General features: G+C 40.7%; 1 protein-coding gene across 1 annotated transcript; it reads left to right on the top strand.

The window, feature by feature from the left end:
• The first annotated feature begins 25255 nt into the window (after positions 1-25255).
• On the top strand, positions 25256-102061 carry LOC124545320 (rhomboid-related protein 2-like). Its single transcript, XM_047124221.1, has 8 exons — positions 25256-25383; positions 25860-25934; positions 26024-26212; positions 41440-41619; positions 46523-46659; positions 87011-87224; positions 87349-87462; positions 100701-102061. The coding sequence occupies exons 2-8, from the start codon at positions 25869-25871 to the stop codon at positions 100899-100901; spliced, it is 1101 nt and encodes a 366-aa protein (XP_046980177.1). The 5' UTR covers positions 25256-25383; positions 25860-25868; the 3' UTR covers positions 100902-102061.
• Positions 102062-144179: the final 42118 nt, after the last annotated feature.

The following is a 144179-nucleotide window of genomic DNA, read 5'->3' as shown; positions in this document are numbered from 1 at the left end:
AATTGGGGAAACATGCTGTCACATCACTGGCGGTGTTGAAATTACTGTAAAATTGCTAAAATTGTTCACGCTATCAACAGTGATGCTTATTATTACAGTACATCGGCGGTGTCTTTTCCATCCCATCTGGCGCGTTGTTGATTACCACATAATGATTGACTGACAGCGCTTGTTTGAGTTGGGGAATGAGTTTTGTGGATGGGTGAGACCTTTTGGGGTTGGTAGCACCGAAACAGTGATCGCGTACATGAGTGCAATACGAGGAATCAGTGGAAAGGGAACGCAAAGCCATCATCTATTCCGCCACTGTGGCAGATTAGTTTAAATGTAGAGGTCGTCAATCACTTTCGGACATCAATTTGGAAACTCTCCACAACGCAGCCAAACTCTTCTAGTTTCCTTACGTTGTAACCATCTTTTATTTAAAATCATCCACCGTGTGTCACGTGTTATCATAGCTGCAAGTAACAAAATGATTTACAAGATGCAATGTCTAGTTTTCTGCAAGAGGCCGTGGGTCAGAGCGTCTTAATGTCAGTTTAGGACCTTACACAGACCTCGAAGTCGTGGCAGAAAAAGAAAATGTATGGCAGTATACAAAGCGCGTTAGTAAACAATGTTTCAAACAACGACACAGGGTCACAGGGAGCATCTCTTGCGACTTACAGTATAGTCTGTAGTATACGGTTATCATCCTACAGTATGGGTGATGAAGCCTTAAACTGATCTGTGCAGTTGATCAATACCAGTATATTTAATAGGATCGTCACAGATGCTCGATGCCTGCACACATGCGGTACTTGGTTTCGATACATCGGAGGAGAGAGATGCGTTAAAAACTTATCTTGTTCTCTATCGGATGAAATTAGTTGAGCTTTGATAGTTCATAATTTTTCTCTGGCTGATGGAATAGAATAACGAAGACAGGATGTTGGTGTGATAGATGTGAATGGACCCTGAGGGACACGGATCTGCAGTACCTGTTTGTAGTTTGGAGAAGCACCACAATGCAGTAGCAAAATCCACTTCCTTCCCCAAGCTCCCATACTGTCTTTCATATTACCTCGTGTTGCAGGAACAGGCTTCGTTTCCGCTGAATGATCCAAACACAATTCTGTCACAGTAACTCAGCGTTGCCTGTTTCTACACGGATTGCCGAAGGTGGTAGATGTAGCTTTCTCCGACTTCTACTCATTTCCGACTTACCTTAGAACAATCACATGCACAAAGCTGTAGGGGCGGTATTGCAGAGTCTGAAGGGTAATTGCAAGATACATAGGGGCTACCTAAAACCACGTTGGAATTTTACTGTAGCAGATGGTTTCGACAAAGGTGGCTCGTTTTCGAGATATATGAGTGCCAGAAATATGATATGGCATCGAGACAGAATGTGTTACTATTACTGGAGAAATATCTAGTGGCAGTGGCGTGTGGGGGTTGCCTATATCTGTTTCATACCATGCTCCGTAGCCGAATCACTTTCAAAATTCAGCGATTTTATTACTAGTTTGCATCGTGTAACTGCACTGCTGGTGTGACAATATACACTCCAGCGATCACCGTCTCGGTATTTGTCCAGATAGAAAAACCACATCATTCGTAGCTATACCATACTTGGATTTATAAAGCCGGTATAGCTTTTAACATGGAAACTTGTGTGCATCTGTAGAATCAAGACCGCTTGTAACAGTAACATACAGTAGTTGTTGGAATCAGGTTTTTTAACATCTGGCGGTTTGTAAGATGATCACCGTCTCGGTATTTGTTTGGAAAACCCACGTGATTCGTAGGTAACGCCATACATAGATTTATAAAGCAAGTATAGCCTTTAACATGGATACTTGTGTGCACCTGTAGAACCAAGACCGCTTGTGACAGTAACATACAGTAGTTGTTGCGATAGGGTTTTTTAACATATGAGACGACGCCGGCCGCGGTGGTCTAGCGGCTCTAGGCGCTCAGTCCGGAGCCGCGCGACTGCTACGGTCGCAGGTTCGAATCCTGCCTCGGACATGGATGTGTGTGATGTGCCTAAGTTAGTTAGGTTTAAGTAGTTCTAAGTTCTAGGGGACTGATGACCATAGATGTTAAGTCCCATAGTGCTCAGAGCCATAACATATGAGACGATTACGATTCCCTTTCTAAGACACAGTGGTATCACTCAAAAGGAAAACTTATGAGACATGTCCACCCACCGCTGATTTTCTCTCAGTATTATTCTGTATCGTAGGTAATCAGTTATTGACGAAGTATTATACTTAATGGTAGGGGTGTGTGATAGGTTCGCATTGAGCATCAGGCTCATAAAGTATGTGTTTGTGTTCCGACATATGCAAAGGAAATGACTATGTCCATTCATAAGGAAGGTATGGAATTGACATCTAATACTGTGATAGCAAGGGGAAGAGTATGTATGTCATAAGAATGGTACTGATATTCCTATTTCCAGAGCCATAGCCATCAACAGGATGTATTTCCGATACTTTGCTCATTGTCGAATGTCATTCAACTGAGACCGCAATTGTAACATTTAGTTGTAAGTATAGGGATAAAATATATATATGACCGATTTCTTAGGATGATTGATTCTACCTGTGCATGCTCAGCCTGCAGCGTGGGTGACTTGTGGGGGGGGGGGGGGGGAGGGGGGGGTGGTGATTCACGTTTCCCTTTAATGGTAGGAGCTGTCAGAATGGAGAGGCCTGTTGGAGTGTAGGAATGTAGATGAGTTAACGTGTTGTCCTCTAGACTACCTAATAGCGAACTAATACTTAATATGTATTGCATAGCTTTCATGATCACGTGGAAATTTGAGATTGAATATGGAGGTGCATTTGCGCTGGGCTGTTATTCCCTCCCATGTAAATTGTTCGGTTGACTGCTTCTGCACATTTCGTACCTTTATTTAGTTGAGGGATGATCGATTGTGGTGTGTGCATCTAGCATGTGGAAGACATGTTTACCAGATCTCTAGACATGAGCAACACTTTAATTGACCTTGTAAATTATAGGGATGATTTGGAATATGCTACATCACCAGCATCAGTATTCACGAGTGGAAATATCAGTTTTGTCCATTTTTCTCGAGTTTCTACGTAAATGTCTTCACAGACGTGACAAGTTTCTAGTTAGTCAGTGGTTTACAGCATGCCCCCACCTAGCTAAAGTTTCGGGTTTCGCAGAGAAATAATTTCCAGTCTATATCTTTGGAATTATGTTGCGTGAGCGATTGGAAGGATACTGCTGTGTGCTTGATATGGAGAAGTACCGTGAAAATCGTATAATATTATGGCAATCCATGTGAAAATACATGTGTTCTTATAATCCCCGAGTCTGGAGATGGGTGTAGAAAAGGGACCAAGTTAGCAGGTCCTGACCAGAAACAGTAACGTGTTTGTGCCAAGGGGAAACGAGACAGAATTTGTAGAACAGTTCTGAGAGTGACTTCGGTCCACTGAGATCACTCTGGTCACCCGTTGGGATCGATGTTTACAGCATGCCCCCACCTAGCTAAAGTGCAGACCTCATATGGAAATATCCAGTGCTGCGAGGAGTATATATGGTGCTATCTGTCTTCACAATATATGTATGAATGATGTAAAAGGGATGATTTTGTATGGCGCAGGATAGGAAATGTATGTTTACTACATCGATATGGTACTTGGTGATATATTGCTGGGTTGGAGATCTGTTTCGTGCTCTAATATTCAAGTTCCTGTCCTCAGTGGGGGAGCAATGTAATTGAGTAAGAGCCCTTCCGTATTTTACGATATGTAGGGCACGTTGCAAGGTTTAATTGTCGATGCAGTATGGTGATCTGTACAAAATACAATCATAATGCTCTATTCATTCACAAGACATCCATTGTGCCAGGATGTAGGAGCGTTTACAAACTGATTCGAACAAAGATGGAGACAAGATATGTATGGAAAGTTCTGAGAAAGCAAGTGTTCAGAGACAAATTGAATCAGACCATCCATCTCTGGCAGGGATGCCATCACTCATCTGCCACTGTGGCATTAGGACATCTCCTGGTCTGTAGTTAGAGGATACCAAAAATTCTGGCCATTTTTTTTTCTTCTGTAAGACAGTGCTTGGAATTCTGTTTGCGTAATTGTTCTGATTTCCCCTGTCTATGCTTAGAGAGTGCTCTCTTTCCAAACAACTAGAATGATTTTATGATTAACGGTGCTTTCGCAAGCGTGGACGTGCTTTTAGCTGTGAGAACGTTTGCGTATGTTGAAAGCGGGAAGGGTAATACGTGATGGACGGGCTGCCACGTTATTGTGCGCTATTTTCGTAAACAGGTTCTGTTAGGGCAAGAATTTCCGTGCATACAAGCCGAGACATCACGAAAACTCCTACAAAAGCACACGTTAAGTATTTCTGGGACACTTTGCAATTTGGAAGAGTTTGCTATAGATACTGAGATTCGTTCCACAACCACAGCTGTCAAGAGGAGACGTTACCTGTACATCGATCGGTGTCAGACTGTAGCAACAATCGTAATATTTGATTTTAGTTACACTGGTAAATATGTTCCTGGCTCTCAGTATTCTTGTGAGTCTTGTGTGTATTTGATGATCCGTAGACAACTTTTGTGGTGTTTAACTGTCAGTGCAATTTAGCGATTTGTGCAAAATAATTTTACCGCTGAAAGTCTCGTCTGCAGAAAGCAATGGCGAAAGGCTCACTAGGAACAATGCACCCAGTGCTATTGTGGGAAGCATTGGAACATCTCTCTCGGTGCTGGACCATACCACAGCTATGCATCATCGCATATGGGACCACCGTGAGCACGCTGTGGAGTTCCATGACATCAGTATAACACTAGAAGAATTCTAACTGCATACACGAAGATAGACCCAACTTTCACTTGCAGCGCTGGCTTGACTCTGGTGGTGGCTGCGGTGGGGGCAGCGTCAGCGTCGGGTGTCGAGTGATGGGATGTGTTTTTATTATCAATCTTTTGTTTAAACTATGTTCCATCGAGTTCATCAACCAATAGCATGCTGCAAATTAAGAAAAACTACTCCATAAATGTGAAGAATACCGATTAATTAATTTGCATAACTTGTTTGTATCAATGTTGTGTTAACAGCACTGTAGTTAATGACAGGGAGTGTGTGAGTCAGTGACATGGAGCAGAACAGTAGGTTATGTGCAGAACACTACATTAGTTTGCATAATTTTTATGTAAAATGCAGTAAAATAGTTTAAGGGGGAAGGTGACATAGGAGAATACGCCAGAAATGGCGTTGAAAAGTACACCAGAAAATTGTGAGAGGACATAACTGATTAATTAATTTGGTATCAAAGGCGGTACAATGGTTTAAGGAAATGGGGGTGACATGTAAAACCAGTTATTGGAACAATAGGTTAAGTGCCGACAAAGGCCGAAACATTAGGTTAAGACACCCAAGGTACAGCGCCAAACATCAGGTTATGCAGCATGTTTGCCCCATGTACCTGCTTCTTGCAAGACCTACATGTTGCCAAACCAGCAGAGAATGATGAGCAGGAAAAATCCAACCCCCCAAAAACTGAATTTTTTATAAATAAACTACACTCCTGGAAATTGAAATAAGAACACCGTGAATTCATTGTCCCAGGAAGGGGAAACTTTATTGACACATTCCTGGGGTCAGATACATCACATGATCACACTGACAGAACCACAGGCACATAGACACAGGCAACAGAGCATGCACAATGTCGGCACTAGTACAGTGTATATCCACCTTTCGCAGCAATGCAGGCTGCTATTGTCCCATGGAGACGATCGTAGAGATGCTGGATGTAGTCCTGTGGAACGGCTTGCCATGCCATTTCCACCTGGCGCCTCAGTTGGACCAGCGTTCGTGCTGGACGTGCAGACCGCGTGAGACGACGCTTCATCCAGTCCCAAACATGCTCAATGGGGGACAGATCCGGAGATCTTGCTGGCCAGGGTAGTTGACTTACACCTTCTAGAGCACGTTGAGTGGCACGGGATACATGCGGACGTGCATTGTCCTGTTGGAACAGCAAGTTCCCTTGCCGGTCTAGGAATGGTAGAACGATGGGTTCGATGACGGTTTGGATGTACCGTGCACTATTCAGTGTCCCCTCGACGATCACCAGTGGTGTACGGCCAGTGTAGGAGATCGCTCCCCACACCATGATGCCGGGTGTTGGCCCTGTGTGCCTCGGTCGTATGCAGTCCTGATTGTGGCGCTCACCTGCACGGCGCCAAACACGCATACGACCATCATTGGCACCAAGGCAGAAGCGACTCTCATCGCTGAAGACGACACGTCTCCATTCGTCCCTCCATTCACGCCTGTCGCGACACCACTGGAGGCGGGCTGCACGATGTTGGGGCGTGAGCGGAAGACGGCCTAACGGTGTGCGGGACCGTAGCCCAGCTTCATGGAGACGGTTGCGAATGGTCCTCGCCGATACCCCAGGAGCAACAGTGTCCCTAATTTGCTGGGAAGTGGCGGTGCGGTCCCCTACGGCACTGCGTAGGATTCTACGGTCTTGGCGTGCATCCGTGCGTCGCTGCGGCCCGGTCCCAGGTCGACGGGCACGTGCACCTTCCGCCGACCACTGGCGACAACATCGATGTACTGTGGAGACCTCACGCCCCACGTGTTGAGCAATTCGGCGGTACGTCCACCCGGCCTCCCGCATGCCCACTATACGCCCTCGCTCAAAGTCCGTCAACTGCACATACGGTTCACGTCCACGCTGTCGCGGCATGCTACCAGTGTTAAAGACTGCGATGGAGCTCCGTATGCCACGGCAAACTGGCTGACACTGACGGCGGCGGTGCACAAATGCTGCGCAGCTAGCGCCATTCGACGGCCAACACCGCGGTTCCTGGTGTGTCCGCTGTGCCGTGCGTGTGATCATTGCTTGTACAGCCCTCTCGCAGTGTCCGGAGCAAGTATGGTGGGTCTGACACACCGGTGTCAATGTGTTCTTTTTTCCATTTCCAGGAGTGTATATACCCTTGAATTTCCTGTTATGAGATCCTTCCTCTCTACCAATTTCCATATATTCCATACAATGCCTTGAATCTCCAAAATTGTTTAAATAAACAATATTCCACACGATGTCTAAATTGTTTAAACAATATTCTGTACACTACAATCGAATACCCTCCAAATGATCGATCAACAGAGTCTTTTTCCCGCCAGTTCCTAGGGAGAGGTGGTGGTCGGATGACTTAGGTTAGTGGAGTTGCCCTTTTTTTCCCGCCATTTTTTTAGGTCAGTAGAGGTTGCATTGTCCTGATGGAATTTGAACTTCCCACTAGGGGGGTGTGGCTCTTTCTCACCAGAGAGGTTAATTAATTGATCAGTTAAATTAAGTAGTCAATGTGACCTATCCTCCCGCCATTTTCTTAATTTAGTAGAGGTTGCATTGTCCTGATGGAATTTGGACTTCCTGCCAGTGGGTGTGGCAAGAGGGTTGTGGCACTTTCCTACCAGAGAGGTTAATTAATTGATCAATTTAATGAATTAGTCAATGTGACCTATCTTCTCACCATTTTCTTAGGTTAGTAGAGGTTGCATTCTCCTGATGGAATTTGAACACCACACCAGGGGGGGGTGGGAGGGGGGGCGTGGCACTTTCCCATGAGAGAGGTTAATTAATTGATCAATTTAATTAAGTAGTGAATCAAATTGATAATAGTGATAGGGGGGCCTATTCCAGTAACTCAGTACTGAAAGTGTACCTGTAGCAGCCATGGGGGAGGGGGTTGGGGAAGGGGGAGGAGATAGGGGGAACAGTAGGTTAAGTGCCTGTCAATAAAAAGGAAATGTGGGTGACATGGAAAAGCACTTAACAGAACAATAGGTTAAGTACCTGTGAAACAAAGGGGAACAATAGGTTTGCCCCTGAGTGCATAACTGCCCATGATGCAGGCAACCCGCACTAACAAAATGGACTTGTATGTAGGTAGCTCCTCTACTAACGATTTCCAGGATGGATGATACGTGATGGATGGGGCGCCACATTAGTACCATCAGGAGGAATGCATTCAGCGCTATTCTGGGGTATTTTTGTAAACAGGTTCTGTTAGGACAAGAATTTCCATGCTGACAAGCTGAGAAATCACGAAAGCTCCTACAAAAGCGACCATTAATTATTTCTGCAACACTTTACAATTTCGGAGAGGTCAATCTGGCTCTTATTTACATGTATGTCAGTATAACATTGAGAATCTTATAATGCACCTGTGATGGTGAGTCACTACATGAACAATTTGGGGACCTGTGACGTCAGTATAACATCGACAACCTTTTAGCTGCGTCTGTGAGGGTGAGTCGTTCAGCAATTAGGTCTTTGCTGGACTGCAGGTAGAAAGGCATCGCGCCAGCAACAGTTCAAAATGGCTCTGAGCACCATGGGACTGCCAGCAACAGTAAACACTTGCATGTCCAGCGCGTAACTTGGTTCTTATTTACAAAGATATGTGACATCAGTATAACACTCGAAGAACTCTAACTGTATACTAAAAAGTAGACACGACTTTCACCTGCTGGTTGTAGGTGACAGCAGCCTGAGAGCAATGGCTTGAAACCCTGTGTTCATCTGTCTGGCGGTGGCTCTTGGTGGTGTCAGCATGTACGCGCATTGGAGCCTGTGATACGTTGCGGTTTACGAAAGTTCGAAAACGTTTTCTATGTGCAATGTGCGTTTGTGCTCTACATTGTTTTTGGATGTTTAAGCACTGTGGGCGTGTTGGTAGAATGTTATATATGCGTTATTTTGACAATTTCACGTGTAGTGGACGTGTCTGTTGCATTATTTTGTGAACAGATCCATAGGCTGTGCTATACATTATTTGGACAGTTTAGAATTAATGAGCATGTCTGCAGAGCGTTTTATATTCATTATTTTGACAATTTATGAGTTGTTTTCGTCTCTGCAGATCAATGTTCTACATTATTTCGGTAACTTATGACTAGTTTTCAGGTCTCTATGCTGTGTATTGTGACCCCAAGCATGTCAGAGCAAGTATTTTATATCAGTGTAATAAATATACTATGTGAAATCCATTCCTAAACAAATTGTTCCAAAATAAATTAAGTACACTCCTCCCAGAACAGACTGAGTCCTTTTCCCACCATTTTCCCCACAGACCCCCAGCTTGGATTCCATCACAGAAGGGATGACAGCATACTCTGGTGGCGTTACTGTGCACTAGGTCCGTTGGACTCCAGACCTCAAGGTGAACACACTGGATGGAGCTTCTGTGTTAAATTCTTTAAATAAACACTGCCTGCAAAATAAGGGCTTACATCCATCCTATCCAGCAGCTTTTCCTGCCAATTCCTAGGAAGAGGTGGTGGTTGGATGATTTAGGCTAGTGGAGATAGCCCAAGTGATCTATTGTTCCCGACATTTTCTCAGATTAGTGGAGGTAGTCCAACTGACCTTTTCCCGAAAAAAATTGAACTTCCTGCCATTTTCTGGGGGAGTGGTGGGGGGGACGGGATTAGGTTAGATGAGGTAGCCCAATTGACCTATCATTCCGCCAAAATTTGAAATTCCCGCCATGACGTCATTGCGATGTTGCCATGTCTATCGCCGCCTTCTTGAATACATTTGGCATCAATAGTGTGGGGCCACAATGCCCTTGTCCCCCTACTCGTGGCAGCTATGTGAAGCAAACACATTATTGCTAGGTGAACAATGTTTTCAGCAGAAGCCTGTTTGATAGTAGTCGTCTTTATTTACTTGGACAAAGCAGCTATGTAGAAAGGATGCTGTTCCAGTCATCGGTCTGGAGAGGCTTCCTGTTGTAGGCAGTAGATAGGAACACAAGGTGTATGAGAACACAAGTATCTCCTTTGGTTAAATTTCAAGCGGCCTCTCTTTCTTGCTTATTTTGTTGATAAGTTTTTGCACACCCTGTGTGACTCTTTTTGATGGGGGCCTGTCTCGCCACCCCATCCACATAACTCTGCGTACCTTATAGATGCGATTTTATCCCAAATAGGATGGGAACTTTACTGACTAGTTGTTTTTTATTATTTTCGTACTGACCAACTAGTTTCACGTAACAACCTCGATTCCTCTTTTTTCCTTGTTCTTTTCTATTTTTTCAATATTTCTTCATCTTCTCCTCATGTTGTCTTTTCCTTTCTTCTGCCCATGTTGTTCCCGATTTCTTATTTCTTCTGCAATGAAAGCCCTCTAAATTTAATATTTTATTTTTCTATATACATCTACATACATACTCCACAAGCCAGCTCAGTGTGCTTGGCAGAGGGTACGCTCTACCACTACTATACTTCGTTCATCATAAGAATAAATCTGATGTAAACAAACACAAGCGCGATAACTGGTCAGAGGCCATACCACACGTGCACATGCGTTGTTATGCTCTTGGAAGTAGGTCCTACTTGTGCACTAGATATCTTATTGCTAAATTACGTTAAATGAAACTTATTATATTCTAACGTATTGACAGGCATCAACTTTTTCTAATCACGCTTTAGCTGTGTAATTTTTACTTCAAAACTCTTGTACAGTCACTGTTGTGCCCTGATTGTTGCACTGTTAATACGCACTATGAAAATGGCTGAGGTTGATTCCTACTCTGTAGTGAAACAGGAGTGTGGAACACGGTTAAAAAGTGCTCAGAAATAGGTTGTTCTTAAGTGGTTTTTCATAAATTTACAGAAAAAAATAGGTTTTGAACTTTTCCCAGTGACTGTATTTGATACAGTTGAGAAGCAAATGAGTACTGTTTATATAGCGGAGTCAGTAGCGTAGTAGACTGCTGGTCATTGATCGTTGGTTCGTCTCGCCTTGCTCGTATATTTTTTTTCGTTCAATCTGAAATATCGACAACCCGCAGCTGTAAAACTCATTATTATGTTTTATGAGTAATGATCATCTTCTTGTGTCTATATACTGCATGCGAAATTCCTGTTTTCATTTTAGATAGAAATTCTTGATTATTGATATTTTATGAAAGATTGTTAATAAACGTTACTCAAATTTAGAAAACATTACAATTTAATTTTTAGGAAAAAATGAAAAACCAAATACTCTTCTTTTGGCCTCCAAGAACACGCTGCACTAGCACCCTATATTCGGTCTTCTTTACAAATGAACCACACTTTCCTAAAATTCTTCCAGTAAACCGAAGTCGATCATTCACCTTTGCTACTGCAATCCTCACATGCTCGCTCCATTTCATATCGCTTCGCAATGTTTCACCCAGATATTTAAACGTGACTATGTCCAGCAGGACACTACTCATGCTGTATCCGAACATTACGGGTTTGTTTTTGCTACTCATCCTCATTAACTAACATGTTTCTACATTCTAAGCCAGTTGACATTCGTCACACAAAGTAATCACTGATCGTCGACACTTTCCTATACAAATAGCGTTCAAAAAGCTTTGTACAGTCGTCTCTATTTTTTTTATTTTTCGCAGGAACAGAATGAAATTTTTTGTGAACTTACTTGGAACATTTAGCTATACATTGAGGCTACTCAATGTAGCCTCCATCAGCTGTGACGCATCTGGCCCAACGTTCTTTCCATTATGTAAATGCACTTTGGTGAAATTCTGGGGATTGACTTTTACACCATCGCTTGACATAGGAAATAAGGTCTTTCTCACTATCAAATGTTTTACCGCTCAGGTGGACCTTCAGACGACCAAAGAGGTAAAAATCAGACGAAGCCAAGTCTGGATTGTAGGGAGGATGAGGAACAACTTTCGAACCCATTTTCCTGATTTTCTCCCGCGTCATATTGACTGTATGGGGTTTGACATTGTCATGGCGTAGTCTGATGAGCTGACTGCTTCACGGTCCATTATGGCTCGCCCGTAAATAAAAGAAAATACTTTTATATATCAATTTATAGGTAAATGTTCCAAGTGTGGTCTGTGGGTCTTGATGGCACGTCGTAGATTGTCCAATGACAAACAGTAACGGTCCCAGTTAATTGTGGAGCCAGGTTCCAAAAAGTCAATGAAAATGACACCACACTGATCCCAGAAGAAGGAGGCCATCACCTTTCGGCCTGCTGTTCGTGAAAGTATTGGTTTCTACTTCCGAGAGGAACCCGGATGACACCACTCCATGGATTGGGTTTTGCTCTCAAGTTCGGACGAAAACAACCATGTTACATCCTGGGTAATGACGCCGTTAAAACACTGTTTCCACTCTTCAGTAAAGGTCTTCATTAGACCCTCGCACACATTTTTCCTCGTCGTTTTCATTTCTCTTATCAGTAATCTAGACACCCAAAGTGCACAGATTTTTCTGTACCCTAATGGCTGTACCAGTGATACCACACTACCCAATGACAAACGAGTCATTTCAGCAAGCTGCCATGTCGTCACACATCTGTCATTTTGGATGATTTTATCAATGATCTCCTTATTCACATTACTCACTGTCGTCGATGGTCCATCGCATCGTAGATTGTCCAGTAGAGAGAAATCACCTTCTTTAAACCTCTGCAACCACCGCTGGATACTGCTGCGATCCACTGTGTACTCCCCATAAACAGGAAGCAACTTCCTGTGAATCGATGTGGCAGAGTCATCGCCAGTCTTGAAGAGGCGCTCTATCACCGACCGCTGTCGCAAACTGACATCTACTTCACGCTTCATTATGGCTCACCCGTAAATAAAAGAAAATACTTTTATATATCAATTTATAGGTAAATGTTCCAAATGTGTTCGCAAAAAATTTCATTCTCCTCCTGCAAAAAATAAAAAAATTATAGACGACTATGCAAAACTTTTTGAACGCCCTTTGTACATCACAGCATCATTAGCGAATAACCGCAGATTGCTGCCCACCCTGTCCCCCAGATCATTTATGTCTATAGAAATTTGCGATGTTCCGATACTTGCATGGGGCACCCCTGATGTTCAGTGGCGTAGCGTGAGGGGAGACTTTGAGACTTAGTCTCCCCCGTATTCGTGCTTAAATAAGATAACAAAAATATAAACAACTTTTTACTAAGAACTCTAAATGTGCGAAGGCATCAGTTTTGTAGCCCGCGCCGTACCCTGAGTATTCGTGTATTTGCCTGCTTGAGACTCGACTGCTCTCAGTCTCTGTCTCCCTTCCCTTACCTGGCTGCGTTAGTGGCCTTCTCGGCTCCCCTCCACATCCCCTCTTCCACGAAGGCCGGAGCGCTGCAGTCTCTGCCCGCTGCCGCTTCTATGCTGGCTTTAAACAAGGAAGTGAGCAGTCGCGCGGTTTGTGTTCATTGTCATTTTTGTATGATTTTAGTGCATATTTTCGTTGTGTCGCCAACATGAGTGAGCCAGCAACTGAACACCTTACAGAATTTTTATTAAAAACGCCTTTTTCTACATTAACGTACGAAAAAAGTGCGAATTGGAGGACAAACGACCTACTCCTATACTCAGTGTAGTTTTAAGTGAAGCCAAACAAAAACGCACATTTGAGACTGCCTGGAGCGAGAAGTATACTTGGCTGACTGCGAATGCAGTTAATAATAGATTATATTGTTATATATGCCTTTGGTTTAGTGGTGAAAATGAATGGTGCAATGAGGGCATTTGTACAATAAAGAGCTTTGACAGGAAAGCACAAAAGCATCAGATATCAAAACGTCACCTTCAGAACAAAGATTCATTTCAGTTATTGGGCAACGGTGGAACTGAGCACGCCCTTTCTGAAGAAGCTCGTCTGACAGCAATAAAATACAACGAACAAGTTGCATCCAAAAGGAGAGTATTGTCTCGTTTTATTCAGGCAATTGTATTTATTTGTAAACAAGAACGGCCATCGAGAAGACGAATCCTGCAGCAACAAAGGTAACTATCTGGAATTGTTGGATTTACTAGCTCAAGGAGAGCAGTTAATTCGAGACCATCTGTCATCATCTTCAACCATTAAAGGAACTTCTCCAGATATACAGAATGATGTAACAGAAATGATAACTCTGGCAGTTAATGAGAAAATAAAATCTGAAATTCAGAACTGCAATTTCATTTCGATTCAGGCTGATGAAACATTAGACGTGTCATGCAAGAGTGAAATGACTATAATATTCAGGTACTGTATTACAGACAAAATTAAGGAAAGATTCGTTGGATTTTACGATGTTTCTGGAGATAAAACTGCTGAAGGTTTGTCAAACATTATTCATGCAGTATTGAAAGAATGGAATGTGGAAAGAAAAGTAGTTAGTCAAACATATGGTGGCGCTTCAGTAATGTCGGGCAGAGAAAGAGGACTACAACAATTGGGAAATAGTTCTGTCCCTATGCGCTGTTTATTTATTGTTACGCACACCAACTGAATTTGGTACTGTTACATGCCTCCAAAATCATACGACGAGCACGCATGTTTGTAAGTGATCTTACTGTATTTCATTCGTTTTTCAGCAAGTCATCAAAACGAACTGTGTTGTTAATTGAGAAAGGATTTAAACTGCCACATGGAAGCAACACTCGCTGGAACTTTCGTTCCAGAGCAGTTTCAACAATACCCAGTCTTTTCTCAGTGCTTTTAATTATATAATTCGACTTTCAGTGGGACCAGAATCTTAGCGCTGTACTGTGGAAATGAAAAGACAAATGGATGATCCTACGTTTGTCTACTTGCTTTGCTTCTACCGAGGGTGCTTTGTTTATGTTGATCATCTCTTTAATGTTCTTCAGTCAAAATCTGTCAGTATAGCTGCTTGCCACGACGAAATAACAACTGTTTTGAGAAACTTACGACAATTAAGAACGGAAACATTCGTCGATGAATGCATTAAATACAGCTTGTGTTTGAATGGCAACTTATCGTTCTGTGACAGTCAGAAGACATCTCTCAGGGCACTAAATTACGAGATACTGGATTTGCAAATTGTTCGGATGGAAAGAAAATTTCAAGACTTTCCCCAAATTCAGTTTGTTGAACTTTTGAACAAAAAGTGTTTCCCGAACTATCAAAAAGAATACCCAAAGTTGAAACTGCTTCAGTTATTAGAACAGTACCCTTTTTCAAACAAGAACACTTGAAAATGAACTGTGTAACATATACGCTGATGACAAAAAACACTTATCTCCAAGAATCTCTTAAAGTACATTGTCAACAATGATTCAGACTCTGTTTACGAAGAAACAACGAAGTTCCTGCGTTTGGTTTTGACCCTGCCCGCAACTACAGCAGGCAGTGAGCAAAGCATGAGTACTCTTAAACAAGTGAAGAATTGAAACTTCCTGGCAGATTAAAACTGTGTGCCCGACCGAGACTCGAACTCGGGACCTTTGCCTTTCGCGGGCAAGTGCTCTACCAACTGAGCTACCGAAGCACGACTCACGCCCGGTACTCACAGCTTTACTTCTGCCAGTACCTCGTCTCCTACCTTCCAAACTTTACAGAAGCTCTCCTGCGAACCTTGCAGAACTAGCACTCCTGAAAGAAAGGATATTGCGGAGACATGGCTTAGCCACAGCCTGGGGGATGTTTCCAGAATGAGATTTTCACTCTGCAGCGGAGTGTGCGCTGATATGAAACTTCCTGGCAGATTAAAACTGTGTGCCCGACCGAGACTCGAACTCGGGACCTTTGCCTTTCGCGGGCAAGTGCTCTCCAACTGAGCTACCGAAGCACGTTCGCAGGAGAGCTTCTGTAAAGTTTGGAAGGTAGGAGACGAGGTACTGGCAGAAGTAAAGCTGTGAGTACCGGCCGTGAGTCGTGCTTCGGTAGCTCAGTTGATAGAGCACTTGCCCGCGAAAGGCAAAGGTCCCGAGTTCGAGTCTCGGTCGGGCACACAGTTTTAATCTGCCAGGAAGTTTCATATCAGCGCACACTCCGCTGCAGAGTGAAAATCTCATTCTGGAAGTGAAGAATTATTTAAGGAATTCAATGTCCAACACCCGGCTGTCGTGTTTGAGCTCGTTAGCAATAGAAAAGACATTACTTGGAGAGATATCCAGTGATCAGATCTTTGTAGATCGAGTTCGTGCTTCGGTGGGCGAGCTGTGCGGACGGGCCTTGTTTACGTGCTCGCTGCGGCCGGCCGCGCGCTGACAAGTAAGTGGGCGCTCTTGTGGCTTACACGCCAATTGTATATTTGAAAATGAATCGAACATGAATATGACGCAACCGCTTCGCAAAGATACTTTGAAGTTCACGTTCGATGAACGCTTTGCACGACCTAAAGCATTCGAAGTAGAACAGTTCTTGCGCGATGTAGTAAAGCTCAGTTCCACTGATATAATTGGGATCCACTTATCGATTGTGAGTAGCACAGTTTATGTAAAGATGGTGAATGCTAAATGCTGTGATAGGATTATTGAAGGATGTGGAGGATCTTTTAAATTTAATCACTGTGATGGAAACGTCGGTGATGTCAAAGTAGATCATGCAGGTTTCGGGATAAGAACAGTCCGTATTTTTGAACTTCCCTTTGAAATAACTACGGAACAAATTAATTGCGTCCTCAAAGCATATGGGTAGGTCATTAGTAATGTTGCGGAAAAGTGGACCACCTTTCAAACGTTTCCAGTTTTAAATGGTGTCAGGCAAATAAAAATAGATCTTCAGCAGCATATTCCCTCGTATGTTTACGTATGCGGTTATAGAGCTATTGTGATGTATGATGGACAGCCGCGTACTTGCTCCGGCTGTGGACAGACTGGACACGTACGTTCAGAATGTATACAGAGGAGAGTGACGCAGGTGCCGGCGGGGGAAGTAGTCCCTCCCATGACAATGACGACCTTACCAGTGACATATGCTACGGCCACCCGTGGCCACTCTGCTACGACACCGAGTTTCGCTTTGGAGAGCAGTGGCGACAGAAAAGACGACGACCAAAACTTGTCAGTGACCACTAGCTCTACTGAAGTAACGACTGTCGTTCCGTCGCCTGAAGCGGCGCCCATTACAGAAGCAGGATGTCTTTCCAAAAATGACGGAACTACTGAGCAAGATGTACAGAGAGACGAGAACGAGGATGCTGCACAAGATCCCAGCACGGCTTCCGAGACTGAAGAGCGACAGAAATCCGGATCTCTTCCCAAAAAGCATAAAAAACGGAGGATAGCTCCACCTGACGCTCCTCAAAAGGTACAATCAGTGCGTGAAAAGGCACAACAAATTGGTCGCAAAATCAGTGGTATGACATCCGTCAATTTTGACGTAGACCCACAGACCCCGCATACAGCGGGAAAAGACGAGTTTCGAAAAGTGAAAACGCAGACGCAACACGATGGTGAAACGAAACGGTCCACAAGTAAAGAAACAAAGAACAGAACTCCATCTCAACGTGGGCCAGAGATAGAGTTGTCTCAACGCAGTGATACGAAAAATTGGGCAGATGACATTGAAGAATTTCCCGCAGATGAGGAAATGAAAGAAGTGTCACACCTACCAGGAGGAAAGATTCCAGTGCAGAAAGACAAACAAATGAGGGACGAGACATCGTCTCGGCCATAACATGGAAAACCTTAGGCTTTGTCGACAGTGGGTCATAACGACTTGTATACTTACTTAATTAATCATGAATTCGTTACAAGCTTATAGAATCGGGACTTTGCATCTAAACAAGATCCGTAGCGAATTAAACCTTAAGAACTTGCAAGACATGCTCTACGCCGCTGATATTGATGTTATTATGTTACAAGAAGTAACAGATATTAGACTGGATGCCATCACAGGTTACAATGCAGTCGTAAATCCAGGGAGCGACAGTGAACTCGGAACTGCGATACTCGCCAAAGAAGGAATTATCATCAAAGATGTGGAGAAACTGGTAAACGCCAGAGGTCTAGCTGTCACCATTCACAATACGCGTTTTATAAACATTTATGCACCATCTGGCACCGGGAACAGGAGGCGAAGAGCTGAATTTTATAAAGATGATATAGTTCCCCTTTTCGGTGGCCGCTACGAGCATATCATTTTTGGAGGTGATTATAATTGTGTGCTGTCTCCAAAAGACCAGACGCCGCATTTTAATAACTGTGCAGAACTCGGAGCCGTAATTACAGAACTCCGCTTAATTGACACCTGGGAGCTCAAGAACGGTGCATTGCCGGGTTTCACTCATATTACGAATCATTCCGCTAGTCGCATCGACAGGATCTATGTAACAGTCGACCTGGAAACACACGTTCTCCAGCCAGAGTTATGGCCCACTATCTTTTCGGATCACGCTGCATACATATGTACCATGAACTTAAAACGGCAAGAAACGTACAGGGGACGAGGCTTGTGGAAGTTGAACGTGGAACATCTAAAAGACCCTGAATACCATGAAATATTCAATAACGTATGGAACGCGTGCGAGAACAAATTCGCTTCATATACCTCGGCACTGGCATGGTGGATGAAATGTGTGAAACCCGCGATAAGAAAATCGCTGATGAATTACTCCCGCGAGAAAAGTGTTTGGCAAAAACGGACGATAGAATATTACTTCCAAGTCCTTCGTGACCTATATCAATCTGATGAGTCCGTAATCGCCAACTACGTGGAAATAAAACGGATTCAGGCTAAACTTCTCGGACTGAAGCGGAAACAGCTGGAAGGTCATCAAGTAAGAACAGGACTTCACGATGCTGTAAAAGGAGAGCAAACATCTATATATCATGTGATTAATGAGAGGAAAGGGCAACGCAGGAAAATAATAACCGAACTAAGATCTTCTGACGGTAGGTTACTGACGCAGCAAAGTGACATCAAGAACGAAATTCACAAGTACTTCGCAGAGTTATTAGGCAAAACGACAATGGATATCCCGGTGGACAATGACATCATGACGGGATTCACACGCGGGCTCGACCCAGTAGAAGCAAACAACTTGTTAACTGAAATCACAGAAGAAGAAGTCGCAGACGCTATAACACGAAGCCCGAAAAATAAGTCTCCTGGGCCTGACGGAATCCCGGCCGAGTTCTATCAAATGTTCAGAAGACAGTTGATTCCCAAATTAGCGTGTATCTGTAACGAATTAATGATTCCCGCCAATGGCATCCCACGCGACTTCCTAGAAGGAACCATTGTTCTAATCCCGAAACATCCTGCAGGAAAATCTGTAACAAATTTTAGGCCTATCACTCTCCTAAATTCGGACTATAAAATATTTGCCCGCATCATAAACGAAAGATTAAAATCAGTATTGAACACAGTCACTGGATCATATCAATCGAGCGTAGGAAAAGACAGATCAATTTACCAAACACTGTGCGACTACAGAGATATTATTTCCATTGCCGCAGCCTGTAAAATAAAATGCGCCATCGTATCATTGGACTTTGAGAAAGCATTCGATAGAGTCGATCATGTTTATCTTTTTCACACCATGCGTGCCATGAACTTCCCGCAAGGTTTTATCAACATTATTACAAATCTTCTGCAGAAGTCAACATCGATAGTTATGGTAAACGGTCAGTCCAGTAAGCCCATTGTAATGAAAAGTTCGGTGCGACAAGGGTGCCCGATGTCTATGTCACTCTTTGCAATAGCAATCGAGCCATTGCTTTTTCGCCTCAGCCACAACCTACAAGGATTCACTACACGCGGCCGTAGGATTGTCTGCAGAGCATATGCCGATGACGTTGCATTTATTGTCAAAGACAACGACGAGATAGAGAAAGCACTCGACATAATAAACAAATATGAACAAGTATCTGGTGCGAAAATGAATAGGAATAAGTCTGGCATAATGAATATTGGAAGCGGATTAGGAGTTCCCATTCATGGGCCAATAAAGGAAATTGTCACCATGACATGTCTTGGAGTGGAATACACAAGAAATATTCGGCAGACCATCGCAGTTAATTACAGAAGAATCCTCAACGCCATCCGTGCCTGTATACGTCAGCACAATCTCCGTACTCTTGATGAGATACAAAGAGTGGCTCTCGTCAACATCTATTTGTCCTCTAAATTAAATTACGTGGCTCAAGCCCTGCCAATGCCGAGGGAAGTGGCGAACAGGATTTTGGCTGCTTTTGGCCATTTCGTCAGCCGCGGCCACATCTTCAAAGTCAAGTACCAGACATTGACTCTACCGACTGGGAATGGTGGATTGAATCTCACAGACGTGTACAATAAAGCACAAGCATTGTACGTCTGTAAAACATATAAACTGTGGAAGCGGTCAGTCGACAGTGTCACCGCATTCTTGTTAAATGAAATGGCGCCGGTCAGCCAGGACGCCCCAATAGACGTTCACCACATCCCAAATGAACTTTACCACCTAGAACATTTCTTCGTAGAGTATAGCTACAGTGGACTGGGAACACCCGAGAAAGATGTCATCAAAGTCAAGAAAATATACCAAAACTTAATGAACTTTCAGACCAAGAACATCATAGAACAAAAATACGTCGGTCACTCTTGGCATGATATCTGGAGGAACATACATCACCCATATTTACCAACAAAAGTGCGGTCATTGTGGTACTACTTTGTGAATAGGAAATTTCCAACAAACTCCAGACTACATTCCATTCACCTGGCTGATTCCCCTTTGTGTACCATTTGCAACCTGATTGATACGGATGAACATCAATTTGTCTGTGGAAATGCGAATAATATATGGTTGTCAATCAGAAAAAAATTAGCAACTATGCAGAGAAAACCGCCGTATTTGATAACGCCAGCGTGTCTTTTATACCCAGAAGAGGAGTTATACCCCACCTGGAAGAAAAATGCCGTCAACTGGTTGAAGGGACACGCAGTATTTTACCTGCTGTCCAGTAAAGAAAGGAGCGAAGAAGATTTTTGGACGTACATTTCCGACCAGCATCACAAGCTACTACGCATGAATAATTATTATGATACATACGCCAACTTCCTGAGAAGAACAGTCATGTGAACTCCATTTTCGATGATGCGATTCAGAACATGAAGAAACGAGAGACAATTTGATCTTTGAAAAACAAATACGATCAAGTGACGAACATCACTATCTGGTTTAGACTTGGATTTTTTTTTTTTTCTAAAATGCCAAGGAACCTTTGTTTTATTACTTTTAAATGCCAGTTGAAAAATATGTACTACTGTAGAATGTTATGACTAAAAAACGCCCGGGTTCTCGGGTTCGATTCCCGGCGGGGAGTACCTTGGTTTATTTTATTTTTTTTAACTTATTTGTTTTAATGTTTAAATATGAGGGAATTTGGGCAATATAGAGCTTCAGTGATTATTCTAAATACATTGCATGATTTAATTTTTTTTTTAAGTTATTGGTTATAACGTTTAAGGAAAAGGAAATTTTGTTTAATTTAGAATCTCAGTAACTACCTTTAAATATTTTGAATAATCTTAAGTTTTTTAAAAGGTTATTGCTTCTGATGTTTTAGAAAAGAAAAGGAAGTTAACATTCTAAAAATTTGCATGTTAGTACAGTTTGAAGCATTATGTGTTTTAATGTTCAAGAAAAGGAAATTACAAGTTTTCTGTATACCTGTATATCCCTGTGTAAACTAAGAAAACCAATAAATGTTCTGTTACTGTGAAAAAAAAAAAAAAAAAAAAAAAATGGATAAGGCATCGGTCTCCTAAACCGGGGATTGTGGGTTCGAGTCCCACCAGAGGTACAAGTTTTACTCACTGGGGCAAAATCACTAAAAAAAAAAAAAAGTTATAGACATATTCGTGGAAAGAAAAGACAGGCGCATTGCACTTGTGTACAAGAAAATATAAGTACTTCTTCTCTTGCTGTTGGAGGCCTACAAATTTGCCATCGTTTCTTGAACAAGTTAATTATTATTATTATTATTATTATTATTATTATTGGCGGTGGTAGGGGTAATGGTGGTGCTAGTAGTCGCAGTAGTAGTTGTTGTTGTTTTATTTGATGCATTTTGATTCATTTGTTTAAATTATTGTTTATTGTACTATTTTGTCTCCCTGTAATAACTGTAGACTCTCCCCAAACTTTACAACCACGCTACGTCGTCACTGCTGATGTTACCCCTACCTCCGACTGACACTCGATTTCGAGGACCACGTGCTGGATTCTATTACTTAAGAAGTCTTCGAGCCAGTCACATATCTGGGAGCCTATTCCGTATGTTCGTACCTTCGTTAAGAGTCTGCAGTGGGGTACCGTGTCGAATGATTTTCGGAAATCTAGAAATATGGAATCTGTCTGTTGCCCTTCATCCATAGTGCTCAGTATATCATATGAGAAAGGAGCAAGATGGGTTTCGCACGAACGATACGTTCTAAAACCGTGCTGATTCATTGACATGACCTTTCCGGTCTCTAGGAAGTTTATTCGAAGAACAGTGGTCTGTAATTTTGCGGGTCCGTTCTTATACCCTTCTTATACACTGGTGCCACCTGCGCTTTTTTTCAATCGCTTGACACTTTGCACAGGTGGAGAGATTCGCGATAAATGCAGACTAAGTAAGGGGCTAATGAACTTGGCAAAAAAACGAATTGGAAATTGGAATTCCATCCGGACCTGGCGACTTACTTATTTTCAACTCTTTCAGTTGTTTCTCTACGCCAGGGATGCTTATTACTATGTCATCCATACGGAAATCTGTGCGATGGTCAAATGACGGTACGGTAGTACGATTCCCCTGCGTGAACGATGTTTTCAACGTGGAATTTAAACCTTCGGTCTTCCTTTTGCTATCTGCTACTGCCGAACCAGACTGATCAACGAGTGACTGGATGGAAATCTTAGACCCAGATTTTTTTCGGGTTCTCCGACAGGTCTTTAGCCATGGTATGACAATGGTAGCTGTTGTATGCTCCGCGCATAGAAAAAAGAATCTTCTTAAAAGATTTCTGTCTGGTATTTCCGCTTCTTCGATATTGTCTCTTTCTACCTCTTTCCTTATTTCTGTAATCCGCTGCTACTGTCGATTTCTTCTTCCAGAAACAAGGAATATTTTTTTCATGAGCCTGCTCTCATTCATTCAGTAGAGGTGTCCAAAAAAGATTGGTCTGCTTTTAACCATTACTTTTGAATTTTCTCTGTATTTTTGTAGTCCTCCCCGTTACTTCTCATTTTCCAGTCATCTGTAGTTTGTATTGCTTCCGTTATTTTTCTCTCAGTGTTTCAAGAACCTCTCTTCTGACTACCTTATAGTTCATTTTTAGGCATTCACATCCATATAAACATTCTGATCGTACCACTGTGGTATAGTGTTTTAGTTTTTTTCTTGATATGCATTTCTTGTTGCAAATATTTTTTGTCAAACCATACGCTCTCTCCATTTTGATTACTCTTTCATCTACTGCAAATTTTTCTAGTCCATTATGTTGTAGGGTTTCTCCAAGATATTTGAATTTATTTAGTAGCTCTGTTTCACCTATTTCTATTTCTATGGGTATTGGTGCACTTTTTTATGTTTGTCATGAATTTATTTTCGGTTGAAATTTTGAGAACAGTTCTATTTGCTATTTCTTTCAGAAGATTTGTTTAAATAACTGCATAATATTTTCTTAAAGTCTTGCAAAATTGCCTGCAAAAGGCAGTCCGTTTATCTTAATTCCATTTGTTTTCGTTTCTACAATTATTCGTTCAATTTTGTGGTTCTTTAGCTTCAAATTCCAGATCCTTACAACTTTTTCTAGAACGCAGTTAAACAGTAAAGGCGATAAACCGTCTCCTTGTCTAACTGACCCGGGTTCCCGGGTTCGATTCCCGGCGGGGTCAGGGATTTTCTCTGCCTCGTGATGACTGGGTGTTGTGTGATGCCCTTAGGTTAGTTAGGTTTAAGTAGTTCTAAGTTCTAGGGGACTGATGACCATAGGTGTTAAGTCCCATAGTGCTCAGAGCCATTTGAACCATTTTGTCTAACCGATAAACCATCCCCTTGCCGAGTACCAGTTTTTATTTCAAATAGCTGAGATACTTCTCCCACAAACTTAACTTCAGACGTCGTGTTTGTAAAAGTTTCTCGAATTAGGTTTGTTTATTTTGCTTTAACAACAAATTCTCTAATGTTTTATCTATTGTTTCTCTGACTACCGAATTGCTTATTTGAAGTCGATAAATGATACTGTTATAGGTTTGCTAGTTAACATTCTGCGGCGAATCATTGATTTTAAGTTGAAAATCTGTTCTGTGCAGGATCTTCCCTGATATTCTCCCAATTGTTTGTCTACAGTTTCTACAATTCTGTCCAGGAAAACTTTTGATAATATTTTTAATGCCACTGGGAGAAGTGACAGTCCTCGGAAACTGTTGACTTTTGACGTAACGGGTGGATTAATGCTAGTTTCCACCCTTCTGGAAACTTTTCAGTTTTCAAGATGCAGCTTATATTTTTAAAAAAACTGTACCAATGGGATAATATTACAAACTGCAGTCGTTGGCGGTACTCATTCGCAAATATCTCGCAAACGGTTCGTTTGCAGATTCATGTTTTTATGGAACACTTTCGCTTGTGTTATCACGTAATTTCTCTTGTGTCCTTTTATCGTTACCCGCTGTGATACACTTGTAGCTGATATAACGAAAAGCATATGATTTAGATGTAACGACAACTATTTTGTAGGAGATCGTTGATACGCCGCACGGTGACGATGATACCTCTATCTACCAGCTGGAGTGTGATGTTTCCAGGCTAGACAGCGAACACGAAGTAGCTAGGTTTGTGGAACAGAATCAAAAGTAAGGAAAGTGAGATACAGAGATGGGAATTTGTAATGTTTAATTCCAAAGATTGAGGTAGAGAGGAGGATTTGTTACACCAAGCGCAATCAGGTAAGGGTGTCTAGACGGAAGAAGGTGAAATGAGCGTAGTTCCGTATGTTTCCCAGACGTTACAAACCGTATTTAAATCATTAAAAAAATTAGCGATTGATGTCAGAACAAAGATTACACATTTAACAGGTCCAAAAGTGTTGGATATTTGTGTTAGATGAACGACTTTCTGGCAGACCAAGAAAATTTCTATGGTTTAGAACACGATACGCGCGCTTCGTTCAGAGGCAGTGTACTTTTGTAATAAATTAACTGCGACAGCGCTGCCTGTGAGCGCGCGACAAGTTGCTTTATTCATTTGTCAACGGCGTGGAAAGTTTGAATGGTCAGACGAAAGTGACTCACCCCGGCGTACCGATATACGCTTCACAAATCTGATAACACTTACTTCTGGGGTAAAAATATGGTTATCTGACAGGTCTGAAACGTTACTAAGACTGCCACTGTTCGTCGCAAAGGTGAGGCATGTTCTTCGTAGAAATCCTAAACGTACAGATAAGATAAGTTAGTGTGTGAAGATACACAGGCGCAGCTAAGTTACTAAAGACTCCCATCGTGCGAGTACGTTTTAGTGTTAGCGTGAGTAACGTCTTTCCCACGTGTTCTAGGAGCTTTATTGAAACAAAGTGATCTGTTCAACAGTGCTTACCAGTTTTACTGATTTGCATTGTAAGAGACTTCTTACACTGGTTTTAAGTAAGTTAATACATCGTGAACGGAATTTAACTTTGTCAGCTTAAAGTTATGTTATTCGTTTCTCGCCCCACTGCCAGAGGAGGAATGTGTAACAAAACGGCAATATCGTCCAGTCTGCTCGATAATTTACCGTAGAGTAAACACAAATTACGCCAAAAGTCCCTTCTGTGGTGCTATTAAATCTCTTTACTTTAGACTGGCTGAAACGTTAGAATAGAATTTAAATGAATGTAAGACTGTTGTCTATCTTTCTATTTCTTAGATTGAAGGTTGGCGAACAGATGCCAGTGTATGTATAATTTAGCTCATTTCACACCCCTTAAGGATCTCCTTCATTATAGGTTTCATGGGGTGTGGTATGTATGAACGAATAAAAGAATGAATGTACGAATCTCACTATCCCATAAATCAAAGTAGGATAATATAAAATATACAGCTCGACCTTCTGGGTCAAACAGAATCGTTTTATTTTTCAGGAAACGAATATGTCGGCTGGTGAAGGCATTGAACTGAGCCAGCATCCAGAGGAGACCGAAGTTCCACTTCATCCAGTAATACTTTTTCTATATCTGTTGCTCTACTTTCACCTTACCATTGTACAATTACATAGACATTTTTATGCAAATCATTTCACTTACAGCACTGGCGGAGAATCTTCAACAAGTATGACTTGAATAATGATGGGCGAATATCGCTCGTAGAGCTGAAGAATATCATCAGAAGTGCATCATATGAAAGAGATATTCCTGATGTTGCTGTTAGAGAAATTCTGAGAAAAGCCGATCAGGACCAGAATGGCTACTTGGAGTGGGATGAGTTTGTGCGATTGGTATGTTTTATACTGATTAGTTTATCTAACGTGTTTAAATAACAATTCACTGCAGCCTAATCTAGAGCACTCTGCTTAAAAAACAGTCATTTGACTAACTAAATACATACTGAACAAATGTACAAGTCAAAAACATATTTATCTGTTTTAAAAGAAACACAATACATGCTTTATAGCAGAAAAACCTTAAGGTAAATACACTGAACACTAGGGGCAAAGCAAGTGCATTATTAAAATTATGCACCTTAGAGGAATAAAAACTTTGACACTAAGAAAAGCTGTGACTAACCACTAATACAGAGTAGAATGTGATACGTGTAGACTCTCCCCCTCCTCTCCCTCTAACCCTAACACACTCCCCCCATCTGCTCTCTTGAAATCTTGATTTTGGTGACAGACTAATCTGTACCATAACAGGTCTATGTTATGCAGGTACTTGCCAATTTGGTTGGGAACTGACAAAGCCAAAATTGTGAACAGATTGAGCTGCTAGTGAAGCACAACATCTACATTCTTTTCACAGTTCATACACTTTTTGATGTAAAAACTGAAACTATAAAGTAAATTCAGAACAATTGTGTTACACAATTTATATAGACCTCCTGTATTATTTTGGTGCAGCCTATATTATGTATAAATATCATACATAAAGGATGAAAAAATGCAACATGAGGGGGAGGCACTTTGTAACTCTCATCCTACTATGTACAGGTGGTGTTGTGTTGTGCAGTATTCTACGTCTACATGTATATTGTGCAAACCATTGTGAGGTTCATGGCAGTGTGTACATCCCATTGTACCAGTTGTTAGGGTTTCTTTTCGTTCCATTCACATATGGAGTGCAGGAAGAATGATTGTTTGAATGCCTCTGTGTGTGCAGTTATTATTGTAGTGTTATCCCCATAATCCCTATGTGAGTATTGTATAGGGGGTAATAGTAAATTACTAGACTTGTCATTTAAACCTGGTTCTTGAAACTTTGTTAGTAAACTTTCTTGGGATAGTTTACATCTGTCTTTAAGCATCTTTCAGTTCAGTTCCTTCATTACCTCTGGGCCACTCTCACACAAATCAAACAAACCCATGACCATTCCTGCTGCCCTATACATTCAATATTCCTTTTAGTCCTATTTGGTATGGTTCTCACACACTTGAGCAATATTCTACAACAAGTTGCACGAGTGATTTGTAAGCAGTCTTCTTTGTACATAGATTGCACTTCCCCAGTATTCTACCAATAAACTGAAGTCTACCACCTGCTTTACTCATGACTGAGCCTCTGTGATCATTTCATTTCATATCCCTACAAAGTGTTACATCCAGTTATTTATACATGTTCTCCTATTCCAAACAATGACTTACTGATATTATAATCATAGGATATTAGGTTTTTTTGATTTTGTGAAGTGCGTAATTTTACATTTCTGAACATTTAAAACAAGTTGCCAAGCTTTGCACCACTTTGAAATCTTATCAAGGCCTGACTAAATAATCACGCAGCTTCTTTCAGACAACACTTTATTGTAGATAACTGGATCATCTGCAAAAAGTCTGATATTACCATTAATATTGTCCACAAAGTCATTAATATACAACATGAACAGCAAGGGTTCCAACACACTTCCCTCGGGCATATCCGAAGTTACCTCTACATCTGACAATGACTCTCCATCCAAGATAACATGCTGTGTCCTTCCCGCCAACAAGTCCTCAAACCAGTCATAAATTTCACTTGAAAACCCATGTGAATGTACTTTCAACAATAAGCGTAGATGTGGTACTGACTCAAGAAACACTGCATCTACCTGACTGCCTTGATCCAAAGCTTTCACTATGCCATGTGGGAAAAGTAAGAATTGGGTTTCACATGATCGATGTGTTCAGAATCCACGCTGGTTGGCACTGAGGACATCATTCTGTTCAAGACACCTCACAGATCAATGTCAAAGATATTTGTAGTTTTGTGGATCACTTCTACTACTCTTCTTGTAGACAGGTGTGACTTGTGCTTTTTTCCAAGATTATAGTTTATAAATTATAGATAAAGGAGGGGCTAACTCAGCCACAAATTCAGTATATAATCTGATAGGCATTTCATTGAGCCCTGGATTTTTGTTCAGTTTTAATGATTTCAGCTGTTTCTCAACAACACTAATACTAATACTTATTTCATTCATCTTTTCAGTGGTATGAAGATTAAGTTGCGGCAATTCTCAAGGGTTTTCCTTTATAAAGGAACATTTGAAAGTGGAGTTGAGCATTTCAGCTTTTGCTTTGTTACCCTCAATTTCTGTTCCTGTCTTACTCATGAGCGACTGGTCACTAACTTTGGTGCTACTAACACACTTTATGCGTGACCAAAATTTCTTTGGGTTCTGTGAAATGTCATTTGACAGTATTCTGCTGTGGTAGCCTACCCACCAGGGTAGCCGAGAGCGCTAACACGCTGTTTCCTGGACTTGGGTAGGCACGCCAGCCCTGGATCATATCCGCTTGGCAGATTACCGACGAGGGCCGGTGTGCCGGCCAGCCTGGATGTGGTTTTTAGGCAGTTTTCCACATCCCACTAGGTGAATACCGGGCTGGTCCCCACGTCCCGCTTCTGTTACATGACTTGCAGACATTTGAAACACATTCACACTCTTTCATGATTTACACTAAATGGAGACAGCTGGGGTACACTAATTCCATCCTGGAGAGTATGGGGTGGTGCTAGGAAGGGCATCTGGCTACTCCTTAAAATTAACGATGCCAGGTCCATACTTAGCCCTGCCGACCCTATGAATGATGTGGGGCTAAGGCAGTAACAAAAGAAGAAGAATTCTGCTATGGTAGTCACTGAAGGCTTCATGCATTGCTCTATTGACAGCCAGACACATTTCATTCAGTATCTCTCTATTTATATCCGTTTGCTTTGTTTTACACCTATTAGCAGTAATCTCTGTTTCTTTAGAAGTTTCCTTACATGCTCCCATTATGACTGTTCTACTAGGTACATATTTATACAGTGTATAGTCAACTATTCTTTTAAACTTGAGTCATTGTTCTTCTACATGCTCATGCACTGTGCTGAAAGTTTCAAGTTTCTCATTAAGATATCACATAACTGATTTTCTATCTGTTTTATTGACCATATATATCTGCTTGTTTTAGTTGTTCTTTGTACTTTGGTAATCATTGTTGCCACAACTATGTCATGGTCACTGATACCAATTTCGACGTTGACAGCTTCAAAGAGGTCAGCCTATTTGTTACCGTTAGATCCAATGTATTTCCATCATGTGTGGGGTCTGTAACTATCTGTTGTAGGTAGTTTTCAGAGACTATATTTAGTAATTTTTCACAGGATGTCTTATCATGGCCAGCACTAACAGAATTGTAATTAAAGTCTTCACTCATGGTTACAGTATGATTGTGGAACTTATATACAAGTGAACTGAGGTTTTTCAAAAGTTTTCAGTTACATCAAGAGATGAGTCTGGAGGGTGATAGAAGGATCCAGGTATCATTTTATACTCACTCCTGATACTGAGTCTTGCCCACACAGTCTCACATGCAGCTTCAATTTCTATCTCAGAAAATTTGAGTTTCTTGTCTACTGCAACAAATACACCACCTCCATTTCCCATTTGTTTATTCTTTCGATATACACTCAGATTTTCCCCCAAAATCTCACTGCTGTCAATTTCAGGTTTTAACCAGCTTTCTGTACCTAGTTTATGTGAGTTTCACTGTTTTTCATGAGCACTTCAAACTATGGCACTTTTTTTGCTAATGCTGCAGCAGTTTACCATTATGATTTTAACACTCTCACATGTGGGAGGTATTTCTTTGAATCTTACACTGATACTTCTGGGTTTCCTATAGCTATAATTATCTGGATTGGATAGAGAGTTGCCTAATCCAAAAACCCCTTGTGTGCACACCATACAGAGTCAGCTACCTGAGTAGCAGCCTCTGATGTGTAGTGCATGCCTGACCTGTTTAGTGTACATCTTATTTTTATGTCAGAACATGCATAACATGTTCACATTTAATTGATCAGTACTAGTTACTTAATCCCAAGTGCATAGTTGTCTAATGAACACAGAAAGTTTGTAAAATTGTCTCTTTCCATGTCATGTGGTCTGTTTACATTATGGATCTGTGGAACAAGAAATAAATAAATCTGTCAGTAAGAAAGAGGCTATAGAGTAGGAGACGATCAAGGGTTACACAATAAGTAAAAAGGCATATTAATAGGGAAAAGAGCTGTTACAAACCTCATATGTGATTTTCCAGGGATTTCTGGTATCACATTCTGTCTGTACCTGCCTCTGTAGTTGTTGTTGTTACAGTGCACTTCTGCAATTCGAATCTTGGTGATGGAAAATTTTTTCTGTTAGTATTTGGCTGGCAAGGGGAGGGGAGGTGCTTGTGCAAAGTTCCTGATTATCAGTCTTTGTGCCAGTGTCCTGGATTAAATCAGATACCATCATTGCCTGATGTCTTGTTGTTTTTGAGGTTTTTAATTGCTTCTGCTACTTCTGCCCTGGTGGGTGCATTGTCTAGATTATCCTGACTTTTCTCCCTGGAGCATTAGTGTGTCCACTTTATTGTTGGTGCTTCTGCATTCAGCAAATCCCTAAAATTCCTAGCCATTTCCTTACACAACTTTTTCTTGCCAATTTTTATTGTGCCATCTTGTTCTGTTATGAAGGGTTCTTTTGCCTCAAAGCTTTTAATTCTGCTCTTCATTTCTCTGAAAAAGACTCGCGATTTATGTTTATTTTATTAACTTTAATAACCTCATAAATGTTTCCCTCCCAGTTTTCACATCTCAGCTGATATCCTGTCTTCACCTGTTGCTCTGTTATTGTTTTTCAGCTGCCCAACATGTTCAATTTGATGCAGCGACTGTGGTTCTGAAGGTGGTTTATCCTTTTGAGATTTTCTGAAAATTAGTTGTCATGTTGGTTACTCATGGTTTAAAAGATTCTTGAAGTACTTTGCTAGTGACTGGCAGTTGTCTTCATCCTTGGTAATCAGTTAGCCTGTAGAATCTTTGAAGACAAGGCTCACCTGTGTGTACCCAATTATTTCTTCTTTGGAAACTTTGTAGAATTCCCTAACTTTGTTCTGTCTGAAGTTTATATCTGTTTCCTATTTTTATGTCTGTCGTATGATCTCAGTCAATGTGTTCCAGCCTCTCTCCTTTTTGCAGGAGTCCCATTTTTTCCAAGCACTTAGTCTGCACACTATCACTTCTTCCCATGTCTTGTTCCACTTTCAATATTTCCTTTTTCTTGATGTTTGTTCTAACGCTTTGAGATATCTTAGTCAGATTAATTTTCACCAAACAACCTCTTATGAAATAAGGAAAATTATGAAATCTTTGAAAAATAAATGTTCTGGTGGAGTGGATGACATCTCTAACAAGAGACTGAAACAACGTGGAGCAGTTACAGCTGACGTTCTGAGTCACATATGTAATGTGTCACTAATTCAAGGTATTTTCACAGACAGGTTAAAATATGCGATTGTTAAGCCACTCTACAAAAAAGGGGACACCACAGGTGTCACTAATTACTGGCCAGTATCCTTGCTTACAGCATTTTCAAAAATCGTTGAGAAAGTAATGTACTCGAGAGTGGTTAACCATCTCAGCATAATGAGATACTTAACAAGTTACAATTCGGATTTCAAAAATACAGTTCTGCTAAGACAGCAATATACAATTTCACTGCTCACATAATAGAGTCTTTAAATAATAAAATGTCACAAATAGGATTTTTTTGCGACATATCCAAAGCATGACATTATGTTACAGAAATTACAATTCTGCAGTATAAATGGAATAGCACATGAGTGGTTTAAGTTAAATCTACAGAACAGGAAGCAAAAAGTTTCTTTATATGGTTTAAGTGATTTAAAGAAGTTTACCACTTCATCTAACTGATGTGAAATCACATTAGATATTCCACAGAGTCAGATCATGGGTCCCCTTCTGTTCTTGATATGTGTGAATGACCTCCCTTCTTATCTGGAACAAGAAGCTAAACTGACACTTTTTGCTGATGATACAAGCATTATTATTAAACCAGTAAAAGAAACTCCAATAGAAAATGATACAAATAATGTCTTTGGAAAAGTTATTAATTGATTTTCTGCAAATAGGCTTGCTCTGAACTTTGAAAAAAAAACACAGTACATCCAATTTTCTGCTGGAAGAAGTACAGTTCCTTCAATAAATATAACACATCAACAGAAGTTAGTAGCCAGAGTAGAACATACTAAGTTTTTGGGTGTACATATAAATGAGAATCTTAATTGGAAAATTCTTATTTTACATCTCCTACAGTGACCAGGTTCAGCAACTTTTGCAATCAGAATAATTGCCAATTTTGAGGATATAGAAATTAGCAAGCTAACATACTTCTCATACTTTCACTTTCTGATGTCATACAGAATAATATTTTGGGGTAACTCGACACTAAGGCAAAAAGTATTCACTGCTCAAAAGAAAGTGATTAGAATAATGTGTGGGGCTCATGGTCACACATATTGTAAGCCTCTGTCTAAAAGGTTGGAAATTCTTACAACAGCCTCACAGTACATTTACTCAGTAATGAACTTTGTTTTTAACAACATGGACCAGTTTAAAAACACCAGTGATATTCATGATTATAGTACCAGAAGAAAGACTTACACTATCCTCTACTTAACCTATCCTTGGTGCAGAAAAGGGTAAAATATGCTGCTCTAAAACGTTTTGATAAATTACCAGATGAAATAAAATGTCTGACAGACTGCCGTAATAGTTTCAAAAATAAACTGAAATCGTATCTCCTTGACAACTCCTTCTATATTGCAGATGAATTCTTCAATAGGAATAAATAAATCTATAGGTCTAATATATGCATTTTGTGCCATTTAAGGAACTGGGGCAGGTAATAAAAATTTTAAGCTTAAAAAAAAAGAAAAAAAAAAAACTTGATTCGTATGTGCATTTCTTATGCACTTGACACGTTCCACATCATAATGGTTGCCATGAGATTGATCAACGGAACACATTACTAATTAACTAACTTTTACCACTTCTGTACTTGCTCCTTTGATCTCATCCCAGTTTCCCCATCTTCTCTGTGTGAAGCTTTTTAAATAATTTGTTCCTGTTTTCAGGCAAATTTTGTGTCAATTGTATGGACATTTTTATTTTGGGGTTTGGACTTTTAGGTTGAAATTTGGCTCTGGCATCTGTTAACCTTTGGTCCAAGTCTATGTCTGGTCCTCTTTTGACTAAATATTCATGATTTATCTACGCTTTTGTTTGGGTGTTGCCACAAGATCCAACTGAAGCCTACCTGAATGTTTATTAGGAGAAGACCAGGTCTTCTTTCTCCTTGTTATTTTTTTGAAAAAGGTTGAAATTATTTTTAAGTCAAATTGTCTGCAGAAGTTGATGACCCTTCCTCCTCTTTTATTTGTGCATTTGTGGGCAGCAAAACTTCCTGCTGTTTCCTTGTATTTCTCTTATCTGCCGACCTGTGCTTTGAAGACTCCCACTTGTAATTTTATGTGGTTCTTTGGTATTTTTGATGTCTCATTAAATGTGCCCAAAATTGATTGAATTTTTTGAGTTTTTTTCTGTTATCATTGTTGGTAGGTGCAGTGCACTTTTATGATGGTACAGCCATTGTTTGCTGATCTAAAAGGGAGAAGTGATATTCATTGAGATGGAGATGTAAAATATGTCATTAATGTTGAATGTGTGTTTGACCATGAAAGTTGTTCCAAGTATATTTATTCTTTATGGCTGATTTCCATTTACAAGTTCTGTAGCTATCTGACACGAATATATTCTCATCTCCATTCTGGTTTCGTGAAGCGCTAGTATTAGTATGTTGTATCTGTTTAACATGTCTGTCAGTTGTTTAAGTTTCCTAATCTTTAGTAAGGTGTTGATGTTCATATGCCTATCAGATGTTTTTTTCTTGGGCCTTATGTGAGAAATTGTAGGAATCTCAGATTCTTCTTACCTCCTAGAGTCTTTTCCGTTCATTGTTTATCTTCATGTCTTACTTGAAAGTAGATTAAAAGGGATCTCAGTTGCTTCTTGGGATGTTACATCTGTGATTTCATTGCCAGATGGGTTTTAACTGGCAGCCCTTTATGGGAACAGACACTTTTTGTAGCCACTCTCTTTGGTAACATATACTACTGACTTCTGCAGCCACCATACTGATCATATAGCCAGTTGTTGCAGGTCAGACACAATGTGGATATTTGGGTTGCTTGGCAGGTTGCTTCTTCTACTAGATCTGCCATACTGAGGTGCAGCCTCTCCATCTTTACGATGAGGAGAAATTGACTCATCCCCTTCCTTTGCCATTGACATTGATATCTTCATCTGCCACAGAAGCTTTTGATCTTCTTCACTTCCTCTCCCATGTTGCTGACTAATTAACGTCCTGTCACCCATTACCAAGCAACAGGTTATTAGGAATAGACTGTCCCACATCTGACATCTGGATCGTTGAGTACTGAGCCGCCTACCACATCGAGGCTTAGTTCACGTAGGGCGGAGGAGGGGGGGGGGGAGGGGGGGGGGGGGGATGCAGAAATAGCTTGCAAAACATAATTTTTATGGTGAAATTGTGTATTTCATTCTGCTTTAGGCATTGTTCACTTGCACACATCATATGTGAACATATTTCAGTCATCATTATTTTACATCCATTGCACATATTAATTCCTTTTCCCTGAATTGCTATTTGAAGCCGACCGCGGTGGCCACGCGGTTCTAGGCGCTGCAGTCCGGAACCGCGGGACCGCTACAGTCGCAGGTTCGAATCCTGCCTCGGGCATGGATGTGTGTGATGTCCTTAGGTTAGTTAGGTTTAAGTAGTTCTAAGTTCTAGGGGACTGATGACCTCAGATGTTAAGTCCCATAGTGCTCAGAGCCATTTGAACCATTTTTTTGCTATTTGAAAATTGTTTGTGTAAATATGTGCATGTTTTCTGCTCTGAAGGCAGCTTTTGCCAAAGCTCAAATGTGTTAATGTGTCAGTGTGACATTATTTATATTTATATAGATGTACAACAGATAAATAAAATTAATAAAAATAAATCTAAAATAAAATAAAAAGCTTTCTAGAGAATGAAGCAAGTAAATGTGAAATAATATATATATATATATATATATATATATATATATATATATATATATATATATATAAAAGAGGGAAACATTCCACGTGGGAAAAATATATCTAAAAGAAAGATGATGAAACTTACCAAACAAAAGCGCTGGCAGGTCGATAGACACACAAACAAACACAAACATACACACAAAATTCTAGCTTTCGCAACCAATGGTTGCCTCGTCAGGAAAGAGGGAAGGAGAAGGAAAGACAAAAGGATATGGGTTTTAAGGGAGAGGGTAAGGAGTCATTCCAATCCCGGGAGCGGAAAGACTTACCTTAGGGGGGAAAAAGGACAGGTATACACTCGCACACACACACATATCCATCCACACATACACAGACACAAGGTGTATGTGTGGATGGATATGTGTGTGTGTGCGAGTGTATACCTGTCCTTTTTCCCCCCTAAGGTAAGTCTTTCCGCTCCCGGGATTGGAATGACTCCTTACCCTCTCCCTTAAAACCCATATCCTTTTGTCTTTCCTTCTCCTTCCCTCTTTCCTGACGAGGCAACCATTGGTTGCGAAAGCTAGAATTTTGTGTGTATGTTTGTGTTTGTTTGTGTGTCTATCGACCTGCCAGCGCTTTTGTTTGGTAAGTTTCCTCTATATATATATATATATATATATATATATATATATATATATATATATATATATATATATAAATATAAAAAAATCAAAGATGAGGTGACTTACCGAACGAAAGCGCTGGCAGGTCGATAGACACACAAACATACACACAAAATTCAAGCTTTCGCAACAAACTGTTGCCTCATCAGGAAAGAGGGAAGGAGAGGGGAAGACGAAAGGAAGTGGGTTTTAAGGGAGAGGGTAAGGAGTCATTCCAATCCCGGGAGTGGAAAGACTTACCTTAGGGGGAAAAAAGGACAGGTAGACACTCGCACACACGCACATATCCATCCACACATACAGACACAAGCAGACATATTTAAAGACAAAGAGTTTGGGCAGAGATGTCAGTCGAGGGAGAAGTGTAGAGGCAAAGAAGTTGTTGAAAGACAGGTGAGGTATGAGTGGCGGAAACTTGAAATTAGCGGAGATTGAGGCCTGGCGGATGACGAGAAGAGAGGATATACTGAAGGGCAAGTTCCCATCTCCGGAGTTCGGATAGGTTGGTGTTGGTGGGAAGTATCCAGATAACCCGGACGGTGTAACACTGTGCCAAGATGTGCTGGCTGTGCACCAAGGCATGTTTAGCCACAGGGTGATCCTCATTACCAACAAACACTGTCTGCCTGTGTCCATTCATGCGAATGGACAGTTTGTTGCTGGTCATTCCCACATAGAATGCATCACAGTGTAGGCAGGTCAGTTGGTAAATCACGTGGGTGCTTTCACACGTGGCTCTGCCTTTGATCGTGTACACCTTCCGGGTTACAGGACTGGAGTAGGTGGTGGTGGGAGGGTGCATGGGACAGGTTTTGCATCGGGGGCGGTTACAAGGATAGGAGCCAGAGGGTAGGGAAGGTGGTTTGGGGATTTCATAGGGATGAACTAACAGGTTACGAAGGTTAGGTGGACGGCGGAAAGACACTCTTGGCGGAGTGGGGAGGATTTCATGAAGGATGGATCTCATTTCAGGGCAGGATTTGAGGAAGTCGTATCCCTGCTGGAGAGCCACATTCAGAGTCTGGTCCAGTCCCGGAAAGTATCCTGTCACAAGTGGGGCACTTTTGTGTTTTTTCTGTGGGGGATTCTGGGTTTGAGGGGACGAGGAAGTGGCTCTGGTTATTTGCTTCTGTACCAGGTCGGGAGGGTAGTTGCGGGATGCGAAAGCTGTTTTCAGGTTGTTGGTGTACTGATTCAGGGATTCCAGACTGGAGCAGATTCGTTTGCCACGAAGACCTAGGCTGTAGGGAAGGGACCGTTTGATGTGGAATGGGTGGCAGCTGTCATAATGGAGGTACTGTTGCTTGTTGGTGGGTTTAATGTGGACGGACGTGTGAAGTTGGCCATTGGACAGGTGGAGGTCAACGTCAAGGAAAGTGGCATGGGATTTGGAAGAGGACCAGGTGAATCTGATGGAACCAAAGGAGTTGAGGTTGGAGAGGAAATTCTGGAGTTCTTCTTCACTGTGAGTCCAGATCATAAAGATGTCATCAATAAATCTGTACCAAACTTTGGGTTGGCAGACTTGGGTAACCAAGAAGGCTTCCTCTAAGCGACCCATGAATAGGTTGGCATACGAGGGGGCCATCCTGGTACCCATGGCTGTTCCCTTTAATTGTTGATATGTCTGGCCTTCAAAAGTGAAGAAGTTGTGGGTCAGGATGAAGCTGGCTAAGGTAATGAGGAAAGAGGTTTTAGGTAGGGTGGTAGGTGATCGGCGTGAAAGGAAATGCTCCATCGCAGCGAGGCCCTGGACGTGCGGAATATTTGTGTATAAGGACGTGGCATCAATGGTTACAAGGATGGTTTCCGGGGGTAACAGATTGGGTAAGGATTCCAGGCGTTCAAGAAAGTGGTTGGTGTCCTTGATGAAGGATGGGAGACTGCATGTAATGGGTTGAAGGTGTTGATCTACGTAGGCAGAGATACGTTCTGTGGGGGCTTGGTAACCAGCTACAATGGGGCGGCCGGGATGATTGGGTTTGTGGATTTTAGGAAGAAGGTAGAAGGTAGGGGTGCGGGGTGTCGGTGGGGTCAGGAGGTTGATGGAGTCAGGTGAAAGGTTTTGCAGGGGGCCTAAGGTTCTGAGGATTCCTTGAAGCTCCGCCTGGACATCGGGAATGGGGTTACCTTGGCAAACTTTGTATGTGGTGTTGTCTGAAAGCTGACGCAGTCCCTCAGCCATATACTCCCGACGATCAAGTACCACGGTTGTGGAACCCTTGTCCGCCGGAAGAATGACGATGGATCGGTCAGCCTTCAGATCACGGATAGCCTGGGCTTCAGCAGTGGTGATGTTGGGTGTAGGATTAAGGTTTTTTAAGAAGGATTGAGATGCAAGGCTGGAAGTCAGAAATTCCTGGAAGGTTTGGAGAGGGTGATTTTGAGGAAGAGGAGGTGGGTCCCGCTGTGACGGAGGACGGAACTGTTCCAGGCAGGGTTCAATTTGGATGGTGTCTTGAGAAGTCGGATCATTAGGAGTAGGATTAGGATCATTTTTCTTCGTGGCAAAGTGATACTTCCAGCAGAGAGTACGGGTGTAGGACAGTAAATCTTTGACGAGGGCTGTTTGGTTGAATCTGGGAGTGGGGCTGAAGGTGAGGCCTTTGGATAGGACAGAGGTTTCAGATTGGGAGAGAGGTTTGGAGGAAAGGTTAACTACAGAATTAGGGTGTTGTGTTTCCAGATTGTGTTGATCGGAACTTTGAGGTTTTGGAGGGAGTGGAGCTGGAAGTGGGAGATTGAGTAGATGGGAGAGACTGGGTTTGTGTGCAATGAGAGGAGGTGGAGGTTTGCTGGAAAGGTTGTGAAGGGTGAGTGAGTTGCCTTTCCGGAGGTGGGAAACCAGGAGATTGGATAGTTTTTTGAGGTGGAGGGTGGCATGCTGTTCTAATTTACGGTTGGCCTGTAGGAGGATGCTCTGAACAGCCGGTGTGGATGTGGGAGAGGAAAGATTAAGGACTTTTATTAAGGATAGGAGTTGACGGGTGTGTTCATTGGCTGAGTTGATGTGTAGGTGGAGGATTAGGTGGGTGAGGGCAATGGATTGTTCAGTTTGGAACTGGTATAGGGACTGATGGAAGGAAGGGTTGCAGCCAGAGATGGGAACTTTAAGTGTGAGGCCTTTGGGGGTGATGCCAAATGTCAGACAAGCCTGAGAAAATAGAATATGAGAGCGTAATCTGGCTAGGGCGAAGGCATGTTTGCGGAGGGAATGTAAATAAAACTTAATGGGGTTGTTGTGGGGGTGTTGTGAGGGTGACATGGTATTAGAAGGTGGAAAGTGTAACATGAGGTGAAATGAAAATGAAAATAAAAATATATGGGGAGAGATAAAGGTGAACCGGAAAGTAACTGGAGATCTGGAATGAAAAAAGGCGAAAAGGTGTTGGTTACAGCTGGGCTATGTTGGACTTGGGTTGGTAGACAACGATGTGCATAAAGGTTAGGTGGTTGTGTTGCCGCCAAAGCACGTTAAAGGACGGAGAAATTCGGGAAAATTTCGAAAAAACTGCGTGTAGTATATTAAAAGGAGTGGTATTGTGGTGGCAGATTACGAAAATGAGGCTAACAATTGTCTGACGAAGAAATAATGACGTTAAAACCTGTGGGAAGCGGCTAAAAATTTTAAGTGATGTGGGAAAAATGGAAATGGAAATAAAGCGAAAGTTATTAGAACTGACCAAAATGGTTGTTTAAAAGGTGAAAGGAGCTGTTTGTGAACTAGAAACGGTGGATATTATAGCGGCGGTAGTGCTGAAAGCGGCAAAAAAAAAAAAAAAATTTTTGGTTATGGTTTGGAAGTGGGTTACGTATTATTGAGTATATATATAGGCGGGATAAAATAGTATAGCAGATTACGGTGAAAAGGAGAAGGTGAATACAAAGTGAAACTACTGGTAAAAACAGAAAGAGGAAAATAAGACGACAGAAAAGATTTCGAAATGCAACAGTGACAATAACAAACGTAATTGTTGGATTCAAATTAATGATATCAATATAATAGAAGGAAACATTCCACGTGGGAAAAATTATATATAAAATCAAAGATGAGGTGACTTACCGAACGAAAGCGCTGGCAGGTCGATAGACACACAAACAAACACAAACATACACACAAAATTCAAGCTTTCGCAACAAACTGTTGCCTCATCAGGAAAGAGGGAAGGAGAGGGGAAGACGAAAGGAAGTGGGTTTTAAGGGAGAGGGTAAGGAGTCATTCCAATCCCGGGAGCGGAAAGACTTACCTTAGGGGGAAAAAAGGACAGGTAGACACTCGCACACACGCACATATCCATCCACACATACAGACACAAGCAGACATATTTAAAGACAAAGAGTTTGGGCAGAGATGTCAGTCGAGGGAGAAGTGTAGAGGCAAAGAAGTTGTTGAAAGACAGGTGAGGTATGAGTGGCGGAAACTTGAAATTAGCGGAGATTGAGGCCTGGCGGATGACGAGAAGAGAGGATATACTAAAGGGCAAGTTCCCATCTCCGGAGTTCGGATAGGTTGGTGTTGGTGGGAAGTATCCAGATAACCCGGACGGTGTAACACTGTGCCAAGATGTGCTGGCTGTGCACCAAGGCATGTTTAGCCACAGGGTGATCCTCATTACCAACAAACACTGTCTGCCTGTGTCCATTCATGCGAATGGACAGTTTGTTGCTGGTCATTCCCACATAGAATGCATCACAGTGTAGGCAGGTCAGTTGGTAAATCACGTGGGTGCTTTCACACGTGGCTCTGCCTTTGATCGTGTACACCTTCCGGGTTACAGGACTGGAGTAGGTGGTGGTGGGAGGGTGCATGGGACAATATATATATATATATATATATGCAGACTGAAGTGATGGATGAAAATTTGTACCAAAACCAGGATTTGAACCTGGGCCTCCTGCTCACTACACCACCATGGCGCAATTGCTCTGCAAAACTACACGGACTACCCTAGTGAACATCCCTCCTCAATCCAAACACCCATACACACCTCAGCTCACTTGGTATTCCCCCTAAACTTGAACAACATTGCAGAGGCTCTCCAAGTGTACTGGAATAGCACCTCAGCATCAAATGAAACTGGGCTGCTATTCCAATATAAAATATCTGCCTGATAAGCAGGAGACCTGAATTCGATTCTCTGCATTGGTACAAATTTTCATTCATCACTTCAGACCACATAAATACATCATAGATGTTTGAGAACAAAAAGGCCTCTGAAACCGTATAGTTTCATTTGATTAAATGAGAAATAGTTACAGGACAAAGACATTTCATCTGTAAATATTGCCATGACTCATCCTGTGTGGTTAAGTTTTACCTTTGTCTGGTATTTACTGAATGCAAGACATATTACAAAGTTGCTTATCTATTATTATGGTTTTTCTTACTTTTTCTTATACCTTGGTACAGGTGCACATGAAAGAATACAGAAGCTTGTTTGCAGCTGTACTTGGCAAATATATCCGTGCAACTGTAGTTCCACGCCACAGATTATATGAAGTTGATGTAGTAGATGGTACTGGGGAATATGAGGAGCAGTACAGTTGTTGGCCACCAGCTGTTGCCATGATTTTTATCAGTATTGTAGAGGTATGTGAATTTATTATGAATGTATTTGTAGTAAAACTGCTTCTGTCATATTAACAATAACTTCAGCCGACTGCACTAAAATGAAAGAAGAATTTTAATAAAAGACTGTTTAAAAGTAAACTAGATGTCACTGCATAGCTTTTACTATCTTGATGATAGTGAGCAGAAGGGTAGGAGAAGTGAGCTGACTGCATGCATTGTATCTTACAATAATTCACAACTGATTAATCAGAGTAAACAGATTACAGAAAATAACTAAAACATTTATGCCAGCCAGCCCTTATTTCTGATAACTAGAAATTAAACTTTTAAACAAACAAAAAAATGTAAATCTAATTAATTATGTTTAAGAAGGAAAGTTGCTAATCACCATATAGCAGAGACGCTGAGTCGTACTAGGCACAACAAAAAGATTCACACAATTATAGCTTTCGGCCATTAAGGCCTTTGTCAGCAATAGAAACACATACACATAAGCATACACACACTCGTGCAAACGCAACTTGCAAGTTGCAAAATTGTTTACGTTGTGTACATAAAGACAGTTATTTTTTACATGCATACAAAGTACACTGTGCCCGCTCATATTATGACACAGCATGCATGCTTGAGGGGTACCAATAAGATCTAGGAGTAATAACTGGGAAATGATTGTATGTGGGGATTTCAATATAGATTTTGTTTCAGATTTATTTATTTATTTATTTTTTATTTTTTTTTAATTGAAGGAAACTGCAGTTCCCAATGTCTAGCTTTGTTTTGACTTCCAGAGTAACATTCCAAGCAAGAATTCTGATTAAATAGATGTGAGCTTCATAATAAATGGTTTATCTGACCAAAATGGTCAAATGCCAGCAATAAAGTATCCCCATCAATCTGGCTTAACTAAAATAGGAGTTTAGAAAAAAATTCACAGAAATACTGACTCAGTTGCACTATTCAAGGAGAAATTACAGGATGAAAAATGGGATGAGTTTACCAGGAACACACAGGGAATGAAGAATTTAATTACTTTCCTAAAATATTCTTACAACACTATGAGTCCAGTTTTTCTTTACATCAGAACAGGGAAAATGAAAATGGGAAAGCCAAGAAGAATGGTTGCTACCTCTAGGTTGCAGACTGGGCTGTTTGCAGTGAAACAGTTGTAAGCCTCTTCCATTATTCTCCTCATTGCTTTTCAGCCTTGTAATATTATAGCTTTTCACTGGCGAACATCATGACTTTTTAAGAGTCTTCCAGGTCTTTGGTAAATCATTTCCATATGGTAACAACAGAAATGTCCCAGGTACCAAACCTTGTGAATCACACATTTAATGTACATTCACTTGCATAGAACTGTTTCCTATAGCTTTTGATGATATATTTTAGTGAACATTCCAGAGCTGTGGAATATTTACAATATAATAGGTAATCTAACAATTTTGCAATAATTAGCAATCTGAATTAATAAAACAGTTACTATTGCCAAAAGTGAGTCACATGACTTCCTAAAAATGAAAATAAAACAGTAAAACTACTTGAACTGTTCAAATATCAAAAACTTTCTTGAGAAGAACATACAAATTATCTGTGCAGCAGAATATATTGTGTACTTTTTTATTATATAAATGAAGGAACAGTGTGAGCAAACAGTTATTGTCCTGCTCATATTTTACTTTCTTCCATTCTCATTTGCATTATGGCATATTGCTCTGTGGCAATTCCTCAGGATCTAAATGTATTTTCAGATGGCAGAAGAAGGCAGGCAGATGTTTAGTTGGATTATCACCCAGAGAGTCCTGCAAAAACCCACTTCGAATTTCTCAGCATAATGACTGCATGGCAGAGAAAATTTTTCAATAAGCTACCATACTGAGCTCTTACAGTAACAAGAAATAAATATAAGAGCATATTACAAACACAGCTAAAATGCAGTGAATTCTACTCAATCGAAGAATTCCTAGAAAGTAATAATCATAAGATATGTTTTTCCTAAGTGATAAAATTGTTTACTTCTTAAATAAGCTAGTTATTTTATGTGTTATTTTTTTATATGTAAATGATTATTGTATGAAACTTGACAACAATGTAAACTTTTATTAAGCCAATCGCATGAAAAATACTGAAAGGCAAATATTCTGTTCTAGTCGAATTACATTTTGTCAATCCTAATTTCTTTTTATTGTTGCAAGAATAAGGTTCAGTCAGTGCTTTCACAAGTAGTTGTGGCTAGTGATTATGGCCATTGTGGTTTCTTGATGGTGGAATTGGTTGCTGTCTGCAAACTACTGGAAGCTCCTTTGTCCACTTTCAATCACCGTCATATTGTTGTTGCAGATTTTTCTGATGATGAAGTGCCAGGGTGGTCTTCAGTTTATGCAAATGACAGCCCTCCAAAGGCATTCTAAAATAGCTTAAGCGTCTGGTTTATGTCTTCCTCTCAACTAGAAGCCTGAGGATCATGATCTGTTCTGGGTGAGATGCTGCAAATTGTGATTACTGCTTCTGTAGTGAAGGAAGGGCTAGCTGTCTGCACTAGCTCAGTTAGCTGTCTGAAGGCAGGTGCCATTTATGCTGACACAATGCACGATTTGTGGCTAGTTGCATTAAGTGCATTCAATGGCTGCCAGCAGAGTCTACTCCCCATCTCAGATGAGACCTACAGCAAACATACTAAGTGTACACAGGTTTTCTTTTTTGATTTGCCAGTGATTTTCCTGATGGGCTCACATTACTTGCCTGGTGTTGGACTCCTGGTGATCAACATACTCACCCTCTGTGCATGTTCAGACTTCGCAATATCATCTACAGGGCCAACAGTCGAGATATCCCACCCTGGCTCTGATCTATCAGTAGTGGCAGTAATCCATTGTCTGTTGCTAAGGCATAAAGAGTCAGCTGTGTGACTGACATCCACATTCACTTTGTACTCAGTATTTGTGAATTCACCTCATCTGCCATTTACATTCACACTTGGGAGTTGATGAACTGGCCATGTTATATATATGAGAAGCATCGTCCTAGTTTCGAGAGGACACCAGAGATTTTTCTTCTTAAGTACCCCAACAACACTGCAGGCCTCGGAAGCAGCCTGAATCATATCAACAGTGGTCAGCACAGCTCCTAGCTGCTTCCAGGTAGTGGTCAATTTCCATTGTACCTGCTGAGCTGGGATCTCCTTTTGTCTTCTCATTTCTACTACCAACAACATTACATTTCAGAAATTCCTGATAGCAAAGTGACAAAGTGGCATTTATTGCAAAGGCTTGAAACAGTCTAACTGGCACTTGAAAGATGAAGAAAGAATATGAAAAAGAACTTCAGGGAATTTATTAAATGGAATAAAACAGAATGAGTGAAGCTAATTATCAAAATTTTTAACCAACACAAAGTCATAAACCTGTGTAGTAGGTCAAATTTTGTTTCTGGAAGTAACAGACACTGAATATCAATTACTTTCACAACAAAATGGAAAAGGAATAACTCAGTGCCAGAACTTTGACTCTTTCACTCACCTTAGAATGACTATTGTTGAGGCAGTAATCCACAACAGCACATTTTTCAGGCTGTAAAAGCAACATGTGTGATGAACATTACTGAATCTCTGACAAATTGTTCCCATGAACTGTCTGATGAGTAAAAGGCCGGATCCGTTGGGACTCTTGTAAATCCAAGCATCATGGATCATCGAATGACCATTTAAGAAATCTAGAAGTGCTGCAGTCTTCAGTAGAGAGCAATAGTTTACTGTAACTTAGTACCTATTGATGATCCAGCCTACCCGTGAGAAAATACTTCCTTTGAAGAAACTTCTGATCTCAGTTGTGTTAGAAGCAGTGTACACTTGCCTAATGAAGGATTTAATTAAATGTGGTGTTGGTTACAGCCTTGAGAAATGAAAGAATATGGTCTTTGCTTTGATTCCCTCTCAAAGATATAACTACAGTACTATGTCCATCATCAGACCAATAACTTAGGATATTTAGAGTGTTTGACCTTACATGCTATTCATTGACTGGTTACAAGAAGTACATATAAACTTCTTTGCCACCCATCAAATAAATGTATCCAGGGCATGAACATTGATGACTGCATGTGTCACGGCACGGCCTTCATGCTTAATTGGCTGGATGTGCATGGTGCACCTTTGGTCTGTAGTTTCAATTAAAAGATGGGTGGAACATGTAGAGCGGAAACATTAATGAAGTAACTGGATTTTCTACAGCTGCATACCTGATATATAATTAGAGTCTCATATATAAGTTTTTATGTAACTCATGTTCTCTCTCTCTCATCCTCTCCTCCTCCCCCCCCCCCCCCCCCCACACAAAATACCAGAACACCAGAGAAACAGAAATACATCACTAATTACTGCAAACATTTTCTAAGTAATCAATACGAAAATCTATAGTTTGAAATATTTGTCTCTATTATGAAAAGGATAGAGTGCTACAGCAGAGATGTTGAGTTTTAGATAGGGACAACAAAAAGACTGCCAAACAAGTAAGCTTTCAGTCAAAAATGCCTTCATCGGAACGTGCACACACACACACACACACACACATATGACCACACTTTCTGCCAGCCAGAGACTGTGGTCATACGTGTGTGAGGTGCGTTTGTGTGTGTGTGTGTGTGTGTGTGTGTGTGTGTGTGTGTGTGTGTGTGTGTGTGTGTGTGTTTTTCCACCTGCGTGTGTGTATGTGTGTGTACATTGTCTAATTCCGACGAAGGCCTTTTTGGCTGAAAGCTTCCTTGTTTGGCAGTCCCTTTGCTGTGCCTATCTGTGACCCAACATCTCCACTATATGGTGAGCAGCAGTCTATCCGTCTACCCTTTCCATAATATTGCCATTATACCATCCTGAATTTTTCTAATATTTGTCTGTGGTGGATAAGATGCTCTGTTTTTCTTTGTGTAGGTTATAACATTTCTCTGGGATGTTATTGCTGTGGGAACTATGGCAGCAAATGGTCCTGCTGCTACTGCTCTTATGTATAATCCTCATAAGAGATATGAAGCATGGCGTTACCTTACATACATGTTTGTTCACGTTGGGTGAGTTTCTCCTCTAATAATATATACAGAAAAATTATTATGTGTGACTTCTTAAACTTTTTCATTAGTTACTATTTTGTACCAGTGCACCATTTTTTATTCTGTTTTCTCCAACAAATAGTACTGCTTAGATCCACTTGAACCTCTATAGACATACAATATTTATGTTTTTTACTGCACATGTATCTACATTTAATGTAGCCCTTAGAATAAGCCTGTTATTGATTCTGTGCACTGCACTGCAGCTTTAAATTACTTTGACAAACCATACATGGTCATGACTATGTGTCTGCAAATGAGCAATCTTGAAATCTCAAGGCCTGTTGTATTTTCACATGCCATTATATTTCTCAGAATTTGACAAAATCACTGAAAATGCTACTTGGCAACAGAGCAATAGACACATGTCCGTCATTCAGGAACATGACTATCAGAACCTTTGTCTCTCTGCGAAGCAGAATATTGCATGGAACTGAGAGTGAAGTACGATTCTGTGGAAGTGTCAATAGTTCAGAGGATACTGTTCATTGCATTCCATTACGAGTGGGACTTCACAAAAGATGACCTAGCTATCCATTCTTGTTACCCTCGTGAAATCAGCAGTTTATATAAAAACTGCCACAGTTAAACCATCATTGGAGTACAGAACAAGAATTTAAATTGTTAGATCAGATGAGTCATGCTTCCAATTACATAATGTTAATTTCATTTTCGTACATTCTACCTTCCAGAAGAACACTTGTGCAGTAAGATGTACATAGACTGGCAGTTATAGTGTTATATTATGGTGACATTCATCTGGTCCACCTTGGGGCCTGTGGTTGTTCAGATGCTGCCATGAAAACTGGACTTTACAAATATTAGAGCTAACCATTTATATACTTTCTTGATGTATGTCTTCTCTATCACATGTGTAATTAAAAAAAAATAAAAAAAACAGTTATTAATCAACATTTCAAAGCCAAAATGATTCTATAGTGGTTTTGGAAGTATGGTAATGACTTCCATTTGACGTTATGGACACTTAATTTACCAGGCAAAGCTCACTCATCTATGGTAAACTTTAAGCTCAGAGTTCAAAGCTAAGAAATGTGACTCATCATAACTTACAATAATTATATATGGTGCTTAGGCACTTAATGCCTTCCTCATTTCACTATTTACTGTTATGTTTTGGAATACTTACTATGACAAATTGCAACGGTCTTGCTTGAAAAAGATGAGGTAACACTGTATTAGATGGTAGACTTAGCTTGACAGGAACAAGAGCATTATAAAATAAGGGAAACACAACCACTCACCTATATTGCATCAACGTGTGGAGCACAGAAATGTACAACAGAAAGCAGCATTCACACCAGCTTTCAAGCACTATCTCTTTTTATAGGAAAAGGACACATCCACCCACACACCCACCCGCCCACCCACACACACACACACACACACACACACACACACACACACACACAAATGTGTGTACTTTTGCTAGAAAAAGAGCTAGTGCTCAAAAGCTAGTGTGAATGCTGTTTTTTTTGCACTTTTGTGCTCTACACATCAATCTGCTTTAGGTGAGTGGTTGCTTTTCTGTTTATTTCAGGTGTTGCTCCATCCAGGAATTTCCATTATTGTTTAAGAGCTTTATAATGAGGATGAATTGCTTATTTAGGTTGTAGAATATGTACTGTAGTTAACTTGAATGAACTGCAAGTATTCATGGTGTGATCTTTACATAACATAGCCAATACCTATGAGAGATTACAGTTCTACTTGAGCTGCCAACGTGTTATGCTGTTCAAACCTGGAACTCAAACCCAGATATCTGCCTCTTATGGGCAGTGTTCTATCATTTGAGCTAAAATGGTATTATCTGAAAGAAACAGGTGCCTACATATGAGTCAAAATTCAACACACAGGCTTAGCTTGTCAAGTATGATCTACACAGTTTGTACACTGCAAGTTGTCAGTATGTCAGATAGATGTTGCCACCCAGGAATTTTCATATGGACAAGCAACCAGTTTCCTTAATTTTATTCTCCCTGTTGTGGACTGACTGCCTTGTTTATTTACTGCAACATGTTCTATCATACTGCAACAAGAACCAGCCAAACAGATTTTAGTTGATAAAGTACTGTTGAAGGCCAATCCTTATGGCTGTTCAACAAAGATGACATCCAGTTTCCCATTCTGTTCCAGCACACCTTCTGTGCCATTTGCTTCACACATAATAGATCTTTTATGTTACTTCTTTTCCATTTACTAACTTATGCCATGTGTTTGGCTGCAGCAACTAGTTCTAGCTGTAATCTACTAATTGTTTTATCAAAAGGTACACATATTTATGTTTTGTGCATTGTACATTTGTTTTATAATCCGTTCTCTGTCTACAGACTTACCAATGTCATGTTTTCTATTAAATAAAGAAAGAAGTAAAGGTAACCTCTCACCATATATTACTTGCTCACTTTATGAAGATTTACAGCTCAGTGGCTGATAGGACTAACTTTATCATCTGAAGGTGTATGACTTCAGACCAATATTCAGTTGTTTCCACTCACTATCAACCTTAAGCACTCCGTCTTCAGGCCACAAGTGGCCCATCATGACCATCTGACCACCGTGTCATCCTCAATTGAGGATGCAGATAGGAGGGGCGTTTGGTCAGCACACCGCTCTCCCGGTCGTTATGATGGTTTTCTTTGACCGGAGCTGCTACTATTCACTCGAGTAGCTCCTCAGTTGGCATCATGAGGCTGAGTGCACCCCACCACCAACCTTTGCGTTCAATAATGTCTGCAACGTGTATCTTCATAGAACCCATCAACAAATTTATTCAATTTCATATTCATTTACATATAATATTTCTTTGATCTCTAATTCAATGTATATGTCAGTGTTTGTTTATGAATATGCAGAGTAGCTGAACACATTATTATCAGACAATTATGGGTTTTGTGCCACAAAGCTACACCCATGGTTTGAATCAGCTACTACCATGTCTCCATGCCATAACTTTTCATAAGTGAACAAGTAATAGCTTTGGTTTTGAGGGGTTAACAGACATAAAAACAAGACTGAAGTCATTTTTAAGCTTTCAGACAAAGCTCTGAGCTTACTAACAAAAAGTACATGTGTACAAACATTGTCTCCTCCTGCTGGGTTCAGAGGGTGGTTTGGAAGAGAAGAGCAAGGTAGAGGGGATCAGAAGGGAAGGGTTGATGCCCATCACCTCGATCAGCAGCTAGCTCTTGTAATTTATTTAACTTGTGAATATTACTCCTTGAACCACAATGGCTGCATGGTTACCAAAGTCATTAATTACTAATTGAATGATTATGCAAATAACACAAATTCATTTACTGCATTCTTAAACACCGCCAACATAAATACAATGTAGCATTATGATCTGTGTGTTTCTATTAATCTGCTTTCCCTAAGTTAAGAAATTTCTGTGCCACAGAACAAACATCAGCCTACACTTGAGTGTAGTTGATGTAAGAGTTTTCATTCATTATGATAAGTTGGCCATTCTCTAAAAACTTATACACTGAAGCATACACTGTTTTTAATTTCTTCTAACTTATTGATGATTATGTGAATTACTGAATGTACTTCTACGATAATGGAATAATAAATTTACCTTCTATTTTATGCTTAGATGAGGCTACACTAATCTTCACAATACCCTTACAGGGTGTAGAAAATGGAGGATGGGAGCTGACATTTAGGGGAGTAGTGGAGGCTGCCCTGATGCAGGCAGGGAAAGTTGCATGTGACACATAATGAAACAGAGAAATGGGTTGTGATAGAGGCTGGGGAGGGGGAATAGGAAAAAGGAGACTGTGGAGACAAAGGCACATGTGCACATTAATAGAGTGACATGCGGGGGCATGATAACAGGGGTGGATGTGGATATAGAACATGGGCTAGCGGAGCTTGATGCCAGGATGATTGCGGGATTGAAGGATTTGTTATAAGAACAGTTCCCATCTATGCAATTTAGATGGCATTCATAATGCATCACCCATTGAAGTCATGTACATTGTTGTAAAAAGCTTCCAAAATAGAAGAATTCCTTGCCCAGATCCCAGTTGATAGATACCACAATTACTAATTCTGGCAAAGTTAAATTGCTATCTTCAGATATGTGAGTGTTACAAGGTCCATAATTACCATACATAATTTCTTACAAACCATTGGATACTTGAATCATAAAGCCACTATGTGTTCATTGTCTTCTGACCATTGAAAACATGGAGGTAAACTGTGAAATTAAAAATATTATGTAAAAAACTGCAAAAGTTTTTTATAATTACTGCAGAGTCATAGACTACGATAATGTTTACCTAACAGAAAAGACAATCCCCACACAACAGTAAGTACACTAAAATTAAAGCCATAACTGTGTCAGCAAGGTGTTGAGGTATCAGATACAACAAGTAGAGCACTTCACTACTGTCAGATGTGTGTATATTGGTAACCATCTCAGAACTGCTGAAAAGTTGTTAAATAAATTACATAATAATATAGAACCCCAACAGGTGGCAGAGTCTCAACAAAACATATAATGTAAGAACAACATTAAGCTATATACAAAGTATATCAATTGTTTGCATCAACACCAAGCTTACAAAATTATTGCAACATTATAGCACACGCAGTATTTTTTGTGATCATACTGATTGAAAAATATTTAGTGAAACTAATTCACATCTTCTTTACATTTGAAAAGATATGCCAGCATCAAGAAATAATACAATCTGAAGATAAAATACAGTAATAGCAATATATAAATATATACTTTTTTAAATACAATACAAAAAAAAAACGCTTGTTTAGGTACATGATGTCATGCAATTACAAAATCTTCTAGATGATAGCAGAACAGCATGAGTTGCATAACCATATAAATTACAATATTGACAATATGCACAGAAGCTGGAGCGATGATTATTGGTGGTCAAAATTTTATACAAGATGCAGCAAGATAGTAATAGTGATGATGACAAGCCACATGAGACAGCATTAGATATTGTGAAAAGCTCGTTAACAAATGATTAAGGCTTTTAACATAATTATAACTAAGCCGTGGCAAATCAAAATATATCTATTTTTATTTATTTATTTATTTATTTATTCATCCGTGGAACAATAAATATTGTATGGATGTCGTCAGATTACAACACATGAGCACACATTTACATTTACAATTAAACAGGTTTCTCATATTTTGTGTAGTTTTTATAACTAGTCATACACATATTTATAATTACATAATATTTTGGTGATAATGTCATATGTTGCTAATAATCTACATCTATGTTAAATATTCTTTTACAGTATAAAAACTTTTACTTACTAAAAAGGTTTTAAGCTTTTGTCTGAAAGTGAGGGGCTCATTTATTTCTTTAATTTCTTGTGGTAATTTGTTGTACAGTTTTATCCCATTGTAAAATATACTTTTTTGTGTCTTTGCCTTGTTCTTTCTATCTAGATGGATGTGGTGACAAGCTCTTGTTTCATGGTCATGTATTAGGCTGTTTGTGTTGTACATGTTAAGATTTTTCTTAATGAACATTATGTTCTGAAAGATATACTCACAAGAAACAGTTAGAATTCCTAGCTTTCTAAATAATTCTAGACAGTGGGCCCTGTTGTTGCTATTTGTTATTATCCTTATGGCTCTTTTTTGTACTTTGAACACAGTTTGTATGTTACTGGCACTTGTTCCCCAAAACATGATCCCATAGCTGAGGACTGAGTGTAGATATCCGTAATATGTTATTTTAAGACAGGTATTATTGCATACCGGTGCAAGGATTCTAAGAGCATAGCATGCTGTGGATAATTTCTTTGCCAAAATGTTGACATGGTTTGTCCATTTCAGTTGGCTGTCTACATTCATCCCTAAGAATTTGGTACTTGTTACACATTCTAATTCATTATTATTAACTTTTATTCTAGTGGCAGTGTGTTTTTTGTTCAATTGGAAGTTAATATAGTTAGTTTTCTTTACATTTAGGGTTACTTTATTTTTTAATGACCAGTTGTGGACATCATTGAGAGCCTCGTTTGCTCTTTCTGACAGTTGTGTTGGATTTTCACCTGTTATTACTATGTTGCTATCATCAGCAAAAAGTATTTTTTCGCCATGTCTGATACTTTGTGGGAAGTCGTTAATGTATATAAGAAACAATATTGGGCCTAATACACTTCCCTGTGGGACGCCTATATTCACATTTTCTGGGTCAGACAGGTGTTTTATAAGGGAATTGTTTGAAACTTGTGATATCTCAACTCGTTGAACTCTGTTTTCCAAGTATGATTTGAACCACTTCTTTGTCACACCTCTTATTCCTATTTGCCCTAATTTATGAAGTAAGATTTTGTGGTCAACTGTATCAAAGGCCTTGGACAAGTCTAAAAAGATACCACTTACATTTTCACCTTTGTCCAGTGCTTCTAAAATTGCTTTAGTGAACTGTGCTATAGCATATTGTGTGCCTTTTCCGGGCCTAAAACCAAATTGGTCATTGGAAAGAAGATTATATTTATTCAGGTAATTTAGCAGTCTCTTTTTGACTAGTATTTCTATTATTTTAGAAATGATAGACAGTATAGAGATCGGCCTGTAGTTCTCTACATTTTCCACATCTCCGTTTTTAAGGATAGGTATAACTTTTGCTTGTTTTAGGTACTCCGGAAAGTATCCAGACTCGAAAGATTCATTAATTATGTCTGTTAATGGGCCCTTTATGGAGTCTATACAATCTTTAATTACGCAGACTGGAATTTCATCAAGTCCTACTGAAGTTTTATTTTTTAGTTTGTGTACTACTAGTGCCACTTCCCTTTCTGTAGTTGGCAAGAGCACCATTGAGTTTGTTGGCTGGTTCTGAGTAGGTAAATCATACGTATCTGGAAATTTCTGCTGTAATTTTTTTGCAATACTACTGAAATATGAGTTTACAAAATCAGCTAATTTTTTAGGGTTATCTACTGGTACATCTCATAGAAGTCTTAACCAGGCTATGCTAATGTGTGAATTTACCTAAAATGCTAAGTATAAAGTGGTTGTTACACTTTATTATTGATTTAAAAGTAGTCATTGTTACTTATGTAATAAACAGAAAATTAACTGAAAAGTAAAAAAAAGATAGTCCAACTTTATACCAAAGCAATGATAAAACATTATGTGCAACATAAAAATGTAGAGAAAGCCAATCTACAAAATAGGTTTACATGCTAAAGCAATGCATGTAAGGCATGGGAACTTGACAAGTGTTCTGAGATTGATGGAGGTAAGTTTAACGTGTAAGCTACTAATGTGCATAGTAATATGAACATGACAAGCCTTGCAATGATTTTTATTAAAAAATAAATAAATAAATAAATATGGGCATGACATGAATATAAAAGTTACACAAATGAAAGATAAGTGCTACCTAATGTATTGTATACACAAGTACAATATGTAACCCGAGGTCTGGGTCATATAGACCTCATGGTATGTGGGCTAGATCACCGTTGTAGGTATTATGTTATACAGCCTGTTATTGGGTTAACATAATAAGTCATAAAAATAAAAGGACAGGAAACAGGACTTAAACCATGTCATCTTAAGCACTACCACATTACTATATGGGAGCACACAATACGTAACCAGGGGTCTAGGCCATGGTAGTAACATATATCCATCCTAATGGCAAGGAACAATCTTCAAACCTACTTGAACACAACATCTTAACAATATATAATCTCATAGGTTCTCACGTTTATGGCATACAGAAAGTAGAACAGCACTAAGGTTACATTTAACATGAAACTGACTCAAATTATTGACTTAAGTATGCAAAAGGTTGATTCTTGAAGTCTCGGAAAGCTCAAGCATCAAATGTATTTGCATAACATGGAGTACAACTGAGCTGGTAGCAAAACAATAAATGGCGGTATAATATAATATCTACAACGAGGTTCTAGCCCACATATCATGAGGTCTGTATGACCCAGACATGGAGTTAAATATCATACTCTTCTATATAGTACATTAGGTAGCACTTATTTTTCATTCTTATAACTTTTATATTCATTTAATCCTTGTATTATATATATTTTTAATATAAATCATATTACTATGATCGTTAATAGCTGACACTATAACCATACTTCCATTGGTCTAACACCTAGATCTCTAAATACTTGTCAAGTCCTTATGTCTTACATGTTTTTTTTACTATGTAAACATATTTTGTAGATTAAGATTCTCTAAATTTTTATGTGGCACACAATGTTTTATTAATGCCTTGGATATGTACTGGGACCCCCTATTTTTACTTTTTAGTCAAATTTTGTGCTTATTATATAAGTAAAATTGACAAGTTTTAAATCAATTGTGTGTGTGTGTGTGTGTGTGTGTGTGTGTGTGTGTGTGGTCTTTAGTACAAAGACTGTTTTGATGCAACTCTCCATACTACTCTATCCTGTGCAAGACTCTTCATCTCTGAGTAACTAATGCAACCTACATCCTTCTGAATTTACTCACTATATCCATCTCTTCATGTCCCTCTATGATTTTTACCCCCACATTTCCCAACAATACTAAATTGGTGATCTGTTGATGTCTCAGAATGTATGTCCTATCAACCGATCCCTTCCTATAGTCAGGTTATGCCACAAGTTTCTTTTCTCCACAATTCTGTTCAGTACCACCTCATATGATCTACCCATCCAATGTTCAGCATTCTCCTGTAGCACCACATTTCAAAAGCTTCTATTCTCTTCTTGTCTAAAATGTTTATCGTCCATGTTTCACTTCCATACATGGCTTCCATCCAAATACTTTAGAAAAGATTTCCTAGCACTTAAATCTATACTGATATTAACAAATTTCTCTTTTTCAGAAATGCATTTCTTACCATTTCCAGTCTATGTTTTATATCCTCTCTACTTCAACCATCATCAGTTATTTTTCTGCCCAAATAGCAAAACTCATCTACTACTTTAAGTGTCTCATTTCCTAATCTAATTCCCTTAGCAGTACCTGATTTAATTCAACTAAATTCCATTATACTCATTTTGCTTTTGTTGATGTAAACCTTATACCCTCCTTTGAAGATGCTCTCCATTCTGTTCGACTGCTCTTCCTAGTCCGTTGTTGTCTCTGACAGAATTACAATGTCATCACCAAACCTCAACGTTTTTATTTCTTCTCCCTGAACTTTAATACCTACTCCAAATTTTTCTTTTGTTTACTGCTTGATCAGTATACGAATTGAATAACACTAGGGATAGGCTACAACATTGTCTGAATCCCTTCTCAAACACTGCTTCCCTTTCATGGCCATCAACTCCTACAACTGCCATCTGGTTTCTGTACAAATTGTAAATAGCCTTTTGCTCCCTCTATTTTACCTCTCCCAACTTTAGGAGTAGGAAGAGAGTATTTCAGTCAACATTTCCAAAAGATTTCTCTAAGTCTACAAATGCTATAAATGTAGGCTTGTATTCCTTAATCTATCTTCTATGAGAAGTCATAGGCTCAGTATTCCTCGCGTGTTCATACAGTTCTCCAGAATACAAACTAATCTTTCCTGAGGTCAGCTTCTATCAGTTTTTCTATTCTTCTGTAAACAATTCATGTTCGTATTTTGCAACCTTGATTTATTAAACTAATAGTTTGGTAATTTTCACATCTGTCCACACCTGCTTTCTTTGAAATTGGAACTATTATATTCTTCTTGAAATCAGAGGGTATTATGCCTGTCTCATACATCTTGCTCACCGGATGGAAGAGTTTTGCCATGGCTGGCTCTCCCAGTGCTATCAATAGTTCTAAGTCGTCTACTTCGGGGGCCTTGTTTAGATCTTTGAGCATTCTGTCAAATTTTCTTGCAGCATCATATCTGCTATCTCATCTTCATCTGTGTCCTCTGCCATTTCCATAATATTGCACTCAAGTACATCTCCCCTGTACAGACCCTCTGAGCACTTGATATTCATACATGTTGTCGTCTTTTCTCCAAATGTCTCTTTAATTTTCCTGCAGGCAGTATCTACCTTTCTCTTAGTGATATATGGTTCTAAATCCTTACATTTCTCCTCTAGTCATTCCTGTTTAGTCATTTTACACTTCCTGTAAATCTCATTTTTTTAGACATTTGTATTCCCTTCCTCCTGCTTCATTTATTGCATTTTTATATTCTCCCCTTTCATAAATTAAATTCAGTATCTCTTCACCTACTAATTTTCATTCTCTCCCTTTTCCTATTATCGAATTACAGTCCCCAGTGACTATTAAATTTCCATCTCTCTTAACTATCTGAATAATTTCTTTTATCTCATCATACATTTCTTCAATCTCTTCATCATCTGCAGAACTAGTTGGCATATAAAGGTGTACTACTGTGATAGGTGTGGGTTTTGTTATCTATGAGGGTAATTCCAAAAGTAAGGTCTCCTTATTTCTACAATGGTTTACATCAGTTTACAGCTTGAAAATTGAGCTATTTTTTGACATAATCACCATTTCTGTCGATCCAATTTTGTAGACGCTGTGGCAGTTTTTGTACGTCCATGTCATACCAGCTCACCGCCATGCTACCTTCTGGTAGTTCAATGTTTCCGTTAAAATTCTGTGAGCGATGCTTGGGAAACCTCAGGAACCGACATGCAGAGATCATTCAGAGTGATCCACTGATCTGCACGCATGCTTTGCTCAACCTTCAACACTGTCTCCTCAGAAATTTATGGTCTCCCACTCCTTTGTTCATCGTGAATTTCACTCCGACCAGCTGCAAACTCTCTACACCACTCACGAACATTTTTGACATCCATGCACAACTCACCATACACTTCCATCAATTGGCGATGGATTTCAATTGGCACAGTGCGCTTTGTGTTCAAAAGCGGAATAACTACATGCAATTCGCACTTGGCAGTAACATCCAATTGGAGCTCCATTCTCAACGGCTGCCAAGACAAGACTGAGCGCCTCAGCGTGGCATGCACATGTTTACCCACAGTGTGTAAAGCACTCTTCATAACAGTGTGACCAACTGCCACACAGTGTTCCGTACTTATAAAAAAATTGGAGACCTTACTTTTGGGATTACCCTCGTATCTTGGCTACAGTGATACATTCACTACACTTATCCACATTCCTACTTGTTTATTCACTATTAAACCTACTCCAGCATTACCCCTACTTGATTTTGTATGTATAACCCTGTATTCATTCAACCAGAAGTCCTGATCCTCCTGCCACCAAGCTTCGCTAACTTCCACTACATCTAACTTTGTTGTTGTTGTGGTCTTCAGTCCTGAGACTGGTTTGATGCAGCTCTCCATGCTACTCTATCCTGTGCAAGCTGCTTCATCTCCCAGTATGTACTGCAACCTACATCCTTCTGAATTTGCTTAGTGTATTCATCTCTTGGTCTCCCTCTACGATTTTTACCCGCCACGCTGGCCTCCAGTACTAAATTTGTGATCCCTTGATGCCTCAGAACATGTCCTACCAACCGATCCCTTCTTCTAGTCAAGTTGTGCCACAAACTCCTCTCCTCTGCAATTCTATTCAATACCTCTTCATTGGTTATGTGATCTACCCATCTAATTTTCAGCATTCTCCTGTAGCACCACATTTCAAAAGCTTCTATTCTCTTCTTGTCCAAATTATTTATCATCCATGTTTCACTTCCATACATGGCTACACTCCATACAAATACTTTCAGAAACGACTTCCTGACACTTAAATCTATACTCGATGTTAACAAATTTCTCTTCTTCAGAAACACTTACCTTGCAATTACCAGTCTACATTTTATATCCTCTCTACTTCGACCATCATCAGTTATTTTGCTCCCCAAATAGCAAAACTCCTTTACTACTTTAAGTGTCTCATTTCCTAATCTAATTCCCTCAGCATCACCCAGCTTAATTCGCCTACATTCCATTATCCTCATTTTGCTTTTGTTGATGTTCATCTTGTATCCTCCTTTCAAGACCCTATCCATTCCATTCAACTGCTCTTCTGAGTCCTTTGCTGTCTCTGACAGAATTACAATGTCATCGGTAAACCTCAAAGTTTTTATTTCTTCTCCATGGATTTTAATACCTAGTCTGAATTTTTCTTTTCTTTCCTTTACTGCTTGCTCAATATACAGATTGAATAACATCAGGGAGAGGCTACAACCCTGTCTCACTCCCTTCCCAACCACTGCTTCTCTTTCATGTCCCTCAACTCTTATAACTGCCATCGGGTTTCTGTACAAATTTTAAATAGCCTTTCGCTCCCTGTATTTTACCCCTGCCACCTCCAGAATTTGAAAGAGAGTATTCCAGTCAACAATGTCAAAAGCTTTCTCTAAGTCTACAAATGCTAGAAATGTAGGTTTGCCTTTTCTTAATCTAGCCTCTAAGATAAACCGTAGGGTCAGTATTGCCTCACGTGTTCCAGTGTTTCTACGAAATCCAAACTGATCTTCCCCGAGGTCGGCTTCTACCAGTTTTTCCATTCGTCTGTAAAGAATTCGTGTCAGTATTTTGCAACCGTGACTTATAAAACTGATAGGGTGCACCCATCTGCAGGTGGTCGCTCATGTCGGCACCAATGATGTGTGTCGCTATGGATCGGAGGAAATCCTCTCTGGCTTCCGGCGGCTATCTCATTTGGTGAAGACTGCCAGTCTAGCTAGCGGGATGAAAGCAGAGCTCACCATCTGCAGCATCGTCGACAGGACTGACTGCGGACCTTTGGTACAGAGCCGAGTGGAGGGTCTGAATCAGAGGCTGAGACGGTTCTGCGACCGTGTGGGCTGCAGATTCCTCGACTTGCGCCATAGGGTGGTGGGGTTTCGGGTTCCGCTGGATAGGTCAGGAGTCCACTACATGCAACAAGCGGCTACACGGGTAGCAAGGGTTGTGTGGCGTGGGCTGGGCAGTTTTTTAGGTTAGATGGCCTTGGGCAAGTACAGAAAGGGCAACAGCCTCAACGGGTGCGGGGCAAAGTCAGGACATGCGGGGACCAAGCAGCAATCGGTATTGTAATTGTCAACTGTCGAAGCTGCGTTGGTAAAGTACCGGAACTTCAAGCGCTGATAGAAAGCACCGAAGCTGAAATCGTTATAGGTACAGAAAGCTGGCTTAAGCCAGAGATAAATTCTGCCGAAATTTTTACAAAGGTACAGACGGTGTTTAGAAAGGATAGATTGCATGCAACCGGTGGTGGAGTGTTCATCGCTGTTAGTAGCAGTTTATCCTGTAGTGAAGTAGAAGTGGATAGTTCCTGTGAATTATTATGGGTGGAGGTTACACTAAACAACCAAACTAGGTTAATAATTGGCTCCTTTTACCGACCTCCCGACTCAGCAGCATTAGTGGCAGAACAACTGAGAGAAAATTTGGAATACATTTCACATAAATTTTCTCAGCATGTTATAGTCTTAGGTGGAGATTTCAATTTACCAGATATAGACTGGGACACTCAGATGTTTAGGACGGGTGGTAGGGACAGAGCATCGAGTGACATTATACTGAGTGCACTATCCGAAAATTACCTCGAGCAATTAAACAGAGAACCGACTCGTGGAGATAACATCTTGGACCTACTGATAACAAACAGACCCGAACTTTTCGACTCTGTATGTACAGAACAGGGAATCAGTGATCATAAGGCCGTTGCAGCATCCCTGAATATGGAAGTTAATAGGAATATAAAAAAAGGGAGGAAGGTTTATCTGTTTAGCAAGAGTAATAGAAGGCAGATTTCAGACTACCTAACAGATCAAAACGAAAATTTCTGTTCCGACACTGACAATGTTGAATGTTTATGGAAAAAGTTCAAGGCAATCGTAAAATGCGTTTTAGACAGGTACGTGCCGAGTAAAACTGTGAGGGACGGGAAAAACCCACCGTGGTACAACAACAAAGTTAGGAAACTACTGCGAAAGCAAAGAGAGCTCCACTCCAAGTTTAAACGCAGCCAAAACCTCTCAGACAAACAGAAGCTAAACGATGTCAAAGTTAGCGTAAGGAGGGCTATGCGTGAAGCGTTCATTGAATTCGAAAGTAAAATTCTATGTACCGACTTGACAGAAAATCCTAGGAAGTTCTGGTCTTACGTTAAATCAGTAAGTGGCTCGAAACAGCATATCCAGACACTACAGGATCATGATGGCATTGAAATAGGGGATGACACGCGTAAAGCTGAAATGCTAAACACCTTTTTCCAAAGCTGTTTCACAGAGGAAGACCGCACTGCAGTTCCTTCTCTAAATCCTCGCACAAACGAAAAAATGGCTGACATCGAAATAAGTGTCCAAGGAATAGAAAAGCAACTGGAATCACTCAATAGAGGAAAGTCCACTGGACCTGACGGGATACCAATTCGATTCTACACAGAGTACGCAAAAGAACTTGCCCCCCTTCTAACAGCCGTGTACCGCAAGTCTCTAGAGGAACGGAGGGTTCCAAATGATTGGAAAAGAGCACAGATAGTCCCAGTCTTCAAGAAGGGTCGTCGAGCAGATGCGCAAAACTATAGACCTATATCTCTTACGTCGATCTCTTGTAGAATTTTAGAACATGTTTTTTGCTCGCGTATCATGTCATTTCTGGAAACCCAGAAATCTACTATGTAGGAATCAACATGGATTCCGGAAACAGCGATCGTGTGAGACCCAACTCGCCTTATTTGTTCATGAGACCCAGAAAATATTAGATACAGGCTCCCAGGTAGATGCTATTTTTCTTGACTTCCGGAAGGTGTTCGATACAGTTCCGCACTGTCGCCTGATAAGCAAAGTAAGAGCCTACGGAATATCAGACCAGCTGTGTGGCTGGATTGAAGAGTTTTTGCAAACAGAACACAGCATGTTGTTATCAATGGAGAGACGTCTACAGACGTTAAAGTAACCTCTGGCGTGCCACAGGGGAGTGTTATGGGACCATTGCTTTTCACAATATATATAAATGACTTAGTAGATAGTGTCGGAAGTTCCATGCGGCTTTTCGCGGATGATGCTGTAGTATACAGAGAAGTTGCAGCATTAGAAAATTGTAGCGAAATGCAGGAAGATCTGCAGCGGATAGGCACTTGGTGCAGGGAGTGGCAACTGACCCTTAACATAGACAAATGTAATGTATTGCGAATACATAGAAAGAAGGATCCTTTATTGTATGATTATATGATAGCGGAACAAACACTGGTAGCAGTTATGTCTGTAAAATATCTGGGAGTATGCGTGCGGAACGATTTGAAGTGGAATGATCATATAAAATTAATTGTTGGTAAGGCGGGTACCAGGTTGAGATTCATTGGGAGAGTGCTTAGAAAATGTAGTCCATCAACAAAGGAGGTGGCTTACAAAACACTCGTTCAACCTATAATTGAGTATTGCTCTTCAGTGTGGGATCCGTACCAGGTCGGGTTGACGGAGGAGATAGAGAAGATCCAAAGAAGAGCGGCGCGTTTCGTCACCGGGTTATTTGGTAACCGTGATAGCGTTACGGAGATGTTTAATAAACTCAAGTGGCAGACTCTGCAAGAGAGGCGCTCTGCATCGCAGTGTAGCTTGCTCGCCAGGTTTCGAGAGGGTGCGTTTCTGGATGAGGTATCGAATATATTGCTTCCCCCTACTTATACCCCCCGAGGAGATCACGAATGTAAAATTAGAGAGATTAGAGCGCGCACGGAGGCTTTCAGACAGTCGTTCTTCCCGTGAACCATACGCGACTGGAACAGGAAAGGGAGGTAATGACAGTGGCACGTAAAGTGCCCTCCGCCACACACCGTTGGGTGGCTTGTGGAGTACCAATGTAGATGTAGATGTAGATAGTTCTGTAATTTTTGCATCTGTCAACACCTGCTTTCTTTGGGATTGGAATTATTATATTCTTCTTGAAGTCTGAGGGTATTTCACCTGTCTCATACATTTTGCTCACCAGATGGTAGAGTTTTGTCAGGACTGGCTCTCCCAAGGCTGTCAGTAGTTCTAATGGAATGTTGTCTACTCCCAGGGCCTTGTTTCGACTTAGGTCTTTCAGTGCTCTGTCAAACTCTTCACGCAGTATCATATCTCCCATTTCATCTTCATCTACATCCTCTTCCATTTCCATAATATTGCCCTCAAGTACATCACCCTTGTATAGAACCTCTATATACTCTTTCCCCCTTTCTGCTTTCCCTTCTTTGCTTAGAACTGGGTTTCCATCTGAGCTCTTGATATTCATATAAGTGGTTCTCTTTTCTCCAAAGGTCTCTTTAATTTTTCTGTAGACAGTATCTATCTTACCCCTAGAGATATAAGCCTCTACATCCTTACATTTGTCTTCTAGCCATCCCTGCTTAGCCATTTTGCACTTCCTGTCGATCTCATTTTTGAGATGTTTGTATTCACTTTTGCCTGCTTCATTTACTGGATTTTTTAATTTTCTCCTTTCTTCAATTAAATTCAATATTTCTTTTGTTACCCAAGGATTTCTACTAGCCTTCGTCTTTTTATCTACTTGATCCTCTGCTGCCTTCACTACTTCATCCCTCAAAGCTACCCATTCTTCCTCTACTGTATTTCTTTCCCCCATTCTTCTCAATGGTTCCCTTATGCTCGCCCTGAAACACTGTACAACCTCTGGTTTAGTCAGTTTATCCAGGTCCCATATCCTTAAATTGCCACCTTTTTGCAGTTTCTTCAATTTTAATCTACAGTTCATAACCAATAGATTATGGTCAGAGTCCACATCCGCCCCTGGAAATGTTTTACAATTTAAAAGCTGATTCCTAAATCTCTGTCTTACCATTATATAATCTATCTGAAACCTGTCAATCTCCAGGTTTCTTCCGGGTATACAACCTTCTTTTATGATTCTTGAACTAAGTGTTAGCTATGATTAAGTTACGCTCTGTGCAAAATTCAACCAGGCGGCTTCCTCTTTCATTTCTTACCCGCAATCCACATTCACCTACTATGTTTCCGTCTCTTCCTTTTCCTACTATTCCAGTCACCCATCACTATTAAATTTTCGTCTCCCTTCACTATCTGAATAATTTCTTTTATCTCATCATACATTTCTTCAATTTCTTCATCATCTGCAGAGCTAGTTGGCATATAAACTTGTACTACTGTAGTAGGCGTGGGCTTTGTGTCTATCTTGACCACAATAATGCGTTCACTATGCTGTTTGTAGTAGCTTACCCGCACTCCTATTTTTTTATTCATTATTAAACCTACTCCTGCATTATCCCTATTTGATTTTGTATTTATAACCCTGTATTCACCTGACCAGAAGTATTGTTCCTCCTGCCACTGAATTTTGCTAATTCCCACTATATCTAACTTTAACCTATCCATTTCCCTTTATAAATTTTCTAACCTACCTGCCCGATTAAGGGATCTGAGATTCCACGCTCCGATCTGTAGAACGCCAGTTTGCTTTCTCCTGATAACAACGTCCTCTTGAGTAGTCCCCACTCGGAGATCCGAATGGGGAACTATTTTACCTCCGGAATATTTTACCCAAGAGGACGCAATCATCATTTAACCATACAGTAAAGCTGCATACCCTCGGGAAAAATTACGGCCGTAGTTTCCCCTTGCTTTCAGCCGTTCACAGTACCAGCACAGCAAGGCCATTTTGGTTAGTGTTACAAGGCCAGATCAGTCAATCACCCAGACTGTTGCCCCTGCAACTACTGAAAAGGCTGCTGCCCTCTTCAGGAACCACATGCTTGTCTGGCCTCTCAACAAATACCCCTCCACTGTGGTTGCACCTATGGTATGGCTGTCTGTATCGCTGAGGCACGCAAGCCTCCCCACCAACGGCAAGGTGTATGGTTCATGGAGGGGGGGGGGGGGGGCACTTAACTTTAATCTACCCATTTTTCTTTTTAAATTTTCTAACCCACCTGCCCAATCAGAGGATCTGACAATCTACACTCCAGTCCGTAGATCGCAAGTTTTGTTTCTCCTGATAGCAACGCCCTCCTGAGTAGTACCCACCTGTGGATCTGAATGAGTGACTATATTGCCTCTGGAATATTTTACCCAAGAGGATGCCATCATCATTTAACCATAGGGTAGGAAAAATTACAGCTGTTGTTTCCCCTTGCTTTCAGCCATTCACGGTATCAGCACAGCAAGGCCGTTTTGGTTGACGTAACAAGGCCAGATCAGTCAATTTTCCAGACTGTTGCCCCTGCAAGTACTAAAAATGCTGCTGCCCCTCTTCAAGAACCATACGTTTGTCTGGCCTCTCAACTGTTACCTCTCCATATGGTCGCACTATGGTACAGCTATCTGCATTACTGAGGCAAACAAGCCTCCCCACCAACAACAAGGTCGATGGTTCATGGACAGGGAGGGGGGGAAGCTGGGGTGGGGGGGGGGAAGGGCAGGGATTTTATATATTGAGTTTTATAAAGTTCACTAAAAAAATTATGAGAAGGAAAGTTGCCACTCAACATACAGCGGAGATGCTGAGTCACAGATAGGCACAACAAAAAGATTTTCACACTAAAAGCTTTTGGCCAATGGCCTTTGTCAACAATAGACACACATATGCACACACACTCTCACACAAACGCGACTCACACACACAACTGCAGACTCAGGCAACTGAAACCACACTGCGAGCAGCAGCACCAGTGCATGATGAGAGTGGCGACTGGGTGGGGGAAAGGATGTGGCTGGGGCGGGGAGGGGAGGGATAGTATGGTGGGGATGGCAGACAGTTTAGTGCTGCAGATTGGGCGATGGGCAGGAGAGGAGTGGCGGGGGGAGTAGCAGAAAAGGAGACATGTAGAGAGAAATAGAGAGAAATAAATTTAAAATTTATTTATTTATAATATTTATTTATGCCTTGCTGATAAAGTTATGGCTTTTATTTTAGGGTACTTAGCATTGCATGGAAGTGTCTTTTCTGTGAGGTACACATTATTTTAGTCAGTGACATTGGAGACCCCATAAAAATATTGTAGCGCTTTCTCTTATGTAATATTTCTAATTTCACAGTTTACCTCCAAGTGGCCAGATGTTAACATGCCACATATAGTGGCTTTATACTTCATGTATCTGGCAGTATGTAAAACTGAATTAAAGTTTTGTTTTAATTATGTATATATATAAACCTTGTAACATATTTGTAACCCTTACTGATCTGAAAATGGCAATATAACTTTGGCAAAACTAGTAATTGGTATATGTATCAACTGTTTATCTGGACAATAAAAGTTCTAGCCTGGAAGTTTTTTTACATTAATATAGAGATCTCTCTTCTTCTGACAATGTCAGGTAATTCAGGTGCATTGTGTTCAGCAGAATGTTCTGCCAATGCATGGTCAACATTGCTCATGATCACAGTTTGACAGTGGATTTTCACTCAGATAAACACCCAGCTGGTGATCATGTCCACATAGAAGACTGAGCAGAAGTCACAATATAGTTGATATATGATATGACTGCTCCAACAGGTGGCCCTGTCTCTGATATGGTAAGATATGTGTGTTATTGGTAGGTTTATAGAACAGTCTTGCTATAGGATCTCCCACAGGGATATGACCCATGGGCTTTGTTGGGGGTAAGTGTGGCATAAGAATGAAATAGGAAATTTTGAAGATAAAGTGGGTGGTAGAATACCACTTTAGGGCGGTGTGAAGAATTTTGAGACATGCGTTCCTCATTTCAGGTCATAATGAAATGTAGTTGAAGCCCTGGCAACAGATGTGGTTAAGTTATTCCAGAAAAGGTGTGGATGGGTAATGAAGGGGTACATAAGTGCCTCACAGTGGTAGTGGGAGAATTCCAGGTATACAATGGATGTGGCACAGGAGATCTGTATGTGGACTAAGTTTGAAGTATAGTGCCTCTCTGTGATGGCCTTAGTAAGACCTTTAGTATACACTGAGGTGACAAAAGTCAAGGGATAGAGATAAGCACATATACAGAGGGCACTAGTATCATGTACATAATGCATAAAATGGCAGTGCATTGGTGGAGCTGTCACTTGTACTCAGGTGATTCATGTAAACAGGTGAAGTGATTACTGCCACATGATGGGCATTAGTAGGCTTTGAACATGGAATGATAACTGGAGCTAAACACATGGGACATACCATTTCAGAATTTTGGAAATCATTAGGGAATTCAGTCTTCTGTGATCCACAGTGTCAAGAGTGTGCTGAGAATACCAAATTTCATGCATTACTTCTCACCACAGAAAACGCACTGACTGACAGTCATCACTTAATGACTGAGAGTAGTGGTGTTTGCATTGTCAGTGGCAACAGACAAGTAACATTGTGTGAAATAGCTACAGACATCAATGTGGGACATACAACGAATGTTTCAGAGACCAGTGTGGCCTGAGCTCCCAGTTGGTGCACATTGACAGTGCAGAAAGATACGTATATAGCTTCTTTTCTGTGTTTACTTCGTAGATTCTTACTTACATTGTGTGTGAGTTTCGTATAGGATGTGTAATTTCGAGTTTTAGTTACTGTAATCGTAAATTCAGGCAGATTGTAGTGCAGTCGTTAGGCATTTGTACAGAACAGTTCATACATTCTTTGCGTGTTTCCCTTGCTTTATCTAGGCATAGACTCGTGTTTCAGTAACTGTTGTTCAACATCAATTAGAATGGATAGGGACTGTGATTGCTGTGTTTGAATGAGGGCTGAGTTGGCATCCCTTCATTCACAGCTGCAGGCTGCGCTGACTTCGGTCACACAGCTTGAGGCTGTTGCCAATGGGCACCACTGTGGGGAGCTGGACTTGGGTATCACGGGGATGTCAACCTCGTCCCGTCTGTCCCCAGATCGGTCTGCCGCTGTGGTTGCCCTGGTCGCTGCCCGCAGTGGGGCTGAGCCCTCGCCTGTGGTTGATTGGGAGGTCGTTCCAAGGCGTGGCAGGCAGCGAAAGACGTCCCCGGAGGCTGATCAGAAAGCCTGCCCAGTGCGTCTGACAAACAGGTTTCAGGTACTCTCTGGCTGAGCCAGATGCAGCTGCCTGCCGTGTTTCAGAGGATGATTCTCAGCCTTCAAGGTCCAGGCAATTGCCAAGGATGGGCTTATCGGTAGTTGGGAGCTCCAATGTTAGGCGTGTAATGGGGCCCCTTAGGGATATGGCGGCTAAGGAGGGGAAGAAATCCAGTGTGCACTCCGTGCGCATTCCAGATGGAGTCATTCTTGATGTGGAAAAGGTCCTTCCAAATGCCATGAAGAGCACAGGGTGCAGCCAGCTGCAGGTGGCGGCACATGTCGGCACTAATGACTGATTTGGTGAAGGCTGCCGGTCTTGCTTACGAGATGAAGGCAGAGCTCACCATCTGCAGCATCGTTGACAGAACCGACTGTGGACCTATGGTGCAGAGCCGGGTGGAGGGTCTGAATCAGAGGCTCAGACGGTTTTGTGACCGTGTTGGCTGCAGATTCCTTGACATGCGCCATAGAGTGGTGGGGTTTCGGGTTCCGCTGAATAGGTCAGGAGTTCACTACACTCATCTGGTGGCTACACGTGTAGCGGAGGCTGTGTGGCATGGACTGGGCAGTTTTTTTAGGTTAGAAGGCCTCGGGAAAGTATGGGGTGGGCTGCAATCTCAAAGGGTGCATGGCAAACACAGGACGTGCTTGGATCAAGGAACAGTCGGAATTGTAGTTGTAAATTGTTGTAGTTGTGCTGGGAAAGTCCCTGAGCTTCAAGCGCTAATAGAAAGCGCAGAAGCTGAAATCGTTATAGGTACAGAAAGCTGGCTAAAGCCTGAAATAAGTTCTGCAGAAATTTTTACGAAGTCTCAGATGGTGTTCAGGGAAGATAGATTAGGCAGAATTGGTGGTGGAGTGTTTGTGTCTGTCAATAGTGATTTATCTTGTAGTGAAGTCGAAGTAGATATGCCATGCGAATTGGTATGGGTGGAGGTTATACTTAACAGCCGAACTAAGTTAATAATTGGCTCCTTCTATCGACCCCCGACTCCGATGATATAGTTGCTGAACAGTTCAGAGAAAATTTGAGTCTCATAACAAATAAATACCCCACTCATACGGTTATAGTTGGTGGGGACTTCAACCTTCCCTTGATATGTTCGCAAAAATACTTGTTCAAAACAGGTGGTAGGCAGAAAACATCTTCCGAGATTGTCCTAAATGCTTTCTCCAAAAATTATTTCAAGCAGTTAGTCCATGAACCCACACGAATCGTAAATGGTTGCGAAAACACACTTGACCTCTTAGCCACAAACAATCCAGAGCTGATAGAGAGCATCATGACTGATACAGGGCTTAGTGATCACAAGGTCGTTGTAGCTAGGCTCAATACCATTTCTTCCAAATTCACCAGAAACAAACGCAAAATAATTTTATTTAAAAAAGCAGATAAAGTGTCACTAGTAGCCTTCCTAAGAGACAATCTCCATTCCTTCTGAACTGACTATGCAAATGTAGACAAGATGTGGCTCAAATTCAAAGATACAGTAGCAACAGAAATTGACAGATTCATACCTCATAAATTGGTAAGAGATGGAACTGATCCCCCATGGTACACAAAACAGGTCCGAACGCTGTTGCAGAGGCAACGGAAAATGCATGTGAATTTCAGAAGAACGCAAAATCCCGAAGATTGGCTAAAATTTACAGACGCACAAAATTTGGCACAGACTTCAATGCGAGATGCCTTTAATAGGTTCCACAATGAAACATTGTCTCGAAATTTGGTCGAAAATTCGAAGAAATTCTGGTTGTATGTAAAGTACACAAGCAGCAAGACGCAGTCAATACCTTCGCTGCGCAGTACCGATGGTACTGTTACCGACAACTGTGCCGCTAAAGCGGAGTTATTGAACACAGTTTTCCAAAATTCCTTCACCAGGGAAGATGAATGGAATATTCCAGAATTTGAAACATCAACAGCTGCTAGCATGAGTTTCTTAGAAGTAGATACCTTATGGGTTGCGAAGCAACTCAAATCGCTTGATACGGGCAAGTCTTCAGGTCCAGATCGTATACCGATTAGGTTCCTTTCAAATTATGCTGATACAATAGCTCCCTACTTAGCAATCATATACAACCACTTGCTCACCGATAGATCTGTACCTACAGATTGAAAAATTGCGCAGGTCGCACCAGTGTTTAAGAAGGGTAGTAGGAGTAATCCATCAAACTACAGACCTATATCATTGACATCGGTTTGCAGTAGGGTTTTGGAGCATATACTGTATTCAAACATTATGAATCACCTTGAAGGGAATGATCTATTGATACGTAATCAGCATGGTTTCAGAAAACATCGTTCTTGTGCAACGCAGCTAGCTCTTTATTCACACGAAGTAATGGCCGCTATTGACATGGGATCTCAAGTTGATTCCGTATTTCTAGATTTCCGGAAAGCTTTTGGCACCGTTCCTCACAAGTGACTTTTAATCAAGCTGCGGACCTATGGCGTATCGTCTCAGTTGTGCAAATGGATTCATGATTTCCTATCAGGAAGGTCGCAGTTCATAGTAATAGACAGCAAATCATCGAGTAAAACTGAAGTGATATCAGGTGCTCCCCAGGCAAGCGTCCTGGGACCTCTGCTGTTCCTGATCTATATAAATGACCTGGGTGACAATCTGAGCAGTCTCTTAGGTTGTTCGCAGATGATGCTGTAATTTACTGTCTAGTAAGGTCATCCGAAGACCAGTATCAGTTGCAAAGCGATTTAAAAAAGATTGCTGTACGGTGTGGCAGGTGGTAGTTGACGCTAAATAACGAAAAGTGTGATATGATCCACATGAGTTCCAAAAGAAATCTGTTGGAATTCGATTACTCGATAAATAGTACAATTCTCAAGGCTGTCAATTCAACTAAGTACCTGGGTGTTAAAATTATGAACAACTTCAGTTGGAAAGACCACGTAGATAATATTGTGGGGAAGGCAAGCCAAAGGTTGTGTTTCATTGGCAGGACACTTAGAAGATGCAACAAGTCCACTAAAGAGACAGCTTACACTACACTCGTACATTATCTGTTAGAATATTGCTGCACGGTGTGGGATCCTTACCAGGTGGGATTGACGGAGGACATCGAAAGGGTGCAAAAAAGGGCAGCTCGTTTTGTATTATCACATAATAGGGGAGAGAGTGTGGCAGATATGATACGCGAGTTGGGATGGAAGTCATTAAAGAAAAGACGTTTTTCGTCGCGGTGAGATCTACACTCCTGGAAATGGAAAAAAGAACACATTGACACCGGTGTGTCAGACCCACCATACTTGCTCCGGACACTGCGAGAGGGCTGTACAAGCAATGATCACACGCACGGCACAGCGGACACACCAGGAACCGCGGTGTTGGCCGTCGAATGGCGCTAGCTGCACAGCATTTGTGCACCGCTGCCGTCAGTGTCAGCCAGTTTGCCGTGGCATACGGAGCTCCATCGCAGTCTTTAACACTGGTAGCATGCCGCGACAGCGTGGACGTGAACCGTATGTGCAGTTGACGGACTTTGAGCGAGGGCGTATAGTGGGCATGCTGGAGGCCAGGTGGACGTACCGCCGAATTGCTCAACACGTGGGGCGTGAGGTCTCCACAGTACATCGATGTTGTCGCCAGTGGTCGGCGGAAGGTGCACGTGCCTGTCGACCTGGGACCGGACCGCAGCGACGCACGGATGCACGCCAAGACCGTAGGATCCTACGCAGTGCCGTAGGGGACCGCACCGCCACTTCCCAGCAAATTAGGGACACTGTTGCTCCTGGGGTATCGGCGAGGAATATTCGCAACCATCTCCATGAAGCTGGGCTACGGTCCCGCACACCGTTAGGCTGTCTTCCGCTCACGCCCCAACATCGTGCAGCCCGCCTCCAGTGGTGTCGCGACAGGCGTGAATGGAGGGACGAATGGAGACGTGTCGTCTTCAGCGATGAGAGTCGCTTCTGCCTTGGTGCCAATGGTGGTCGTATGCGTGTTTGGCGCCGTGCAGGTGAGCGCCACAATCAGGACAGCATACGACCGAGGCACACAGGGCCAACACCCGGCATCATGATGTGGGGAGCGATCTCCTACACTGGCCGTACACCACTGGTGATCATCGAGGGGACACTGAATAGTGCACGGTACATCCAAACCGTCATCGAACCCATCGTTCTACCATTCCTAGACCGGCAAGGGAACTTGCTGTTCCAACAGGACAATGCACGTCCGCATGTATCCCGTGCCACCCAACGTGCTCTAGAAGGTGTAAGTCAACTACCCTGGCCAGCAAGATCTCCGGATCTGTCCCCCATTGAGCATGTTTGGGACTGGATGAAGCATCGTCTCACGCGATCTGCACGTCCAGCACGAACGCTGGTCCAACTGAGGCGCCAGGTGGAAATGGCATGGCAAGCCGTTCCACAGGACTACATCCAGCATCTCTACGATCGTCTCCATGGGAGAATAGCAGCCTGCATTGCTGCGAAAGGTGGATATACACTGTACTAGTGCCGACATTGTGCATGCTCTGTTGCCTGTGTCTATGTGCCTGTGGTTCTGTCAGTGTGATCATGTGATGTATCTGACCCCAGGAATGTGTCAATAAAGTTTCCCCTTCCTGGGACAATGAATTCACGGTGTTCTTATTTCAATTTCCAGGAGTGTATTTACGAAATTTCAGTCACCAACTTTCTCTTCTGAATGCGAAAATATTTTGTTGAGCCCAACCTACACAGGTAGGAATGATCATCAAAATAAAGTAAGAGAAATCAGAGCTCAAACAGAAAGGTTTAGGTGTTCGTTTTTCCTGCGCGCTGTTCGGGAGTGGAATGGTAGAGAGATAGTATGATTGTGGTTCGATGAATCCTCTGCCAAGCACTTAAATGTGAATTGCAGAGTAATCATGTAGAAGTAGATGTAGATGTATACATTAGGTCAGTGCAGTAAAATTTGGTGTTAATGAGCTATGACAGTAGACGACCGACCTGAGTGCCTTTGCTTATAGCATGGCATCACCTGCGGCGCCTCTCCTGGGCTCACGACCATATCAGCTGGACTCTAGATGATTGGAAACCATAGCCTGGTCAGATGAATCACATTTTCAGTTTGTAAAAGCTGATGGTAGGGTTCAAGTGTGGCACAGACCCCACGAAGCTGTGGACCCAAGTTGTCAACAAGGCACTGTGCAAGATGGTTGTGGCTCCATAATGGTGTGGGCTATGTTTACATGAAATGGTCTGGGTCCTCTGGTCAAACTGAAACAGTCAGTTACTGGAAATGGTTATGTTTGTCTACTTGGAGGCTGTCTGTAGCCATTCATGGACTTTGTGTTCCCAAACAAGTTGCTGGGACGCTGTTGTTTCCTATTGTTTTGGAGAACATCCAAACAATTTGAATGAATGATTCGGCACATCCAGATCACTGAGATGAATCCCATTGAACAATTATGGGACATAACTGAGTAGTCAGTTCTTGGACAAAATCTTGCATTGGCAACACTTTCACAACTACGGATGGTTATAGATTCAGCATGGCTCAGTATTTCTACAGGGGGCTTTCAATAACTTCTTGAGTCCATACTATGTCAAGTTGCTGCAAACACAAGGCAAAAGGAAGCATGGCACAATATTAAAAGGAATCCTAGTACTTCTGTCACATCAGTGTATGAGTATAGGGCAACGGACTGCTTCTCTACAGATGATTATATAGGAGATGCTATATGGGTGGAGATTTTTAAGAAGCACTTAGGTTGATGGAGGTCAATGACCATTAAGGCGGCATGCTGAGCAGAAGAGGATCAGATGAAATGGAAGGAGAGAGTTGTTGGGACTCTGGGGAAAAGAGGTTAGAATTCTTTGACACTGAGTACAAAATATGGAGATATTTTCAGTGAATCTGAACCAAACAAGGAATTTTTAGATCTTGGGTAACTAGAAATATTGTCTCTAAATGCCACAAAAACAGACCAGTATTGGATCTGGAGTTAGTGGGATATTGGGGGAGGTAGTATTTGATGATGGTGAGGTCAGTGCGAAATGATGGGTGGCACATGAAGAAGACAGTTTTTTGTGGTTATGGGGATGCTATGGAGTACAAACCATGTAAACAAACATCTCCATCCAATACAAGTATCATTATCTGTGTCTGACATAAGGTGTGTCAAACTACCACTTTGGTATGCGTATCATTATATGGTTCTTACACAGATATAGTTGAGGTAACATCATGATTATACCCCTCTCACAATACGTGACAGCTGTGAAGCCTGGATTGAGCACAGTGTTTAAAATGAAGCATGTACACTTGTCTGCAAAACTTAAGGATGAAAGTAACTTTCAAGTGATGTGTCACTTCCAAGTAACATAGCTTAATGAAACTTGGACCATGCATACAATGAACTGCTATAGTATAGTACAGTACAGAACAGTACAGCATAGCACAGAAGGTAACTGAAAAAGATATGCAGTGAGACAAGCAGGAACGACAATTTTATTCAGAGACAATAATTACACTGAAGTCAGCATGATTTATGATGTCACCAGGACATTGAAAAATTCTGGACATGGTTTCTAGTAGGGTGTGTGATTACTATAGACAGCTGTGTGTGCTCTGTAGTGTGCTCCCATGCTGGCCACAAGGCTAGAAAATAGTTCTTGTGATAGGGTCTTCCAGTCCTCTGCTAACACAGTTGACAATTGCTGGATATTGTTGATGCATGTGAACACAGTGCAATACATCTAAATGCCTCTCACACAAGTTCACTGGGATTTAAGTCAGGAGAATGTGCAGCTCAGCCCATTTTCTGTACACTCTCTTGTTCCAAAAGCTGCTCCATCTGTCCTGCTAGATGCAGTCATGCATTATCATCCCTAAAACTGAAGTCAGAGCAAAAGGCAACCCTGAAAAGATGTACATAGGGAAGGACTACAGTGTCACAATAACACTGACTTGTGAGTGTGCCATGTTCAAAGATCTGGGGGTAAGTGTGCACATTTTACATCATGCCTCTCGATACAGTAACACCTGGATCACCAAAACAATCATGTCTAACAACATTCATTGGTGCATTAACTGTTCCCAATTCTCACCATATGAGGGTACATCCAAAATCATTATTCAAACTTGGAAGTTAGCAGGGTTGGTGGAACAGTTTATTAGTCTGAGATTTATTCCACCTGACTACCATTATGACTGAACCGAATCCTAGAATGTGATATAACATGAGTTGTATATTGTTATTAATGTAGCTGTGCAAATGGTTAGTCACTTGAGAGCCTTGGTGCCACATAGATTGTATTAAATTGGGCGCACAGCAGGCTAACGTCCACGAACATTTACAAACAATCCTGTTGGCAGAACATTCATAACTGAGCATTATAGCAGAGGTTGAAAATACCGCTTCAGTTGTAAATTACTTTATTTTCACATGGCCAGTTTCAGACTGTTATAAGCCCATCCTCAGGTGTCATATTGGAAATAGCAAAACACGGGAGATAATTTTCATATGCCGCAGCACACATAAAAAACAAAGAACAAATTGTTCCAAATAGTTTTAAAAACTTTTAAAAAACATTTCAAAACTGCCGGTCAGGCTAGGTGCTATGAAACGTATGTCAATGCGCAAGTGCCACCAGACAGTACTACGAACAACTGACTGGGTAGGTAATATATGCAAATGATATCATGACGCTTGCGCTGTACTGTGGTCCCCGAGTGCCGCATGTACCATGCGCAGTGTGCTGCCTATGAGCGCAGAACAGGGAGTAGCGGATGTGAACAGGAAGGCAAATTGGTAAGCCAGAGTGGCAAAAGTGCTGCCATCTATTGATGGAGAGAAGAATGTGGGGCCACTAGCCTGGCTGTTCACAATTTGAATTTAGTGGTTTGCATTTAAAATGAAGAAAACACAAAAAAATACAGACAAAAAACACACGATATAAGTTAAGTGTGCATAATGCGTAGTAAAGGAGTGTATTGAACAGGTTGGTACAGAACTGTGGTAAAACTGAGTAGAAGGTGAGATATAAAATTATTATATAAACTGTAAACTGCAATGAAACTTTCCTTTTACATGAGTGGCAAACAAGTTTCAAATTTTGTGGGGATACATAAGTGGCAACGTGGAACAACGCGCCACAGTCATCAGTTAATAAAACATGCACATGTGCCACTCCTATTTACAAGCATATGCGAATATTACATCTCTCACTGATTGTCTGAAGGATAATATTGCTAGTTCTCATGCCAGGAAGCTGGAAAGATCAGGTTGTTATATCCTGGGTTATTAGTCTGTGGCTTCATACAATGTCTGACATGATTTTAAATGTTTCGAAAATAAACAGAAACTTACTAGGATATTTGTTTGTTATTATTAGTATCTGCCTCAAAATAAAAACACACATGTGCCCCATATTAACATAGCTACATCAGTGTTGCCAACATACTATTACTCAGAGCGAGAGCTGCCAAAACTAAACAAAAATTGTCTCCATTGAACTGAAACAGATTCTATTATTATAGCGGATTGTGACATTATTCTTATGGCATCAACCAAGCCCTTTGCAGACTTATGAAGCATCTTTTGAATCTATTATTTATGCAGATTTCCATGACACAGAAGCTTAATTTTGAGCATTATTCAGTGGATGGAAATATAATATGGGGTTCATCAGACATAGCCAGTTTGGTGACATGGGAATGAAAGAGAAAAAGACATACAAAATCAAAAATCATTACAAAATAAAAATTAAACAGAATGTGATTGAGATAGATAACTAAATATTACTTTCGAATAGTGAAATACAAATCTGGAATCTGATTTTTCAAAGGCAAAGAATTTTGGAGTTTATTTATGTACATTTATTAATCTTTTAACTAACATTAATTAAAACATTTCCTTTTACATTAAATAAACTGCCAGTATCAAGTTATTTTTATCTCATACTTTGACTGTTATACCTCAGTTGCTTCAGAATGGTTTTTAACGAAAGTGTCAAAAGTAATCTGAGCAGTGGTCTCATATCAGGCTCCATGGGAATAGTTTATTTATTTATTTGTTTTCAGATCATTTTATATGGTATCAGACATGACAGTTTATCAAGCAAGAAACAGCAAGATGTTGGTTACAAGTCTGATCAGAGGTATACAGATACACTCACATACTTAGAAATTTTTATTATACTTACAAAAACAAGAAGTACTTGTGGAAGATATACGCCACAAAACATATTATGTCACTGCATATAAGAGATGGTTCTGACTTCCGTTACATGTTAGTTATGTTGAGCATAATTTCTAAAAAGGAAACCAAACCCAAAAAGTTGAGTCACATGATGAAAGTTGATAAAATAAATATAAGTTAAAAGGATTTATATAAATGCCCCTTATCTTATTTGACTCAATGGCAGAGAACATGAAGAACACTAATAAATATATGAAATCGAATCAGTATGATGAAAAATCTATTTGTTGCAGTGATCACCTAATGGACTCAGTTTGCCAGTATCTGTATGAATCACACCAGGAAATCTCTTTGGAATCAGTCATGTGGAGGAGTTCTTACAACATAGGTTATCTAGTGGCTACGAGCAGAGACTGCAAAAAAGCAACTAAGTCTTGCTTAGAGCTAGTGTTCTGTGTTAAATAAAATTCTCTCTTCCTGGCATAGGATACTTTTACCTGATATGTTAGCTATCATTTCATTTAACTTCCATGTAATTGTAAGTGAAAACATCAAGATACAGTTCAAGACAGATTCATTATCATTAAATTTTAATAATTCAGTATTTCTCATAGAACTCCACAAATCATGTGAATGATCTGCTCAAACATCGAAATAGAAGACATAAGTAGCACTCATTTTTGGGGACAAAAATATATCATAATCATAATTCAAAAACAAACTCTTAATTTAGTGAAGCACCTCATTTCTAATAGATCTGCAGTGTACATGATACATCTATAGATCATTTAAAAATTAATAAATTATTCTATCCTGAATATCTCCATTCAATAATGAGTCACATAATCATGCTTTGGCGAAACTCATTTTTAGAACACAGAAGTGTGTGGCTATTATGTGTCTTAGGGTGATAATAACACACTTTAGATGTTGAATATACATTTATTTAGCACAGAGGTAAGCGAATACAATATGGCAGTACAAATGTAGCATTCCCTGTGAACATAGACAAAGATAAATCAAAGTTGATCGAGTCCAAGGATATGTCATAAGGTGATATAACACACTTTACATGCTGAATATACATTTGTTTAGCGCAGAAGTAGGCGAATACAATATGGCAGCACAAATGTAGCATGCCCTGTAAACAGAGACAAAGATAAATCAAAGATGATGGAGTCCAAGGATATGGCACTTTACACCAGAGGCGTGCACAGAAGTTTGGAAGCGCTAGGACGCCTAGCTTTATAATGTACGTGTGGGTCATCCATGGTGCGGATTCTATGACAAGGGAGGCAGGTGGGGGGGGAGGGTGTGCGGGGGGCTGGTTAGATGAAAGCTCACTGACCTTGCCAGGCGGGAATGGAATTGGGGTGGGGGGGGGGGGGGGGGCATCAGCAGCAGATGATGATGGAGGGCATGGCGTGGCAGCCACGTGATACAAAGAATCCCACGAAGCAAGAACCTGAGCGATCTGTAGATTCACCTGTGATGACATGGTCACAGCAGCAGGCAGAGGGAAACTTGTCACAGGAGTGATGTAGTACAAAGGCGCAGTATATGTGAGTAATGGTTCTGCACATTTCGACTCTGTAGACAGGCTGTGAATCGCACTCCGTGCATGTGGTAATTCAGCAGAGGCGCCAACAATGCAAGTGCGTAACATCTCATTATGTGTGCGGAGCTTGTCGATTTGTGTAGGCAAGTCCTATAAATCAGAGAGTCATGTAGTAATACGCTTGAGGAGAGATGCACATGTGGAAAGCATAGCCAAGGAGGTCAAGAGCGGGGTCATGTTGAACTTGTTCGAGCGTGGAACGTGGTGGAGCGTGGCGGCCTGCAGATCTGGCAAAAGTTCGTAATGGTGTAGGAAGTCCAACCCAATTACAGGTTCATTGATGTCAGTGGTGAGCAAAGTCCAAGGGAAGGTGGTGACTGGTCATAGGCAAAGTGACATCTTGATGAAGCCAAGAACAGTAATAGGAGAGTGGTTTGCAGCAATCAAAGTGAGGTTAGCAGGTGCAAACATGTTGCCCGTGTGCTTGGCTGGGATAACACTGACATTGGCGCCGGTGTCGATGAGAAAGCAAATGCCCAATGACATGTCCATGACATAGAGGTATCGTGCCACTGGAGCAAGTGGTGTGGTGTCAAACAATACACACTGTGAACGATCGTGATGGGACGTGGCACCTAAACATGCCCACTATAATCATTTGGGTACGTCCAACGCAGTTGTGGGTGTCATCCCTGTAAGTGGCATGGTACCAGCATAGCGGGCAAGCTTGGAGGCAAAGCAGTGTGGAGAGGGAGGGGTACACAGTGGACTGCATCATTGCTTGAGACCACTGAGGCTACTGCTCGGGCAGGGTCGGCTGCTGTTGTGAGGCCACAGGCAGTACCTTCTGTAGGCTGCTAGGTGGCAGCTCCTGACAGGCCGCTGAGGTACTGACGCGAGTGCACTGACCTCTGCCGGCAGAGCACGGAATCGAAGGTGCAGGCATGCCAACTGATGGCGTCGCAGTAAACAGCACACGATGTGGAGTGAGCAGATGTAACTGATGGCATGATGTGCCCAATTGCAGGTCCGATGGCGAATATGGCACGGACGTAAAGGCCGGTGACATTGCAACAGCGGGCAGAAGGCAGTCACGATGCAGCCACAGGGCGTCTGATCTGAATACCGGTGTGGGTGGAACAGCTGGTGCCATTATGAAAGTGGGCACAAGGTGAATGTGGTGTGACAACAGAGCAATCGTTGCGGAAACCAGCACAGTCAAGGCAACCTTCATTGCCGAGATGGTGTACAGGAGTGTTCTCAAACTTTGGCGGCACACCAAACTGAACTGAAGGAGAAGGAGACTGCATAGCTGAGGGGTGAGCCACAATGTCCTTCATTGGATTATCATTCAAAATGTCACTAAGCGGTGTGCACTGTCCATGTAGCAGCTGTTGCTATGTAGTTGCACTTGATGGTGGCCATGTTGAGCTGGTTAATATTAAGTGGCTGCCAGTATGCCTGGGTGTAGGTAATTGTTCACTTTTAACCAACATATTAGGTACACTTGTAAATACGCAAGCACAGTTTATAGGGTGCCAGGCACTAGCACAGAAAGATGCTGGTAGATCCATTGTTCCGAAGACATTGTGGGCCAGCACACAAAGTTCGCTAATGATGAAAAGGAACACAAAATAATTCACGAACATACAACAACAATGTCAGTGTCACCACTTGGCTATTATGTGGCATAGGGTGGTAAGACACAATTTAGAAGTCGAACATACATTTATTTAGCACAGAAGTAAGCGAATACAACATATTCATTTCTCTTAATGTTTAAAAGCGTAGTGATAACCTCACCATTCATCGCCTATGCACCCCAAAAACAACAGCAAATTGTTCTTATTTGTGAACAGCAATGAACACACAAAAGCCCTATAAAACTGTGGTAGACATAGCCTGTCTGCTCTGCAAGATCTGTGGCTAAGGCACTTCATGATATGTATTGCCTTCTGTGTTTTGGCTTTCAGGTCTCTTTGGTTTGGTAGCCAAGGCAGTTTGGAGTAAAAAATGAGGCCCAGAAATCTCACTGAGTCTTTAAAATATAGAATGGTGTCCCTCATATGCAAGTGAGATAAATTACAAATATGACAACAACAATTAAAATGAAAACACACACACACACACACACACACACACACACACACACACACACACACACACTCTCTCTCTCACACACACACACACACACACACACACACACACACACACACACACGCTTATTTGCTGAAAATTGAACACCTGTCTATTCAGCCCAGTCATTTAACCTCCACACTGTAAGCTGCAACTGAGGGGTCACTGTTGCAACGTAGGAGGATGAACAGAAAACAGCAAAATCATGCACAAATAAGGAGCACTGTACAGGACTCTACTGTAGACATGATATAGTTTATGGCTATAGCTGGCCGCGGTGGTCTCGCGGTTCTAGGCGCGCAGTCCGGAACCGTGAGACTGCTACGGTCACAGGTTCGAATCGTGCCTCGGGCATGGATGTGTGTGATGTCCTTAGGTTAGTTAGGTTTAAGTAGTTCTAAGTTCTAGGGGACTGATAACCACAGCAGTTGAGTCCCATAGTGCTCAGAGCCATTTGAACCATTTTTTTTATGGCTATAGAAAAGAGGGTAGCACTTAAAACACTGCTCTGACAAGCACCATTCTCCTGCTCAAAATGATTTCATTTATTTTTATTTTACATGTCTAGTTCCATAGGACAAAACTGAGGAGCAAATCTCCTTAGTCATGGAATGTGTCAGCAAATGAACTTACAACAAAAAGTAATAACAGATAAAATAAAATGGTTATGAATCCTAAAAAGACACCAGGCTATAAGTTTATGTAAACACAGTCAAAATATAACACAGAAATCAGCTTAATTTTTCAAGAAATTACACGATAGAATAGAAGGAGTGAACCATGAGGAAACTCTTCAGTTTCTATTTGAAAACACGGGGATTACTGCTAAAATTGGATTTCTGTCTAGTATTAGCTCAGTGAAAGCTTCTACTTCTAATTCTTGAGAGTAAGCTGGTATTGTCAACAAGTAGGGAAACATTCCACATGGGAAACTATAAAAATATATATAAAAAACAAAGGTGCTGTTAACTTACCAAACGAGAAAGCGATGGCACGTTGATAGACACAATGAAAAACGCACAAACACACACACAAATTTCAAGCTTTGGTAACCCAAGGTTGCTTCATCAGGAAAGATGGAAGGAGAGGGAAAGACGAAAAGATGTGGGTTTTAAGGGAGAGGGTAAGGAGTCATTCCAATCCCGGGAGTGGAAAGACTTACCTTAGGGGGAAAAAAGGACAGGTATACACTTGCACACACACACATATCCATCCACACATATACAACACAGGCAGACATATGTAAATGCAAAGAGGTTGGGCAGAGATGTCAGTTGAGGCAGAAGTACAGAGGCAAAGATGTTGTTGAATGACAGGTGAGGTACGAGGGGTGACAACTTGAAATTACAGAGGTTGAGGCCTGGGGGTTAACAGGAAGAGAGAATATATTGAAGGGCAAGTTCCCATCTCCGGAGTTCAGATAGGTTGGTGTCAGTGGGAAGTATCCAGATAACCCAGACGGTGTAACACTGTGCCAAGATGTACTGGCCATGCACCAAGGCATGTTTAGCCACAGGGTGATCCTCATTACCAACAAACACTGTCTGCCTGTGTCTGTTCATGCGAATGGACAGTTTGTTGCTGGACATTCCCACATAGAAACCTTTACAGTGTAGGTATGTCAGTTGGTAAATCATGTGGGTGTTCTCACACGTGGCTCTGCCTTTGATCGTGTACACCTCCTGGGTTACAGGATTGGAGTAGGTGGTGGTGGGAGGGTGCATGGGACAGATTTTACACTGGGGGTGGTTACAAGGGTAGGAGCCAGAGGGTAGGGAAGGTGGTTTGGGGATTTCATAAGGATGAACCAGGATGTTACGAAGGTTAGGTGGATGGCGGAAAGACACTCTTGGTAGAGTGGGGAGGACTTCATGAAGGATGGATCTCATTTCAGGGCAGCATTTGAGGAAGTCATATCCCTGCTGGAGAGCCACATTCTGAGTCTGATCCAGTCCCGGAAAGTATCCACAGAAGAACCACAAAAGTGCCCCACTTGTGACAGGGTACTTTCCGGGACTGACCACATAGTTTTAATTTTATCCTGTGAATTAGGTATTCTGTTTGTGTTCCAAATACTCTGACAGCTTGTCACTAACTCAATACCTAAAAAAGTGCTTAGACAGGAATGGCGATATGAAGATGGGAAGGTGGCCACAAAAGCCCCAATGACGGAGTTTCATGAGAATACTGGGTCTCCAAACTAGTGTCACACACCTTACTGATATCAAAAAACTACTGAGGGCCGCGTGGGGTAGCTGCATGCTCTAGGGCATCTTGTCATGGTCTGCATGGCTGCCCCTGTTGAATGTTTGAGTCCTCCTTTGGGCATGGGTGTGTGTGTTGTCCATAGTATAAGTTAGATTAAGTAGTGTGTAAGCTTAGGGACTGAGGACCTAAGCAGTTTGGTCCCATAAAATCTTACCACAAATTTACAAATTTTTTATATATCGAGGAAGTTAAGTGTTTGTAGGGAAGCCTGCTGAATAGCAGTCTCTAATAGTGGCAGGTTATCGACAGGGGACCAAAATCTCCAGAATCCACACTGAGAGCAACTAAGGAGTTTTCTGTTCTCTAGCAGCCAGATCGTATGGTGGTTAATCATTCATGCCAGGGTCTTTCCTACATAGCTTGTTACGTAGATGCTCCAGTAACTACTGGGACTAGTGCAGTCCTTTCCTGGTTTGGGGAGAGGTATCAGAACTGCCTCTCTCTATGAGCTGAAAGAGCTGCCTGTCTGCCTTCCTCCAACAATCAAGAAGGATTTTCTTTGATGCTGCTGGCAAACATCGAAGCATGCAGTACTAGATTTGGTCATGACCATGTGCAGTATTACGTGTCTCACACAGTGCTGATTCCAGCACCCACATGGAGAAAGGGCAGTTGTAAGATTCAGAATTGTGGGGTCTGAAGTCCAACGTGCCCCTCTCTGTAGAGGAGTGGTAGCAGCGAAATGCTGAATCCTGGCTGGTGTCGGCAGTAGTTGCTATAAAATGCACTGCCATCATCTGAGTGATGTCTCAGGCATTGTTTGGAGACACCCCTGTTTCATAACTGTTGCTATTGGTAAATGACTGTGTTTACTAGGAATCCTCCAGATGGCTTCCCATATGTTTGTAGAAGTGAAATGGTTGCTCGAGTTCAGGAACGCTTGCCATCACATTTTCTTGCCCTCATTAATTATGCACTGAGCTTTGGTTCTTGTGACCCAAAAGACTGTGATGTTGTCTGCTGTTGGGCAGTACTTAGACTGTTGAAGAGCACACTCTCTGGTCTACCAAGGAACAGGTTGTCTCCTAAGATGACCTGAGGAATCTGGGATCAATGTCAGTGGCATAATGAATCACTCATGTGATGTGGTCCACCCATTCCTAGATGCTGTCGCAGTGTTCTGACACAGCCAGCTGACTGAACAGCATCCAGTTAGCCCTGCTAACCATCCATTTCAGTAGCTTCAGTGTAAGTAATCCTCCTTCCAGTAGGTGGATCCACAGTGAGAAGTGGTCACTGGAATGAAGGTCATCAGTCACTTCCCACTGTGTTGAGTCAGCTAGGGCTGTAGAGCAGAAAGAGAGGTCAATGGCTGAGGATTACCCAGTAGCAACTGAGAAATGACTGTGTTGAGGATGCACAGCTTCTGAGACATCGTGAGTTAATCCAAGACTTGACCCCTGGTGCAGTGTAGTTTGAGCCCCATAATAAATTATGGGCATTGAAATCACTCAGTAGGAGAAATGGGTGGAGGAGTTGTTCAATAAGGCCTGCAAGAGGCTCAGAGTCTATCTCATCCTGCAGAAGTAAGTACAAGGAGCAACTAATGGTCTTCTGACCCACATAAACAGCAACAGCTACTGCTTGTAGGTCAGTGACCATAGAGAGAGCAAAGGAGTTGTGTGTGCTATTGACAAACAGCAACATCTCCCTTAGACCTTTCCCCAATGAGGACATCCTTTTGGTGGAGGGTTTAGCCTCATAGAACAGGGACATAAGTGGCTTTGAAGTGTTTTCCTGTAAACACAAGTGCAAGTGTTCCTCCACATGAGACCTGAACCAATTCATGTTACACTGTAGTGTGGGAGCTGTTTATCACTGGGGTTGCACTTTCACCCTGTCTTTCCAATGGGGTGGGGAACTTGGAGGGTCAACCTTGGAGCAAGATGGTTGCCCTGAGCAGGCCTTGAATTTCATTGGTTCTGAAGCAGAAGCAGCAGAATTGTCATGTCGAATGACATCAGCATGGTCTGATGGTCTACCACCTGTTTTTGCCTATGATGGAAACTTCCCATTTGCTTTCTTGGCCTGGGAGTGTTTCATGGGAACCACTGCATTGGTGATAGAGCCAGTGCTGGATATTTTACCAGACACTGCCTTTGAAGGTAATGGTAGCTCTGCAGTGGTGGCAACCATGGCTTTATCTGATGTTCCTGAGGGGCTATGGGCTCTGAAACAATTGCTGCTTGACAAATGCAATGACAAACACAGGTACTGGTGCTGAGAAACAGGCTTTGTAAGGGCCAAAGCAAAAGATGTAGTGAATATGAGAGGCTGCATGGCCCTATACATCTTTCTGGCCTCGCCATATGGGATGTTTTTCAGTGTTTTAATCTCCTGTGTCTTCCTTTCTGCAAGTAAGAAACTGCCAACCAAATCCATCATGGGTGGCCTTGCCATATTTACCACAAGTCGCTTCAACGTTACACCCTAAGGTGGTGTACCCAAAATGCGTTTAAAGCAGCACATTGGATTGGAGACACAGGGCCATACACTTAGGTGAAGGAAATCTGTCTTGATATGCTCTGGGGGTTTCATGCTACTGAACATAAGGATGAAGGAGTCAGATTATACTAGATCCCCATACACCCTTTTCAATATATTTTGCACATTAATGATCACTTCTTGAACCCACTCATCATTCAATTCCTTCTTGGGCATTTCTACCAGATGTTGACATGACACAACACCATTGCTGTAGTGCAAGGTGTTGTGGAGCTCTGTTTCTATGGCATATTCCCCAAGGGATTTAGCTTTCTGAGGATTTGTCACTTGTAGGAATTGGCAGTTTCAACCAGAAGTGTTCCATTATGCAATCACTTGACAGATTTCAGTGTGCATGCAATGCTTCTAAACCTTTTTGTATGTGAAAAGGCGAAAGCTTCTCAGACTGCCCTCTTCCCATTTCACATTCAAAAACACATTCTACCAGCAGCATGTATTCTGTTATTATTCAATGATAAATTCTGTGTAGCCACTAAGTCTGGAGGGCTGGCTAAACAAGCCCTCTTTTTAGGCTGGGTGTTCATACCTACCAGAAGCCCTTCCATTCCGCTGGAAAGCAGAAGAGAAAATTTCAAGGGTTCCATCATGATCCCACAAGTACCTATGGGAATTTAAAAAAAATCCACTTATACAAAGCCCTGCATCCATAGGTTAGTCTTATACAACTGAGGTATGGCAGGTTCACCAGAGCTAGACCACTAAAGACTGTTCCACCTCAACAGCCGGCATCCCGCCAGCGTGCAGCACACTTTCAGTTTGAGTATTTTTACTGAGGTTTTTACCATCTTCATGATCTGAGCAGTCAAGCCAAATCCTCATTCCCTGTGACACACAACATTCCACTGCTACACCGTACAGTGGTTGCTGAAGTGTGCTCAGAGCTTACAGTGACAGGGGACAGGTGGTGTTCACCAGTCCCCAGCTCACAAACCCTGGGATAAGTAAGCCCATACCCAGCAAATGAATGCTGAGCCGCTGGGGACATGAAAAACTGTGGCTATAAATTACATGTGTTACATTATTTATGGACTATGATCATAATCCTTTTATCAAAAAGTGTAGCTCTTAATGGAACAGGAAGCAGCATGCACTTCATTTATTGTTTGCACTAACTGCCTGTGACCTATGTTTTTTAATCAAATTATGTTTTCTTGTACATCATATTTTTCTCTTTCATCTGATCATATCTGTCTAATATGATCGTTGTGCTCCTTCTGCAATTGAGATAACTATTTTTTATAAAATGTATCATTAAATAAGAACATCAGAGGGAAAGATCAAAAGCTGGGCAAAATAGAAGGCTTACGTCCTTTTTCCTGTTGTGATTTCTCAAGGAAGTAGTTCATTTGTCTGCAGATAAGACTTTCTAAAGAGCTATATATTTTGTGCCTTTGATTTTTTCTTATAGGTGCCTTGATTGTGTTATTGCCCCACAAATCAATGAAGACTATCCTCTTTGTTTGTTTTCCTTGAATTAGCATATAGAGGTGAGCAATTTCTTGATTGCTTTGACTTACTGGACAGTATATACAATGATGACCCTCCAGATTTCAGAACTATTTCTAAACATAATAGACATTTTTAAATTTGACAAGGAAAGCAGTGAAGAAAGGTTCCTGCCATTTTTCCTCATGAATAACTTTTATCCTCCCCTTGTGTGGGAGTTAATTCAGTTTTTTCTATGACCGTTCATGTAGCATTTCTGCCTTCAAACTGTCACATCATTTGGTAATTGTAATTTTTATAGACATATAACTTGTTTGCAGTGCATTTCACTTGGTAGTAAACTTGCTGGTCCAAATACTTCTTGGAATACCATTAGAAATGGTGCACCGAGGCTGGAGAGTTCTAATAGTGTACTTCGCAGGAGTAGTTGCTGGTTCCTTGGGAACCTCAATATCTGATCCCTACGTATACTTAGCTGGTGCTTCAGGTGGTGTATATGCTATCATCACAGCCCATGTGGCCACAATTATAATGGTTAGTTTCACGGCTGTTACATGAATTTATACTGAACATTTAAAAATTATGCTTCAAATTTGGAGTGTAATCACAATTTACATCCAAATTTAGTGAGACAACTTTTATTTATTCACTGTTTCAGAACTGGAGTGAGATGAAACTTGCAATTCTGCAAGCTCTGGTATTTTTTATACTTGCTGCAAGTGATATTGGATCTGCCATATACAATCGATATGTCCTTAAGGAAGCAACACAGGTAAGATATAGGTAGTTGCTGGCCATGTATATGATTAGTTTTACATACAATTAGTCCTATGTTAGTGGAATTTATCATTACTAGAGCATTTTAGCTTGCAGAAAAAATTGTAGTGTGTAAAGAAAAATCTGGTATTATGTTTACTACAGTTTCCAAATGCATTTTTACTGTGCAGCAGAATGTGCACTGATGTGAAACTTCCAAGCAGAATTAAATGGTGTGCCAAACTGGGGATAAAAAATGGGGCTCCTTCCTTTCAGGGTGTGACTCTAGTTTTAATCTGTTAGAAAGTTTCAAATTATACTACAATTATTAATTGTTTGCCTCATATTGAGAAAAAATTTCTGAACTTCTGATGATGTGAACTCACATTCCGTGATGCAAACATTGAGAAATTCAGCCTGCAGTTAAATATGTTGTGTGATATATCTTAAACTCTCTTTATTTCAATGGACAATTCTGTTTGTCATAAAAAGAGATGGGGTGGTTGGCTGCTGCCGTAGAAACTGACTTACAAGGGTATTCTTGTCTTCCAGTTAGAGGACTAGTAGTAATTGTTCTTCTGCTTCACTTACAAATCACTCTTACACCCCATCCTAGGATATTGATATTGATTGTATACAGAGAAGGAGAGTACGAGTGGTCATAAGTTTGTCTGGTCCATGGGAGAGTGTCACAGAATACTGGAGGAACTGAACTGAAAGTCTCTTGGAGATGATGATATGATTCACTGAGAACATTGCTATCCTCAGTGAAAGTGAAGAAGAATCACAAGAATTACAGGATGTGTTGAATGGAATGAACAGTCCTTTGAGTACAGAATATGGGCTGAGAGCAAATTGAAGAAAGATGAAAGTAATGAGAAGTAGCAAAAATGAGAACAACAAGAAACTTAACATCAAAATTGGGGATCATGAAGTAGATGAAGTTAACTAATTTTGCTACCTAGGCAGCAAAATAACTCATGATGGATGGAGTAAGGGGGATATAAGAAGCACACAAAGCACAGGCATAAATGGCATTCCTGGCCAAGAGAAGTCTACTAGTATCAAACATAGACCTTAATTTGAGGAATAAATTTCTGAAAATATATGTTTGGAACACAGCATTGTGTGGAACATGGACTGTGGAAAAACAGGAATAGAAGAGAACTGAAGGATTTGAAAGGTGGTGCTACAGAAGAATGTTGAAAATTAGGTGGTCTGATAAGGTAAGGAATGAGGAGGTTCTCCACAGAATAAGTAAGGAAAGGAATATATGGAAAACACTGGCAAGAAGAAGGGATGGGATTATAGGACATATGCTAAGACATCAGGGTCTAACTTCCATGGTTTTATAGGGAGCTGTAGCAAGTAAAAACTGCAGAGCTCCGTCTGAAGATGCCGTGAAGGCCCAAAGGTACTGACCAGCTGCCGTGTCATCCTCAGCTCACAGGCATTACTGGATGCAGATATTGAGGGGCATGTGGTCAGCACACCGCTCTCCCAGCCGTATGTCAGTTTCCAAGACTGGAGCTGCTACTTCTCAATCAAGTAGCTCCTCAATTTGCCTCACAAGAGCTGAGTGCACCCTGCTGGCCAACAGCACTCTGCAGACCAGATGGTCACCCATCCAAGTGCTAACCCATCCAGGCAGTGCTTAACTTCAGTGATCTGATGGGAACTGGTGTTATCACTGCAGCAAGGCCTTTAGTTCACACAAAAAAAAGTTTTTCATCACCCGGCTTCCCTGAACTCCTGAAGATATATGTTGACTGTGGATATTGTATCACAGACACAGTCCGTTTGACTGTTCAGATATGTCACTAAACCCACTGAAAGATGTAAACAACAATGCATGAAGTATGCCTTTTAGATGGAGGGGGTCCGACAGCTGATCAGTTAAAGTCATACCACCAGGTAGGAGGTACATGGCTCATGTTGTCTGTATTTCAACATTTCAACCACACCTAGATGGTCAATACTGCAGTTCGATCCCATCCACATCGTACTTTGTGTCAGGAAATGCTCACAACAACTGTGCAGGTGTCTCAGATTGAACCAAAGTAATGTTGTTCGGACATGGAGGAGATACAGAGAGACAGGAACTGTCGATGACATGGCTCACTCAGGCCACCCAAGGGCTACTACTGTAGTGGATGACCGCTGCCTACGGATTATGGCTCGGGGGAACACTGACAGCAATGCCACCATGTTGAATAATGCTTTCTGTGCAGCCACAGGATGTCATGTTATGACTCAAACTGTGCGCAATACTCTGCATAATGCACAACTTCACTCCCGACGTCCATGGCGAGGTCCATTTTTGCAACCATGACACCATGCAGTGTGGTACAGATGGGCCCAACAACATGCCGAATCGACCGCTCAGGATTGGCATCACATTCTCTTCACTGATGAATGATGCATATGCCTTCAACCAGGCAATTGTCAGAGACATGTTTGGAGGCAACCCGGTCAGGCTGAATGCCTTAGACACACTATCCCACAAGTGCAGCAAGGTGGAGGTTCCCTGCTGTTTTGGGTTAGCATTATGTGGGGCCGAATTACGCCACTGGTGGTCATGGTAGGTACCGTAACAGCTGTACGATACATGAATGCCATCCTCCAGCTGATAGTGCAATCATATAGACAGCATATTGGCAAGGCATTCATCTTCATGGATGACAATTAGCTCCCCCATCATGCACATCTAGTGAATATCTTCCTTCAGGATAATGACATTGCTCGACTAGAGTGGCCAGCATGTTCTCCAGACATGAACCCTATTGAACATGCCTGGGATAGATTGAAAAGGGCTGTTTATGGACAACATGACCCACCAACCACTCTGAGGGATCTACACCAAATCGCTGTTGAGGAATGGAACAATCTGGACCAACAGTGCCTTGATGAACTTGTGGGTAGTATACCATGCCGAATACATCCATGCATCAATGCAAGAGGACGTGCTACTGGGTATTAGAGGTACCAATGTGTACAGCAATCTGAACCACCACCTCTGAAGGTCTCGTTGTATGGTGGTACAACATGCAATGTTTGGTTTTCATGAGCAATAAAAAGGGCAATAATGATATTTATGTTGATCTCTATTCCAATTTTCTGTACAGGTTCTAGAGCTGACGTGATGCAAAACTTTTTTGATGTGTGTGTTCACATATATATAAACTGCAAGTATGGATTCCTGATTGGTGGAAATGGAGGGAAAAAAGGCCTGTGAACATGTGTCCAGAAATGCATTGCTGCCATAGTAGATGGCACTGACAAACAAAAGTTCCTCTGACCATGTGTTATCTGTGTTTTGCAGGCTGTGTGATTGATGCAGTATACTGTAAGCAGCAGAATGTTCCAGTATTCATGTCAGGAACAAGCTGAGATAGTGTTTGTGTATGGCCAAGCAGATGGAAATGGTTGAGAGACAGTGCAGCATACCAAGATATATGCCCGCACAGACACCAGCCCATCACACATTTCGAGTCATTTTTGGGAGTTTGTGTGATCATGGATCCTTTCAGACAGACAAAAGTACGGGGAGGTGGCAGACTATGCGTACACCAGATTTGGAGAAGTGGGTTCTATGGGATATTGAGACGAACTCTAGTACAAGCTACAGGCAAGTGGCCTACCAGCATGGTGTTAGCCAAAGTGCAATTATGTGTATCTTGCATGGCAACCACTACTATCTGCATCACCTGCAGTGAGTGCAATGTGGAGGAGGAACCTTCATTTGTCAGCGCTACATACCATGTCAGTGGTGAATTTCCAGGTACATTTTCATAGGACCTTCTTTCCTTCATTTCCAGTCAGGAATCCATCCTTACAGTTTGTCAGTTTTATTAATGTTCACCCTGTATATGAACTACAAAATATTTCTGTAATGTGTCTTGAAGAGACGTTAATAAAATCTGTCTCCCTACAAAATTTCTCTCTGGGTCACTGTTATTGTAGATCAGGTAATCACTATGAATATAGAAATTACTAATATAACTAATATTACTCACCAAAGTTGTGAAAAAGATTATGATGGCAGCAATATGAGTTACAAAATTAAATTGAATAACAATCACTGTGTCCTGTCACCATCAGGAAAGTCTGAAGTATTGTAGAAAAAAATGGAATGGTTCCAAAATAAAGTAAAAGTATTTGATGCTATTAACAATGAGTTTCTCACTAAATGTAAACAGGGAGCTGCTTTAGACAATCTCATCAAATCACATAATCTTACTGTCACAGTAAACCCTGCAACAAGATTAACACCAGCCAGTCAGACTGCCTTGAATCCAATCATGACTGATTAAGAGAAACTTAATTGGCCTGTAACAGTATGCAATATGAGATTCAGTGACCATATATTTTTAGTAATGACCATCATCATTCAAGGATGGCAGGCAAACAACCACATACTTAAGATTAAACATAGGCTCTTCTATCAGGAAAACATAAACCACTTTAATACATTACTGCACAATGAAGACCGATGTGCTGTCTATGTAACACAAAGTCTGGATAAAAAATTCAACATATTTTTAGAAACAGCCTTCCCTCTAAAATGGTAAATATCAGAAAGAATGCAAGAGGAAATGGGCAGATTACTAAAGGAATTAGAGCTTCTTGCCAGAAAAAAGAAAACTGCATCAAATATGCAAGGAAAATAATGTCACAGCAGATATGCCTACTCACTACAAAACATACACAAAAATTTTGCAAAAGGTCATAAAGCAGGCAAAAAGGATGCACAAATATATGTGTATAAAAATTCTATGAGTAAAGTGCAAGCTATGTTGGACATTATAAACAAAAGAAAAGAGAAAAAAGAAAACAAAACCAGAGAGAATATTGTCTTGTTACATGACAGTAAAAAGAAACAGCAAAGATATGCAATGGCTATTTCACTGGAATAGCTGAAAACTAATTTTGTTGGAAATCAGCAGCCAGCAAAAACAAAATCAAGAGCTTTTAATTAAAGTTTATGGATCATTTAAACAGAAAGGAAACTGTCAAAGCTGTTGCTGATTATTGACCCCCCTCACTCATACCTGCAACTGCTAATTAGAGATGGCTATCTTTCCAGATCAGCTAAAAACATTTAAAGTTATTCCAATATTCAAAGCTGGTGACAGAGATGAAGTGATAAACTATTACCCCATTACAGTAAAACCCTGTTTTTCAAAAGTTTTTGGAAAACTTAATGTACAATAAGTTAATAAAGATTATAAACAATAATCTACAAGGGTTGTATGAAAAGTAATTCCCTCCATGTTTGTTAAATGGGTTTGGATGGGAGTATTTTAATAAATTAAATGTAGAAATAATCCTTAGAATATGATATTTAATTACCAATATTCACTTTTCCACATAATCACCACCCAATTGGATACATTTCTGCCAACAATGAACAAGTTTTCTGAAGCCATCACGGAAGAAGTTGACACCCTGTTTCTGGAACCACAGTCTCACAGTTCTCTCAACATCTTCATCAGAAGCATAATGATGTCCCCGCAGATAGTCTTTCATTATCGGGAACAGATAGAAGTCAGACGGTGCTAAATCTGGACTGTATGGAGGATGCCATATGATGGTGAGATTCAGTCTCTGATGTTCTGCTGTGGTGGCATGTAAAGTGTGTGGTTTGGCATTGTCATGCTGCACGAAAACATTTCCCTTTTCCTTTCAGACCCTTGTTAGCCGGTTGTTTCAGAGTTTGCAGCATTGTGATGTAATGCTATGAGTTTATTTTTGTTTCATGATGAAGAAAATCAACATGGATAACACCATCTGCATCCCAGAACACTGTGGCCATGACTTTACTAGCTGATGGCTGTCTTGAATTTCTTTTTTTGGGGTGAGTCTTTGTGTTGATATTCCATAGACTGACGTTTTGTCTCCAGGTCGTAATGGTATACCCATGTTTTGTCTCCTGTCAAAATTGAACGAAGAAAGGCGTCGCCTTGATTCTTGTAATGTGAGAGGAGTTCCTGGCAAATTTCAAGTCTGTGCACTTTCATTTCAGGAGTCAGCATCTGGGGTACCTCTCATATACAGATCTTATGATAGCCAAGCAAAGCAATAATGTGACCCACACGTTCTTGTGAAATGCCGATTGTGCTTGCAGTTTCTCTCTGAGTGATGCGATGATTGTCCTGAATCAATCATTCAACATTTTGCTTGTGAAACTTAGTGGTTGCTGTCACAAGACATCCAACTCTTTGTTTATCACACAGGTCAGATGCTCTCGCCTCAACATTTGTAAACTTACTTGCCCAATGACGCATAGTACTCACATCTACACAATCACCATAAACTGCTTTCATTCTCTGATGAATCTCCTTTGGGGTGACACTTTCTGCTGTCAAGAATTTAATGACTGCACGTTGCTTAAATCGCATTGACCAACCGTCTGTGCAGGCTTCCATATTTTACACTGTAACAACACAATTGTTGAATGCTAAGGCTTCCCACCAACTGGAGCTGTAGAGAACAGGCTATGAAACAAACCACTACCTGCCACATACCAATGCTACCAACTGTTGAAGAGTTATGAAGTTGGAGGCATTACTTTTCAGTCAACCCTCGTAGTACTAGGCAATTTTCGACATAGTTTCCAAAGTCAGAAATCAGGGTAGATGGTGTGTGACTCACCGATCATTCAAAGCGCCACTGCGCAAGTACGCGCATCGTCTACATGCGGCGCTGTCTGCCAGCCATGCAGCAGCTGCGCCACCTAAGCAGCCAGCCAGCCAGCGGCTGCTAGACTTGGACTCAGTGCTCATTTGAATGTCACTGTGTTCACATGTCGTGCTTTGTCAACTTGCTCAGTGATGTACATGTATAGTGTCGTTTTGAAATATATGTGTTTGACTTGACGTCATAACAGATGGCCCACAGGTTTAAAAGCCACTGATGAAAATTAGTAAACAGCAGGTACATTTAAAGCTTTCAACATGGTAAACCACTGAACTGTTCTCAGCACTACTTGAATACTATGGCAGGAGGGGGTTAACAAATGAATGGATTTGTTCACTTCTCAGTGGCCGCAAACAGAAAGTGGCATTAGACACATGGGTGAAAAGGTAATGTGTCAATGGCCTGGATGTGCATGTTGAATGCCATAGAGTAATTCTATTTGCTGATGACACAACCATATTCATAAAACCTGCAAAAATGATGATATGCAATGTGAAGTAAACACTATTACAAATCAACTAAGTAAATGATTAGCTATGAATCAGCATGTAATAAACAACAGAAAAACAGTAGCATGAAATTTTCATAACTGTCGAACCAACACCTTGCATTATCCAGGTATCACCATCAACCAACAACACATTGTGAATAAAGAAGTAACATAATATTTTGCCATTTGGATTCAAAATCATCTAAAATGAGTAAAACATATTGAATACATTAATGCTAAGCAGAGTACAAGCTGCTATCTTTTAAGGGCTCTAAAGGGATGTATAAATGAACAGGCTCTAATGTCTGCCTATTATGCATATTTTAATGCATGTTTAAAATATGGACTCATTTTCTGGAGAGAGTCACAGCAGCTCTAGGGACTTCCAGAATCCAAAATAGAGAAATTAGGATTATTACAGGTAGCAGAGCTAGACAATCATCTAAACCAACATTTAAAACTCTGAAAGTGCTACCACTACCAAGCATGTTTATTCTTGACAACTAAAGTATATTTAAAAAAAAAAAAAAAAGTAACTGGAATGGTAACAGTATTAGAAAAACATGTGACTTACATAATCATAACACTTAATTAAAAGGTAACTTGCATTTACTCCCAGCCAATAAAAGTCTGTATGAGAAAGGTATATTCTATATGGGACAAAAACTATTCAGTAAGTTGACAAATGACATAAAATGCATGCTAAATACTAATGCTTTCGAAAGATGTGTTAGAAAATGTCTGCAATACCACTGCTCCTATTCAGTAAGTAAATATTTTAACTACAATAAATATACAGATCTGTATATAGCATGTAGAACTATATAAATCTTGGAAACTGTTCTCTGCAATGACTAGAGTTAAGTCCAATATAATTTTGTACATTGTGCTACATGCGATCAAAAAACTAAATAAATAAATAAATAAAAATAATCAATTTTTGAAACTGTGATGAAAATGGTTAAATAAAAAAAATCTACTAATCAAGCAGTGGAAGGAGAATACACACATAAAGGTATTTAAATTTGCAAGTTTTATGAGTTAGTTGCTCTTTCTTGTAGCAGAAGGGTGAAGGAAAAGGAAGAGGGGAAAAGAAAATCGACCAGAGAAGCCTGACCACTTGGGATGAGAAGGAAAGACTGATTACTGGGGTCCACACTGGACAAGAGTTGAAAATCTGAGAGTTTAAAGGTGGAAAATAGGGTTATATGCAAGACTAAGATTACTGCCAAAACATTATGCATGAGTTAATGACAGTAGAAAGTTAAGTACATTGTACGTGATAGAGTTGGGAGGTAGAGGGGAAAATGAAAGATATGGAAAACTAAAAGGAAGTGAAAAAATAAGTACTGAGACCGAAAAAATTAAGGCTAGGTGTATAGCGAGAACCAATTGTTGTGACACCAGTTTCTGCCTCTGGAATTCTGAGAAACTGATGTCTGGGGGAAAACTCCAGATGGCATATGTGGTGAAACGGGCACTGGGGTCACAACTGTCATGTTGTAGAGCATGCTCTGCAGCAGGGTATTGTGTGTTACCAGTGTACACCCTCTGTCTATATGCATTCATCCTAACTGATAACTTGGTGGTACTCATGCAAATGTAAAAGACAGAACAGTGTATGTATAACAATTGGCGTATGACTTGTGTCATACACAGATGGCTCTCCCTTTTGTAGTATAGTTGGAGGGTGCATAGGACAAATCTTAAAACAGCGATGGTTACAAGAGTTGGAGCCATAGTGTAGGGAAATGGGTGAAGAAGGAGCATTGGGTCTGACAAGGATATTGTGGAGATTGGGAGGGTGACAAAATGCAATTCTAAGTGTGGCAGGTAAGAGGTCAGACAAAATGGACCTCATTTCATAGCATGATTTTAAGAAGTCACAGCCTTATCAAAGTAGCTGATTTAACATATTCAATACCAGGATAATACTAACTGACAAGAGATGCACTCCTAAAAAACAACATTTCTATCATTTTGATCATTGTTATCCTTCCCATGTCAGGGTCCCAACACATCTCATCAGGGCAAGCCTGAAGTTACTTTTACTTCTGCCAATGACTTGTGAAACACTTCCTTTTCTGTTGCATTACCTTCTTTACATTTAAAGAGAAACATTCTAAGCAATTCACCACTGAAATTAAATGTTACATGAATTTCCATAGTTCATGGCACCCTTCTAACAAGGTCAATACTAATATCATGCAAATTATTTCCATGGGGCAGATGAGTGCTCAAAGAATAACATGAAAATAAATTTCATGGCCATCTTTATTTGATGTTCTCTGCAGAAAAGGCGTTATTGTTCATGAGTACCAGGTTCTATAATAAAGCGAATGAAAACTTTTGTTGTTCTAGAATTCAGATTTATTTTTCTTCATTCCTTGGTCAGACTTTCGTCTTAAATCAACACAAAACTGATTTCCGTTAAAAAGTCATATGTTGCAAAATAATTGGCGATCACATTTTTTGAAACTTCATAACTAGTGAAGGATCATTTCATAGCATGAAAAATTTTTGTAATCAACTTGAAACAATTTAGCCAGACATAAGATCTGTCTACAAATAAGTGAGGAACTGAACTGCACTGTCATAACTGAACTGCAGACAGAGAGCTAAGGAATTGTGTTCTGGTGTGATTTTAACAACTCTATATTATTTACAATTACACGCTAGAACATCTGAGTAACCCCTAATGTTATTTAAATTATTTTAATTGCATCTCTTCTTTAATAAAACTATAAATTTAAATATTATATATAAAATCAAAGATGAAGTGACTTACCGAACGAAAGCGCTGGCAGGTCGATAGACACACAAACAAACACAAACATACACACAAAAAAATATACACACAAAATTCAAGCTTTCGCAACAAACTGTTGCCTCATCAGGAAAGAGGGAGGGAGAGGGGAAGACGAAAGGAAGTGGGTTTTAAGGGAGAGGGTGAGGAGTCATTCCAATCCCGGGAGCGGAATGACTCCTCACCCTCTCCCTTAAAACCCACTTCCTTTCGTCTTCCCCTCTCCCTCCCTCTTTCCTGATGAGGCAACAGTTTGTTGCGAAAGCTTGAATTTTGTGTGTATGTTTGTGTTTGTTTGTGTGTCTATCGACCTGCCAGCGCTTTCGTTCGGTAAGTCACTTCATCTTTGATTTTATATATAATTTTTCCCACGTGGAATGTTTCCTTCTATTATATTGATATCATAAATTTAAATAAAATGATATGTTTTCTTGTGCAGAAAAATCAAAGAACTGAAACAGTGACCATAGTTATTTTTATTTACCGGTATTGCAATTGTATGTTGGAATGATCAGAATATTTAAATTTTAAAAGTTGATTATTTCTGTACAAATTGATTTTTTAACAAAATAAAATTTTTACTGACAGGAGGATGATGAGGATCTTTTAAACTGATATGTGACAAACTATTTTTATAATTTTTAGCTTTCAACCAAATGTTCGTAATACACTTTGTTTCACAATAATGTTATGGAGTTTTTCATTAAATAAAAATATTTTTTTGTTAAGTCAATTTCATTTCCATAATCAAAAGGTAAATATTTAAGTAATGAATAATAAATTGTGGCGATGAACAACTTAAAATTTCATGGTTTCACAAGTTTACATGATATTTGCTATGGCTTCAGCAAATTAAATAATGGAAAGCTATAGTGTTTTTGACATATATTTATCTTTGAAATTATGTCCACATTAATTTTCCTCTATTTTCAACTGAAATTACTAGGATCACTAGCTGTGAGACATATTATATCTACTTATTGTTACCGACAGGAATGTTCATATTAATTATAAAAGGTAAATAAAATTATTGTTCTTGTATAAGCTCAAATCTATTATATGCATCAACAGACAACATGTATCATGTGTTATAAAACTACACTACAAAACCAAAAGTGGCATCGATTTTTCATTTTGGGGAACTGACCTAAACTCGGGGTACTTTACCGTTCCCATCCAAGATAACATGCTGCATCATCGCTATCAAGAAATCCTCAGTCCAGTCACAAATTTTGTTTGATTTGTCATAAAACTGTACTTTAATTAATAATCATTGGTGTCATAACAAGTCAACTACTGTTCAGAACTCAAGAAATAATGATCCATAGCATTCAGGACTCATTTCAGAAAAGGGCACATTAGATTTCACATGATATGTTTTTGAAATCCATTCTGGTTGACTTGGAGGAGGTCATTAACTTTGAGGTTACTCACTATGTTTGTATTCAGAATATGGTCTAAGATTTTATTAGGTTGGTGCACAAGTTGGTAGTGTTTTGCATGTGGGTATTCCTTTTGATATTGGTATATTTATTGATTGTCATTTTTTATTTGTAGTTCCTTATTGCTGTTTGATTTTACATACTGTCATTTTGTCATTTGGGGACAGTGAGGAGCTGTGGATATTAGAAAATGGAGTACCAAGTGGAGAAACCAGAACATTTCCTACATACCCTTCTGTTTGAGTCCAATACACGGGTGACAGCAGCAGAGTCAGTCCGAAACATTTGTGTCATGTCTGGGGATAATGCTATTGTACAGAGCATGGTAAGAAAATGGTTTTCTCATTTGAAGGAGGATTGTTTTGATGTTAGTGACAATTCACATTCAGGAAGACATTTGATGTTTGATGAAGATCGTTTAAATGCTTTAATCCACTCGAGAACTGGCAAATTTGATGAACTGTGATTATTCCACCATCATGCGACATTTGCATGCAATGGGTAGGGTACAAAAATTGGGTGTATGGATATCACATGCTCCAAGCAAAAATCACAAAACTCAAAGGGTGACCATTTGTGCATCTCTGCTTGCTCTTCATTAATTGGCTTGTGAACAACACCATCATTGCTATCCTACATTGTTACTGGGGATGAGAAATGCTGTCTTTATGATAACATAAAGAAAAAAAGCTCAAACAAAGCACCAACTCCCTGTATAAAGACACCTGCACATCCATAAAAAAATAATATTGTGCATCTGGTAGAACAGCAAAGGTGTGTTGTACTATAAATTGCTTCCCTGAGGTGTAGCCATCGCTGCTGACATTTATTGTCAATAACTGAGATGTCTTGCAGATGCAATCCAAGAGCAACAACCAGGAAAACTGCGTGATGTGATGCTACTCTGTGATAGTGCCCACCAGCATTCTGTGAGACTGACAAAAAACACTATTCAGTAGTTGTGTTGGAAAGTCATTCCACACCCATCTTATTCACCTGATCCTTCACTCTCAGATTTTCACCTTTTCTGCTCTCTATCAAACAACCTTCAAGGAACATCCTTTCCAGATGAAAATGCACTCCAAACAAGGCTCAATGAATTCTTTGCCTCAAAACCACATGATTTCTACAGTCACAAAATCAAAATGTGCTTGTGGCATTGGCAGACTGTTGTAAATAGTGAAGGAGAATACAACTGATGACTGAAGTTTCTGCTGTGTGTATCTGTCGTGTTTATTGCCATATGGAAAAATGCTGCAAACTAATGCATCAACCCACTAATAATCCAAAGCATGTGTTTTATTCTAAAACAACCAAGAGTAGGAGCAATGTTGGAGATCTGACAAAGAGGTTAGAAAACAAACTCAAAACTAACATCTGGCTGTATAATACCATACCATCACTGATGACTTGTCTAGCAGTATAATGGCTGGCTCTGAGCACTATGGGACTTAACTAGCAGTATAATATCATACCATCACTGAGAACTTGATACATGTGTCTTTGACCATCCAGCTGAAAAATAAACCATTCACCTTTGAAAAGTGGAGACATCATAGTTTAGTGGGAAAGTGTGCGAAAATAAAGTCAAGGGAAAAATGGCAGATCAGTAATTAAGCCACCTCCCACTATGCAAGAATGTTTCTACATCACAGTTCAAGCTGATCAGCCACCCACTTTATATTTTGTGACAGAAACATCCAATTTTCTTTTGCAGTATTCTACATGTACATAAAACTTTAACACAGAAACTATATATTGTAGAGTTTATGTGAAAATTATAACCATATGAAAAAATCTTTTATATCTTTCTTCAGATTGGATATGCAGCCCATATTGCTGGTGCTCTTGCTGGATTACTTGTTGGTGTCAACGTTTTGCGCAATCTTCAGGTGAAGCCTTGGGAGAAAGTTCTTCGGTGGACATGTTTTGTCCTTTATTTTATTCTGATGATTGGTGCTATTATCTGGAATGCAGCATTTCCTGACTACTTCCCTGTGTCTTACTACAGAAATTAGTGCCCTACTATTAAAATTTTTTATGAAAATGAAGGGTTTTTAGATACATAATGTTATAGCAAAACTTGTATTTAGAGACACTGTTTTTTCCACTAAAGTTTTTCTACCACAGTCTCAGTATTAAAATTCATAACAACTGGCATTTTTATGAGTGTATGCAGTCTGTATCAAGACTATCATGTGCATATCTCAATGTCCTAGGTTACTGTCTACTTTCGTACATAATACTGAATTGGCTTCACATTTTATTGTTGGTACAAATTAAATGATGCAGCCATAAATAACTGTTAATGCTTGATGACTTCTCTTCAACAGGCATGGTTTTACAAACGGTCTGTTGTAATAATTTTATTCAACTATTAAACAGCGAACAGTATTTACATGTGTAACATGTTTCCCAATGTTGTTAAATTAAGTTCCATGACAGGTCTGTGATTACATCTATTTTTCTATTAGAGTTCATTTATTTGTCAGAATATAGAAACAGTAATAAGAAAATCCTTGAGCCACTATGACACTGATTGATAGCAAATTTTCATCACGAGAATATGTTTTTGTCATCAAACTTTTTTTAACTATTTTTTCAAAAGTATTGAACTGTCCATAGCATAAGTGGGCTGCTAGAGTGTGCAAATGACTTGTGAAACTAAAATGTATGAATTTTGGATTCCTCACATAACCTGGAAGAGTGAAATGATTGATTACAGTGCATTCATTTTTGTATACTTTACATGCATGTACGGCATTGTCTAGCTATTGGTGTACATGTCCCTTAGATGTGCTGACATTAAGCACTGTATTCAAACTGTGCATGCATCTACAAGTGGGCAGTCATAATTGACATTTGAATAGTGTGAATCAAGATTATAATTTTTAGTTGCATTTGAAGTACGAAAGTTTGTTATACGTACCTTACACTGGAATTCATCTCTGATGTACCTCGTGCCACCCTTCTTGTACCTGTTTTATTGGTTATTCATTTTGTGAAATATATTCATAATGTGTGTTGTGGATTCAGTGTTTTACCAATAATTTATGCTTGCCTTTTGAGAACTTTTAATTTTATGAATAGAAATAAACACATACAAAAAGGAAGGAGAGATAAATTGTAAATCTAGATTTATATGAAAGCACATTTTGAATCAACAGACCAGAGTTGGATCCTGAAGAAAGTATGTACATTCTATTGTATTGTTTGATTAAAATGTTTTCTACTTTCCAACAGCTTCACCAAGTTAATTTACTTTCCATTCTGTGTCACCATAATCTGATTTTCTGCCTCCCATTTATCTCATTCTCCCTCATTTCTTCTACAAAATTTTCCTTATTTTCACAGATTACAGTTTTCCATCTTCACTGCAGTGTGCTTCACATCCTCTTCTGTAAAATGCATTAACATCTTTAATCCAGACTTCCAACCTAAAATGCACTGTTTCCAATGTTTATATATCTGTATTAGTTTGGTGTACTTACATATTTTTTATTTATTTATTTGCCATCCTTAAAATCTTGAACTTCATTATACGTCAACATATATTGACACATTTGGAGCAATTCTTCATATTTTATTGCTGTTATTTAACTAAAGATCAAAGATTAATACCCTGGAGTAAGAAAGTTTCATTGGCCAGAAAACGTAAAAGTATGTCGATCTCGTTTCCCAAGATGACCAATGGAAGAGGGAGCAGAGCTCAACTAAACTAAGAAGAAAACCAGAAGAGCAAGAAATAAAAGCAGTCTTGTGGAATACAGAAGGAGTAAAAAGTGCTCTTAACCTAACACCAACAGACATTCTGCAAAACTCGGATCTTGCAATTCTAACAGAAACCTTCCTGATAGACAGCTGGCAACATAAAGATTTCTGTAATTATCACCTAATGGCAAAGAAGGGAGAAAGAGGACGACCCATGGGAGGAATATCTATTCTACTGAAACCATGGATGAAGCCCACCAAAAAAATCATAAAACAAGAAAATACTATGCTAGTAGAAGTGGCAAACATAAATATAGTTGCAGCCTATTTAAAACCGCACACAAATGCTGTAGAAATAATTGACGAAATAGTCACACTCATCAAACAATGTGACAGCAAACCCACCATTATTGCAGACGATCTCAACTGCAGAATAGACACAGAAAACTATAAAACAAAACTAGTCGTTGAAACCCTAGAAGAAGATGGTTTCACCCTACTTAATGATAGACAGATACCTACATACATATGCCACAATGGGAAAAGCACCATTGATATCGCATTAACAAGAGGAGACATAGAAGGAAGTGTTCAACCAATATGGCATGACTCCATTACTCCTATACGAAAGCACATTCCAATGAAGATAAAAATAAATATCGTCATGTCACCGCCAGCAAGAAAGACCCACCAAATCACACAAAGAAAAATTGATATAGAAAAATTAACAAACCAGCAAGAACAATTAACACAAATAGAAACTTTCATAGAGGAAGGAGACGTTGACAAATCAACAGACCAAATAGAAGAACTCCTAAAAAATTCAGTGATACAAACAATCCCCAAAACAAGAACGGCCAAAAGATGGTTCAATGCTGAATGCTACAGCAAAAGGAACACTGTTCTAAGAACCCTCCACAGACTAAGAAACCAGCGTGATGAGGAAACATACAAACTATACGCAGAAGAGAGGAGAATCTACAAAAAACTAATAGATGAGAAGAAAAAAGAATACATAGAAAGAGAGGCAAAAAAAAGAAGCACATGAAGCAGAGAAAGACCCATACATAGCAGCAAGACCAACAAAAATGGCTCATACACCAAATATAGACCTGAAGGAATGGGAAGACTACTTCAGTAAGATACTGAACAAACGAGGACTCAGAACACCCCCAAAGAAAGAGAAACAACAAACTAAGGAAAAAGACAATACATGGGAGCCCCTAATGGTTCAAATGGCTCTGAGCACTATGGGACTCAACTGCTGAGGTCATAAGTCCCCTAGAACTTAGAACTACTTAAACCTAACTAACCTAAGGACAACACACACATCCATGCCCGAGGCAGGATTCGAACCTGCGACCGTAGCGGTCGCGTGGTTCCAGACTGTAGCGCCAGAACCGCTCGGCCACCAACGGCCGCCTGGGAGCCCCTAAATGAAGAAGACGTGAAAGAAGTAATAAAAGCACTGAAGAACAAAAAAAGCAGCAGGACCTGATAAAATATATAATGAACATATAAAAGATGCAAAAGGGGCCCTCCAACACATATGGACCAAACTGTTTAACAAATGCCTGGAACTTGGAAGAATTCTGACACAATGGAGACACTCGACAATAAAAGTTCTCTACAAAGGTAGAGGAGACCCAATGGACCCAAATAAGTACAGAGGCATAGCCGTGGAAAATACTCAATTCAAGATGTTTTCAAAGATAACAACACAAAACATCCAAGCCTCTGTGGACAGTCATCTCCCAGAACGACAAATGGGTTTCAGATCTGGAAGATCAACACTTATGGCAGTCAGGCTTCTTCTAAACAACATCGACGAAGTGCTACAAAAGAAACAAATGTTCTACACAGTGTTCATAGACTTTACCAAAGCCTTTGACCTATTGGAAAGAGAGCTCATAATCCGAAAACTGGAAAACACAATGGGAGAAGATAGCACATGGGCAAGAATAGTCAAGTCAATCCTCAAATACAACTTAATTACAATATCAGACAACCTCTCTTTTTCGAACCACATTCTGCAATCGAACGGAGTCTTACAGGGTGACCCAATGAGCCCTTTGCTGTACATTCTTGCCACTGAAGAAGTACTCCGAATTGGAGAAAATGAAGAAGATGTGTATGTATATGCATACGCTGACAACATAGCTGTAGGTTCAACAGATATACAGAAGCTGCAGAGAATCACTGAGAAAATAGACAGATGGTGCAATGAACACAAACTACACATAAACATAACAAAGACAGAAATGGTAATTTTCAGAAAAGGAGGCAATACACCCAAGAATGTGGAAATCAACATCAGAGGACAAAAAATAAAAATTTCATCAGACTTTAAATACCTAGGAGTGACATTGCAACCAACAGCCAAATGCTTCACAAAACATACAACAGATCGTGCAGCCCAAGCAATAATAGCAATACAGGACATCAAAAACATCCGCCTACTTAGTCTAGAAACAGCCATGAAATTATTTAACACAAAAATCTTGCCAATCCTGGCCTATGGGATGGAGGTTATATGGGACCACCTGACAGAAAAAAATCTAGAAACACTAGAAAAGGTAAAATCGACCTATCTAAAAAGAGCACTAGGTCTCTCAAAGACAACAAGATCTAGACTAGTGTACCTGCTAGTGAGAGAGACATTCCTAATTGAAGACATCTGACTTCGATATATGATGCCACACACTAGAGCTTCCAGAAAGCAACTGAAGATCATGGAGGACAAATGAGAAAAAATATGGTCGGAGTTCTATGGCACCGAAGCAATGACGAACCGCTCATGGACAGCACCAAACTTCGAACAGCGTCATGTCGTAACTAGACTTTCTATTCACGGCTTTCATCATCTAATCTGCAAAAACAAAACTTATCATGACCCAACCACAACATGTGTATGTGAACTGTGTAATGAAGCCTGTGAACGATATCACATAGAACTGTGCAGTAAAAGAGTGAAATCGATAAATGAATATGCAAAAATGTAAAATTTAAATGTAAAATGTTTGGCTGCAATTTTATTAATAATTTTCCTGATAAAATTTTCAGCTGATAATAATCACTGGTGGTGAACCCCTGCATCTTTTCCTCCTTAATTTATCTTTGTCCATAGTATAAGACACTTTTATTATGCCTCACAATTGTCTTCATGTTGTATTTTTTAAACATCCAAACTTAAAATTTGGATTATAATCATTTCACATCAGTGTTACGTAAAAGCCCCAAGCCATATACAAAAGTACAAAAACAATTGACCCGTACACCCGTTATGTACAAATATCGACTCACATACTTTTCAGAGAAATTTTATACTTGTAAAATATTTACTCTTTGTCATTAGTAATTGATTTATCTGAAAGTGCACAGATACTAACTGTTTAATTAAAAATTTTGGAACAGTTTATCTCCCAGAAAACATTAAATAAACAAATGCTCTGCATTGTCTGCATCCATTACACATAAAAAGTTATCACAGACTGGCCTGTGAGTCACAGCTTATAAAAAAGTAAGTTATGAAAATTTGGCAGTGCAAGTTATTTCCTACTGCTTTTATGTGACACTATCAGTAACATAATCTGTATGGACAAGAGGTAGAACAATCATCTCATTACAACACCTTTGAAGACTCTTACCTGAAATCACTTTTCTCTCATTCATCGCAGTTAGTCACATTTTCACACAGATTGTGGGAAGTTTCAGTACTGTAGCATAATTTCCTCTTTAACTGAGTGACACATTCTTTCATTCAGTCATTAATTTACTAATTGTATTCTGTTGATACTATCTTGAATGAGAAACTTACATGATGCTGAAAAAGTAATGTTTTATATTAACAAAGAGAAACGGCTATTACCAACTAAGAATGAATTTTCAGTCCACAGTGGAGTGAATGCTGATTTGAAACTTACTGGCAGATTAAAACTTTGTGCCAGACTAGACCTCAAACCTGGGACCTTCCCTTTCACAGGCAAGTGCTCTACCAACTGTCCCATCCAAGCATTGCTCACTATCTCTCCTCACAGCTTTACTTCAGCCAGTACCTTTCTCCTGCATTCCAAACTTCACAGAAGTCCACATACATGCCTTGTGAGACTTGAATTCCAGGAAGAAAAGAGACTGCAGAGAAGTGGCTTAGCCACAACTTAGGAGATTTTTTCGAACAAATTTTCACTTTCCAGCAGAAGGGACAATGACCTGAAACTTCCAGTCAGAACTGTGTGCTGGACCAGGACTTGCAGACCACACCATTATCTCCCTCCTGCTATCCAAAATACAAAGAACAGGGTATATATGACCTGGGACAACTGGGAGATCTGGGAAAAACCCAGGAATTTTTTCATCTGGGAGAAAACTGGGAAAAACCTAGGAATTTTTTAGAATTCCAGGAATTTTTCATTGTTTTAGTTTTCAGTTAAATTTTTGTAATTTTGACTAGTAAGAACCAATACTCTAACAAGGGATATTACTGTATGCCCTCTACTGCAGAATAATACTGCAGCAATAAAACATGAATGAGAGAAAAAAACGAAAATAAGACTTAAGTTGCAAAGGAAATGTGAAATATACAACAACAAAACACAGTACTCACATATGCCTTTACAAATGTCTGCTTGTGTCTGTATATGTGCGGATGGATATGTGTGTGTGTGTGTGTGTGTGTGTGCGGTGTATACCTGTCCTTTTTTCCCCCTAAGGTAAGTCTTTCCGCTCCCGGGATTGGAATGACCCCTTACCCTCTCCCTTAAAACCCACATCCTTTTGTCTTTCCCTCTCCTTCCCTCTTTCCTGATGAAGCAACCATTGGTTGCGAAAGCTTGAATTTTGTGTGTGTGTTTGTGTTTGTTTGTGTGTCTATCAACTTGCCAGCGCTTTTGTTTGGTTTATTATTATTTTGTTTCCCAGAGATGATAAATTCGACTGCAAACAAGATGTGCAGTTAATATGGCCCCATGGTATTTGTAATACGGACCCCCAGTATATTTTAATGATTTTTTGCTCCAAGAAAAATGAAGAATTGCTTTTTAATTAAAATACATGTTTATTATGAAATACAAAACCATAAAAGTACAAAGTAGCACAGTACTAGCGACAGAAGTCACAAACATAGTCCTTTTTCTCTACCACGCACATTCATTGCGAATAAAGAGCACATTAGCCATTGCACCCATAATTCACCACAAACATCATTTGGAAACTTCCCATCACAGAATAGGCTGTAGTTCACCAACCGGAAGGTCACATGAGGAATCACCAGAACCAGTTGAGAATCCCATGACATCATCATCAACAGAATCTGAGTCATCACTGTCCATTTCTTCTTGCTTAATCAAAGTTTTCTTTAACTGTCGACTTACTAACGCCTCTTCCACAACCAGATGCACCACACCCTCTACTACGAGTTTGGGTTTGGGTTCCAGAACAAGGTGGCTGTGATATATCATAAGTCAAGTTCCTTTTGATAACTGTTAATTTCCCTCATCTGTGTCCATGGCTCCAAAGATTAGCTGCAGCTTTTTTCTCTTCTACATAAGCTTCTAATTCATTTTTATATGGAGATCCTATCACAAGACTAGCAACACCCGGTTTTCGCCCACGAGACGATGTTTTCATCTTCTCAGGTATGGGATGGATATCCCTTGGAGACACACTAAATGCAATTTTAATAGGCTCATCGGCATCAATTTTAATAGCATCAAGGTCCTCTTCAGTCTGAACTCTTTTTTTGGGTTCCTGTTGTTTCGGTTGGTCGGCAGGCGCAGGAATCGGGTCTTCTTCCCCAGCGTGAATTCATCATCTTGAAATATATTTCTTTCTAAGGGATAAATTCCTGTTACTCTAAACCCATTTACTGCATTAATGCTGGTTGTACACCAGAGGTAGGCCTTGCCAAAGAGAGATGCTATATCATAGGGTCCAATAGGTTTGCTTTCATGGAGCATCCACTGACGAATATTCGCGCTTTAGTGAGTCTTAAGTGCACCCATAAAAGTACAATCCAGGGGTTGCAGTTTGTGTGTTGTGTGTGAAGGCAGTGACAAAATGATGATGAAGTTTTTTCTTGCCACATCAATTACATCAATATTTCTTACATGGGAAAAGTGACCATCAAGGATGAGTAGAATAAGCAAAGTCTCTGTTGGCTTTGTTTTTTTCAGCAAAATGTTTCAACCAGCCCATGAATAGGTTTGCTTGAGCCAAACCAGATGGGTGGACTCTCCCAATTGACCCAAGAGGAGCACCTTTCATAAAAATGTCTGCCATATTCGTTCTCAGGAATATGAGCATCGGAGAAACATAAGAACCTCCTGCACTCATCGAACAAGATGAAGGTTGCTAGAGACCCACGCTCTGTAGCAATCAGAGAACAAATTTGGCGTTTACCTTTTCTTGCAATTACTTGCAGTATCTTAGTCTGAACTACACTAAGGTCTGTTTCGTCAGTGTTCCATACACGATCTTCTGGATATTTATATTTCTGGTACTCAGCTTGAAATAAGTTGTAGAATGAGTTAACTCTCTCACGGGTAAAGCTTGAGCATACTTAATTCCGAATGGCTTTCTAGTTGAAAGCTCATCTTGATGATATCGAAGAAAATGATCAAGCCAAGCCCTTCCAGCAATTTCATTTTTGAAGTTTGTTGCAATTCCATTCATAACTGCAAGTTGGCAGGCCATTTTTCGAACATCCATATGAGTAAAACCATAGAATTTGGCCTCCATATGCTGTAAGCAACCCACTAGTTCACTTTCTAGGGCTACTGGTAGAGCTGGTTTTCTTCTAAGCTTTTTAGTTTCAACATCTGCCATCTGTGAGGTATTAGTCTCACACACATACCAGCACATAGTTGTTTTTGGGACAGTAAAATGTTTCCGTGCTTTTTTAACTCCCATCGTTTTGCGTATGACAGCAGACACTGTCTCTCACATTTTATTTTTATCCCATAGCTGCCTTTTGGGGGTTGGTTTAGGTGCCAGATTAGTCCCAGGCATCTGAAAACAAAAATAAAACATTTTACGGACTGCTTATAATGTGGACCCCAGGGTCCACATTACAAGCACCAATGGGGGCCATATTACAGTCACCTACACCTTGTAAACTCCTGTAAACAACTTAAAAACAAAATAATACCACACCTTTTAATCTATTTGAAACTGTTGCCAATACTTTCTAGGTTGTATGCATGGTGCTTACATCTAAGCATTGACCAATAATGGTACATTAATAAAGTGAAACTCACATACCTCTCAAAGTTTTGAACAGGGGCTTGAAAAATATAACCTCACTGTCACTCAATCACTGTATTGACCTGCTTCCAGTACTTCTACAGGCCAGTGCGGATACTAGCAGACTAGTTCCAGCTATGACCACTAGAGTTCAGCTAAATTTTATTAAGATATTAAGGGGGGCCATATTTGTTGCAGGGGCCATATTACCACCACTTCCTCTACTGGTACCGTACTCCAAGACAATTTACATCTGCATTTGGACACATGAACATGCACTTTGAGCCAAATTATGTATTTTAATGTGGTTCACAAAATTATGATGCTCTTTGAATATTCTCTAATGACTTGTTTCTTTTATGATGTAATGTAAAAGCTTTTAATGTTTTACATGAATGTACACACAGGCTTTCTGTGTCATCGTAGCTGCACAAGCACGGTGATGCCTGTTATCTGGCGCTCTCTGGCAACTGCTGAAACAAACCTGTTTCTAACAGGTTGTGGAAAAACATTGCGAATGGTGGTTTGAAAAGCGTTACTTTCAAAATAAATTTCCTTTTACACATGATGAACTGTGTTTGAGAATGTATGATGCATTTCTTAAATCACAGAGTGTTTGACTCTTATCTAAAAATCAACTCTTTGAGGATGCCCATGTAGAAGAATTTCAAGCCCAGAAAATCAGACATTTATGTCATTATTAAAAATTTTACTGGCACATTTGTGTGATGTACCTTTAAGTGTAACACGTGAAAAAAAAACAACATAATATGTGAAATCTTAGCTTCCCTTACAGAATTTTTGAGACCAACATATGTGAAATCTTTTCTTTTCTTTTAGCAACACTTTGTGTATTAATTTAAACCATTACTTTTCCTATTTGTGTTCATGCTACTGAGCAGTGATGTTGCAATTGGCTGACTACATCACATGTCCTATGCTCTGAATATCCACTCTCACGGTTGGCAAGATCACATGACATGAGCTATGACAGGCTTACTAAAGCACATTGCAATCTTGATTTCAATGCTTCAGAAAGTAATGTGTGGTGGAATTCAAATTTATACTTTCATAATATGAAAATATGCAGTGTAGATGTTACTGCGCATCAAAGGTCTTTCCAAAATGCATTCCCCACCCCCTCCTCCAAGTTTCACTTTCTAAAGTGCTGGGAAATTTCACTCCAGCATATAAAACCATAACCGTTCAAAAGGTTGATAAGTTTTACAGTTCTGAGGAAAATTATACTGTCACTTAACACAGATAAGGTGTATTTTCACCTGGGAGAAAGTGTATTTTTAACCGGGAAATCTGGAGAAAGTCTGGGATTTTTTTTCCTTGTCCACTTATACACCCTGAAAGAATTTATCCCATGTACCTTTCAGGATTAGTACTCTTGGAACAAAAGACATTGTGGAGAAGAGCTTTGAGGGCAGGTCATGTGCCACACTTTGATAGCTCAGTCAGTAGTGCAATTGTCCTTGAAAGGCAAAGATTCTGAGTTTGAGCCCCAACCAGGTTTAATCTGCCAGGAATTTTCAGATTGGATGATAGTATTGTGGATCACTTCCGCTATTCTTCTTGTAGACAGGTGTGACATGTACTCACTTTCTATCACCTGGTAACAGTTTTGTTCGAGGGACCTCCAGTACATTATGGTTAAAAGGGGAGCTAATTCAGCTGGAAATTCTGTATAGAATCTGACAGTGATTCCATTGGGCCCAAAAGCTTTGTTTAATTTAGGATATTTTATCTGTTTCTCGACACCCCTCACACTAACAATTATATCACTCATCTTTATGACAGCATGAGAATTAAACTGAGGCAGTAATTCCATATCTTCCTTAGTAAAGGAACATTTGAAAACAAAGTACAACATTTCTGCCTTAGCTTTGTTACTGTCAGTTTCAGTTCCTGCATAATCCATGAGTATTTGTATACAGTAAGACCAAGCTGGCACTCGATAATCTGGCAGATCTGATAGTCTAGCAAGCATCAGAAATTTTCCTGTATTTTTAGCTTGGCATGGTCGGCAGTCAATTAGACACCTCTGAGGGACATCGGAACTGTTCAGTGTGGCACCTCATCAGTCACAATTATATCCCTCACTGAGCAATTATATGCTCACCACCAGAAACTGAGACTCACGAAGAAGGAACTCCTACAACTCATAGTTCTTGGGCTGAGGCTTCGGAACAGTTTTATGAAATTCACTGAGAGTAACAAACAATACAACACTTCTGAAGTTACGGATCTGCACATCATACAAAATTATGTTCATCAAAAGGTAGCTCAATTGGAGAAATGTGGTAGGATTTATGCAATGTTTCAGAGATCTCATATGATAATTTCAGCTCAGTTATCAATGGTAGGTACCAGTCCAACATATTACCTACCCTTGACAATGTCAGATATCTGTGCTATTCCTGGAGACATTGATTCCAATTAAATTGCACCAAATCCTTGGTAATAATTTTTATTAATTAACCTGTTCTTGAACTTTGTAAATAAATGGCACTTATTTTATTGTGTAACTGGTGTACAAAAAGCTATCTGCATTTACTGAACCCTTCCAAGACTTTTAGCCTTAAACAGATTTGACAGAGCAGTACAGTATTTGAATTTTAATTCAATTTTGTTTCTACAGAAATGTAATATATACTTTTAATTTTATATACTGAAATCTCTCCTGTTGTATTTAACAGAAGCACCTACCTGTTTTTGTACATTAAAACTATAGGTTTCACTTATATTCCTTTCTTAAGTCATATTTTTAAAAATGACCTTGGAAATTCAACAAATTTGATAATTGAGCATTGACAGATTCCTGAGCATACTGGATTATCTTGGTCCTTTTCTACTAACTGCAGTGGTACAGGCAGCCTTTACATATGACAAAAATTTCTCTGGATTTTTGTGAGAGATACTTTTATAAGATTCTGCTACAGCAGTCATTGATGGCTTCATATGTTGTGTTTTTTGACAGCGAAACACATCTCACACAGTATCTCTGCATTTATAGCCCTATGCTCTCTATCTATAACCCTTTTAACCTGTCATTGTGATATACACTGAGCTGACAAAAGTCATGGGATACTTCATAATGTTGTATCAGATCTTTTTCCTCGCATACTGCTGCAGCTCAACATGTCATGAACTCAACAAGTTGTTGGAAGTCCCTTGCAGAAATATTGAGCCATGCTGTCTCTATAGCCATCCATAATTATGGAAATGTTGCTGGAACAGGATTTTGTGCACTTGATTATGTCCCAAAAATGGTCAATGGGATTCATGTCAACAATTTTGGTAGCCAAATCATTCACTCAAACTGTCCAGAATGTTCTTCACACTAATTGCAAACAAATGTGTCATGATGACATGGAACATTGTCATTAATGAATGACTGCAAATGGTCTCCAAGTAGCTGAACATAACTATTTCCAGTCAATTATCAATTCATTTGGACCAGAGAACCCAGTCCATTCCATGCAAACACAACCCACACCATTGTGGGGCCACCACCATCTTGCGCAGTGCCTTGTTGACGACTTGAATTTATGGCTTCATGGGGTCTGTGCCACACTTGAACCCTACCATCAGTTCCAGCAACTGAAATTTGGACGCATCTGATCAGGCCAATGTTTCCCAGTCATATAGGATCCAACTGTTATTGTTACAAGCCCAGAAGAGGTACTGCTGGCAATGTTACAGTGTTCGCAAAAACGTGTTGGTTGTCTGCTGCCATAGTCCATTAACACCAAATTTTGCCTCATGGTCCTAACAGATATGTTTGTCATATGTCCCACATTGATTTCTGCTGTTATTTTATGCAGTGTTGCTTGTCTGTTAGGACTAACAGCTCAACACAAATGCCACTGCCCTCAGTCATTAAGTGAAGGCCGCCATCCATTGCATTCTCCATGGCGAGTGGTAATACCTGAAATTTAGTTTTCTGGGCACACTTTTGACACTGTTTATCTCCACATATTGAAATGGTTCAAAAATGGTTCAAATGACTCTAAGCACTATGGGACTTAACATCTGAGGTCATCAGTCCCCTAGACTTAGAACTACTTAAATCTAACTAACTTAAGGACATCACACACATCCATGCCCGAGGCAGGATTTGAACCTGTGACTGTAGCAGCAGTGCAGTTCCGGACTGAAGCACCTAAAACTGTTCAGCCAAAGCAGCCGGCTCTGGATATTCAATTCCCAAAGAATTTCTGAAGTGGAATGTCCCATGCATCTATCTCCAACTACCATTCCATGTTCAAAGTCTGTTAATTCCTGTTGTGCAGTCATAATCATGTCAGAAACCTTTTACATGAATCACCTGTGCACAAATGACAGCTTTGCCAATACACTGCCCTTTTTTACCTTGTGACACGATACTACTGCCATCTACATGTATATATCGCTATTCAATGACTTTTTGCGCCTCAGTGTACAGTATGTTTAATAAGCAAAATATCTTGTATTCTTACAAAAAACAGTACAGCTCAGAAGTAGAAAAAAAGCCCAATAAACATATGTTTGGAAGCAAATAATTGTTGACACCTGAGACATAATACCTGAGTCTGCATTCAGTGGTGTGGGCTGTCCTCTGGCTGCCATTTATTGCTCATTTCTGTTGTTTTGTTTGTCTCTGTACTTAGCCCTCTGACTGCAGTTCTGTGTCAGACATTGCATTTACAATTGCTTCTTACATCAGCCATTCTGTACATATTGGTTTGAGATTGTGCTGGCATCAGAACAGGATCAGTGATTCCATAAGGAGTTAACAATGTAAACAGGGAAATTAAGCTCTAGTATTCCACGTGGAAAGTGATAGACAAAGTACTCTGCTATGGTTTAGTGAACAGGCTTGTGTCACAGAGGCTGAACAACATCATCAACACCACATTCCATCTGAAAAATATTCAGCGTGTTGTTACAAAGACTAGAAGACAGGGAATTATTCACAATAAACGCAGGGGATCAAGATAGACATCATAGAGGTTGCACACCAGATATGGGAAGTGAGGGCTGCCACTTGTAGGACATTGTCCTACAAGTGTTAGAAGAACTGAAGCTGTGAGAGGCATAATCTATGAACATACATGATCAATTCTGTACCATCAATTACTTTATGATATTGTTTACAATGAGTGCAAGCTCTCATGCCAAAAGATTGGGATGCCAGTGTACAGTTTGCCAATGGATTCTAAGTTGTAGCACTGAAGACTCATACTTCCGTGCTTGAATTTTATTTGTGGACTACTGAGACACCCCTGGCTTCATGCATGGAGCACTGACTATCTAGAGCTGAATGACTTGGCTGTCTTATTAGCAATTTTGTTTACAGACCACTACATAGAGTTCAGCATGAAATTCAGAGAAAAACATTAGGTAACTGAATATCACCGCTTTCATATAACTTAAATGTTTTACGCAATGCATGTCAACAAAGTTCAGATGTTTGGTGCAATATTTTGTGACAATTATAGGAGCACATTATGATGTAACTAATGTTTAGTACCAAGGTAAATGTTCTATATGGATCATGTGTGTAAGTGTGGTTGTGACTGGATACCAGTACATATTTTAATTTGTGGCATATCATGTACGTAACAGATGCGTGTTAAATGGATCATAATCTGAAGGCTACAAAGAAAAAAAAATGGAAAAGTAAAAAAATCTTGTTTGATGTGATGGCATTCCTGTTGTAACAATTAGTACGCACTCTTTCATTGTTGAGACTCATTGCCACTGTGGTAAATGCAATGGTCAACGACCAAGACGCCAAACATTATATTGTGTGTTATATTTTTTGTTTGATTATCTTTTGTATCTTCTTTGTGTTACTGTCTAGCTGTGAAAACACGCCTGTGTTGTGCTCTATTGTTTGGGAAGCAAATTGTAGTAAATAAAGAAGGATTCATTAAAGTCCATACTGTGTACATTTATCATCCATAGTGGTGACCAAGACGTGATATGTTGTGAAATTTTGTGTTTATCTGAAACATAATTACACTCTGACATTATGACGATGCCACGCGGCATCATCAAGAAAGAAGAACAATGATTGCCAGTAACCGACTCTTCCTTACAGTCTCCTACTGTTGCTGACTTACATACTGCTTGTTTTGGCGACACCTTGAGACAGGATAATGTAAAGCTACCATCTTTTTAGCGTATGAGGCCACAAGTATGGTTGGCGCAAGTGGACGCCATTTTTCAACTGCAAATCATTACTTCAGATTTAGATCAATTAGCCATTGTTGTTTCGCAATGGACATTAACATTATTGAGCAAGTAGAGGATATTCTGCTTCATTGTTCTCTTGTGGTGTTCAGAGAAACTGTTTTGCAGCGTTTTCTTGTGTCTTCAGAATCTCGTTTGCAAAAGATTGTGGATAGCAATTTTGCTACCGGTGAACCCCTCCCCAGCTACTGCACTCACTTCATACTTTGATGGGTCCAGAGCTCCTTCCAGAACAGTCAATGAAATTATTTTGGTTACGTTGTCTTCCATGGGCTGTTCACAGTGTTTTGTCCGCATTTCCTGACCTAGCTGTGGATGAATTGGCATTAAAGGCAGACGTTGCGGCAGTTGCATGTGATGAAGCAGTTAATTCAAGCACATCAGCTGATGAGGTTATGGACCCCGGCCCTGAACCACGCACATGTGGCACACCAAGTTATGTTCATGTGCTGGTCACTCGGGCAAGCAACTGCCAGACTCACGTATGGAGCAAATCCTTGCTAAACTGGCAAGATTCAATGCTAAGCCGGCAGATGGCACCCCAAGGAGCATACGGTTCCCTTACAAGTGACCACAAAGAAAATTCGAATGGGTTTCGTTCCATAGATGCTTCAGGTGCAATGCTAGACAATGTTCCAACCATGTGGGTTCCCAAATGACAACGACAGATGCGTATAGGTGTGCATGCCACTCTGCAACCAGTAAGCACCTACCTGAAATGCACATTGCCATAGTTTCTGCTAAAAGTGAATTTTCACATTTATTTGTCTTGGATAAGACATCTGGTATGGAATTTTTGGTCGACAGGACACGAGGGACAAGCCTCAGTTTTCTGGTGTGCCTGTATAATGGCTGCAAATCAATCTTCAATTCAGACATATGGTTGGCCGCATATGATACTGAATCTGCAGGATAGTTTCTCAACTCCGTGGCATTTCTTAGTAGCTGATTTGCCTTGTCCCTAATTGACTGCCAATTTTCTTACATCTTTTTCGTTATCTGTGGACTTCCATAACCATCTTCTTGTCCAATCTCTGGCTGTCGCCACGCTCCCTTCCATGGTGGTCACCAGATGCCATACTGCCAGATTGGAAGGCATGAAAATTCCCGTGTTCTCCCACATTGCGACAACTTCTGCCCATTCTGTGCATGCCTTGATGCATAGTGCACATCTGCGCACCATGCAAGAAGACTGTGTCACGACTTCCAGATGGCTATACAGAGCGGGCTCGCAAAAGAAATGCACTCAACTATGACAGAAAATTACTCTTATCAATGAACTTTCCCTCAAAGAAAAATAATCTGTAAGAGGCCTAATTGACAGCAGTGTATGCTAAAGCGGGGGATCACTGACATGTAGAAGGCTCTGTGCGAGACTCAGACAGAATTATGAGGCTTAACGATGGTGCCCATTGACACTGCCCAAATAACCAATGGCGGCACAGCAATTGCTTCAAAAATTCCCTGTGATCACGGATCTGGTATTGGCTCTGAGCCAGCAGCAACATTCCACTGTCCACCACATCCACACAGCGTCGGGACAGTTTGTTGCTTTCCACACTTGCGGACTACCTCTGGATCTCTGATGACCTAGCTGTTTAGTGCCCTCCACCATAAATCACCATCATCACTTCTGGATAAATTAAGGGCTGGTAAAGCTGCTTTTGAAGCAATGCTAACAGACAGAACAGTGTCTTGCTAAATGGTGCTGGGCTGCCCTCTTAAAAATGGTTCTCAAAAAGGATAAGTCACATGCAAAGATTTATGCCGGTTTGTAGGTATGGCCAGTCATTACTGGGGACACCTGCCGAAGTTTGCAGAAATTACAGAACTTAATAATGACCTACTAAAGATCAAACACGTTTCTGGTGTCATAAAAGTCCCCTGGTCGCGTCTGGCAGAGGCATCTTTCAAGTCCGTGAAAGTGTCTCCAGCGAAAGCTGTCTTATTCATCTAGCCCAATTCCAGTACACACATGGCTCTTTTTCTTTATGCCAACCAATCGACTATGGGGGCAGCACTCCCACAATTTGTATCAGGAGTGTGGGAGCCACTGGCTTTCTTTTTAAAAGGTCTATCTACACAGAAAAAAATGAAGTGCATTTGACAGAGAGCTCCTTACTTTATGTCTTTCTATAAAACATTTTCGACATTACCTGGAATGTGTGGAATTCAAATTTTACATGGACTACGAACACTTAACATCACTTTTTCAGCAGGCGTCTGAAGTGAATTCCCAGCATTAATTCTGTTATGTGGAATTTATTGCCCAGTACTATACTGATGTCAACCACGTCGCTGGGTCTGAAAAAACTGTCGTGGATTACTTATCACACAATGGTACATCTTTGACGTGTATTGATTGGACAGCTACCGGCAAAAGGACAAGATTCTGATGCACTTTTACACCAGTGTCACCTTGAGCCTGCATCAACTACTCTCAAACTTGAAAGTGTGCCACTACAGAATTACCAATCCCGCCTAACGTGCGACAGTTTCAGAATGTTTTGTGCCAATTTATTCCATTATGTTAGGTTAAAAGGCAGAGAACACAACTTTACCTCTAGACCACCACACTCAGTATGGAAATTAGCGAAGCTTCTCTGTTCTATGAAATCGCTGCTGCTTTCTCGAGTAGTAGTGACACTATTGCTACGTGGCAATGGCACTGTTTTCACAGCGGCAGAGAACTTTCAGTCATCATAATTCCGACAACTTCCGCTAATTATTTATAAATTATATACACCAAACTTCCTCGTGAACAAGTGCATCTATTACCAATAGTCAAGATCAGATCAAAACCTGTACTGAAGATCCTGAGATTATCCTGAGGATGGAAGTGACCAGACGGCTTCACTTATGGGAAACATATTACCATAGTAACCAACTGTGAAAACATGCAAATCCTTCAGTGATCATAGTAGCAAGGCTTCAGGCCCGCTTTAGTGTTAATGAGTGGGTAGGAACTGTGGGTGACAGGCTCATTACAGGAGAACTTATAGAAATGTATTGTTAGCTGCAAAAAAAACTTACAAATGGCAAAACATTACTGGAGGCAGATAACAAAAGTAAAGCAATTTGGAAGATAATTAAACAAGAGACAGCAAATTATGGACAAAAAAGTCTGGAAACACAGATTAAAAGCAAAGATGTTGAAACCAGCAACCCAAAGGAACTAGTAAACTTTGTGAATGAATACTTTGGTGGAATTGCTAAGAAATTGCAAGAGAAATTCCCAAACACATATGTTCTATGCCAACAGGACCAGCCACCACACTCAATGGTGCTCTTTCCAACAACAGAGCAAGAGGTGTCAAAGGTGATAGGCCTACACCATCTAAAGAATAAAAAAATCCACAGGGATAGATGAGATCCCAGTCAGAGTGCTAAAGAAACGTATACACAACATAAAAAACCCATTAACAACAATAATTAATGAATCTTTCAGATCTGGCTGCTTTCCTGTATACCTGAAACAAGCAAAAGTAATACCAGTACTAAAAATGGCGAAGCAAAAAATGTAGAAAACCACAGACCAATTTCCTTGTTATCTTGTATTTCCAAAATAATAGAAACCATAATGAAAAATAGACTAATGAACTACCTAGAAAAATTTAACCTTCTCTACAATGAACAATTTGGTTTCAGGCCCAAAAAAAAACTCAGACAGCTATGGCACAGTTTACCAAAGTCATACTAGAAGCATTAGACAAGGGCGAGAATGCAACAGGCATTTTGTTGGAATTATAAAAGGCTTTTGACACAGCTGACCACAGAATTTTAATACACAAATTAAAACTATTGGGAATAAGGGTACAGCAAAGCAATGGTTTAAATCATACCTGGAAAACAGAGTGCAGAGACTTGAAATCTCACATATTTGCAAAAGATTGGTAGTAAAACACTTATCTGATCCAATATATATTAATATAGGTGTCCCCCAGGGAAGTGTACTGGACCCAATCCTCTTCCTTATATACATAAATGATTTCCCACAGAGTGTCAGATTTCCCACAGAGTGTCAGGCATGAGGAAAAAATACTGTTTGCTGATGACAGCACTGCAGTGATTACAAACAAAAGCTCAACACTGTTGATAGAAAAATCCAATGAAGCTCTCAGAGGCATCCACAACTGGTCAGTAAAGAATAAAGTAACTCTAAATGTCAAAAAGACAAACTATAAACTTCCGGTTAAATAAAAAATCCATTGACATTACACTCAAAGTAAACAATGACGTACTTGATTGTGTAACAGACAGCAAATTCTTGGGGATGAATGTAGACTGTCAGCTAAAATGAACAGGGCATGTGAGAATTTTAGCGAAGAGGCTATCTTCAGAATGTTACGCCCTGCAAATCCTTGCACCAGTGTGCAATATTTAACCCCTCAAAGTAGCCTACTTTGGGTATATGCATTCAGTCCTCAATTATGGGATAATGTTTTGGGGGGTAAGTGCTGGAAACATACAAACTATTTTCAAGATACAGAAAAGAGCTGTTTGAATAGTAACAAATAGCAGTAACAGGGCACACTGTAAAGAGTTGTTCAAAAAGTTAGAAATTCTGACAGTTCTGTGTGAATATATTTATTAAAACATAATATATATAGAAAAAAATTAATCTGTATACCACAAACAGCACAATTCACGACCATAGAACTAAATCCAGACACTGCTTACATCTAAACAGAAGAAATAAATCAAAAACTCAAAATAGTGGAGGTGGGAATTTAAGGAGATGGGACCTGGATAAACTGAAAGAACCAGAGGTTGTACAGAGTTTCAGGGAGAGCATAAGGGAACAATAGAAAGGAATGGGGGAAAGAAATACAGTAGAAGAAGAATGGGTAGCTCTGAGGGATGAAGTAGTGAAGGCAGCAGACGATCAAGTAGGTAAAAAGAAGAGGGTTAGTAGAAATCCTTGGGTAACAGAAGAAATATTGAATTTAATTGATGAAAGGAGAAAATATAAAAATGCAGTAAATGAAGCAGGCAAAAAGGAATACAAACGTCTCAAAAATGAGATCGACAGGAAGTGCAAACTGGCTAAGCAGGGATGGCTAGAGGACAAATGTAAGGATGTAGAGGCTTATCTCACTAGGGGTAAGATAGATACTGCCTACAGGAAAATTAAAGAGACCTTTGGAGATAAGAGAACCACATGTATGAACATCAAGAGCTCAGATGGAAACCCAGTTCTAAGCAAAGAAGGGAAAGCAGAAAGGTGGAAGGAGTAGGTTGGTTGGTTGGTTGTTTCGGGGAAGGAGACCAGACAGCGAGGTCATCGGTCTCATCGGATTAGGGAAGGACGGGGAAGGAAGTCGGCCGTGCCCTTTGAAAGGAACCATCCCGGCATTTGCCTGGAGCGATTTAGGAAAATCACGGAAAACCTAAATCAGGATGGCCGGACGCGGGATTGAACCGTCGTCCTCCCGAATGCGAGTCCAGTGTCTAACCACTGCGCCACCTCGCTCGGTGGTGGAAGGAGTATATAGAGGGTCTATACAAGGGCGATGAACTTGAGGACAATATTATGGAAATGGAAGAGGATGTAGATGAAGAGGAAATGGGAGATACGATACTGCGTGAAGAGTTTGACAGAGCACTGAAGGACCTGAGTCGAAACAAGGCCCCCGGAGTAGACAACATTCCATTGGAACAACTGACGGCCTTGGGAGAGCCAGTCCTGACAAAACTCTACCATCTGGTGAGCAATATGTATGAAACAGGCGAAATACCCTCAGACTTCAAGAAGAATATAATAATTACAATCCCAAAAAAAGCAGGTGTTGACAGATGTGAAAATTACCGAACAATCAGTTTAATAAGCCACAGCTGCAAAGTACTAACACGAATTCTTTACAGATGAATGGAAAAACTAGTAGAAGCCGACCTCGGGGAAGATCAGTTTGGATTCCGTAGAAATACTGGAACACATGAGGCAATACTGACCTTACGACTTATCTTAGAAGAAAGATTAAGGAAAGGCAAACCTACGTTTCTAGCATTTGTAGACTTAGAGAAAGCTTTTGACATTGTTGACTGGAATACTCTCTTTCAAATTCTAAAGGTGGCAGGGGTAAAATACAGGGAGCAAAAGGCTATTTACAACTTGTACAGAAACCAGATGACAGTTGTAAGAGTTGAGGGACATGAAAGGGAAGCAGTGGTTGGGAAGGGAGTAAAACAGGGTTGTAGCCTCTCCCCGATGTTATTCAATCTCTATATTGAGCAAGCAGTAAAGGAAACAAAAGAAAAATTCGTAGTAGGTATTAAAATCCATGGAGAAGAAATAAAAACTTTGAGGTTCGCCGATGACATTGTAATTCTGTCAGAGACAGCAAAGGACTTGGAAGAGCAGTTGAACGGAATGGATGGTGTCTTGAAGGGAGGATATAAGATGAACATCAACAAAAGCAAAACGAGGATAATAGAATGTAGTCGAGTTAAGTCGGGTGATGCTGAGGGTATTAGACTAGGAAATGAGACACTTAAAGTAGTAAAGGAGTTTTGCTATTTGGGGAGCAAAATAACTGATGATGGATGAAGTAGAGAGGATATAAAATGTAGACTGGCAATGGCAAGGAAAGCGTTTCTGAAGAAGAGAAATTTGTTAACATCAAGTATAGATTTAAGTGTCAGGAAGTTATTTCTGAAAGTATTCGTATGGAGTGTAGCCATGCATGGAAGTGAAACATGGACGGTAAATAGTTTGGACAAGAAGAGAATAGAAGCTTTTGAAATGTGGTGCTACAGAAGAATGCTGAAGATTAGATGGGTAGATCACATAACTAATGAGGAAGTATTGAATAGGATTGGGGAGAAGAGAAGTTTGTGGCACAACTTGACCAGAAGAAGGGATCGGTTGGTAGGACATGTTCTGAGGCATCAAGGGATCACCAATTTAGTATTGGAGGGCAGCGTGGAGGGTAAAAATCATAGGGGGAGACCAAGAGATGAATACACTAAGCAGATTCAGAAGGATGTAGGTTGCAGTAGGTACTGGGAGATGAAGAAGCTTGCACAGGATAGAGTAGCATGGAGAGCTGCATCAAACCAGTCTCAGGACTGAAGACCACAACAACAACAACAATTATGGTATTAAATTGTACAAAATATTACCACTAGAAATAAAAGATGTAAATGATCCCCACACCTTTAGTCAAAGGCTAAAAAAATATTTACTAGATAATAGCTATTGCACTGCAGCTGAATATTTAAAATAACTATAGACTAATGGACTAATGTTCATGAACATTGTACTGTGTAACAAATTTAACTTGACATGATTAGGAAAGTAGAACTAAGTATAGGAGCTGTATATACTGTAAAGAGACATGTTTATTTTATAAGAAATACTGCAATGTATATTGTTCTACAGATGAATCAATCAATCAATCAGGCAAAAGCAGGGATTTATTTTCTTCTGGCTTGTCAAACATTTGTAACTTGGAGAAGTGTTGAGCACGAATTTTGAGTAAAAGCTACATTTCTCTTACTGCCATGTTAAAATTTGCTTCTTTTGACAAAGCACAGCATAGTTTACACATCGCCCCACTAATATGTTGTGCAGAGGCAATTGCAAGAGAATTCTGGAACAGAATCTCTTTTCGAGATCTCAAACCATTTATAAAATGTGAAAAATTTTGTGGATGCTTAAGTCCTGATTTATCGCTAGCATGCGCGATCACAAACGTGTGTGCTCCATCAGATCAGTTTTCTCGAGGTTGGTGAGAGATATGGACCCCCACCCAAATCTAAAGAAAAATTCAGTGTGTTAACTCGATTTCATACGCAGCAGCGTGTTATGTAATGTGCATCAAGCACAAAATCACAGCGATTCCCTGTGTTGCGGCCACATGTAGTAAGCATTACTTCACGCAGTGGAGAATGGCAAAACAGAGGCACACTGGCGACCGAGGCATTGCGAAGTAGGCAGAACAGATAGCCTTGTTGACAGCAGCAGTCTACCAACAGACTGATGCAAGGATGCACACAGACCAAGTGCTGAGCGAAGCCTGGAACTGCTGAGTAAAGGGAAATGAGGCCAGCACGCTAAGTTATGCTGCAATATACTGCTGGAGTAATAACAAAAAGCTACCACCAAGGGTAAAAAACGTCCTCCTGCCGGATATAAATAGTGGAGCGCAGGCAGCAACAGACAGAAGCCATTAGGAAGCAGTTTGGATCAGAGGACGGACGTGGTCCATGTCCGAATGTTCAATCTTCGTAAGTGATGATTCCGAAAGTCTGTTCCAGGTCACAGGAGTCATCCGTTCGCCGCCAGATGTCAACTTCAGCTCTGAAGGTCGGCCCGAGTTCGGTAAGCACCATGGCTGAAAAACTACAGCGAGAACCTCCAGCAGGACTGGCCGCAGCACGGTCTTTGTCACGCCGCTGGGGACTGACGCACGGACTTCATGGCAACCTGGCCCATGGCGCATGGTCCGCCCATGACGGGACCTTGCGGACATCACGACTGATGGCTTCCTAGCCGCCAGTGCAGCAGGCATCGGCAGCTGACCAGCGGCGATGAGTTCATCTCAACCACAGGGCATTCTGGCTTCAGCGGAGCACTGGTGGCCTGAGGCTCCTGAGTGTGATCAACAGCTCACGTTGTGCGCATTGTCGGAGAATCTACACAGCAGAAGCCAGGTGGAGGGATCTGCAGGGCTGGGCAGCGACGATGTGGGAGAAATTCTAAAGAAAGTTCAATAAATAAATGTAAAACTCCCCGCCATTCCAGTCTTTGGCCCAGCCATTGTGTCTGCTGCTAACAAGTGGTGTCAGGTGCACCCACGCCACGACTTTGACTAGCACCGTGCGGAGCAACCGAGAAACACCAAATAGGGTGAGTCCAGCAACTGCCTTCTCTCTACGTTTTCTGTGTAGCTAGACATGTCGAGGGCAACGTTAAGGGATGTGAGAGTGCCCTTTCAAAGGCATAGCAGCCCTGTAGACATATCACAGTTTCGTGGGAATGACAGTCACGTTAACTTAGTACCCTCTAAATGTGTATTGTGTGGATTAACAGGTCACATCGCTCCTTGCGATAAATTTGTAACAAGTACTTGTGATGTGTGTGGCTTCTATGGTCATGTAACGGGGCAATGTGGTAAGTCTAGATGGCTTGCCATTAGACATGCTAGGAATTAACTTGCTTCTGGGTAATACAATTTTATTTTTGTGAGGTGAGGTATACCACACGGAAAATGTCACAGACACATGCAACCGGGACAAGTGACGCCGTAGTCGCATTGACAGAGCAAGTTAAGAAACTGATTGAAGAAAATAAGTTGCATAAGCCGCACATGCAGACGATGGAGCAACAATTGTTGCAAAATACTCAATCAGGCTCAGGAAGCGATAGTGTAAAATGCAAGGGTACTGTCTTTTCCGGTGTGGCAAATTGTGCAGCGGCTAATTTGATACCTTCCTTCTCGGGTAAAACATCAGAGGATGTGAATGTTTTCATTGGTGACGTACGTAGTACGGCTAGACTGTGTGGTTGGTCAGATGAAATGTGTTTGCAAATGGCGAGGTTACGGTTAGTAGGTGACGCCAGGACTTATGTGGCATACCACGAAGGGTTAAAGGATGCTACTACGTTCACAGAGTTGGCTGAGGGATTATTGCAGAGGTTTAGGAAACAAAACAGAGCCACATTTTTTAGAGAAAAATTGGGGAGGATGATGCAAAAAACGGGTCAAACGGTAGAAGAATTTTCAGACAGAATTAGGAGAAAGAATGCTCACACGTATGAGCTAACGCAAGATGCGGGTGCAGATGTTCTATTGAAAGAAGCAGAGAGTAGAGCTTTAGACAAATTTTTGCGAGGGGTCTCGCCGGATTTTTCATGCCGGATACGGATGGAAAATCCAAGTGACTTAGCAGCAGCATTGCGCATAGCTATACATTTGCAGGAAGTGGATAGCGCCACTAGAAGTCGCAATGACAAGAAAATATTTTCGTCTTCCAAAGAGTGTTACCGTTGTGGGAAGCAAGGTCAGTTTAAGGGACAATGTGAGAAACCGCAGTGTTTCAATTGTCAGAGAATAGGGCATAAGGCATGTCAGTGTAAAGCCAAAAATCGGGTTAACGATACAGCAGGTAAAAAACTGTTAAACGAAAAAGGGAGTGCACCTGCCATCGGAAGGCATTCCCAGTAAAAAGAGGTACTCAGAGAGTGCACGAAGAGGCGGATTGTAGTTTGGCGGATTGTTGGTTTGGATAAAAGATAAGTGGCGAAGAGTTTTAGTGGATACTGGAGCGCATGTATCAGTTGTCAGTGTGGACCTCGTGGGCAAGAAAGAATTGGAAGCTCCGAGATACAGATTGCGCGCAGTAGGTGATAAAAAATCAGATGCGCTAGGGACAGCACAGATCAAGTTTAAGATAGGGAACGTGTGGTTCCGGGAGCAAATGGAGGTGTTGTCAACTATGGGACAGGGATTGGTTCAAATGGTTCAAATGGCTCTGAGCACTATGGGACTCAACTGCTGAGGTCATTAGTCCCCTAGAACTTAGAACTAGTTAAACCTAACTAACCTAAGGACATCACACACATCCATGCCCGAGGCAGGATTCGAACCTGCGACCGTAGCGGTCTCGCGGTTCCAGACTGCAGCGCCTAGAACCGCACGGCCACTTCGGCCGGCTGGACTGGGGTTTTCAGCGATACTTGGGTTGGACTTTCTGATTAAACATCACACCAAAATTGACCTTTCACAACATACGCTGGAACTCGATGGGAACTTGTACTCAATGAGTACAGCCGTTGCAATTGTTTCAGAGTTGCAAGGAGCACTGATAGCGAAGGTGATACCAACTAAACTGCGTACAAGTGCATTAAAGGTGATATAGTGCGAACAGGTACAGGGAAGTTGATCTGGGTAGCGGTGGATCGATGTTCCACAGCAGGGGTTATTCTTGGCAGAGCCACTACCGAGTACTGGGTTTTAGACAAAAAGCATTGCTTTATTCGTAGGAGTGTATCACGGGTAATAGACATAAACGGGCAGTTTATGGTTCCAGTGAGTTTAGATAACTTCGGGCGGGATGATGTCGATTAGGATTAGTAATAACCACAGTAGAGTTAATGAATGAAGAGGACATCGCTAGTTCGAGGCTAGACTATGATGTAAAGCAAACTGTCAGCACGTCTGCACTTCGTGACAAGGTAAATCATTTGAGAGGAAATGATCGTTCGGGTATGGAAGCATCATTACTAAAGCATAAAGCATTGTTTGAAGCACAGGGTACGTTACCTGCTACACCGATAACACAGCATCGTATTCCGACAGGAAATCACGCTCCGGTGTATCGTAAGCCATACAGACTACCGAAATACACTCCTGGAAATGGAAAAAAGAACACATTGACACCGGTGTGTCAGACCCACCATACTTGCTCCGGACACTGCGAGAGGGCTGTACAAGCAATGATCACACGCACGGCACAGCGGACACACCAGGAACCGCGGTGTTGGCCGTCGAATGGCGCTAGCTGCGCAGCATTTGTGCACCGCCGCCGTCAGTGTCAGCCAGTTTGCCGTGGCATACGGAGCTCCATCGCAGTCTTTAACACTGGTAGCATGCCGCGACAGCGTGGACGTGAACCGTATGTGCAGTTGACGGACTTTGAGCGAGGGCGTATAGTGGGCATGCGGGAGGCCGGGTGGACGTACCGCCGAATTGCTCAACACGTGGGGCGTGAGGTCTCCACAGTACATCGATGTTGTCGCCAGTGGTCGGCGGAAGGTGCACGTGCCCGTCGACCTAGGACCGGACCGCAGCGACGCACGGATGCACGCCAAGACCGTAGGATCCTACGCAGTGCCGTAGGGGACCGCACCGCCACTTTCCAGCAAATTAGGGACACTGTTGCTTTTGGGGTATCGGCGAGGACCATTCGCAACCGTCTCCATGAAGCTGGGCTACGGTCCCGCACACCGTTAGGCCGTCTTCCGCTCACGCCCCAACATCGTGCAGCTTGCCTCCAGTGGTGTCGCGACAGGCGTGAATGGAGGGACGAATGGAGGCGCGTCGTCTTCAGCGATGAGAGTCGCTTCTGCCTTGGTGCCAATGATGGTCGTATGCGTGTTTGGCGCCGTGCAGGTGAGCGCCACAATCAGGACTGCATACGACCGAGGCACACAGGGCCAACACCCGGCATCATGGTGTGGGGAGCGATCTCCTACACTGGCCGTACACCACTGGTGATCGTCGAGGGGACACTGAATAGTGCACGGTACATCCAAACCGTCATCGAACCCATCGTTCTACCATTCCTAGACCGGCAAGGGAACTTGCTGTTCCAACAGGACAATGCACGTCCGCATGTATCCCGTGCCACCCAGCGTGCTCTAGAAGGTATAAGTCAACTACCCTGGCCAGCAAGATCTCCGGATCTGTCCCCCATTGAGCATGTTTGGGACTGGATGAAGCGTCGTCTCACGCGGTCTGCACGTCCAGCACGAACGCTGGTCCAACTGAGGCGCTAGGTGGAAATGGCATGGCAAGCCGTTCCGCAGGACCACATCCAGCATCTCTACGATCGTCTCCATGGGAGAATAGCAGCCTGCATTGCTGCGAAAGGTGGATATACACTGTACTAGTGCCGACATTGTGCATGCTCTGTTGCCTGTGTCTATGTGCCTGTGGTTCTGTCAGTGTGATCATGTGATGTATCTGAATCCAGGAATGTGTCAATGAAGTTTCCCCTTTCTGGGACAATGAATTCACGGTGTTCTTATTTCAATTTCCCGGAGTGTAATTACAACCAGTGGTAGAGCAATTTATAGAGCAACAACTGTAAGATGGGATAATCCAGTATAGTAATAGTCCTTGGTCTAGTAGCGTGGTCCTAGTTCCGAAGAAGACACTGGACGGGTCGAAAAAATTTCGCTTTTGTTGCGATTACAGACATTTGAATGAACGGACAGTGGCGGACGTATATCCGATTCCAAATATCCAGAAACGTTAGACAACCTAGGGCAGTGTAAATTCTTCTCCACTATGGATTTGCGAAGCGGTTATCACCAGATTGAAGTATGTCCGGAGGACAGGCCAAAAACAGCATTTACGACACATTGTGGACACTTCGAGTATAAAAGAATGCCGTTTGGACTAAAAAACGCTCCAGCAACATTTCAGAGGTTGTTGGATAGAGTCCTTTGCGGGTTGAAACCGAAAAAATGCATGGTGTATCTGGATGATATCATAGTTTTTTCAAGAGATATAGAGCAGCATGTGGAACGGTTAGAGGAGGTGTTTAAAAGATTAGAGGCAGCATGGCTAACATTAAGTTTGGACAAATGCCATTTTACGCAGGCACAAGTAAATTATTTCGGGCATGTTATCAGTCAGGACGGGGTACGGACAGATCCTCATTTCACTTCTGCAGTACGAGATTTTCTGGTTACGCAAACGGTTAAAGAACTGCCATCGTATATTGGTCTTGGAAGCTATTCATACAGGGGTTCGCAGAAATGGTGAGGTCACTTACTAAGTTGCTAAGAAAAGGTGTTACCTTCCAGTGGACGTCGGAGTGCGAGAAAGCATTTCAAGAGTTGAAACGGATACTGACATCAGATCCAGTTTTGAAGTTTCCAGGCTTTTCGAAAGAGTTTATACTACCATGTGACACGTCTAATCATTCTCTTTGGGTTGTACTTGGGCAAGAAATTGATGGCAAAGAACATCCGATTGCGTTCGCATCGCGTCAACTTAACAAGGCGGAACAAAATTACTCCGCGACGGAGAAGGAATTGTTAGCGGTAATATACGGGATTTTGTACTTTCGATGTTATCTGTACAGTAGAATGTTTAAGGTTGTGACGGATAATTCAGCTCTGAAATGGTTACTAGGTCTGAAAGACCCAGCGAGTAGGCTAGTGAGCTGGGCACTGAGACTCAGTGAGTTCGATTATGAGGCAATACACAAGACAGGTGTGAAACATGGCAATGCTGACGCATTGAGCAGGAAAGTGGCAGTATTACGAGTAACAGGGGTGATTGAAGATGAGCGGAAAAGGGCACAAGCCGTGGATAGCGATTGCTAATCGTTCAGAAAGCAACCGAAGTTCCTAGTACAGGAGAGGTTACTTTGCAGGTCGACGAAATGCGGCCCGCGCGTCGTCGTACAAGCAGCGTTAAGATCTGTAGTTTTGAAACAGGCGCATGACCATTTTCTTTCAGGACATGGCGGGAGAAGAGCTACGGATAGGCGGATAGCGGAGAAGTTTTGGTGGAGGACGCGAAGTCAAGATGTGGACGACTACGTCAGGAATTGTGTGCCATGCACACAGCGTGCGGACTTGAGCCATCAAAAGATTCAGCTTCAAAGATTACCAGAGGCAGACAGACCTTGCCAAAAAATCGGAATTGATGTATTAGGCCCATTTAATAGGAATGCAGCAGGGAATAAGTATGTGTTAACAGTGATTGACCACTTTTCCAGGTATTTAGTCATGGTCGCATTACCAGATCAGAAAGCAAGTACGGTGGCACAAGCTTTAGTTAATAATTGGTTTCTCAGGTATGGGATACCTCAGTCCTTAATCTTGGATCAAGGTACTGATTTCACGTCTGATCTGATGAAGCAACTGTGTAAGTTACTGAAGGTAAAGAAACTACGGACTAGTCCATTCCATCCGCAAGCAAACGGACGAACGGAGAGAGTGCATCGCACGATCGCTAAGATGTAAATAGTCAACACACCGACTGGGATGTGTACTTGCGATTCGTAATCAGGGCATATAATAGTAAGGCACATACGTCGACAGGACTGTCACCGAACGAAGTAGCGAATGGGCGGAAGATGCCATCACCTTTTGACATGCTTCATCCAAGGCTGGGAGCGGAGGGCGAGCATGTAAAGCAATTTGCGAAAACCATTAAGGAAGTATGGCAGAGAGTTAGATGAGCTAACACGAAAGCGTTGGAACGACAAGAACGGATGGGAGGTACAATGAGGAAGTTGCCACAGTACAGAGTAGACCAATGGGTGCTACTAGTTAATCCATAAGTTCCAAAAGGGAGAACCAAGAAGTTCACAAACAAATTCCAGGGACCATACCAGGTAGTGGAAATGACATCACCTGTCAATGTAAAATTACAACTGCCTACGAAGACAACGGTGGTTCACCTTAGTAGAGTTGAGCCCTTCCGGGGGGTAGTAGATCCGTGTATATGTACTTCTCCTTCTGGCAGGAAACGAAAAGAAGTGCCAGAAGCAGACAGGAAACCGGGTATTAAGTATAATTTGCGAGGGATGTGTGTTTTTGTTGTTGTGGTCTTCAGTCCTGAGACTGGTTTGATGCAGCTCTCCATGCTACTCTATCCTGTGCAAGCTTCTTCATCTCCCAGTACTTACTGCAAACCTACATCCTTCTGAATCTGCTTAGGGTATTCAATGTAGTTAGCAGTAATTATCGTGTGTGTATAATTTTTGTGCACGGACTAGGGTTATTTTATTGGTATTAAGGGATAGTGATGGGAGTTTTTTCCTTCTCTCTCCATTGTGTAGGTGACGCAGGATGAGGTACAAGTGGATAGTATAGTGCGTAGTCCTCTGGCAGCTGACACAAGCTGGCCAGGTACAGAATATGCCGTTGCGAAGTGGGGTGTTGTTTGGGAAACAACCGGATGTGGTCCTCACAAGTCACGAATGGACGCTTCGGCTGGCACTCAACATCCTGCAGGTAAGGAACGAGATGCAGCAGATACAGGAGGTGGTATCGAGTGTGGAAATGGTTGCATCTAAGAACGGAATATTATGGGACGCACAAGAAGAATACGAGGCTTTGGATAGGTCATTTGGATAGGTCATGTAAGGAAATAAGGGAACAACTGCGCCAAGTCGTGAGCATGATTCCAGGGAGGAGAAAGAGAGTAAAGAGGGGTTAGTTGAATGCAGGTGAGAAGTTGCTGAAAACAATTTTTGGAACAGTGGATAGAGACGATGTTGAGGGTTTGAACAATTCTTTAACACTTATTCGCAACAGGGAGGAAAGCATAGGGAAGTTAGTGGATGGATATACATACAACAGAGATACGGGGATTAGGTACAAGTTGTTGAATGTGACACACGTGGTGCATGGGATGGCTACAGGGTTACGAGCATATATAGAATAAACACAGAAATTATTGAATACGGATCTGGAACAGGTACGAACGTGATTGGATATAGTTGAAAGGAAGATGGAAATGGCTAAATTGCTGCGGGAACTGGTTATCAGCATTGGTGATGCACGAGTGAGGATGGATGAATTGCAAGAGGCAGTACATCACGCATTGCACGGGCAGGTGAGTGTGACGTTGTCACCAGAAAAATTCAGACGGAGTCTGAAGCAGGGAGAAGGAGAGTTTCCAGAGGGGGTAGAGCACGTAGTCCCCTAGAACTTAGAACTACTTAAACCTGACTAACCTAAGGACATCACACACATCCATGCACGAGGCAGGATTCGAACCTGCGACCGTAGCGGTCACGCGGTTCCAGACTGTAGCGCCTAGAAACGCACGGCCACCGGCCGGGGAGTGTCGGAGAATAATAGTGAAGCCTACGCCACATTTTCAGCAAGCTGGGAGGCATTGGTTGTATTCAATATTCGCTACGGAGAGGATATCAGGCAAGTGTTATGACAATGGGAATTGGACAGCAACCACGGAGATGGAAATACGGGACAGTGCTTTGCTAATCAACGGGACAAATTGTGAAATAGTAGGGGATCGTTTCAGCTTACCAGCGACAGTCACGGGAGTCACCGAGGTTACAGATACTCATCTGACGTACTGGCCAGATGCGTCATTCAGCATCTCTCCAGGAGAAAATTTGACGTATATTACCAACGCCTTGGATGCTACACTATTGCAAACGATAGATAAACTAGTAGATTCGGAGAAAGGTCAAATTTCAATTCAGCAATTATTAAGGCATGTGGAGGAGTACGATACCAGGCAGAAACTTAGCATAGTGACCATTGGTATTTCAACCAGTACTATTACCGTGTTGATTGTATTTACCGGTATGGTATATGCCTCATTAAAACGTAGGATTCAGCATGTTAATGCAGGACTGCTCCATGAGATTCCTGTAGAATGGATTACCAGTAGGGCATGAGTCAGAGCAACCTGGATGTATGTAGGGAAGAAGTAGAATATAGGATAGAACTAGAACTTTTGAATTTTCGCAAATGTCTTACTCAGATACAAATATCACAATAACTATGACCCATAACGAAATTATTTGCACGTTATCATGAAGCTCACATATACAGTTACAAGTAACGCAATTAATTAACGCAAATATTTTTTTTTGACCGAATAGCTTCTATTAAATTGTTTGAGAAAGATTGGAAGATGTGCACCACGATATTTCCAAAGTGGTCAAACAATTTCGGCCTCCTCTTCCGAACAAACGAATGACCACGTCCAGTTCAGCGCTTCTGACGAAATATGGTCACTTCGCATTGGCCACTGTATACTGCGCGAACAGCTATTGCCTCAATCATACTGCCGTTTGTTGGTCGCTTACTTTCTTTCATTACCTAAGTCTACAATCATCAAACTGTAGCTAGTCAGTATAACAGGTAGGCTACTGGAAATTTATAGTTATAGATCTGCCATAAAATAATTTTTTAAAGTCACTAAAAATTTCGTTTTGTTGCGTTTCACTTGCACACTCAGAATATTTCCTTGTTTCTTTTCATAAATGGCGATCCACTGTTCTTCCAGCAACTCGAGTTTTCTCCCATTCTTTGCTTTGAGCAAGATTTCCATGTCTTCTGCTGTTCCCTTAAGGGGCTAGCCTGTTTCATAATGACTCGCAACAACTAATTAGTCATAGTCACGTAATCTGACTGCATCTTTATGATAATTGTAACTGGTCGAAAATGTCTGTCCAATATACTTTGCATCACAGGACGCACATTGAATTTTATGAATTCCTGATCTGTCGAATTCATTCGTCTTTTTATCGACGTCATGCATCAGGGTATACCTCACTATATTGTTTGTCTGGAACGCCATTCTAACATCATGTGGTTTAAAAAACTTTGCTGTCTTTTGCGAGACCTTCCCATAATACGGCGATGTGGCCCTTTTCTTTTTCATTAAGTTTCTTCTTAGTGTTCTTATTACCTTTTGCGCCGCAATTTATTAACAATATCTACTTTGTAACTGTTGTTGACCGCTATCTCGTTAATGATGTTCAGTTCTGTCTCTGTATATTTCCTACTCCTTGGCATACTGATTGCACTAAACTGCAGAAGGCATCCTATGAATTACAAGAATTATTAGAGGTCGCGGCACCAACTCTTGTCAGTTTCCTGTAAATGTGTGCCTATTGCTCTGCCTTTTAATGTTCGAATAGAGGAGTTGCAAACTTTCAATTTCGAGCTCCACAGGAAGCTGAATTTTTCTGTCGGTGTGGCTGAACTTTTTTTACTATGAAGGAGGATCGGAAATTAACGCACAATATTTTTTTCTCCCCTGGTATTGTAGCTAGAATGTTGAAATTTGAAATTGAAATTGAAAATTCATAGTTTGAAATATGCGCTATAGAGAGTATATTGTTTTCATGTGCAGCTCTAGTGAGAGAAGCCTGAACGACGAAAAAAACTTGATGCGCATGTTACTGTCATCAACTTGTGAAAAGGAGCGAAGTGTAGTTCGATGTTTGTGTGCCAGAGGACATCTCCGCCCGATCAGACCTTGGAAGGCCCAACGGTACCGACCGGCCGCCGTGTCATCCTCAGCTCACAGGCGTCACTGGATGCGGATATGGAGGGGCATGCAGTTAGCACACCTGTCTCCCGGCCGTATGTCAGTTTACGAGACCAGAGCCGCTACTTCTCGGTCAAGTAGCTCCTCAGTTTGCCTCACAAGAGCTGAGTGAACCCCGCTTGCCAACAGCGCTGGGCAGCCCAGATGGTTACCCATCCAAGTGCTAGCCCTGCCCGACAGCGCTTAACTTCGGTGATCTGAAGGGAACCGGTGTTACCACTGCGGCAAGGCCACTCTGCCAGAGGACATAAACCGAGTTAAATTCACAGGGACATGCGTGGCTTGTATGGGGACAACTACGGTGTGTTCAAAAAGTCTCTCCGCAGTGCCGTATGATAGTTAGCCGCGCGTGCCGTATGCCGCAGTGAATATACCGAAATGAAACTCAGTGAAATACTAGTTATTAATTTATTGAATATTCATTTTTACGTGCAAATTTTTACATTAATGTTGAAAGTGTCCCCCCCCTGTTGTTGAATACACAATTCAAACACAAGCTGTAACATCTCTTCTGTAACAGAAGCAGTGAAAGTGGATGCTGTAGTTTTCATTCGTCGATGGATTTTGGACGTTGTTTATAGACAGTTGCTTTCGCTGCAACCCAGAAGAAAAAGTCAGGTGGTGTTAGGTCAGGCGATCGTGGAGGCAAAAGTCCCTGTGAAATTAGGCGATCACCAAAAACATAAGCAAGCAGTAACATTGAAACGCGAGCTGTATGCGCGTTTGCACCATCTTGTTGAAAATAACCCATCAGTATTTCACTTAACACAAGTTCTCCTATGAATGGGTATAGAATATCACTGCAGTAACGTTGTGCGTTTATTGTTCCGTTGAAAAATATGGGTCCCACAATCCGACGTCTAGAAATTGCAATCCAAACTCCTAATTTCACAAAATGAAGTGGTTTCTCATAATACACAATGGATTTGCAATACTACACATACGAGAATTTTGCGAGTTCATGTACCCGGATAAATGAAAGCACGCCTCATCAGTGAAAAACGTTTCATTAAGAAAATCTCTTCCATTTTGTTGAACGAAATTTTTGAACCATTGACAATAATGAACTCTCTTGCCATGATCAGTATTTTTCAGTTCTTGCACGACTGTCACTTTGTATGGGAAAAGTCCTAATTTTTCCTTACATTTGTGTGGGACTATGGGCCGTTCCGACACTAACATCGATTTCCTGGGCGAGTTTTCTTACTGACTTGTTCGGACTCATAGACATTTTATCGGAAATATCGAGTAGTTTATCCTCAGACAAATCGCTAGGACGACCATTTCTCGATGCATCTGTCACTGAACCCGTACTTCGAAATTTGTTAATCAAATCTCGCACAGTATCGCGATGTGGGAGTATTGTCTCCGAGAAAACTGAATTAATTATTTGACGAACTTAAACTGTGTATTTACCGCCATTTGAACACTAGTTCGACTAAAAACACACGCTCTTCTATGGTTAACATTCTAACAGTGACAAAAACGAAACAAACGAACAAGGGAACTAAAACGTTCACGTCAACATGTAACGACACACACCAACGATACTGCTGACGCTGGCTGAGATAAACGTGAAAGTGGAATGTTGGGAGAGTCCACTTGAAGGGAAGTAACCCAAGCAGGTGAACAATTATACGGCACGCGTGGCTAACTATCATACGGCGCTGTGGAGAGACTTTTTAAACGCCCTGTATATGTACCTTAGTAATGTCTCCAGGTGGTGTGCATTCTTCCATGAGAGTTGTGTGAACCTTAGTGATTCGCCACGCTCCGGGCGGCCGGTAACGACTGTGACCCCGCAGAATGTTGAAGCCGTTGAGGCAGTAATTTTGAACGACCGGCGTATGCAGCTGCGAAACTTTACGACAGTTCAATATTTCCTCTGGTACGATGTACTAAATTGTTCACGACACGCTGAAATTTCGTAAAATTAGTGCTATCTGGGTGCCCAAGAACCTGACAGACAACCACATGGGCCAGCGAATGGCGAGAAGCTTGGATCACTTAACATGTTACACCGCAGATAAGCATGACTTTCTGAAAGGAATCGTCACTGGTGATGAGTCGTGATCAAGCAGGCCTCTGTGGAATGGAAACATACTGGTTCCCCAGCACGAAAAAACTTCAAAGTGACAATTCTGCTAGGAAAGTGCTCGTGACAGTATTCTGGGGTATACATGATGTGTTATTTGTGGACTTTACTGAACACCGGAATTTGTGACTGCTGCACCCCATATTAAAACTTTGGTTATGTTGCGTTGTGACCTACAAGACAAACGCCACAACATTAATGCTGACAGTGTCAAACTTTTTCGTGAAAATGTTCATCCTCATGTTGCTGCTCCTGTTCATGAGAGAATCGACAAATTTGAGTGGGAGTTGCTCCAGCATCCACCATACAGTCCGGACCTTGTACCATCGGACTTCCGTCTGTTTAGTTGGAGATAGAAATTGCTGGCCGGCTAGTGCTCTGTGACAGATGCGGAATGAAATTAGCGGTTCGCAGATGACTACACTCAATCAAACAGCGTTCTACAAGCAGGGCACATTGAACTGCGATGGGAGAAACATTTTGAGAACGTTGGTGACTACGTAGAAAAGGAGGTAAAAGGTGTAAGTTCATTTTTGATTTTTTAAATTTTGTTATCTACTAAAATTTTCGTAATAAAATTATTGTGCATTACTTTCCGATCTCATATTTCTTCTAAACCTTCCTCAGAACTGTCAACAAGCAACGAAATGCCGTCTATGTAATTTATAATGAAGATTTTTTACTCACAGACTTTATCTTCTAGGTCAGTGGTCGTCAAACTTTTTGCTCAAGAGCTAATACTGATGCTGTGGGCGGCAGCTCGGTCCACGTACTGTGTGTACAGTTGTTACTGTGAATTGTTAACCTGCATAAATTAGTGTATTATGAGCCCTAATATACTAGCTATAGTAAGGTTGTAGTAAGTTGGCTGCCAGCACAGAAGTACTGAACGTTAAGAGTCGGCACCATTCGGAACACTTCAAGTCGACTGTTCTCTATTCCAGATTGCTGCCATTGTCACCAACCCCAAAGCTGCGATACGGCAATTGCCTGATGTAAAAGTAAATGTCATATTACCAGGGCCTCCCGTCGGGTAGACTGTTCGCTGAGTGCAAGTCTTTCGATCTGACGCCACTTCGGCGACTTGCGCGTCGATGGGGATGAAATGATGATGATTAGGACAACACAACACCCAGTCCCTGAGCGGAGAAAATCTCCGACCCAGCCGGGAATCGAACCCTGGCCCTTAAGATTGACGTTCTGTCGCGCTGACCACTCAGCTACCGGGGGCGGACAATTGCCTGATGAAGTTTATTGTCTGTACGAGACGATGATTAATCGATTAACTAATGAAATTGTAATTATATTTAAATGTATTGTGCAATTTGAGATACGGTCACAGATATTTACTTAATATTTTGGATGCCATTTTCCTTCTACACATTGCGTTGTATTACAACTGGCTAAATTTAATTTCACATTCTTTGCTACAGATATAAACGTATTTCAAGATGACCATTACTGTAATGCGCATTCACGAATACATGTTACTTCTATGTCAAACTTCATATCATAGCAGCTAGTTGGTACGAGTCATGCACGCCCTTGAATTGTCAGTACTGAAAGACAAGCAATCAAACGTTGCCCCTCTCACATCCTCTAACCATGCAGCGCCCACATTACGTACCCCTCTGTCTCTCAGGTAAGTGGTGAACTTTACTTAGCTCATGGCCAAAACCACCAGTGTTGATTAAAATTAAGCGTATCTTAAAATATTATTGTCTCTGTAAGTATTTTTGTTTGTTACTGAACATGAAAATTATGTTCTTAAGAAGTTCTTGGTGTTAGATGAAGTTGTTTCATTCAGCTTTTAGTTACTTGATGCATATTATTATGAAATATGAGCGAGAACTCTGGGCCCACGTATACTTGGTTCAGGTTACATATGGCCCATGGGTTGTAGTTTGAGGACCACTGTTCCAGGCTACTGATAAAGAAATTAGCCATAGTCCCTGAAATGCTGGACCCACGCTTAAACCATTGTTTTGAATATGAAACTTATGATTAAAAGTGGAATAGTTAAAACTTGTAATCAGCTGTAAAAAATCAATAAATTCGGTGGATTCCTGCCTCGAACTTTTACAGCATTAAAGGAAATTTCTTCTGATTAACTTGATCTTTTCTTTAATCATAACACTGATGTACAGATTCTTAACATCTAGCGAAACTAAAACAAGGAAAGTCAGTGATTGGTTTCTCTGTAATATCATTGATCAGATCAGCTATAGTATAAATTGCACACCGAGTAACAAGGTTTTATGAAAGCACTTTATACAATTTTGATATCCAGGTGTATTACTTATTTGCTACTAATTTGTGTCTCAGCTGACATACACACAACATAACAAGAACTCACCATACTGCTGTAATGCCAGAACTGTCAGATCTCTGAGGTTGCTAGCAGTTGCAAATGTAAGACAGTATACTGATTTTTACCAACATGCACCCATTGCACCCATGAAAACTAGGACGCTGAAGCTCACATCCCTCTAGATAAGCAATTAACCTACATGAGTCACCTCAAAGCCATTCTGTTAATTGGTAAATAACTAACTAATGATACGTGACATACAATAACAAATTAACAAGTACAACATATTTTCCCTGTTTTCGATGGTAAAAAAAAGATCCCATCAGAAATGTACATGTAACAAACTTATAAATTGTCCATGTTTCTACATTTTATTGAGAAAAACGACACTGAGATGCCTCTAACACCAACAAAAGCAAAATCATTGGTTTTTGGAATTTTTATCTGCCTGAATGATTGTTTGCACAGGCACCACAAGAAAACTATTAAACCAGAACTGCAAAGGAATTGCTCCAAGACTAACTCAACAAACAGTTTTTGCTTAATCAAGTTTTGATGCCTACAAGTTGATTGTGAGATCTAAAATGAGCAGTGCATGTGAAACGTGTTCAATTGAAAGTGGTTTTCATATAAGAAAATATCGTGAATTAAATCACTTGCAAACACATTTATTCTCACGCATACACACCACCAAAACCTTGGTAATTTTGAAGAAGGTGGTCAGAGCGATATACATCGGTTGGGGTATGGAGAATTACGTGTCAATGAGTTTCACTTAGGTTGGAATTTTTTTGTTTTAAATAAAAGACTCTGATTGCCATACTATTGTTCACATGTAACTCGCCATATTCCAACTACACTTTAATGTATATATATATATATATATATATATATATATATATATATATATATATATATATTTGCACTTGGTTGGTTGAGGGGTTGGAGAGAGATCTGAACAACGTTTTGTGACTGTGATCAAAGTTCCACAAGACAGCTACATTAGCATGAAATAGAGGAAACACCTACCACTGCATGAAGTAGTTCCCACAATATCCAGAGCTGGTTTATTGCTCCCAAAGGTTTCTGAAAATTATTTGGAAGTAGATGCTAAGTTTGTACAATAATTACTAATTTTTGTAGAATTTCTATCTCCCTACTCTTTTTCCTTTACTTATACGTTTTTGATGGCTCAATTTCTTTTTCTTATCTTCACCACACATTTTCAGTGATCAGAAACAAACCACAACTGAATTACACTTATTTAAGATTTAGTCATCCTGCAGTGACTGTTTTTATACAGAGGATACTTGATGCAACTTCAGCCTTTCCTGGGTTTTTACTGAATAATACAACCTGATTGTTGCGGCTTTCTATCAAAATTGTGCATATTGCGAACATGCAAAACAGGTGACCTGTGGCTTCAGTGTCAGAACCATTCAGAACCCTTCATGACGATTGCTCTGAAACTCATGATTGTGTCAGTTTTCGTTCTACTCATTGCATAGGACCTACATTACAACAGCTTTAATTTAATTTCAAAGAACCTCATTTGAGGTTGACTTAATCAATTCATCTGTAATCCCTAGCACATGCTGCTCATTGGTTCTAATACGCATGATCACAAATCAATTTTACCACCATGTGAAATTTATAGCATAGCAGCTGATCAGAGCAAGATGCATACACCCATGATTTATCAGCATTGGACGACAAACAAGAAAGAATTCCCAGCAAATGGACGATCATCTTCTTCTTTCACTCACAGAAATAAATGGGGAATGAATTCTTGCCTCAATCCCAAACTCTACTGACACATAATCACTGTGGTATAGTAGTATTTTTTTAAAAAAAACAGATGTAAGAATATTGAGTTCCTTCATGTGTCAGTATGTGTGATGCAAGAGAAGATATCAGATTACAGTGGGGAGCGCTGGGGTGAAGTGAGTAACTGGATGGGTGCTTGTGAAATGTAAATAAACAAATGTATGAGGAGACGCTGACGTAATCCAAGCTTGGTGCTGTCAACCCACAGTAGAGCACTGCTTGACATCAAGTACATCTAGCACCAATTGACTGCTGCAGCATAGATTTCACATAGACATAACATAAATTTGTGAACATGTAGTACAGGGACGTTTCTATTCGGAGGCGATACTTATTAGTAGCAAGGAATGCAACACTACGCAACAGTATTACAATTAGCTTCGCATGGAAGTAAGGTTCTATAAGTGGTAGGTCCCTGGCGTTGGTGGCAATGGCAAAAAAGATGACAGTCGATGCGAATGGTCTGTAAGAGACCGATACGCGATTAAATCGGACTATGGACTCATTGGCCAACTGTATGCGTGTTCTGAAATACTGGATTTTTCTTAACTTCATATCACATAAATTTGAGCGATGGTTGATAATGCCCTTACACAAATTATGTCATCTCCAAATATTTCATGTGATTGAAAGGCATCTACAGTTTTACCTAGCCATAGTCACGGGCGCCTCATGGCGCTCCTGTACTCTTGGTGTCTGTGGGCGATGTGAATGGTCTGTAAGAGACCGATACGCGATTAAATCGGACTATGGACTCATTGGCCAACTGTATGCGTGTTCTGAAATACTGGATTTTTCTTAACTTCATATCATATAAATTTGAGCGATGGTTGATAATGCCCTTACACAAATTACGTCATCTCCAAATATTTCATGTGATTGAAAGGCATCTACAGTTTTACCTAGCCATAGTCACGGGCACCTCGTGGCGCTCCTGTATTCTTGGTGTCTGTGGGCGCCGCATGTATTGCACACACTGCCTGACTGACAAAACCCTCCCTTCGCGCCCCTGAGCTAAGCTGACTTCTCTCGGCACTAGACAATTTGTACAATATTTCACAACTTTTACTCCACAAAATATTGTATAAGATTTTACTGTCGCCATACTACCTGTAAAAAAGAAAAAAAACATACTAAATTGTGTGTGTTGAGCCATAATTTGAGAGCATAGAACCTCATTAAGAGGGGTGCCCCAAAGGTATACCTTCACCAGGATTATCATGTCTTTCACTGTGCATGAGTAACAAAAAATAAACATGTAAACAGAAACACAGAATCCAGCAAGGCAAATTGAAAACTTTTAATGACTAAGTTATAAAAACAACGATTTATAAAATTAAGTATTCATAATATAAGAGGTACTGTAATCCCTCTAACGATTTACTGTTGTATATGCCAGGTATATATTCGATAACAAAAGTAAAAAGTCAAAACTTTGAAACTACCTTTTTAACACATTGCTGATATGTATCCACAAAATGTTAGTATCAGATTTTGCAGTTCGTATGCCACCTGTAAAATGGAAAAACACTCGAAACTGCGTGATTTGAGTCATAAATTGTGTGCTCAGGACGTTGTTAAAAGTGACGTCCCAAAGATATACCTTTGCCAGAATTATTATATGTCTTTCACTCTACATGTGTATTAAAAAGTAAACATGTAACGGAAAAGACAGAATAAATCACAGCTAATCTAAGGCATCTAACAACTAATCCATAGAAACAAATTATGAAATTAAAGTATTCATAATATTAAAAGTACTATAATCTCCGTAACCATTTATTGTTGTATGTGGTATTTACATAGTCGATTACAAAAATAAAAAACGTCGAAAGTAACTTTTTAATTCACTTCTGATATCTGATATGTAAAACTGTATCATCCAGTTCCAAAATTTTTATTTTGAAACTGGATGATACAGTTTATTTTTCTTAATATTGTCAGTTTTTCATATAAGTCTGTCCATACAGTGTCACATGAAAGTGTAAATTAGTATGAAGGTTGAAGGGGAAAATTCTTTTTTGCCAATTTTCTTTACTTTACAGTCAACTCCATTTCACTTACACCATTCGAGGTCTAAGGGATCACAGTGCTTTTACTACAATCTGTGAGTATACCAAGATCAGATGGTGAAACAGTACTTTTACATGTATTTGCTGCATTTAGCATATTACTATTGGGTTTTAAAATTGAGCAATTGTTTGTTAGCACTCTCAGTTTTCTATGAAGCAACTTGTTAAAGGTTATATTGTTGAGTGTGTTTCTTTTGTCTGTTTTCTAATTTTTGGGAACACTGAATAACAGTTCTATGCAAGTATTTAAAAATAGAACTGCTAGAAAAAACGAAACGACCACTACAAGGTTTTTGTAAATAAAGTTGCCATGATGATCATTAAAGCTTAGAACCTTATCCCAATAAATTTCAGCAGGCAATTTTTTAATTCTTTGCTTGCTTTCAATAGCAAAATGCTTAGCTTCGATGAGAGACTGATGTCTCCACTCATTGCCTGCTTTTTGAATGTTGCTTTTTGCCACCAAAAAATTAAAATGATTAAACACATCTTTCAAAGACTGTTTCTCCAGATTTCTTCCTACACGGGGATCTATAATTATATTTCAATGAATTTAAAAGTTTCTTCTCCAAGACGACCCACTGCTGTACCTGAAATATTCTTCCCACTTAAAAATTCTTGGCACATTGCATCAAATTTGTTCACTTCTTCTACTGGGCCGTTTGTCTTGAAATCTTCCAGTATTACATGTCCTTTCAGTCCAACATAAATATGGTCATTATTTATGTGAATTTTGTTTTAGTCATACCCAATTTCATGAGGCTGCTTAAATCAGATATTGGGCTTAACTTTGCTTTTTTGACAAAGTTACACATAAAAGTTTGTAACATTTTCCGAGCCATCTCAAGGATTGTAGTGATTTTGACTCGAAGGAGGTATTAAAATCATTGGTTACAGGGAGAACATAACTCATAAATTTAATAAAGCATTATTGAACAGTTTATAAAGGCTGTCCGAGGAAGAATAATTAGTATCAGAGGGGATCTCAGAAACTGGTTTTGTGAAAAATA

Source organism: Schistocerca americana, chromosome 8 (genome assembly GCF_021461395.2).
Source record: "Schistocerca americana isolate TAMUIC-IGC-003095 chromosome 8, iqSchAmer2.1, whole genome shotgun sequence".
NCBI classification, from domain to species: domain Eukaryota; kingdom Metazoa; phylum Arthropoda; class Insecta; order Orthoptera; family Acrididae; genus Schistocerca; species Schistocerca americana.
The sequence above is the reverse complement of the archived record's forward strand: the minus strand, read 5'-3'. Positions and strand labels throughout refer to the sequence as shown.

Bases quoted from the DNA above. Each gene is read 5' to 3' on its own strand.
- LOC124545320 (XM_047124221.1), top strand. From the start codon at position 25,869: ATGTCGGCTGGTGAAGGCATTGAACTGAGCCAGCATCCAGAGGAGACC. The intron at 41,620-46,522 runs GTATGTGAATTT...TTCTTTGTGTAG, and splicing joins TTTTTATCAGTATTGTAGAG to GTTATAACATTTCTCTGGGA. The intron at 46,660-87,010 runs GTGAGTTTCTCC...ACTTGTTTGCAG, and splicing joins TACATGTTTGTTCACGTTGG to TGCATTTCACTTGGTAGTAA.